Source organism: Staurois parvus, unplaced genomic scaffold (genome assembly GCF_062004578.1).
Source record: "Staurois parvus isolate SC_StPar_1 unplaced genomic scaffold, SC_StPar_1.0 ptg000249l, whole genome shotgun sequence".
Classification (NCBI taxonomy): domain Eukaryota; kingdom Metazoa; phylum Chordata; class Amphibia; order Anura; family Ranidae; genus Staurois; species Staurois parvus.
Genome location: NW_028318045.1, coordinates 13,895,194 through 14,006,405, shown reverse-complemented (window position 1 = coordinate 14,006,405; position 111,212 = coordinate 13,895,194). Strand labels below are relative to the sequence as shown.

The following is a 111,212-nucleotide window of genomic DNA, read 5'->3' as shown; positions in this document are numbered from 1 at the left end:
CCTGTGCACATGCCTATGCGTCTTACACTGTCATATCTATTCAATGAATATACAGTATGGCAATGTTATTTTTTCCTCTATGTGTCTAGGCTTCCGTTTTCGCATTAGAAAGAAGCAGTCGGTTGATCCAATGTTACTTTTCTACTTCCAGAGGACTAAACATGCCTAAAGACTCCCATTCACCTTTTGCCATAGTGTGCCTCAAGCCGTGCCCCCTCTCCTATGTTCAGTTTTCTATGAGGCAAAAGGTGGCAAGCCTATTTCCAGCCTCTCCATGTATATCAGGTGCAGTTAGTGTTTCTTGTTAATATCCAGTTTCCCTATACTAAAATTAAAATCAAATTCCAGCCTTAACCTAACTAGTCTAAAAATATCACCGCCACACACCCTCTCCCCAACACCTATGCTGAATAACCTGTGTAAGAAAAAGATGTATATACTTACCTGCTTTCAGCTGGTCCAGTCATGTGATCACACTACCATGTGTCAGTGAGCGACAGCTGCATGGGAGAGGAGGAAGTGCCAACAATGAATTAGACATGGGAGGCTATGGGTGATATCATTGCGCCCAGGCATTCCCACCTGTTGTTGAATGCTTTCTCTTCTCCCTTGCAGCCACTGCTGGCTGACAGAAGATTGCAGGGAGTGGGCTGAGAATAGGTAAGTATATACAGCACTGTGCAAAAGTCTTAGCCGTGTGTTAAAAAATGCTGTTAATTACGAATGCTTTCAGAAATAGAATGTGTTAATAGTTTATTTTTATCAACAAAATGGAAAGTAAATGAACAGAAGAGAACTCCAAATCAAATCAATATTTGGCATGACCACCCTTTGCCTTCAAAACGGCATCAATTCCTTTAGGCACACGGTTTTTGAAGGAACTCGGCAAGTAGGTTGTTCCAAACATCTTGGAGACCTAACCACAGATCTTCTCTGGATGTAGGCTTTCTCAAACCTCCCGTCTCTTCATGTAATCCCAGACAGAATCCATGATGTTGAGATCAGGGCTCTGTTGGGTCCAAATCATCACTTCCAGAATTCCTTGTTCTTGACACTGAAGATAGTTCTTAATGACATTGGCTGTATGTTTGGGGTCGTTGTTCTGCTGCAGAATAAATTTGGGGCCAATCACACGTCTCTCTGATGGCATGGCATGATGGATAAGTATCTGCCTGTATTTCTCAGCACTGAGGACACCGTTGATCCTATCCAAATCTCCAACTCTATTTGCAGAAATGCAAATATGAAACCTTCACCATGCTTCACTATTGCCTGCAGTCACTCATCATTGACTCTCCAGCTCCTCACAAACAAACTGCCTTCAGCTACAGCCAATTGTTACTAAATTTGATTAATCAGTCCAGAGCACCGGCTGCCTTTTTTCTGCACCCCAGTTCCTATATTATTGTGCATAGTTGAATCACTTGTTTGCATGAAAACATAGGAACTGGGGTACATGACTGTGTCTGCAGGCTGCATGTCAAAGGCTTTACTGTAAAATTCTTCAACAGTACAGGATAAACAGTCATAAGCCAGTTCCCTAACTACCACTCCTGTCTACAGCTGTCCAGCATACCTGCACAGGTGAGAGCCCATACATGGGGTGGATGCCAAGATACTGGTGTCTTCCAGGTGGACTGCAAGTCCCAGCAGTCACCCTACATAAGGGTGGTTGCAGAGTTCAGCAGACAGACTTTGGCTCTCCAGGCTAGGGCTACTGATGGCGACCGCTCCATCTCAGGGATCCAAACCCCTGTCCCTTTTATCACTGCATAGGGCCAGTGGGCTAGACCCCAAAAAGCCAGGCAAATCCACCCAGGAATGGCAGCAATAATTGATAACCCATTACTTTTTTGGTGCTACTCTTATGAGCACCAAATGGTTCTTGAAATCTAGATACTATCTTGTAAAAGTAGCAGTGATATCACCACTGTGCTGTACAGACCCTGTATGGAGATCAGAGCTGTCAGTAAAGGTGTCTACAGAAAACTACAGGAAGGGAAAGAGACAAGACCAGTCACCCTGCACTAGGAAATAGACAGCAGAAGTGACAGGAAGCTCCTGAACAGAAACAGTGTTTCACACTGGATAACTGCACAGATATGGAAGAAATACACAAAGTTCACCAAAATTCAAAGACAAATACACATCTCTTGTATTTAGACAATATTTTTTACATAGGTATATTGGCTCAGCTTGGACCAATGTAACTATGCATATACAGTGCCATACCTGTGGTATCTCTAGATGCTGGAAATCTCTGAAGAAGACATCACTTCTCCACTGTTCTCCACTTGCTTCCAGGTTCCTTGCTGAGCAGCTGCCCTGCTGCATTCAGAACACGGTATGTCGGGCGCTCAGCACTAGCGCCATTTAGAGAAAGTTTTGCATTTTCTCAAAGAATACAAAAAATGAGATGGAGATTGTGACATCACCTCTTTACTTCATTCAATCAGAAAACACTTTTCATTCATTGAGAGAATACAAAGCGTTCTATGAATGCTGCCTGCGCTGACCTACAATCTGCTTTTGGCACTTTCCTCCTTGCAAAGCCAGTGCCAATGTGAGTAAAGAGCTGACTTTTTGCCACCACTCCTTGGAGAGCTACCTATGTTGCTTAAAGCTGAATTCCAGGTATGAACAATTTTACATGGTTACATTGGTGGAGCTTTGACCAGTGTGGGTATATATACACCATACCTGTGCAATCCCCATGGGACCTGGAAAACACAGTAGTAGACACTGCTACTCCAGTGATCGCTGCTTGCTTCTGGGTCCCATGCAAAGCAACTACACTTCTGTTTATTGTACAAGAAGGGCACTGATCAGCATCATTCAGAGAACACTTTTCATTTTCACACTGAATGCAAAGTGGTTTCTGATTGGGCAAGGTGAAGATGATGTCACCTCATCAGGTCAAAGAAAAGTTTGCATTAATGAGAAAATGCAAAATGTTTCCTGAATGGTGCCTGTGCTGAGCAAGTGACCTCCTGTGATCCCAATGCAGCAGGACAGCCGCTTGGCATGGTACCCAGAAAGTAGTGACGATCACTAGGATAGTGGTGTCTACTACAGTGATTTCCATCTTCCACAAAGACACCACAGGTATGGTACATGCATGCAGTACTTACATTAGTTCAAGCCGGACTAATGTAAATATGTAAAAATTGCCAAACCTGGAATTCATCCTTAGCTCCTGGCTGAGAACACCAAATGCCTCTAAAGATCCAGCGCCTAACACCTTTCTTTTACTGTTCTGACTTTAAAGCAGATGTAAGCTCAATTGCTTAACTTTCATATCAGCTTTAAGTAACATGATATAATATCCAATGTACTTTTCAATATTTATAAATCTGCAGCTTTCATTAAAATATTATGCAGTGATCCTGCCATGAAGGTCTTTGTACGGGTTCTTCCTGTTAAATAGTTAAAAAGCTTTGTCGCGGTCTCTCATTTGTTCTCCTGAATTGATTTTTGTTTTGTTGTTAAAATCAAATCACTAATTATATTATACCTGTTCTCATTCCTTTAAAGTGTTACTAAACCCAGAACAGTAAAATCAGTCTGTATATGCAGTAAAGCATGCTTGTTATACTCACTGTGGAACCTAAGGGGTTAATCCTCTGCATTGTGTAAAAAGGCTGTTTGATCTTGTCTTCTCTGTCCCTCCTCTTGTTCAAATGACCACCTGATACAGACTGAATCTGTAGTCACATGCTCAGTTTGGTGTGTATTGCTAGAGGTTTTTTGTTTTCTTGGGAGAGTGTATGTGATCATCACAGGGCCAATCAGCACTGTCCAGACAGAGTTCAGAGGTTTCACATCCTCCTAGAGCAGAAAGAAAACTCCTCCTACAAGCTTTAACCAGTGCTCTGCTGAAGTCACAAGACTGCTCTAACTGCTGATGAGAAAAGATATTTAACAGTTTATATTTACTAAAATAATTGCATTTCCATGTTCGGTGTACTGTGGGAGACCAGATATAGTGAATGCAAGGTCCTGGGTTTAGTAACACTTTAAATATCTTCATCTTCTGTGCCTAGGAGAGCAGAAAAAGAGCCATCCCTGGGAAAGATAGTCTTGAAAACCACAGATTCACGAGAAATAGAGGCTTGGTTAAATAACTTCATGGTAAAAAAATTATAATTTCATTCCTATGCAGTATTTATGTTTGTGACAAAAACTACACATGAAGCTCTGTTGGGAGTGAAATGCGTCAGCAGGAAGAGATTGTTGGCTTTGCATCAATAAAGTCAAATTGAAACTGGAAATCAGAGTATGAGTGCTACATCTTTGTATTCGTTTATGCTTGTTAAATAAACAATATGAGGAGAAAATTATTATGGGATAAAATAATGAATGCAGTTGAAATAACTCATGCAGTTTAATGAATTGACCTTAATATATGACCTTAATATTTCATGGTGCTGCGTAGTGTAATTGATGCAATACGTGAGAGAACAATACACATACATCTTAGTACATACAGCAGCATAGGAAAAAAAACACACCAAAGAGGCATACAGCAAACCTATACTGTATGGAATTAAAGAGAACCTGGCACCAGACCATAAAAATCTTCCCATAAGATCATATGTCAGACTTTAGGGGGGGAGTGCCCAGTACAAAGATACTCAGAGGTCTTATCGAAATGTTTATTGGATATGTGCATCAGGAAAAATCCAACGCGTTTCATGTGAAATGCATCTCCCTTCCTCAGATATTTGCTATAGAATAAAATGTCAGTTAATGACCCTAGGTTCAAATCTGTGCGGGTGGTGCTATATTGGTGCTATGATTTTTGTGCTATATCTGCACAAAAATCCGAGCAGCCACACCACCCGCACAGAGAAATGCGGACCCGCGGGTGGGTACAATTAGTTCTAATGGCACCCTGCCCGCACTGGAAAATGCAACTGTACTGGGAACCGAGGTTCCCGTGCGGGCTGCGTTTTCCAAAGAAGTGCAGGGAATTCTTCCTTGCGTGTCACGGGCACAGGAGTCTATTCAAATGAATGGGCTCTCGTGCCCATGCAAAACGCGGCCCGCACATATTTGAACCGGGTGGAATACTTTCACACAGCCGTGTTTATTCCAGCAGGGGACTCAGGCCTACTCATTTTTTTGTTTGCATTTTGACAGTGGATGTTGGTGGACCAGTGATAGATGTATGGGTGGCCGAATCTAAACAGACTTGTGTCCATTTACATCAGACTACCTAGGATCTGTCATGTTTATGTCCAGAAACACAGAAAAGGATGCAGTCTTCTTTCCATATTGTTTTCTGGACCTGGGTGGACTCAGAAGTAAGCGATTGTAAATGGATGTATGTTTGATTTCATCCACCTGCCCATAGACCTGCAAGGAGCTTCCGATCAGGTCCACCTGAATAAACTGAAGGACTGGCCAATTTGGAAAGCCTGTGTGAAAGGTGCCGTACACACAAACGTCATAAGTTTTGCCATGAAAACTGATACCTTTTCCATCAGTGTACATCCATCTTCCGTTCAGTTTATATCAGTATACTTCCATTTTTCACGTGTCCATTTTTTCTTTGTAGTTGTTGAAGAAAAACGTCAAAGCTGACAAAAGTATAAACAAAAAAGTGTGATTCTTTCCTAAAAACAGATCTATATGGAACTAATGTAAATGGATGACATCCATTTGAGTCTGCAAAAAATGGAAAAGGATGCAGAACTTTTAGGCTAGGTTGAAACACCCTTGCTGGGCCATCCAGAAATGCTGCAATTTTCCGCAGTGCACATTACACCAACGTTGGAAGAACAGGGGAAAGAAAAGATCATTATTATTTATGTGCTCTAGTGGTGAACTGTGTTTATCCAGTGCAGAAAAACATAGTGTCAATGAGCCAGTAAAGAAAAATTCCAGGTATGGATATTTCAGACATAGTTACATTAGTCCAGCTTGGCTCATACCTGGCTGACCCCCTGGAAGCTGGAAATCACTGAAACAGACACCACTACTCTGGTGATATCTGCTTGCTTCTGGATCCTGAGCTGAGCAGCTGCCCTTCTGCATTCTGAACACAGAAGTTCTGTCTCTTGGCATGGGCACAATTAAAAGAATGCTTTACATTTTCTGAAGAAATGCAAAGTGTTCTCTGATTGGACAAGGTATAGAATGGGACATCACCACCCCACCTCTCCACCTAGAAGCTGGTGGAGATCACAGGAGTTCTGGTGTCAACTTCAGTGATTTCCAGCTTCCAGGGATATTGGCCCGGTATGGTATATGCATTGTTTATAGTTACAATGGTCCAAGCTGAATTAATATAACTATGTATAAAATATCCATACCTGGAATTCTTCATTAACAAAACCTTTCCTTAACATGTTGTGAAGAAACCATTACCAACAGGATGGTCCAGAATATTGTCTCCATGAATTTCAGGTGTAATTAATTGCTTCTATTTGATTTGCAGAGAGTGTGAGTGCATTTCACCTGCTGGTTTCTTCCTCTCTGAGACTCCCGTCCTGAGAATTCCCAATTTGTGACTTTCCCCTCCTCTCACAAAGCGACAATAATGGTTTCTACAATTCTTCACTTCAAATTATAGATTATCCATTCATTGTGTCCTGTACGGGCTTTACCATTGAGAGGAATTGAAAAACCTGGTGGAGATGAATTCTCCAAGAAATATTACAAATCTATTCATCTTTTAAATTGCCAGCAACCTCTTGGAGCTAGAATACCTGTTTCCGCTGGATCTGATCTTTCTTTCACAGCTCGATCATGTATCTGCAGTGTCTGGGCACATAGTGGTGTCATTAGTAGGCACAAGGGGGTCATTCCTTGCAAAACTAATGAAATTTGCGGCTATGGGAACATGTTATATGTTCCACCCTAAAAACAGGTGGAACATATAACATGTTCCCAAAGGTGAACTTATCCTTTAAGGAAGGGATGTTCCCAAGAAAATGTTTGGATAGTTCAAAGGAGCTTTGACAGCCCTCAGGAGCCATTTAACGCTCATAATAATAATAAACACCACCTTCATTTTGTATTCCACATTGACTCAATGCATTAGGGCAAAATGTCAAGATTTTTGCCAACATTTTGGAAAAATAGAAACTCTCAGGTTTTTCCTTCCTAGCCACCAATTGTCCCCAAGTACTTCAGTTTCCTACAAAAGTGCTAAAGATTTAAAGCTGACATTTCGTTTGCTTACCTTTTCTGGTTCCTCTCTACCCCCTCATTAACATGCTAATGATATTTTGAAACAAATCCTTCTATTTTCTTTACATACCTTATTTTAGATTCAGTGACATCATCACTAGTTCTCTGCGCTTCTCTCTGCAATGCAGAATACATCATGGCTGGTAGGGGGAGATAGCAGGGTGATGTATATAAAAGCGGTAGTAAAGTCATAGAATAAAATGTAAAAAATGTGGACCTCCAGGTGGTTTAAGCCATAACATGCTAATATGCACCCAGGGGTGGACTGACAACTCAATAGGGGATCATGGGGCCCCTGTGTCCTCACCCACACTCAAACCACACCCAAAAAAGCCTATGAAAGGTCCCAGGGGCATCTCATGGGGCCCCCTACTGATCCTGGGCCCTCGGGCAGTGCCCGAGTGTCCAAATGGTCAGTCCGCCCCTGTATGCACCGCATATTAGAAAATCATGACAGACTTATCCTACAACAAAGCCCTCCAGTGGCCTGCTGTCAGCACTTCCATTTTCGCCCTTCCTTCCAGGTTGGTGCTGCCCAGCTGTTTGAATGGCCGGGCCATGATGATGTCACTCTCACGCATGCGCACGGGAGTCACAGTTAATGCACAGAGCTCTCAATGGATGGCATACTCGAGTGTGGTGTCTATTCAGAATGCAGTGCTCATGCGCCTGTGACGTCACTGGCCACTACAAATGCGAATATCTCCTAAATGCAGGGGCGGACTGACCATTTGGAAACTCGGGCACCGCCCGAGGGCCCGGGGTCAGTAGGGGGGCCCTATGAGATGCCCTGGTACCTTTTTCATAGGCTTTTTTGAGTTTGGGCAAGGACACAGGGGCCCCATGATCCCCTATTGCCCGGGGGCCCCATGAGTTGTCAGTCCACCCCTGCCTAAATGGTACACATTTAGGAGATATTCACTGTACTTACAGGTAAGCTTTATTATAGGTACAATTCATAAAGCGTTTACGACCGCTCTAAGATCACTCAGCCCTCGTGGGTTGGCTCTTGGGAGAAGGTATGCAAATATAGCCACCCTGTCTTAAACAGGGGCTACTAGTTACATTTAGTTTTGCTGGGTGGTAGATAACCTGGATGATTTGTAGTTTTTCTTTTTTTTTTTTTTGTTTTTAAAGGGAAATTAAATTTTTTTGTGTGTATGTGCTAACAACAAAGCCATGACAAAAAAAAAAAAAGGGAAATTTGCCCGACACTGAGACGCAGCTCGGAAAAATACAAATCAGAACAGCAATATCAGGTTAGCCATACATAACAATACCAGATGGTGTAATAGGGACCAAAAAAGAAGTTCCCCGCTCAAGACATAACATAGCAAAAACAATATCACATGAAACATAGAAATGAAAAATGCATGAAATACCTCTGCCAACGACATTGAGCCTGGGTTCATACATATGCAGTGCGGTACATCATATGCGATTCACACAGGAACCGCACTGCATTCCTGTGCACATCACATGCGATTTGTGTGAGGTGCGATTGGAGCCATACATTTTGTATGGCTCAAATCACACCGCACCCGCACCAAAAAAAGTGCAGGACCCTTTTTTGGTTCCGCACTAGAATCGGATCGCATGGGTATTCACACCTATGCGATCTGATTCTGCACAACACACCGCGTTTTGTGGACTGATTTTGGGGTGTTGTTGACCTCTTGGCACCTCTCGAACGCAAATGTGCGGCCTCCTGGCATCTGGGCCTAAACGCCGAGCTGCCGCACATTTGTGTTCTATTAAAAAAAAACCATATGTGCTCCCTGCGTGCTCCCAGCACACACGTGTGGTACTCACGGAAAGGTCCCGATCTCCTCTTTCGATCGGGACCTTTCCCGATCATGTGACAGTGAATCATGTCAGTCACATGATCCTAAAACCGCGTCCCGCCTCCTGGCTTCTGGAACCCTTAAATGGCCGGGAGGCTCCCGTGCCAAGGGGTTAACATACGCACTCGCACCAGTTCGCATGAACGGGGTGTGATTCTGATGTGTTGCAGAATTCGCACAGAAAACGCTGCAAATTCTGGACTGCTTCAGTGTGAACCAGGGCTCAAAGGTTATAAACATAGATGATTTGTAGTTTATTTGATCATTTGGGTTCCCCTAAAACCAGTGCAGCTGTCGTTCCTCCCCTTTGCCAGTTGGTGTCGCTGGTACCTAATGTATTACTAAGATGAGCTACAGTGAGTTTATGAATATTCATACCTCTTCTGTCCAACCAATGGGGGTTTCTTGGCTGCTGGTGTATGCTGGGAGAGAGTATAAATGTTCAGGGTTGTCAGGTGATCAGGGTCCTTCTACCCAGACCTAGGCTTGGTGTGGCTGAATGAGGAACAGTTGTGTAACTGGGTCTACGACCTAACCACGTGCTCAAGACTCTGTGACTTGGGAGCCTGTCTGAAGAAATTAAAAGGAGCTGTGGAGAATCTGGGAAAGCCTCAGGATAGACTCATTCAGTCATCTCTTGCATTGTGGTTGCTACTGGATACAGCTGTTGCTATGAAAGTACAGCGTAAAGGCTCTTTTGTGCACTGCTCTCAGCTTTTTGTCTATTTTTGGAGGAGTCTGCCTTCGTGTTGTTCGTTCTAGGGTGTCCCTTACCCCTCTCTACTTCACATTTCCTTGAGTGAGCAATAAACATTCTTTTTGGCCAGGGAAAGTCAGGCTCAGAAAAAGCTAAATGATGGTGACTAGTCAGCAAATTAGGCAGGTCCTATCTGACTTGCTGCAGCTTCCAATGCACATTGCGAGAAAATGTACTTTCACACTACTCAGTTGCAAAAATGCAGTAAAAACGCATATGCCATTTTGCAGTGTTTCCATGTGACTCAAAAAAATGCACCGAAAACACAATTGTGTGCGTTTTAGATGTGTTTTACATATATTTCAATGGGAAGGTGCGTTGTTGGTTTGTGTTTTTTTTTTTTTTAACCGCACCGAATGCAGCAAGTAGGACTTTGAAAAAAGCAAAGGAACCCGCAACTGACCAGTGTGAAGAGTTCCATAGGATTTAATGGTCATGCTTTTTTAAAGGAAGAAAAATGGATCCGTGTGAAAGCAGCCTTTGAAATTTCAGTCCAGTAGAGGAAACTGTACAACTCTGCAAGACTGATGAGAGGGCTGGAGTTCAGAACCCTTGAATTTTCTCCACTACTTCCTGAGTGATGGCAGCAAAATTGTAAAAAGTAAATCTAAGACTGCAAAAGTGATTTCTTCTCTTTGCTACTCAAAAATATTTGCTGGAGGTATCCTAATATGTACGGCTCTGAAATCAAGGCGATGCCTATGAGATGATGACCAACAAATAGTTAAATCTGTCAGCAGCAAAGAGGTCTAATCACCCGTATAGCCCGGGGTTTAAAGTAGAACACACACATGGCGATTTTCAGTCAGTTACAACCACTTTCCATCCACCACATATACAATCGCAAGTAATCGCCAGAAACTAAGCAATCTGTCACTCATGAGTTCAGTCGATCCTCAGAGTTTATCCAACTGTGAAGTGAAAACTGGCAATCAATTGACAGCTTTAGTCTCGTTTCACACTGCTACGACCTGAAATTGTACGACTTACAGTGCAACTTTACCAGGCAACTTGAGTACTACTTTGAAGCAACTTTCAGGGAATGCCCTTGTAATCTTCCTGTAATGTCGGATCCAATACACATCAATATAGATGAGGAACCGACTTGGAGGCGACTTCGTTTAAGGTCTATGGGCACAAGTCGGATAGAAGTCGCCTTGAAGTCCTTTTATAAAGTCGGAGCAACTTCAGTAGTGCTAATTAAGATCACTCTCATTGGCTAACATGGGATTTTACATGTCATGCGACTTGGGGTCTCACAAGTTGGATCCCAAGTCGCGGCAATGTGAACCGAGCCTTAAGGATTTAATGATTTAAAATGCAAAAAAAAATGCAATTTTGCCAAAAATAATTAGAACCTTCAGCCCAGGTAATTTCAACTTTAAACTCCTTGGGGCTGATTAATACAACCATTTGATGTCTATGGTTGCTTTGCGTTTTTGACCAAAAAAATCTTAACAATGAAATTGCTATGTGTATGGCCGGCTTTGAAGTTCATTCAGGATTGTTTTAGGTTTTTCCTCCCTCTGGCCGCTTACCTGAACTGTAAAATAACAGAGAGTAGTGTCTGCAGGGGCAGACTGACAACTCATGGGGCCCCCGGGCAATAGGGGATCATGGGGCCCCTGTGTCCTTGCCCAAACTCAAAAAAGCCTATGAAAAAGGTACCAGGGGCACCTCATGGGGCCCCCTACTGACCCGGGGCCCTCGGGCAGTGCCCGAGTTTCCAAATGGTCAGTCCGCCCCTGAGTGTCTGTTAACATGCTGTGGCAGCAGCCTTTTTAACTTGGGGTGTAAAGTTTGACAAGTGGCACCACTTGTCAAACTCACCCATTAATTTCAGTGGCTCTGCACCCCAACTGCGTTCATGACACATGTTTGTGGTGTGCTAGTGTGGCATTATAGGATTCAGTCAGGCAGTGACAAGGCAATATAATGCCTCCTCGCCACTTGTCAAATACCCTCTGAAAAGCAGTCTGGACAAGGATCGCTCTGTAGAGGGCACAGCACTCCATTGTGAGTGTGAAAGAGCCCTTAGTCTACCCAGCAGCTCTGTTGTTTGCGCTCCTTTGTGACGGGTTAGCTTTGTCCATACAGATCTATGTATTGGTAATGTGCAGTAAACGCCATTATAGTAAACTCTCCCAGGTACAAACACCTATGGCGGATCTAATCCCAACTAGATGACGTTTGGTTCACTAAAGCATTGCTTATCAAACAGTTTCCTTTCATATTTTTGACCTCTTTTGCTGAATCCCAGTGCTTCTTATCTCCTTGAGGGCCCATTCACACTTAAGTATTCCACGGCAGTACATGAATGCACACACGTTAACGCACGTTATGATACGTGTAAATGTACATTGCCTTAAACTAGCCATAACATTATGAATAGGCTGCCAACCAGGGGCGGGCTGACAACTCATGGGGCCCCTGGGCAATAGGGGATCATGGGGCCCCTGTGTCCTTGCCCAAACTCAAAAAAGCCTATGAAAAAGGTACCAGGGGCATCTCATGGGGCCCCCTACTGACCCCGGGCCCTCGAGCGGTTCTTGAGTTTCCAAATGGTCAGTCCGCCCCTGCTGCCAACACATCACAATGAATGAGAAAATGTGCATGACTAATTTTTAACAATGCAGCACACCACAACGCATGGTATATGCGTTGTGGTGTGCTGCAATGTGTTGGGCTCTAATGTACAATGCTTTGGAGAATATTCACACTGAATGGCACCACAACACACATACATAGAGTGTTACCATGTGTTGCAAAAACGTGCTTTTACGAGTGCACTTTACTGTGCCTTGCCACAAAGTACAATTGTAAATATGACTCCCTTCCTGTCTACGTGCACTCCCCCCCCCCCAGCATCACTGTGGACTAGCTTCCTAATGGTCACAACAGTGGACAATGGTGAGAGGCAGTGCTGCTTACTGGCCACTGAAAGGCGACAATGGATCACTTTTCAGAGGGTGATAGAGCAGTGGCTGAAAGGTCTTTGGGAGGCACTCCTGCTGCCTTCTAATGACTGTATTTTTTTAATGACTTTTTTGAAGTGCCGAAATGCAATTTTACATTGTGGGGCAACTGTGAGCTAAGCATTTGGCTTGCTGTTGTGATGCAGCCCCATTGATTTCAAAGGGCGAGTTTCACAGGCAGCTGTCAAACTCTGCAGCCCAAGTTAAAATGCCACAGCATGTGTGCAGCCCTGCCAGGTTGTAATGTTAGAATTCGGATGTTGATAGAGCTCATAGTCTGAAGCCCATATGACAGCATGACCATACAGAAACACAACTGGGAGACAGTTGTCACCCCTTAACAATGGAAGCTGCAGATTTAAAGAGATGGAAACCAACTTTTGGAATTGCATTAACACGTTAAAGCTGCTAGGAGATTGTAGTGATTGAGTTTAGATCTACTTTAAGCCCCTACATGTGTAAGGAGCGTATTATTAAATGGGGTGCGTCAGGAGCGGTGTCAATCATCCACAGCACACACACCCCCTGTGTACAGACATGCAGAAGCTCCGTCGTTACCCAGCGCTTTGCTCCAGCCCGCACATGAGATGCTAGGAAGCACATTGGCGTCTGTCATCGAAGACCGGCCAGCTCTCTCTCTACAGGACAAAAGCTGCTGTGATCCCTCATTGTCCTAAGGTCAGTGCTCGGGAAATTCATCCTCGCTCTCTCATTCCCTCCAGCTGCGTCACTTATTTTATTGTGTCTTGGGTCTGTTTCAGGGGAGCTGCTTGCAAGCCATGGAGAGGGGCCTTGCAATGCTTCAATTATGCACATGATAACCCTTTGTATGTGTTGGAGTAGAAAAAAAACATAATTTGCCTAGCAGGCAACTAGCGAGGGGCATGAATGCATTCCGACACTGGTGGCAGCACACAGGATAATTGAGGAGCAGAAGGTCGACTCAACTACAAAAGTGTCTTGAGCGTAAAGCTTTTGCAAAATTGCATTGAACCTTCCCGGGGGTAGAATGTATTTAGCAACATGTGCTAAATGTTTATTCTGAAACTAAAGGCAGTCAGTGGAGTAGCATTAGCTGACAGGGGACTACAAGCTCCAGCATGCCTCAGCAGCTACTTCAAGCATTGCGTTGGCACAGCAAATTTCACATTTGTGGAATCGGGGCTTAGTATCATTTATTTTTCACATGTATATACACTGAAAACAGTTTTAGGGAGTGGCAGAATCTTTAACAACATTCCCTGCGCAAAAGAGCTTACATCTGGATGTCCGTGTCAGAGTTATAAACACTTTAGATGGCCAGTGAGCACCCAATATATGTGCAAAATTCTGCGCGAAGCTGGAGAACTGGAATCAGTTTCTGAAAAATTAAAAACATTCAAACTTCATGCAGTTATGGGATGTGAACACAGGACTGCAGCGCTGCAATGCAAAAAAGCCACCAAGCTGCTTGATAATTTGATGAAGTGCAAATTCCACCATGCCAATACTCCATTCATTGCAATGGCACTAAAACAGCATCTATTTCAGCTGTTTGTGGGCAAGTATGATGTGCATGCTGAGACTTGTAGTTTCCCAAAAGTGACTCAGGATATTTTATAGTGAAGTTACATTTTTAGAAATTAATCTGAAAGTATGGAGCACATTAATTTAAAGGTGATTAGCTGTCTTGCCCTGCAACACTGGTCTCTTGGTTCTCATTGGCATATCATCAGCATAGAGTTTGTATGGGTTTTCTATGAGTACTAGTGGACAGGCTGGCATTTAACTGCACACACTGTAGAAGGTGTGCTTGTGGGTATATATATAAATATATATATATATATCTTCTTTGGGATAGGGTTTGATGTGAGTGTCTCTCTGTACTCTGTAGAACAATGATTAGTTCCCAACTATCTCTCATGTAGAACCAAGTCCCTGTTTCTTCCTCTGGTGTCCTCCTTTTTTCTATACTTGACCCTCCTATGAAACCAAGTCTTTTTTCTTTCTTAGTTGTCCCTCTTCTGGAACCAAGTCTTCTTTCTTCTTCTGGTGTCCCTCTTTCTTCTTTACTGCTCTGTGCTATGGAACCAAATCCTCTTTCTTCTTCTGATGTCCTTTTTTCTTCCTTAGTTGTCCCTCTTTTGGAACCAAGTCTTCTCTCTTCTTCTGGTGTCCCTGTTTCTTCCTTATTTCTCTGTGCTATGGAACCAAATCCTCTTTCTTCTTCTGGTGCCCTTTTTTCTTTTTTAGTTGTCCCTCCTATGGAACCAAGATTTTTCTTCTTCTGGTGTCACTCTTTCTTCCTTGCTTGTTCAGGCTTTGGAACCACATCCTTCTTCTGGTGTCCTTTTTTCTTCCTTAGTTGTCCCTCTTATAGAATCAAGTCTTCTTTCTTCTTCTGGTATCCCTTTTTTCTTCCTTAGTTGTTCCTCCTATGTAACCAATTCATCTTTCTTTTTCTGGTGTCCCTTTTTCTTCCTTAGTTGTCCCTCATATGGATCCAAGTCTCCTTTCTGTCTCAGTTGTTCCTCTTCTTCCATTGTCCCTCTTTTTGGTCTGATGTACAAACCTCCAAAAAAAAATGTTCTACTTACTTATCAAAGCATTTAACTAGACTGAATCTTTCATCCATCATCCTAAAATATTGCATTTGCTGTTGTGAAAATCCAGTAAAAAGGAAAAGTATTTGCGAGGAACTTGTGGGTTTAACCTAGTTTTTCTCAACCTTTTTACCCTGGAGGAACCCTAATTTTCATGTCTTGGACAACATGTGCTAAAAATGATTTTATCTACAGCTCATGGTATGTATGATATATTTTTTAGCAGTCCCCTGAACTATGAAAATATTTTTTCAGTAAAAAATATCAAATGAAAAGAATAATAACAATAATAAAATAATAATAAACAGAAAGGAAATACAGATATTAAAAACTGTAGTGTCCATTTGCATTGATGGTCAAGGGCAATGTGACCCCTCACAATGATGGTTAGATGGGAAATTGATCTGCCCCTGCCTACTGTTCAAGGAGCTATGAGAAACCTCTGGAGGAAATGTGGGGTTCCACAGAACCCCCCTTTGAGAAAGGCTAGGGGGCTGTGGCAGGGATGTGCCCTTTTCTCTACATATGTTGTATTTAAAGGTTTCTCTCTTTTTTCATCTCATAAAATTAGTTATGATGATGTGCAGGAGACATTCCTAGACCAAGGCACCCAGGTCATGCACCCCTGGTCATCCCATCCGAAGTATGACAACCCAACTTCATGCTTTGCTGAATTCTGGTTGTGAGATTTTCCTATTTTGTCCATCCGATGTTCCACCTCCACTGGAATTGCATTTTCTCTATGTTATTTATAAGTAGGTTTTGTAGATCACTTAGTAAATTAGAGGATCTAATATCTAAATACATGTATGTTTTCATTAACAAACTGCCCGCTGATTACCCATGTAATCACACCCTCTTTAAATAATGTTCTTTTTCCAATACAACGCAGTCTATGCTTCTGTCCATTGACTTTATTTTTAAGCAATGGTGATACATCTGATTTTTTATCTCATTTATAGCACATTTATACATCCGCATCATGGTACAGGAATGTGCAGTAATGCACTTTACAAACGTTACTGCATTGTGGTGGCATTAATTTTGCATGAACGAAGGCACCGCACCTGTAGTACATTGCAATGGGTTGTGTTATAATAAAAGTGTCCAGTACAATATTTAGCACATTAGGGCCTGATGATGGCCCTTTCATTTTGAATGTGCTGCCTTAAAGCAACTTACACTAATGCACATGCAGTAATGCTTTGCAAAGAAGTCAGTGGGCCCCAATGTCATATGTGTGTTATCACTGTTAATTTCATTTTTCCAGAACAAAATCATTTTAGACTGAAAGAGGATTTTTTTAATACCAGTGAAAGCACTCCCAGATCACAATAAAAAAAAAAGGTATTTGCAGGGAACAATGACTTGTGGTGGAAGCAGAGAAAAATGTATAAAGCGTTTTTCTAAGAAAAAAAGAATGAAGTAGAGGCAGCCTATCAAAAAAGAAAAATAAAATGATTGTAAACCCATATTTTTTTAAACAATGAACATATATAAAGTAAGGAACAATGTCATATTAACCTGCTCTGTGCAATGGTTTTTCACAGAGCAGCCCAATACTCTTCTTCTGGGGTCTTCTGGATTTATATTGCTGAAGAGACCTACTATTACTCTTCTCTAAGGGCCAATATGCTTTGTGTTCCTGTGCGAATCACACGTGGTTCCATTCTTTTTGACTGGGCTAAAATCGCACCACACCAAACGTAGTGCATGCACTACTTTTAGAAACACACTGAAACCAGACCACATGGTACTTTTACAAGGCAAACTCACTGTCTTTGTGATCTGCATTTGGGGTGTCATTAACTTACTATTGACACCCCCTGAAGATTGCAAATGGACTGCTTTTGAATGAGGTGCTCACTCTTGCGCAGGCATGGTGTGAACTGGCCCTATGAGAATACTCAAAAAGGTGCTTAGAACTTTTAGAAGTGCATATATAGTCAGTTGAAGAAAAACTTCGAACAAGCTCAATAGCTCTGGTGCGGTGGCTCCCACAAATACAGAAAGAGGATCTAGACCAAAACTCAATGAGAGTCCAAGATAATTTTAGTTGTTGGGTAAAAGGTCATATAAACATAGCCAGCACATTTCAGGTGCAACACCATTTCCCCTTCATCAGGGCTTTTCACAGATCTATATTAGAACCAATATTGAGCTGTCCTAATTGAGTAACAAACCTGATTGTAGGTTCTGAGCAGTCATTCCTCTATGAGAAGAATTCAGTACTGGTTTTGATATAGATCTGTGAGTCCATCCACGTCTGTTTCCTGTGTTAGGCCCTGATGAATGGGAAATGGAACATTCCCATTCCCAACAATCTTTTCAAGGAAGAATGACCGCTCAGAAACTGTTGTCAGTTTGTTACTCAATTAGGAGAGTTCAATATTGGTATAATGTAGATCTGTGAAAAGCCCTGATAGAGGGAGAGAGGTGTTGCCCTTGAAACTCATTGCCTGGTTTTATATGAGCTTTTTACTAACAATTAAATTTATTTTGGGCTCTTTCATCTGGATTTGGTTGGGTGTTCCTTTCTGTATTTCTATGATTTGATCTTCTGCAATAAAGGCTTCTCACCTTGCTCCTCTCAAGGTTCTTTACACTGCATGGGAGTTATGTTATACCAGCCCAGCCATTCCAGATGGATGAAGATCCTGAACATGGAAGAAGGGGGGAGTAGGAAGAGTCCGTGCCAGCGAAGGAGCTTGCATACATCACATAGCTGGAGGGTAGGTGAGTATTGAAGGGTTTAGTTCTGCTTTAACAATGACCCTTGTGGGGTTCCCTAGCACTGCAAAGCTTAAATGGGCATATTTTGCTAGGGGAACACAATAAGCAGCTCTACTTACCTTACTCCTTGCTCCCCCAGCAGCTATCACTCTGGGATGTGGGCAGTTGCAATGCAGGACTGTACAAGATGATGTCAGAGGGCCTGCTACCGGCAGAACAGCAAGGAAATGCAGCTTCAGAAGACCACTCTAATAGCTTGGAGGAGGCCTGCAGTGGCAAGGGATAGGATAAATATTTCAGCTTATCCCTCCACTGCTAGACACTAAATAGGCCAAAGTTTAGCTTTAAACCACCTTTTCAGTGCCCTACTTCTCAGGCCTGTACCAATGATAGTTAAAGACTTGAGTACTATTGGGTCAATGTTAAGGGAGTGCAGTAAGGAACAGGAAAGCTCCAGAGTTGGTTCTGATGAAGAGGTGTTGCCTTGAAATATGTTAACCAGGATATTAGAGGTCAGTCTTCAAATGAAGTACTAATGGACAGATGAGATGTTCCTTATGGAAACTATGTGAAAAAATGTCTCTTTATTCCGCTTTTGTATGTACAGTATGTTTATTTTAACCAATTAAAGATTTTTTGAGGATCTTACAGTTGACAGTGCATTCTCTCTTTCATTTACAGTGTAGACTTCAAATATTTGCATGTTATCAATTATTTCAGGCTAAGCCAATCTTAACCTGAGTATACACCTGCAGATGAGATTGAAACTCTGGGAACGGGGGAAGGGGTAAAACCTCTGTTTTGTGTTTATTGCTTTATATGCCCCTATTGGGGTGATGTCCCCTCATTTCCTGTCTATTTGGCAGCTCACAGGCAGAACAGCAAATGAAATCTCCCCAAAGGGGACATAAGAAGCAAATCATATGAAATCCTTATAGAATAAGGAAGGTAAAAAATGTGTGTCAGGATTTATTGCTGTCTGTGTCCTCATAAGAAAATTATCCCTCACTTTCTGTACTTATTGTGATGGCTGTCAGACCGAACAGGAAGTGAAGAGAAATCTCCATGGGGGCACACACAGCATTTTAAACCAGGCAAAGATTCAAGTCTTTTTTCCACAAAAAAAAAAACAAAAAAAAGGTATATGTATAATATATCAACATTGTATATCATTATTGTTAGACCGAACTGCTGAAAAACATTTTGCCACTGTTTAGCGTTCAGTGCCTCGAGCTGTTTGCAAGGAAGAAGTGTATTGTCAGATTGTATTCTTATTTAAGACATAAAGTTGAAGCGTTACTATGGTAACACAAAAGCTACCAAACAAAGGGAATAGATACCTCATATGTATGACTTTTTAAATGTATGTCTTTGTAAAATAAAGATTTAAAGTAGAGTGAGCAAACCTTGCAGGTATTTAGGAGAACATTGAAAGGGATTTTTGTTACAATACCAAGGCTTACATTCCTAGTAGTGACATTCTAGGGTTTTAAAGGTTTGTCCTCCATTGTAACTCTTCTATCACATAAGGTTTGTTCACACCAGCATGCTGTTGTAATGTGTGGTAAAACAAAGATGCTGTGTTACGTTGCCTTTCATTTTAGATGGCACCCAAGCACAGCCACAATGCACTGTAGCACACCACAACCCACAATGCATTGCATTGCACCGTGGTTAAAAAAAAATAGAGCAGGAGTGATTTCTACTCGCTTGGGACCCATTAAATATTTAAACAGTATCATATGTTCTGCTGCATGCATTAATAAAATGATTTGAGGTTTGAGCAGTCCAGAAGAAGTGTACCTTTATTGCTTATACCTACAACAGACTGAGGTCTGAGATCTAAATGACTATTGAGAATGATCCATTGACATTATTCCATGTGCACTATATGGACAGCCCTCCAACTGGTTAAGTTCAGGTGTTTCCAGTGAAGGGTACTGTTAATTCTACACGTACAAAGACAGGACTATGGTCAATACATGGCTTGATGAGTTTTGTGTGGAGGAACTTGGGTGTCCTCTGCAGAGCCCATACCTCAACCCTACTGAACACCTTTGAGATGAATTAGAATGCCGACTGTAATCCAGGTCTTCTCACCCGAAATCTGTACCTGTTCTCAAAAATTGGCACACATTTCTACAGACACTCCAACTTGTGTGGAAAACCTTCCCTGAAGAAAATGATAAACCTTTCTTCAGAGTTATACAGTCTTACATTGGATGGCCACAACTGGCCAATATTAGGTGAACATTAAAAGACCCGTCCTTCCTCTTCTGTGTCGCTTCCCCTGTGGTCTGCTACAACTTATACTCCCCAGCTTTTCTAAGATTCAGATATGACATACACAGACTGTAAAGTGAACACCACAGAAGTTAGAGAACAATGATTGATCATCCTCTGAGATTTGAAACATTAAAATGTAAAACGTCTGCAAAGCACTAAGTACTTTGTATTGCTCAGGCTGTTTTTTTTCTGATCACCAGTTCTGGAGGCTCAAGCTGAAATAGTCTGAAAGGACTGTGCGGGGTAAAAACAATAGGTTCACTTTAATGTTAATGGCCCTGTAATACATTTTTCATGAAATAGTTCTTCCTGTGTTTTTATGCATCATCTGTAAGCTCCCGCAATTCTCCTTTTACTTATCACTTGTGTTTGTTTGGAAAGAGGAGTGCATATTGCGGTTCTACTACTGCGCTACTGTATGCACACTACAATTCCCAAAGTCCATCTCAGGACTGAGCAAGAGTGGGTGGCTACCAGGGGCGGACTGACAACTCATGGGGCCCCCGGGCAATAGGAGATTATGGGGCCCCTGTGTCCTTACCCAAACTCAAAAAAGCCTATGAAAAAGGTACCAGGGGCATCTCATGGGGCCCCCTACTGACCCTGGGCCCTTGGGCAGTGCCCGAGTTTCCAAATGGTCAGTCCGCCCCTGGTGGCTACATTCCTACAAACAGTGGGACCATGGAGAACAAACGTAGCCACCTTCTAACAGGAAGTTGGACAAAAGGGGGGAAAAGGCAGTTTGGAGGAAGCTGCAAGCAATAGAAGGTTCTTTCTGAGTTAAGAATAGATACTTGAATAGAATCAGAGTTTAGCGTCCCTTTTATGGTTTTTGGCTGGATTTAGCCAGAACAGAATTCCTTTGTAAGCTCAAAGACATTGCTTGCAAAATCTTATAGAGTGCCTGAAGAGCCGTTCAGTGAGCTCCAGTTCTGTCACATGGGAGTTTTAAGCACTAGTTTAAAAAGAGAATGTCCCATAACTAGAAAGAAATACAATGTTTTTAGTGGATAGAGAGAAACTTACTAATGAAGAACTATAAAGCAAAACACTTTCTGTACATAAGTGTGATGGTCCGCTGCCACTCTATGGAAGAAATCCCACAAATGAGGGTGCAACATCCTAGTGCATTAACACATTAGCCATTAATTTAGTTATCCAAATAAAACATACTCATAAACCATTTGATGAATAAAGCATATTAATAAGGGAGCCTGGGTTTTGGCTCTGAGGAAGAGTGCTCTTCCCTCGAAATGCGTAAGCCCTCTAGGATCCTGAGGGTGTCCTTCCTTGGTTCAGAGTACACTGGGCGGAGTGAGAAACTTTGAAACCGATAATTTGTGATTTGTTTCCTAACTCACTCTTGAAATAGGGGGTCAAGTGGGAGATATGATAACCGTATAAATGTGGAAACAGTCTATATACAAAACTCAGTATAAAACTTCCCACTTTGGGCCACAAGACAAAAGGACATACCGTTTGACCTAGAGTCACTGTCACCATGGCCATGCCCTTTCACATGACTGGGGAATGACATCACCACTTGCCTGGGTCACCAACATTTTAGTGCTGACTATGAGGAGGAAGGATTGGTCTTTGGGGTCAGGAAAAATATTTTCTCTTTTACAGCAAATAGCCTCCTGTTTATAAAAGTTTTATGCTTTCATGTGGATCAGCTAGATCTCCAGATGTAAGGTGATTTTTGTTATTATTAAGTTGAAGTTGATGGACGTGTGTCCTTTTTACCTATGTAAGGTGTGCATCTGTATGGCCATTCAACTCCTCTCTATATACAAGTTATCTTAATTTGTGAATTTCCCTGGAGAACTTATGGGCCATTGACATGAGTTTCCAGGTAATGTGCTAGATGAGTCACTGAATTATGAAATTATCTACTTGTACAGATCAAGTCGTGCTTTTCTTAAATGCAGTTGCTGTCTTATCTTGTCACAATCTTCCTTCTCTATTTTGTCATACTCTTTCTCTTCTGTTTTTTTTATTTAATTATCATCTTTTCTTATATCAGTTGGGATGTATGTTTTCTAAAGGTATGTTCTTTCCTATTGGCTCCATTATTTGAAAATTACTGCTGCCTGTCTGTATGTTATTTTTTACACTGCTTGTTAATTTTGTATTTAAAGTGATACTAAACACACACTGTTTAATTTACATTATCCCATCTCTTTCTGTATGTGGATGATGGCACTGTAATTATTTTAAGACAAAACAAAACATTTAAGGCTGGCCATACACTATACAATTTTCTGTCCAATTTCTGCCCAATTTCCTTTAGATTTACCTTCAACTGTGTAGTGCAAGAGCCCGCCTAATTGGATACAACTGAAAGTGATGTTTGGGTTTGACCTCCTATTATATGGTGTTTGGTAAATCTAAAGCAAAAATCTCAAGAAACTTGTATAATGTATGGCCAGCCTAAGTACCCTTTTACTAATCAATATACAGCTGTCACATGACCCAGCTCTTTCCCAGCCTTTCTGCAACGAAACAGTAGCAGGAGGAACTTCTATTCCTCTATTACTGGTCACATGTTAAAAAAAAACTGAAAACAGGAGTGCAGAACAAACTGTACACCTGTGATCCATAGGAGAAGTACAGACAAATGAGCTTTGCCTGTACTTCTCATTTAAATAGGGCTCTAAATTATTATTATTATTATACAGGATTTATATAGCGCCAACAGTTTGCTCAGCACTTTACAATATAAAGGGAGACAATACAGCAACAATACAGTTCAATACAAGAGGGATAGGAGGGCCCTGCTCCTTGGAGCTTACAATCTAAGAGGGAGGGGCTAGTGGTACAAAAGGTAATAACTGTGGGTGATGGACTGGTAGGAGGAATAGAAGATTCCATTATTAGCTGAGGGCAGGATAGGCTTCCCTGAAGAGATAGGTTTTCAGAGATTGCCTAAAAGTGGGCAGAGTAGGCGATAGATTGGGGTACAGAGTTCCAGAGGATGGGGGAAGCTCTGGAGAAGTCCTGGAGACAAGCATGGGAGAAGGAGACAAGGGAGCTAGAGAGCAGGAGGTCCTTCGAGGAGTGGAGAGAACGGTTTGGGTGAAATTTGGAGACAAGATTGGTGATGTAATTTGGGGCAGAGTTATAAATGGCTTTATATGTTTTTGTTAATGTTTGGAATTTTATCCGTTGGGCAATTGGAAGCCAGTGGAGGGATTGGCAGATATGGAACGTTGGATGAGTCTGGCAGCAGCATTCATGATAGACTGAAGAGGGGATAGCCTGCGATGAGGTAGGCCAATGAGGAGGGAGTTACAATAGTCAAGGCGAGAGATAACCAGGGAGTGAATAAGTTGCTTAGTGGTTTCAGTAGTTAAAAACGGGCGTATCTTGAGATGTTGCAGAGGTGAAGTCTACAAGATTTGGACAGTTATTGGATTTGGGGCTGAAAGGACACATGGGAGTCTAGGATTACACCTAGTGCCCTGGCATGAGGGGAGGGACTGATGGTTGTATTATTGATCTTGATGGAGAAGTCAGGGGTGGGGGCACGGGCTGGAGGGAATATTATGAGCTCAGCTTTAGAAAGATTTAGTTTGAGGAAGTGGATGCCCAGTGCCAATGTGGGATATGCAGTGTGCAAATGCATGGATGCACCCACATCCCTAATGCAATGGACCACAGGCTGCACTGCACACACATGCAAATCTTGGGGAACACTCATGCACCCAGTCTTCCTGACACCCCCTCTACACATATGCAAACAAGGAACATGCTTACAGGAGGAGATGACTTTAATCTGTTACTGTGCCTTTAGGCTCCTATCAGACGGGGCGGATCTGTCAGTGATCTGCCTGCTTAGTGGGGGATCTCTCTGCTGATACCCCGCTAAGCAGGCGGATGACAGGTCTCTGTCTGCTCTGCTACCGCAGAGCGGCCACAAACACTGCCCACGGATTTTAATGGGACGGTCGGATGGAAATGGACCTCCTGTCCATTTCTACCCAATTGTCATCTGATCCAATCCACTGGTGGGATGGGGAATAGATCCCCATCTGTCTATTTGTGGTGTACAGGATTGGATCAGATGCCGATGGTTATCAGCGGACTATTGTCCACTGACACTTGCCAGTCCATAGAAGTCTATGGATGGATCAATCTGGTCTGCCTGAAAAACAGACAGGCAGATCCCACCGCTCTGCTCATGGGAAAGGGGCCAAGCTGGAGGAAGGGTAGTGACCAAGCTGTATTTTCATAAGTTGAGCACAGACAACTAAGGTCACTGGCCAGGCAGTGCTTTCTGACAGGGTTGTGTAGATCTCAGAACTGGATGGACAGAAGTAAAATGCTTTGGTAAGTAAAACAGATACCAAATATGTATTTTAGCTGTGAATATATCAGTTTGCCTGGAGAAACTGTTAGTTAAGAAAGTCAGCCTCCTTCATAAAATTGTCTAAGTCCGGTGTGTTAATCATAGCACTCAATCATACTTTTCATATGGAGCCGGAGGAATGAAGTGGATAATGTTATTGGTTACTGTGGGCAATACAGATAGTTCTTCATTCATGCAGATACTAGACTTACTGTAGTTACACAAATGTATTCTCAGCAACTCAGTGGCCATTGTATGCTGCTACCACTAAGTGGATATCTCCATCCATCTCGCATCTAATTTATATTGCAAGCCCATTCAGAGGCAACAATTCTAATCCTCATCCTAAAATTTTACATTTTGAGCAAAACCATACCCGTCCCTTGTGAGCTGCTTCCTTTAAAATATTTGTATAGGTATGAACCCCCAAAACACCCCTCTCCCCCTGTAGATCATGTCCCAGCATTCTTTTTTATTATTTTACCTTGTTCCTGTAATGAAAAACTGCATTTATAGCTCCATGTGATGTCAGGCACACCCCCTAAGATACATCTCCCGAAGCCCTCTAACTACACTAAGGGGTCTATTTATTAAAAATTAGTTGTGTGAATGTCTCAAGTATTTGCACGGCTGTCACAAATAATCCCTGTGTTTTGCCTAATATGTTTCTTTCCTTTGATCATCAGTTCTACCTAGTGGCCATAATGCGGTATTTTCTTCAAATACCAAAAATTACCAAATTATGACCAGTGGATGGAACTGATGGTCATAGGAAATAAACATATTTGGCAAAACACAGGGATTATTATAATCAAGGCAGTAGCATTCCTGGAAAGAAACCAATGCATGCAAATGAAGAGGGACAGATAGGGGAGGGGTAAAATGAAATTCTGTAGCCCAGCAGGCAGAGCTGATAACACTGGTTGGGATTTCAGTGCAGCAAAAGCACTGTGTTAACATCTTAAATAAGGAAGTTAGAAGCACACTGGATTTCTGAGGGGATTAGCTGTTATTTTTATGTACTTGTAACATTTTAAAGGGATAAAACATGGGAAATTGTGCATGTATTGCAGAGATGTATTAAATATTTATTATTTTGCCCTGAAATATACTTTAAGGGCCCATTCACATCGACCACATGCTTTTTTAGATATTAACCTCCCTGGCGGTATTCCTGAGTGTAGCTCGGGGTAAAGGTCCAGTACCAGAAGCGGTAACCCCGAGCTACACTCGGGATTACACTGCAGCGTTGCTCTGGGATCCCTTGAGCACTTACCTTTTCCTGCGGTCCCACGATGTCCCCCCTGCAGCGTCCCCGGCCATGTCCTCTGGCCGAAGCGGGCATCTGTCTTCTGGATTCCGTTCGGGACGGAACTGGCGGGAATTTAAAAAATGTAAAAATTTGACATTCACTAAATATACTAAAATCTGATAGTATTACATTACTGTATCAAACCATTTCACATACATTTTGTCCCTAGTGCTTTGTCCTGTGCCCTGCCTGCATTTTTACTGTTCTTTCTGCCTGGAAACTGAGAAAAGTCCATGGTGTCCAAAAAGCGTCCCTTTAGGTCAAAATCGGTTTTAGATCAGCTAGAGAACAGTGATAGTAAATTAGAACCACTTGCAGAATTGAATGATAATGATTCGTGGGGAAATTCGTCATCAGACACGATTTTGCGACTTTGCTCAGCGATGTGCGAATTTGGTGCTATATTTAAATTTCAGTGCTTTTGGTTTGATTACATTATTGAATTAAATTTATTAATATATTATTATATTTTATGCTTATTTATAATATTATAGTGTATGATTTCATGTTTCAAATTTTATCATACCCGGGATGTTTACTAGACTCTTGTTCGGACAGATTTCAGTGAGCTATTCCTAAAAATTACAGGCCTACAATAAAAAAACAACATATTTCCATCGAAAACAATGTACCGCTTTGAGCACAGAAATACTGACATAATCAGACCGCTAGGGAGGTTAAATGTCAATTAATTTACTGATTTTTAAAACTGTGTTGCACCACACCACAAGTTACTGCAGTACCATGCATTTTGGCGGGCAGGAACGCACTCTCATTTGCCAGATGCTTGGGGGTGCCATTAAGAATTAATGGCATCCGCACGCATCTGCAGAAGGCAACACATTTTCATGCACACACTCCAGCATTGCGCCTAGTGTAAACAAGCTTCAAAAGTTTGAGATTAGATGACAACCTATTGTGTGCAACACATCATTATACACAATACAGTACATACAGAGTTTGTTGACAGCATGTTGACACAGCCTATAATGCAATGTTTTTCACACTGAGATGATAAATTATAACAGAATGTGAACAGCCAAGCTAAGCCTAAGTAATATACAATAAATTACACTTGTGTTCTAATATACTTCTGTTCCTTATGTCTTCTGTTTACCCTATACAGTGAAATGTCATGGTATGATTAGATGGGTGTGGGGGAACGGCTTGTACTATGTATCCATATGTAACCAATCCGCAGTCTATGTTTATTGACTGGAGATCTCCTTAGTATAGATTGGTGACGTTAACAAAAAGGATACTCATTTACTTATAAAAAAAAGAAAAAAAAAAAAAGAAACTCTCAACGGATGTGCTTAGGTGAAATTTTTTAGAAAAATGTATTTTCTTTCTTTAGAGGCGTGTTTTTTAAGGGTAATTAAAATTATTATTTGTGTATTGTGTATTTTTGTGTATTTTGTTGGTGCTATATAAATCCTATAGTATAATAATAATACTGTTACTTTAAATATTATATGTGACTTTTTTTTTCAGTGTGTTTTTGTTCCGTAATAAAAGTAAAATATTTAGCATAATAAGGGGCTGTTTTTTGGAAACCAAACAAATCCAGGATAGTTGAAAGGAGCTTCTGTAACCCTTAGGAACCAGTTAAAGCCCATTGCACACTTTAAAGCCACCAAAAACAATCTTGATTTTACTTCCCTGTGTACTGTGCCACAAGAGCAGAATATGTCTGAATTCTCCTGATTTTTACAGAGATTTTGATTATCCCTATTCAAGAGTAGATAGGGATGAAGGATTGGCTTGCATGTTTTTTGTATGGCAGACTAATACACTGAATAGGACCCTTTATGTCACAGGAGCTTAACTACTTCTCAACTGGCCATTGTATAAAATGGCCAGTTGAGGGACCAATTACTCTGACCAGGCCTTTAAAAACGTCCTTCTTTACATAGCGTATGTGTGCAACAGGTGCACTCCCGTGATAGTGGTCATTTGATCAGCACAGATCAGAACCAGAACCTTTACTAAGTGGAAGAGTGGGTTTGATAATAAAGTTTGCAGTGCCTCCACTCAGGACAGGGCTTCTGTCAGCCTTCCTGGGAAATTAATCAAAATCTGATAAAAGTATTTGGGAACAGAGGAACTACTGCAACCAGCATATAACATGAACCATAGGTACAGTATATAGATGCACACCAGTAAGGAGATAATACAAGGTTTATATAAGAAAAGATTAATAAGAGTGCATACATCCAATGTACAAACAGATATTATCAGTAAAGGGCTAGATAGGATTCCTAGTAGAATCGTGCATGTATAACCAGGGATATATGGTTATTAACAAAGATACCTGAAGATAAATGTTGCAGCAAAATCCAGTTGCAGGAGCCCCTGAGGATGATTGTGGTGTTGAATCTGTATTTGTGCCAAAGACCTGAAGACAAGATCAACGGTGATGGGAAAATTCCTCCAACTGTTGTCCAACCTGCCTAGAACGTTGCTTCTCAGATGCAGAAACTGTGGTGTGGCACTGGAAATCAGGAGTCAGCCTATCTACTCTGCACTTTAGACCCTCTCTAGTAGTTTATAATCTGACATGCAACTGCACCTCTAACTACCGGAAGTGGCCATCAGATGCCTAACTTGGCTCTAGCCTTTGCTGGTTACTAAGTAGAAGGCAGCAGATCTTTATATTACTAATTAGTATTGCTACTAATCATAAGGCTTTTGGAGAGAATGCACAGAATGCAGAGCAGTACAAATCAATTTCATCCTCCAGGGACTGAAGAAACTTTTCCACTAATAACAGAATACTTGCCCTTGGCTTCAGTGGGTGACTTAAAAAGCCTAAGCACACCCTAATACTTGCATATTTCTTAACTTCTAAAAAAAAAAAAAGTTGCAAAAGTTTAGATCACCTTGGGGTGTCCTTACTCTTAGGGCATTTGTACTTGATATGTTTTAGAACACACAGTAAGAGAACAATTTTTTTTTAAATTTTGCTGGTCTTTCTTCCTTTTATAGTAAAAAACAGAGGTTATAAAAATGCTATCAAAAGAGCGTTCCAAAAACTTATATCAAATTAATTTGGGTATAGTGTTTCACGACTGAGTAAATTATCAGTCAAAGTATCAAAGTGATGAAAACTGAAAATGACCATTATTTCTCTTTATCAGAACTGCAGTGCAAATCAAGAAATGTATTAGTTTGGAAATAAGAAAGAGCTGCAATTATTCCTAAACAATAATTATTAATAATAGATATTTAAATTAGATGTAAATTCAAACTGAATTACATATTTGCTAAATGATCTTGTATCATAAATACTTGTATTTTTTTTTTAAAGAATTGTTTCACCTTTTCTCATTATTTTATGCATCTCTATGGTGCTGATCTCCCACCGTCTCTTTGCAGCCACATCCTGACTACATGAATTCCTGATATGACTGCATGGCATTTATCAGTATGGGTTTTGGATAGTGACAACAGTGGACTATGCCTGTGAAATGTGCATTGGGACGGCCATTTATAGTCTCCATCAGAATCCCATTTGACAAGGTGACAATTCAGGGCCAAAACTGGGGGATAGGGACACAGTGTTGTCACCTCAGTTAGAATTTGAAGAAGTACCTACATGGCAGGATCACCAGGTAGTATGTTTATGTACACTGAAGATAGTAAGATATTAAAAAATAACTTTTGAAATTTTATTTGCATGTTAAAACTTAATATTTTAGTAACTGGGTTTAAGCATACCTAAAGTGAATTTGTGGAAAATTGGTTTTATTCCACAATGAATTTGTCTTTTTTTATAAACACATCATCATGTCAATTTTTTAACCATTTCAATACCGGGCAATTTTACCCCTTCCCTGCCCAGGCCATTTTTCATGTTTCAGCGCTCTCACACTTTGAATGACAATTGCGCGGTCATACAACATTGTACCCAAACTAAAATTATATTATTTTCTTCACACAACTAGAGCTTTCTTTTGGTGGTATTTAATCACCGCTGGGGTTTTTATTTTTTGCTAAATTACCAAAAAAAGACCAAACATTTTGAAAACAAAATACGTTTTTCTTTGTTTCTGTTATAAAAGTTTACAAATAAATAATTGTTCTTCATAAATTTAAGCCGAGATGTATTCTTCTACATGTCTTTGGTGAAATTAACCCAAATTAGGATGTATTATTTAGTTTGTAGGAAAGTTATAGAGTTCACTAACTATGGTATAGATCTGAAAATTGATCAATCCTGAAGTACTGACAGCCAATCTAATTTCTTGAGGTCCAAGAATGTCAGAATAGTACAGATATCCCCAAATGACCCCTTTTTGCAGAGTAGACAGTCCGACGTACTTCATAAGAGGAATGGCGAGTTTTTTGAAGTTGTATTTTTTTGTCATAATTTTTCGGAAAATGAAAAAATTTAAAAAATTATTTTCACAATTTTTTTTTTTACATACTGTCACCAGTGCAGTACAGCGTCATCATATAACTGGCATGGCGGTGAACAGGGACACTGACTGGTGATAGTATTAAAAAAAAAATATATATATATAGATATATATATATATTTTTTTTATTATTTTTAATTTTTTATTAAATTTTTTTTTATTTTTTTTAAGATTTTTTTTTAAGATTTTACTATGACCAAAGTAGTACAATGTTACCATAGTAACATTGTACTACTTTGGGGAAGTGATCAGTATTTTTTTTTTTTTGTTTTTTTACACAATTTGCTTATAGCAAATAATTACTTTGCTACAAGCAAGCATTTACCTGAATGAAATCGATTCATTCGGGGTTTTTTTGGGTTTTTTTTTTTTGTGCTTAGCTGTGATTTGGTCACAGCTAATCACATGACATGTGCATATGACCTGCTGTGACCATTTACAGCTAGGCACTAGTATACAATGGATGGCATGAATGAAGCCATCCATTGTATACAACTGTCATGTGACCTGCTGTGATTGGTCACAGCAGGTCACATGGTACCGGCAACGGGGGTCGGTACTCAGATCTGTCATCGGCCGTGTCCGAGGTACACGGCCAGTGACAGATCGCGCCGCTGCGCGGCTCTGCAACCGCGCGAGCTACGCATGTGCGGGAGCACGCCAAATGGCGTGCACCCGGAAAGCTGAAGTAATTTTGCGGCCGCCAAACGGCTATAGGCCGGGCGGCTAATGGTTAAAAAAGAATCCTGTTATTTAGATTCAAATGTCAGGAGAACAGTCAGAAAATCAGAAAGAAGTTCAGGGCATAGAAGTCAAGTTTGAGGGTCTGTAGCAGTGAAAATAAGAAATTAAAAGCAAAACAGAATAATCAAAGGAGGCATGCTGTTTTGTATTGCTCTGCTATGCAGAGCAATGCAAAGCAGTGTGCTGGAGCTGACAGTGATACTCGGCGATCGCCAGGTGCTGGGGGGAGATCTCTGGCAGGGACCCGGTGATCGTCAGCTGTAGCCGCCAATACCCGGAAATACAAAAATCATGTATATATATACGTGATTTAGCGCAGTCCTGCCACCCTGTAGCAGTAGTTCTGCTATAGGGCGGCCAGGAAATGGTTAAAGTGTACATAAACCCAAGAACACAAATGTAATATATTGCAGCTTACCATTCCTAAGGTGTGACAGCTCTCTTAGTTTTCTGTTTTTAGGATTTTCCCCTTTATATCCACCTGGTGATCCTGCCAGTAATACACGAGTAAGTGTGACAACACTTACTCATTGCACTGTATCTATGAAGAGCATTGTCATGCTAAGAAAGGATTACAGAACACATCCCCCTCTTCTCCTTAACATGGGGTTCTATAGTCCATATAGAGAGAACTGGAAACAAGGCTATCTAAACACAGACCAGCACAGAAAGATATCAGCTCCCAGAATTACTCAACATGCATTTTTTGCATTTATTGAACTAGACACTTTGAATTGTATATTGAACAGATCAAAAGTGAGCAAATAAGAGCAGGTCATTGTTAGGTTTTACATACACGTTAAACAATAGTCGGTAGAAGTTCCCCATCAACACCACGATGAACTACAGTTGTGGCCAAAATTATTCAACCCCCACTGAAATTGAGTGTTTTGGCCAGTTTGACATTGCTTTTGATCATTCAGTCATCTTGCTTACATTTACATTAAAGAGGCACTTGTAGGTCAGACAAATATAACATAACAGTTATAATGAAATAACCACAAATGTCTTTTCTGTGCTCACAGCATTATCAGTTTTATTCAACCCCCAAGTGACATTCAATCTTAGTACTTAGTACAGCATCCTTTTACAGTTATAACAGCTTTTAAACGTGAAGCATAGCTTGACACAAGTGTCTTGCAGCGATCTACGGGTATCTTCGCCCATTCTTCATGGGCAAAGGCCTCCAGTTCAGTCACATTCTTAGGCTTGCGCACTGCAACTGCTTTCTTTAAGTCCCACCAGAGGTTCTCAATCGGATTTAAGTCTGGTGACTGCGATGGCCACTCCAAAATGTTCCAGCCTTTCCTCTGCAACCATGCTCTAGTGGACTTGGAGGTATGCTTGGGATCATTGTCCTGTTGAAAGGTCCAACGTCTCCCAAGCCTCAGGTGTGTGACGGACTGCATCACGTTTCCATCCAATATCTCCTGGTACTGAAGAGAATTCATGGTACCTTGCACACGCTGAAGCTTCCCTGTACCTGCAGAAGCAAAACAGCCCCAAAGCATGATTGACCCTCCACCATGCTTCACAGTAGGCAAGGTGTTCTTTTCATCATAGGCCTTGTTCTTCCTCCTCCAAACATAGCGTTGATCCATGGGCCCAAACAGTTCTAATTTTGTTTCATCAGTCCACAGAACACTATCCCACAACTTTTGTGGTTTGTCCACATGGCTTTTGGCATACTGCAGTCGACTCTTCTTATTCTTTGGAGACAGCAAGGGGGTACGCCTGGGAGTTCTGGCACGGAGGCCTTCATTACGCAGTGTGCGTCTTATTGTCTGGGCTGAAACTTCTGTACCCACATCTGACAAATCTTTTCTCAGTTCCTCAGCAGTCACACGGGGACTTCTCTCCACTCTACGCTTCAGGTAGCGCACAGCAGTCGAAGTCAGCATCTTCTTTCTGCCACGACCAGGTAGCGTTTCAACAGTGCCCTTTGCCTTGAATTTGCGAATGATGCTTCCTAAGGTGTCTCTTGGTATGTTTAACATCTTTGCAATCTTCTTATAGCCATTGCCCTTCCTGTGAAGAGAAATCACCTCTTCTCTTGTCTTCCTGGACCATTCTCTTGCCTTCACCATGTTTGTAACCACACCAGTAAATGTCTAGAAGGAGCTGAGTATCACAGTCATTTTAAAGCTGCCTAATTGGTGCTTATTATGCTTGATTGCTGCTCGGTGACATCCACAGGTGTTTTCAATACCTGATGGAAAGCACCTGTATGAACCTCTGTTCTTCAGAGTGGTAGTCTTTAAGGGGTTGAATAATTGTGGCAATGAAGAAACCACATAAGAACCATTTACTACTGTATTACATAAACAATTGATGTCATTTTAGTTGCATTTGGGTAGTTACAACGTCCTTGTAGGATTTGATTCTGAATACAATTCCAAATGTACACTATAGTCCCTAAACCCCTTTACAGCATTGGGGGTTGAATAATTTTGGCCACAACTGTATATCCATCTGTTAACAACAGTTTTCCAAGAATGATTCAGATGAAGGGCGATTAATTGAGCTGTCAGCTGGGCTACCATTTTGACAGCAAAACCAGAGCACTTCAGTTGATGGGTATGGGTGATGTGGATAATGCGATGTTGAAAAGTGAGTGTCATTAAACCCTGGGTGACAATCGCAGCGTGTTTCGACAACACTAGTAAGAATTCTCAGCCATAACTACGGAGCTGTGACACAGCACCATTAAAACCTCACTAACGGAAACATTTGCTGCAGTTAATGAGGTCCCTCCATCTACAATCAGGAAGAGACAGCTTTCCATGCATAATCAAGTCAGGATTCACACAGGTCAAAGGTCTCTCTGTTAAGACAATGAAATCTGCTCAATTTTACAATGTTTTCCTTCTTTATTTTACTAAATGTACAATTTTACAATGATTGCCAGAAAAATGTCCTTATTACACTGGAAAAATGTGACAATTTTTACTAGAGCAGGCAGCTCATTGTTTTATCCAGCAGAGGAAGGGTTCTGTAAAATGTCATTCAGCCTTACGGAAAGCAAAAGCAGGTATATTAAAAATAACCCTGAGACTCATGGAGAAAAGTAGATGAGTAAAAAGTCACCAGCACTCCAGAAGATTTGTTTTCACAATTTGTGTGTTCCTTGTCACATTGGTCAAACTTCCACACCAGTGTTTCGGGGCAGGGTCTCCTTCATCAGGGTGACAAAGTGAATCATGGAAATAAAGGACGACCACACAGAATGCATTCCAAGTTTACTAGCAATCAATTATTTAGTTATGAAATAGCAGATGTAAAAGCAGCCTATTTACTCACTAAACATCCGGGATCATGTAGCCTGTCCATTAATAGAAACCAGTGACATCAGTGATAATAGAGCCTTTCCATTAATAGAGACCAGTGACATCCATTATAATAGAGCCTGCCCATTACTAGAGCTCAGTGATAATGGAGCCTGTCTATTCATAGAGACCAGTGACATCAGTGATCATGCAGCCTGTCCATTAATAGAAACCAGTGACATCAGTGATAATAGAGCCTTTCCATTAATAGAGACCGGGGACATCCGTGATCATGCAGCCTGTCCATTATAGAAACCAGTGATATCAGTGATCATGCAACCTGTCCATTAATAGAGACCAGTGACATCCGTGATAATAGAGCCTGCCCATTAATAGAGATCATTGATAATGGAGCCTGTCTATTCATAGAGACCAGTGACATCAGTGATCATGCAGCTTGTTCATTATAGAAACCAGTGACATCAGTGATCATACAACCTGTCCATTAATAGAGATCAGTGACATCTGTGATAATAGAGCCTGCCCATTAATAGAGATCTGTGATAATAGAGCCTGCCCATTAATAGAGATCAGTGATAATGGAGCCCGTCTATTCATAGAGACCAGTGACATCAGTTATCATGCAGCCTGTCCATTCACAGAGACCAGTGACATCAGTGATAATTGAGCCTGTCTATTCATAGAGACCAGCGACATTAGTGATAATGGAGCCTGTCCATTAATGTAGACCAGTGATATCAATGATCATGCAGCCTGTCCATTAATAGAGACGAGTGGCATCGGTGGTATTGCAGCCTGTCTATTCACAGAGACCAGTGACATCTGTGATCATGCAGCCTGTCTATTCATATAGACCAGTTACATCAGTGATATTGTAGCCTAACTATTCACAGAGACCAGTGACATCAGTGATAATGAAGCCTGTCCAATAATTGAGACCAGTGACATCAGTGATAATGGAACCTGTTCATTAATATAGAGCAGTGAAATCAGTTATAATGCAGCCTGTATATTCTAATATAGACCAGTGCCATCAGTTATAATGCAGCCTGTCAACTAATAGAGACCAGTGACATCAATGAAAATGTAATCTACCTAGTCACTTAAGCAAATCATACACCAGTACATTTTCGTAACATCATTTACTAGTGACATCATAGAGACCAGTGACATGCAGCCTGTGTATTCATAGAGACCAGTTACATCCATGATAATGCAGTCTGTCTCTATTCACAGAGATCAGTGACAGGAATGAAAATGCGATCTACCTAGTCGATTAAGCAGACCATACACTAGTAGATTTTCGTACAAACATTGATATAAAAATTCTCAGTGCATTCGATGACATCAAATAAAATATATATCTGAAATGTGCTCAGCCAAAAATTATATATAGCCAAAAGTGTCTCATGCAGCTGCAAACACCAAACGTGTGTTCCTCACATCAAGCAAAGAAAATAAATTAAAAAAGGTGTTGCGCTGCTAAATTATACAACAAATGAATTCTATAAACAAATAAACTAATTAAATAGATGAGATTCTTATACCAATTCTTGTACAAATTATAATCCCCTTATCCTTTTAAAACATAATACAATTCATGTGCGAATTGTAAACCACTATCCCTTTTAAGTATATGAGCAATAAAGTCTTTCAACCACATATATATAAATTGTTCCAAAAAATGTCAAATCTCCTTGATATAGATCTAAGTGCACTCCTGTTAGTGAATTACTCCTGCAGTCCCAGTGCTGCTTCCAATCTATTGTGCATCACCACAAGTGAGGAATAAGTGGAATCTCACCTTAATGCCTTGACATACAAATTATACTAGGTCAAGGTGCACATTTGCTACTCTTTCTCCCTGGGTAGGTTCAGGTTCTCTCCCTCTCCAAATTCAACCTGGGTTCCCACAGTTCAGTACCGCTATTGTACTGTTCTGATCTAAATATGGACTCAGAACCATAGAAAGGCCACCATAGTGTCGTAATTTAAAATCTTCAAGATATTTATTAGAATTGCACTCACATAGAAAACTATATTCATTCACAAAAGGTACAGCTCACAGCTTAACTAAGTCACGTGACCCCTGCTGAAGTCCCGTGCCTTAGTAACGATACGTGTGGGGAGGAGCCAGATGACAGGAGCCGAACGTCGGCGGTGAGCGGACGCTGAATATGAGCTGTGAGCTTTAGCCTATCCATTCACTATGGACCAATGTCATCACTGAGGATGTAGCCTATCCATTCTGTAGGGACTAGTGACATAATTGAGGAAGTAACCTATCCATTCACTAGGGACCAGTGACATCATTGAGGAAGTAGCCTATCTATTCACTAGGGACCAGTGACATCATTGAGGAAGTAGGCTATCAATTCACTAGAGACCAGTGACATCATTGAGGAGGTAACCTATCCATTCACTAGGGTCCAGTAAGAGCACTGAAGAAGTAGCCTATCCATTCACTGGGGTCCAGTGATATCACTGAAGAAGCAACCTATCTGTTCATTAGGGAGCAGTGACCCCAATGAGGAAGTATCCTATCTATTCATTGGAGACCTTGGGAACCTACGATATCACTGAGAATGCACCCCATTCCTTCATTAGATAACGGAGACATCATTGGGAATAAAGTGTACTAGAGGTCAGAACTAACTAATGGAATGCAGCCTATCCATAAAGACCTGTTACATACAGACAAGGGAAATGACTGAGAATACAGTTTATTAATTTATTAGATACTTGTGACACTAGAGAATACAGCATATCCATTCCCTACTAGATACTTGTGACATCACTAAGAATACAGTGAATGTACAATATATATGTAAAGCGCTGCGTAAAATGATGGTGTTATATAAGTACCTAAAATAAATAAAATACAGTCTATCACTTCCTCTAGAAACCAGTTACATCACTGAGAATGTAGCCTATCCATTCACTAGAGACCAGTGACATCACTAAGAATACAGCCTATTAATTCACTAAGATACTTGTATATTTGTGACATCAATGATATTATAGCCTAGCCTTTCGCTACAGACCAATAACATTACTGAGACTATAGCCTGTCCATTGAATAAATACCAGTGACATAAATGAATATACAGTTTATCCAATGACATTGATATGTTGCCTGCAGCATGATTTTATTTTTTAATTTCACATAATATAGCTTAAGTTTTCTCTATTATCATATAGTAATTTAATTCTACTTTTATATAATTAAAACTGCCTGACGAAGTAGTTAAATGAAAATAATAACAACAATTTAAAAGACTTTTAAGAACTAGCTGGAATTTTGATTGAAATATATATATATTGCCTCAATTAGAAATCTGGAACATTTCTCTACCGTCTAATGGTAATTATGTCTGTAAAAGGGAAAAAAAAGTACCTTCTGTAAAAGAAAAAAAAAAAAGAAAAAAACCCACAAAGCTCTGTTACTTAAGTGCTGCTTTTTAGCAACATTTAAAGGCTTGTAGCTTGTCATGTGTGAGCATGTAAAATTAATTTTCTTTTTTATCTCGCCTGGAAAGAAAAAAACTCCCAATAATACAAAGGACTGGGGTGGGGGGGATCTCGAGTGTTTATAGTTATTAACATTTAATAAAACATTCAATGCAAGAAAGTGGAAAATGGATTTTATTTGTGAAACTGGATTTTTTTTGGTTTAATGTGCTTTCATAGGGCAAATTAACCCTGTCACTTTCAGAAATTTTAACCATAGCGGAAACTGACAGTATTTTTTTTTGGCAGCTGTTGGGTTAACATAATTTTCTTGGGATAATAACAGTGTTTCTTAAGTGCCAATCCTACTGATTTCTTGGAAAACCAGCGAACCTTAAATGTGGCAATCAGTCTTCCTCTTCCCCAATACCCCCCCCCCCCCAAGATTTCTCACCACCCCCTCCCTTTTATTTTACATGGATTAAGTGTGATACAGTTACATCTCTTCTCAATATGCTTTTGTGTTTATTTTTTAGATTAAAAAAAAAAAGAGGAGTGTTTTACCGAGGGGGGAGATAAAGATGACATGTTCGTCTCTCATTGGGGTGGGAAGATAGCGAAGATGTTCATACGAAAATAAAAATCTGGACTGCACGGCGACGATGGCGTACACCCACTCGCACATCATGGCATCAAGACGACATCCGCCTAGTAGAGTCATAATCGAACTGGATGAGTACAGCTCAAACCCGACACAGGCATTCACATTCTATAATATTAACCAAGGACGTTTTCAACCACCACATGTGCAAATGTAAGTAAAAAAAACTGCTTGGGTTCAGTTCACCTTTAACCCATTTGTATTTTCTTTAGTTTTAATTTAGGCAATGGTCAAAAATAACAAAAAGTGCATTAAATACACACAAACATAAACTCAACGTACAAACACATATATATGCAATCACTTTATTTAAAAGTATACATTTGAACTGTACAACTTTTTTGGAGAAGCATTAAAAAAAGTTTAGACCATTGGCTTACTATTACTGTAATTGTTAGAGCAAATGCCCTGTACGTGCAGCTTTTCCGAAATGTAATTTGCACATGAATTACGTTTTTCAAGGGTGTCATTCCAAACTTTCTTCATAAATAAAATGTAGAAAAGATAATAGTAGGTCAAGAGTGGGTTCAGATATTAAAAATTGATTGGAAAAAAAATGTATGCTATGTTTCAAAAAGGAAAGAATTTTTGGTGTTAACATACATTACTTGACAATAGAAAGATATTTATTCAGTCAGTTATGAATATTTTTATGCATATCTTATATATTTTTATGAATATTTTAAAAATAATAGGCGATAGCTAGTAACTATTCAAATACTTGAGTTTCATATCTTTTAAATTAAAAAAATAATTTTTGCTTTGTTTTACATGGTTGTCTTTTGTGTGGCATACCTTGTTGTTTTTGTGGATTACTGCATGTGTTGCTATTAATTTGAAAAGGAAATGTGATTACATTCAAAAGACTTAATTGTACTTAATATCACCACGATCTTGGAAATATAGCATAACTATAAGCTCTTCTTCAGAAAAAAAATGGTAGAAAAACTGGTTTTTAATTGAACCATATGGAATAATAATTTAGAGAGAAATAAATGTGTGAATTACTGTTTATTTTCAGAGAGATTATGAAAGAAACTCATACTTTATGTTTACCACATCTCCCTATTTTATATTCATCTGTACAACTCTAATTTTTCCAAACCTGTGAGGCAGCAAAATGTGAATATGTAAAAATATTGTCTGACAAACTAACAAATTATTTTTATGGTGGTTTTGGACAATGTTTATTAGGAGCCATAAAAATGTCTGAAAGCACCAGTGATAAATAAGAAGCAGGAGTTATGTTTGTCTTGTAAGATAAAAAGCTAGAAGATGGTGTATATAAATACCAAATGAAAACAGTGAATTATATTAAAATGATATATGTACACTGGATACTGTTTATTTCTCTAAAGAAAGAGATAAATATATTAGCAAGCCATACATATATGGTTACAGTTAGCCTTTTAGGTTTCCCTGTATTAAGAAAACCAAGGAAGAATGTGTATCTTGGGTAAGGTGTTTGGAAATGGGTCGGGGGGGGGGGGGGGGGGGTTAAAGGGTGTAAAAAAATTACTACTTTTACTAAATTACAGTACCTACTGAAAAAAAGGTATTGTCTTGCTTTATCTTTGCACTATCAAGTATTTCTTCAGTTTTTTCAGGAATAACCCGAACATTACTGCATGAATGTAACTCTTACTTTTCAACAAAAAAAAGATGACATCAATTTTATAAGCTTTTATATAACTGTAAGCTGACTACTGTACATAAAAGTCTTCAAATCTATTGAACATTGTGTTCTATTGTACATTGAACATTGTACTTTATTGTATACATTTCATGAGGCAAGCAGTGATTTCAAGGACCACTTAAATTTGTATTTAAATGTTTTTTTTAGAAATCAGAAAAAAAACGTGCAAATGTTTTTTAAATGATAACGAGAAAGACTACAGTATTCACATTGGAATATTGAAAATACTGTCCGTTTTTCCATCCTTTCCTGAAATGCCAAAATTTTGTAGTATGTAGAAACAAAAATTGTTGCCCATTTCCGATGCAAAGTGGGATGCACTCTAGGCTACAGTATTAGGACTGCCAGTCAAGCAGGGGTCATTTAATCACAAAAAAAGTCCATGTAATTCATGTATTGTGTAGCTTTCCAGTGGCTAGATCAGCAGGGCTTTCACACTGCCTCTTAGTGGGAACTCATCCTCCTGACAGATAGGATGATAGGGGATGCAGTTAAACAGCTCATAATTACTTTCTAAAAGACCAAAAACATTTAAATGTAGTACAAAAAGGGTAGCACCAGGTGTGCATAAACAATATATAACACCCCCAAAAAACATGAAGTTTTGGTGCTTTGATTTAGGCACTGGAACGACTTGGCGAAGGATATGGTATAAACTGCTGCAGGCTAAGGTAAGTATTAGCCTATTAGTACAGGTGATACAGGGTTCATATATTCTATATTCACTTAAAGTGTTACTAAACCCACATCACTAAAATTAATCTGTATATGCAGGAAGACATGCTTGTTATAGCTTGTTATACTCACTGTGGAACCTAAGGGGTTAACCCTCCACATTGTGTAAAAAGACTGTTTAATCCTGTCTTCTGTGATCCTCTCCGTCTTCTTCTACTGTCCCCAATACATCTGCTGCACATGCTCAGTTTAGTGTGTATTGCTAGAGAGTCTTTGTTTCTTTGGGAGGGTGCATATGATTAGCACAGAGCCAATCAGTGCTGTCCAGATGAAGGGTTATTCAGTCTCATAGGACAGTCAGAGCAGAATGAAAACTCCTCCTACAAGCTATAACCAGTGCTCAGCTGGACACTGATAAAAGTCACAAGACTGCTCAATACTGCTGATGAGAAAAGGTATTTAGCCATTTATATTTACTAAAATAATTGCATTTCCATGTTGTGTGTACTGTGGGAGACCAGATACAGTGAATGCAGGGTCCAGGGTTTAGTAACACTTTAACTCATATTCTTCACTGTCACCTCATAGAGGGAATGATGAAAGTGTGTCTAGGACATTTAATGACCCCCTTATAGTGCCTCCTTATTCCTCTGGTGTTGAATCCACTGTGTTGGTGACCCGTCACCGTTCATGTAACAGTGCTTGGGAAAAGAGATTGGCTGCTAGGCATGGGCACTGTTCCAGACCAGCAAGTTTACAGGTTCAAAAAGCTGAAATCTGTTTCACCTACCTTACAAGTATGAAATTCTGAATTTAGGATTACCTACCCTGCACAATAACTGTCTGGAAAATAGATCAAGCTTTCTGCAGGTAGTATTTCTTTGAATAACAGTTACTCATTTGGACTGGACTGTAACTTTAACTATAGCAGAAAAAATTGCATTAATTGTATGAAATAATTAATTCATTATTAAAAAGACAGTAATCTCCATATTCAAGGCATATTCACAGGTAAACACAGGGGACATTACAAGTGTCCAGAAACCTCCTCCAATCTGAAATACACTATATAAGTGAAGCAGTCAACTGGCAATTTCCAGCAAGGCTGAAAATGTTTATTCTGTAAAGGAAATGTACAGTCCAGATCATTATAATTTATCCTATAATATTCATATCATGTACAAATATTTTAACTTGGAGATTTGGAGTCTTTGCATTTCAAACCCTGTACAATCCTCCAAAGATCTGGAATTAATTAGCACATTTTACAATATCTGTGTAAATCTGGATTTAGGGCAAGGTCATATACACCATATGGCCAAAAGTTTGTGGAAACCTGACTGTTACACCTATATGAGTTTGTTTGACATCCTAATCCAAAACTGTTGCCATTATTATAAAGTTGCCCCCCATCTTTTGGGCTATAACAGGCCTCACTCTTCTGGGAAGGCTTTCCACAAGATTTTGAAGTGTGAATGAGAAGACTTGGCTTACAATTATGAGTCCAGTTCATCTCAAAGTTGTTCAGTTGAGTTTGAGGTTCTATGTTGGTCATTCAAGTTCCTCCATACTAAAGTGATCCTACCATGTCTTTATGGAGTTGTTTTTTTGCACAAGGCCATGGTCATGTTGGAACGGTAAAGGACCACAAGTATGGAAGAGCACAATTGTCTAAAATGTCTTTGTATGCTATAATATTAACAGTACCCTTCACTGGCAACACATACTACAGGCCATAAAGGGTAGGTCTGATGGCCAGGTATTCACAAATATTAGGTTGATAGTGTATGTATGTTGCCGTTTCACATATTGAACATTATTTTCTTAGATGTCATTTAAATAAACAATTATCATAAAGCATACAAAATCTGGTGCAGCTCTGTATAGAAACCAATCAGCTTATAGTTTTTTTTGTCAAAGCGTAATTGAAAAAGCTGAAGCTAGAAGCTGATTGGCTACCACCATGCACAGCTGCAGGGCTGTTGTAATGAATGGGCAGCGCCCAGGGGCCCCAGGTGCATGAGGGCCCCATGATAATCTTTCATTATGTCATACTTGTCAACTGTTCCTGAATTGCCGGGACAGTCATGCTTTTCTCTAAGCTGTCCCAGGATGGCCCAGGCAGCGTCCCAGAACCTGTACTGTGCCCTCTTGTTCCTAGTGCCCTCCTGACTCCTCTGTGTACTGTGCCCTTCTGCTCCCCCCTCCAGTCTTGTGCCCTTTATGTAGATTAGTCTTCGATTTATGGCATTTTTCTTTCTTGATTAAAATACATTTTATTGACAGTACCAATAAATATATGTTTAATTCTATCAACTGTTTATACTTTAATTCTTGAGAGTAGGTGCATAAATTGGGGCAGGCTGGTAGGGGCCACAGTGCATTACTTTGCCCCGGGGCCCATGATGCGTTTAAGCCGTCTCTGCACAGCTGCACTGGATTTTGCACTTTTAGTAATTCAACCTCTATGTCTCATGAAGATAACTATAATTACAAGACAAATGACAAAGGCTTAGACCTATTACACAGCAGGGCTGCAGATACATATACAATATATCACCCAAGCTCTCACCTCATACGGAGTTATATCAAGCTCTTCATAGGTTTATATGGAAAAGGTTAATTTTCTCCAAGAAACAGTAATTAACCTTGCCATTGCAACAAGCCCTCTGATACTTGGGATTCACACTAATTAAAACCCATTGCTCTTTATGGTAACAGTAACAAGAGTATATTATCACCAATTAAATTCTAAATAGGAACACATCTTCATCAACCTCCTCTTGTTAAGTATAGGATTCGGCTATTATCCGCAAATTAACACTTTCGTTCTGCAAGAGGATAATTATTTTACTTAAAGGGGATGTCCCTTTTCTGTGTGTTTTATTAAATGTGAGCTCCTTAGAGTCAAGTGTTATATCCGAGGAAAGATAGCATATTCATATGTAAAGATTTTAACATTATGTAGATAAGAAATTATTTTGCACAAGGAACTTGATTGCTTAACATACTTATTTGCATTTTTTTAAATGTGCATCTGTAATTTTGTAGTGATCATAATTCTGTGAAGGGGGAGGGGATCATAGTGTACATGAAGGGTTTTTGCTGCAATACTAGACTAATTATAGGTTAGTGATGCCAGTGATCCCAGGAATATACAGATTTGGAGCCTTTTTTATTGTCAATGAAAGCTCATGTCTCTTTGCTCCTCAGACATGCCTGGTGGCTCCAAGACTAAATTGTCTATATTGTATGGTCTGCTTTGCTTTATTTTGGAAATAAGGCCTACTCTAGACCTGTGTGTCTGCAGCCTAGCTACTGGTTACCATGGCAACATGCAAACTTAGGTTGTGGGAAAGTTAGGTTTGACAGATGCAAGTTGTTGTTCTCAGCATCTCAGAGTGACAAAACAAAAGACAGTAAATGCCTAACAGCCTCCTATCCTTAGAACCATCACGGTAACATAAATATAGGTGGCAGGACTTACTGGTAATAGTGTCAGAGCTTAAAGTAATATTAAAGGCATTTTTTTTAAAATACCAAACATTATACTTACCTGCTCTGTGCAAAACCACTTCTCCTCTTCTTGGGTCCACCGACAGCAGTCCTGGCCCCTCTCTCCTGCAGTGTGTCCCAGAGCAAGCAGCTTGCTGTGGGGGCACCCGAGCAGGCTTGCTCCAGAGCCAGAAAAGAAGAGGAGTTTGTAGGGCACACTGGGAGACACTGGGTGTAGGCACTAGAGCAGCACTTCCAGGAGCAGAAGCAGACTCTGGGTAGGACAGAAGAGAACAAGAAGATGCTTATAAGTGCAGTACATCTACATGGAGCGCATGTCCCAGAATAGACATCAATGGTGGTCGGTGAAGCGTTTTGGAGCATGCGCAATCACTCTTTCATCCTTGATGAAGGAACGATTACGCATGCTACGAAACGCTTCACCGCCCACCATTGACGTCACTTCTGGGACGTGCATTCCATGCAGATGACATGCGTTCCATGCAGACCTGGTATTCCATGCTTTAGTCAATCAATAATTAAAATTTTAGGTGTGGAGTATGCCCAGGGCTCTACTTTAATACAAACATTTTTTATTAAGCCTTTTCCTTTAATGGCAAGTTCTGCCCATTTTGCTAGGTTGCTATAAGTGACTAAAAAGTAGAGTGTAGCCATGTAGCATGAGTGAAGCAGATAGAACAACAGTGTGCCATAGTGACAGTGTTGTGTTGTTACATTCGAGGACTTTATCTAAGAGTCTACCAGCTGTGCAGGGTGGACAATCTAATATCAAGTAGGTTGGAGTCATGATTAAGTGCTGAGATAGAGCAGAATGTGTTGACTTTTTGTCAGTCCCCACAGTGTCTTTCTGCCATGTTATGTGTGCCTATATATGAATAAACTGATCCTTTATAGAGTGCAGCTATCCGGATGTTTCTAGTTATAGTTATAGTTTCTAGTTGTTTCTGCATGCAGCATGATAAGCTGAGCTCGTGGATAGGGTGTGGTGGTAGGCCAACTTGGAGCTGGTTTATATACAAGGCCGGATCTAGGGGGTTGCTGTGGTGGGCTGAGGAAGAGGTGTGGATAGGGGGGATGCTGCTCGCAGAGGGAGAGGAGTGGATGGGGGATGGGGGAGAGGTGTGGATAAGGTCACAAGTGGGAGAGTTGTGGATAAGGTGTGCTGGACACAGGGGGGAGAGCTGTGGATAAGGGGTGCTGGACACAGGGGGGAGAGCTGTGGATAAGGGGTGCTGGACACAGGGGGGAGAGCTGTGGATAAGGGGTGCTGGACACAGTGGGGAGAGCTGTGGATAAGGGTGCTGGACACAGGGCAGAGAGCTGTAGATAAGGTGAGCTGGCACAAGAGGGAGAGCTGTGGATAAGGGGTGCTGGATGCAGGAGGAAGAGCTGTGGATAAGGGGTGCTGGGCACAAGAGGGAGAGCTGTGAATAAGGGGTGCTGGGCACAAGAGGGAGAGCTGTGAATAAGGGGTGCTGGGCACAAGAGGGAGAGCTGTGGATAAGGGGTGCTGGGCGCAGAAGGAAGAGCTGTGGATAAGGGGGTGCTGGGTGCAGGGCAGAGAGCTGTGGATAAGGGGGTGCTGGGCACAGGAGGCAGAGCTGTGGATAAGGGTGTTGGACACAGGAGGGAGAGCTGTAGATAAGGTGTGCTTGGCACAGGGGGGAGAGCTGTGGATAACGGCTGCTGGGCACAGGAGAGAGAGCTGTGGATAAGAGTGCTGGGCACAGGAGAGAGTGCTATGGATAAGGGGCGCTGGGCACACAAGGGAGAGCTGTGGATAAGGGTGCTGGGCACAGGAAGAAGAGCTGTGGATAAGGAGTGCTGGGCACAGGAGGGAGCTGTGGATAAGAGAGCTGGGCATAGGAGAGAGAGCAGTGGATAAGGGCTGCTGGGCACACGAGGGAGAGCTGTGGATAAGGTGTGCTTGGCACAGGAGGGAGAGCTGTGAATAAGAGGTGCTGGGCACAAGGTAGAGAGTTGTGGAAAAGGAGTACGGGGCACAGGAGGGAGGGATGTGGATAAGGGGTGCTGGGTGCAGGAGGGAGAGCTGTGAATAAGGGTGCTGGGTGCAGGAGGGAGAGCTGTGGATAAGGGGGTGCTGGGCACAGGGGAGAGAGCTGTGGATAAGGGGGTGCTGGGCACAAGAGGGAGAGCTGTGGATAAGGGGTGCTGGGCACAAGAGGGAGAGCTGTGGATAAGGGGTGCTGGGCACAAGAGGGAGAGCTGTGGATAAGGGGTGCTGGGCACAAGAGGGAGAGCTGTGGATAAGGGGTGCTGGGCACAAGAGGGAGAGCTGTGGATAAGGGGTGCTGGATCAGGAGGGAGAGCTATGGATAAGGGGTGCTGGATGCAGGAGGGAGAACTGTGGATAAGGGGTGCTGGATGCAGGAGGGAGAGCTGTGGATAAGGGGTGCTGGGCACAGGAGGGAGAGCTGTGGCTAAGGGGTGCTGGATGAAGGAGGGAAAGCTGTGGATAAGGGGTGCTGGATGAAGGAGGGAGAGCTGTGGATAAGGGGTGCTGGATAAAGGAGGGAGAGCTGTGGATAAGGAGGTGTTGGCATGGGGATGAGATTGGGTTTGGATAAGGGATTGCTGGGCATGGGGATGAGATGAAGTGTGGATAAGGGGGTGCTGGTTATGGAATGAGGTGTAGAGGTGAGCAGTGGAAGAGATGTGCAGAGGTAAGCAGTGGGTGGTTAATGTGAGGCTATATGTTATACAATCCTCACCACACTGTATGCTCGACGTGCAGCAATGTGTGTGCAAACAGAGTTCCACAATCAGCAATATATAATGTATGACACAGCTTAAAGAGTGTAATGGTCAGGAGTATGCAACACACAGTCTAGTGTAAAGAGAGCAGGGGTAAGAATTATATAATGTATAGCGTATCACACAGGATAATGGATGCAACGTACAACACAGCCTACGGACTTTAACTATCTATTCATCAGAGGTCCCTAGTTCCATGTATTAACTACAGTGCCTTGATAAACTATTCATACCCCTTGAAATTTTCCACATTTGTCATGTTACAAACAAAAATGTAAATGTATTTTATTGGGATTTTATGTGATAGACCAACACAAAGTGGCACATAATTGTGAAGTGGAAGGAAAATGATATATGGTTTTCAACATTTTTTACAAATAAATATCTGAAAAGTGTGGCGTGCGTTTGTATTCAGCCCCCTTTACTCTGATACTCCTAACTAAAATCTAGTTGAACCAATTGCCTTCAGAAGTCACCTAATTAGTAAATAGAGCCCACCTGTGTGTAATTTAATCTCAGTATAAATACAGCTGTTCTGTGAAGCCCTCAGAGGTTTGTTAGAGAACATTAGTGAACAAACATCATCGTGAAGGCCAAGGCACACCAGAGAGGTCAGGGATAAAGTTGTGGAGAAGTTTAAAGCAGGGTTAGGTTATAAAAAAATATCCCAAGCTTTGAACATCTCACAGAGCACTGTTCAATCCATCCTCTGAAAATGAAAAGAGTATGGCACAACTGCAAACCTACGAAGACATGGCCATCCACCTAAACTGATAAGCCGGGCAAGGAGAACATTAATCAGAGCAGCAGCCAAGAGGCCCATGGTAACTCTGGAGGAGCTGCAGAAATCCACAGCTCAGGTGGGAGAATCTGTCTACAGGGCAACTATTAGTCGTGCACTCCACAAATCTGGCCTTTATGGAAGAGTGGCAAGAAGAAAGCCATTGTTGAAAGAAAGCCATAAGAGGTCCTGTTTGCAGTTTGCAAGAAGTCATGACACAGGACACAGCAAACGTGGAAGAAGGTGCTCTGATCAGATGAGACCAAAATTGAACTTCATCAGGGACAGGGAAGGCGGTCAGAATTGATGGGAAGATCGATGGAGCCAGATACAGGGCAATCTTAGAAGAAAACCTGTGAGAGTCTACAAAAGACTTGAGACTGGGATGGAGGTTCACCTTCCAGCGGGACAACGACCCTAAACATACAGACAGACCTACAATGGAATGGTTTAGATCAAAGCATATTCATGTGTTAAAATGGCCTAGTCAAAGTCCAGACCTAAATCCAATTGAGAATCTGTGGCAAGACTTGAAAATTACTGTTCACAAACCCTCTCCATCCAATCTGATAGAGTTTGAGCTATTTTGCAAAGAAGAATGGGCAAAAAATGTCACTCTCTAGATGTGCAAAGCTGGTAGAGACATACCCAAAAAGACTTGTAGCTATAATTGCAGCAAAAGGTGGTTCTACAAAGTATTGACTCAAGGGGGGGGGGGGGGGAGGGGGTTAATTCAAATGCACGCCACAATTTTCACATATTTATTTGTAAAAAAATGTTGAAAACCATTTATCATTTTCCTTCCACTTCACAATTATGTGCCACTTTGTGTTGGTCTATCACATAAAATCCCAATTAAGTACATTTACGTTTTTGGTTGTATCATGACAAAATGTGAAAAATGTCAAGGGGTATGAATAGTTTTTCAAGGCACTGTAGTTAATACATGGGGCTAGTGACCTCTGATGAATAGATAGTTAAAGAGGAGCTCCAGTCATATTTGTAAAAATTAAAAGTCAGCACCTACAAAAACTATAGCTACTGACTTTTAATAAACAGCCACTCACCTGTCCCAGGATCCATCGCTGTGCTCAGCCCAGCGGTTGTCAGTTTGTCTCCTCAGCGCCGGCATCTTTACTATGGGCACCCGACTGTGACAGCTTGTGACCACTGGGCATGCACAAATTGTGTGGTGCACTGTGAGTGGTCCCACAGTCTGCTGGGATGTGTCACGTGTCCCCGAAGACTGCTTGAGGGAGGGGCGGAGGAGAACTTCCACTTCCGATCGCTTAGGCAGTCAGAGTGGAAGTGGGAACGGGTACCTGTCAAAATTGGGTAAGCACTCCGCTCCACCTCCCCAAAAGCTCCATTTCACAAACAGGAGCAAGGGAGGAGGCTTTAAAGCCAAACTTCCCCTTTTGGGTGGAGCTCAAAATTCCAGTGTAGAAGCATCAATGTCACAGATGGTCAGAAAAAATTATTGCACTCACAAACATTTCATGAACCACAAACCCATCGTAGTTGCAATAATTAATAGTATACAGGAGTTCAGAATTAGGAATGTTCTCAGGGTTGCTCTAGTTCGCACCATAATAAAAGCTGCCATACTACATTAAAGGAATCTGGGAATGTAATACAGTGACCCACCCAGAGCTGTGTAGCAGTGGCATATCTGCAAGCCATATTGATACAGCTTTATATTCATCAATAAATAATTTCATTTATATATTTTAATTCAACTAATTACGTACATTTGACTTATCAGCCTCTTGCAATCTTTAATAGAGCAGCTTGTAAATATGCTGACAAGGAACATGCTGATAGGAGGAAAAAGCAGAGTGAAAACAGGAACAACCAGATCACTTTCCTGCTGCTCCTTCACTCTCCACTCAGCAGGCTGGGGGTGGGGATAAGACACCACAGTACTTCTATAGTCTACTTTTACTTCTACAGTCTAATTTTAATAGAGAAAATGGTGTCACCTACTTGACCGTGCTATGTGGCAGGGCAATGTCACAGATATGAAAGGACAGAAATACAAATTCTTTGTGGCAACAGGGGAACAATCTCTGGTTAACAAAATAACCTCTGAGCAATAGTTAAAGCTCTATTTTTTGGCTATCAATCCTCAACTGTTACTAACTGTTACTAACAAGACACTGTTCACCCATCAAAACTGCATATAAATCCTTTCTCTGGAATGGGGCAAAATCAAATGGTTTAAGGTTATATTCTCTGCAGAGAACAAAAAAAATCAAAGCGAATGAGAAAAATATTGCATTATGGTGCTGATTTTCCTTTTTATCTATGACACTCAGTGCCAGGTAGTGGCAATAATAATTTTTAATATTAATAATTACATTATAAATTTTATTTAATGTATATGTAGCACTACCCCCAAGGAGTTGCTGAGTTTTGGGTCCCCCTATAGTCCTGCTAGGCAACACGCATTTCCTTCCACACAGACTTGCATCCAGGAGACAGAAACCAGTTTTTGAGCTTGTTTTTTTGGATTTAATTAGGGGAATTGAGCTTGGTTGGGGTAAAGGATGTATGGGAAACCCAAAAGGAACGACAACTGAGGACAATCTTCCTGGAACTATGTGTCTCTTTTAACAGCAAAAAAAGTATCTTCTGGAGAGCTAGCCAGCATCTCCTAGTGTACCACCTCAGACCCCAGATGAATCCTCTCCTCATTTAGCTGTACTGGGTGAATCCCTGGGCAGGGGATCCAGTGCCAGTAACTTTAAATATAAAACAGTGCTCCTTCCCCTTCCTGGCCCAGGGGGTGTAGGTCTATTCACTAAGTCCTCTGTCTGTGAACTGATGGATCGGTGGCTGCTCTCAGGACTTCCGCTGGGCCGCTCCTTCCCTGCTGCATAGATGGCCCTCACTCTGGGGACCAATAAGCTCTTGAGCTTTCCTCTTTTCCAGATCTTCTGCCAGTAGGTGAGCCCCTTCCATTCTGGGCCCCCTCCCAGGCTCCTAATCTCCAGCCTCTCCATTCATCTTCCACACCATCACTCCTGCTGCTAAGCAGGCTTCTCCACATTTAAAGGATGCCCTGGCCCAATGCCAAGCCTCCTGCTTGGGGATTGGGCAAGTTCCTCCAATTGTGCAGGCCAGCCCCTCCTCACCCCCACTCACTGCTTCTAGAATCCTCTCCAAGATTCTAGAGCAGGGGGAGGTATCAGGGAACTGGCCTGCAGAGCCTCTCAGCTCTGACCCAAATTCAACCCTGCTACCTATCACACCCAGGCTGCTACTCAGCGCTCCTAGCTAGAAATAAAATGCTAGCTCCCCCTGGCTATCTAGGGCGCTACATATAATTAAATGTAATTGTTAATTAAATTAAATATATGTAAATATGTAATTGTAATATTATGTACAGTGCTCAGCATAAATGAATACACCCCAACAGATTTGTCAGAAAACCTTTCCTTTCCTTTTAGAATTAACATTTTCTATGGGACGCTATACTACAAAATACTCCCACAAATGCGGGCCATTGATTGCAAACAAGATTTGTTAATTTACACACACAAAAAAGTAATTTTTCTAACAAATTCATTCAAGACCAGGTTGCAAAAATGAATACACCCCAATGAAAGTCTTAGGAGCAAAATGAAAATTTAGACAACAAAATACTAATTAACAAGAATTCAACTACAGGTGAGTCTAATTATTTATTAAACAGGTGTCCAGCAGACAGTTGATTATAAAAGGGCGTTACTTAACAAAGAATGGCGCCACATGAAAGAGAAATATCACAAGGCCTGAGAAAGAAAATAATTTATTTACACAAGAAAGGTGAAGGCTACAAGAAGATCAGCAAAGCTTTACTTATCAGTTAGAATACTGTAGCAAAAGTGATACAAACATTTCACAAAGATGGAACTGCAACCATCTCACAGAGACGTCCCAGCCATGCACAAAAGTTAACACCTCAACAGGAGCGTCTTCTGATGAGAAGGGTTGACGAAAATCGCCATGCAAGTTCCCTGCAGTTAGCTAAAGAAGTAGAAAGCCAAACTGGGGTGATTGTTTCCCATGACACAATACGGCGTACACTGCAGAGGAATGGCATCCATAGGTGTCGTCTACAAAGGCAGCCTCTCCTAAAGCCCATGCGCAAAAAGCCCACCTAGAATTTGCCAGGGTCCATGCTGCAAAAGAAGAAGCCTACTGGGACACTGTACTTTGGAGTGAGGAGACCAAGATAAACGTTTTTGGAACTGATGGCTTCAAAACTGTATGGTGTCGCAAAGGTGAGGAGTACAAATAAAAACTATTGGTGCCTACAGTGAAACATGGTGGTGGCAGTGCCCTTCTGTGGGGCTGCATGAGTGCTGCTGGTGACAAGGAGCTGCATTTCATTGATGGTATCATGAATTCACAGATTTCCTTCTCTATATTGAGAGAGAAGATGCTACCATCATCCCTTGGTTGTAGTACTGTTAAATATCGTGACACTTATATTATTTAAGTGTCTGTCTTTAGGCGTTTGAGGCAAAGTGTTCTAGTGCCAGGCTGATTTAAAACAGTGTGACTTTTATTTAATTCACACTTGGCATCAAAAATGAATACAAAAGATAAAATAAAATACAGAGTAAAATATAACAAAAGTTGTAGATTATGGAAAAAGAAATAAGCTTTGGAGAAATGTCTAATCTCTTGCCTGTTCTATGACAAGTGTTTCAGTCTTGGCAAGGAATACAACAGGTGTATCAAGGTTTTGCAGGCCTTAAATATGTCAGTGCGTGTCAGCTGTATAATGTCTTGATGTATGAGTGTGAGTGAGTGTATGTGTCTCTCTATCTCTAAGGCACATCTTATATATATTTTACCAGACCAACCCACTAAACAGTTATTTCCTAATTCAGTGTGAGCTAAATGAGTAAACCCTTTTTTGTACTTCTTCTAAACTTATACTCTTAGTGTCCATATATGTAAGCCTTCTAAACGTATATTCTTAGTGTGACGTTATTTTCAAACCTCTTAGACGACAGAAATACATGATACTGTAATATAATATACAATGGCTTCACATATCTTTAGCAAGGGACAATGTTCACATAAATCCAACATATATCCAACAATAATTGATACTAAACTTATCACACACTATTCCTAACTAATAAATTGATTATAAATAATTATCCAACTAACTATATTATAGATTAGACATGATTTTCTTAATAAAAGACATATCCTTTCTTTGTTCTACTACATATCAATATCTTTTTGACATTCCAGTTTCTATTCTTAAGAGAAGCTTATGACCTGCTGACCTCTTAGACATGAATATACCATGGTTCATCTTTAACACCTGTTTTCCAAAGCTTCATACACACGCTAAGTTAAAATTACTTCTCAATGACTTTGCTGTCATTTTGAAAGATATGAAAAGATACAGACGTCTGTTTTATGATGAATTAATTTCTACAAGTACACTTTTCCAGTATGACAATGATCCAAAACACACATCTAAGGCCACTGTTGCATTTCTGAAGAACAGGGTGAAAGTGATTCAGTGGCCAAGTATGTCTCCTGATCTGAACCCAATCAAACACCTATGGGAAATTCTGAAGAGACAAGTTGAGCATCACTGTCCATCCAGCATCCAGGCTCTGAAAGAGGTTGCTCTTGAAGAATGGAAGAAGATTGATTTTACAATATGTCATCAACTTATTCATTCCATGCCTAGAAGCCTTGGTGCTGTCCTTACAAGTCATAGAGGTCATACAAAATACAAGTTGTAGTAGTTTTTGTTGTGGGGTGTATTCATTTTTGCATCAACTAATTTGAGTAAAGATGAAGATTTTGCAATCTAAGTTATATTATTAACCTTACTTTCATGTGATGAGCTAAACAAATGTTCTATAAAACTCAGTTTTGTCAAAATTTTGAAAATTGTTCTTGTGTTCATTGAGATATTGATTAAAATCTTACTTTTCAAATGGGGTGTACCCATTTATGCTGAGCACTGTATATAAAATGTAATTATAAATAATAATAATCATATTATTTTCCCTTTCACACTGTTTTATTTTTTTCAATGAATAACTTTCAATCTGCAGAAAATACAGCCTGAAAATATTTGACTTTGCCTCATTCACACAGAATGAATTTACATGCAGTTTCGATGGACAAATAGCTTTGGGAAGTTTTTCAATAAATACATCCCTAAAAGTCTGGTTATGTAACAAATCTGACTATACCTGAACTCTAATAAGAACACGCAGAGAGAAATATTCTGAAAACAATCCCTTAAAAATAAATCAGCAGGAATTTTGCGCAGATCCACAATAAAACTGACACCAATTTAAACTTTAGCAAGTAACATCTCAACTCCATGCTCCCTGCCTGCACAGACTGCTGAACGCTGCACTTTAAAAATATGTTAAACTTCACCATTGTCAGACTACAAAGGAAAGCGTTCGCCTGACAAGGCGCACATTCCCCTGTGACGCTTCCCTGCTGCTCTGCGAATCTATTGCCTGCGGTCCCAGAGGAGCTAATTATTACCAATGTATATCTATTGTATAAAATAGTGGAGGCAGTGACAGACATGAGAGAAGGTGGCAGCGATGGGAAAATCTGCTTTGCCATGCCTTTTATTTTTCTAATAATTTGTTTCAGCTTTTGAGAAGTGTATATTCCTGTAGATGAGATGTCTCTGTCGATTGCTGTATAATGATTGGACAGGCACCTGTGGCTTTCCAGAGCTACAAGTCCCCACATGCTGTGGGATTGGAGACTTTTCTGTAACAATATAAAGGCAACAATAAATGTGAAGATTAGGTCTCCGGACTGTACTTGGTCTTGATCTAATCCTTGTATTAGCAGGGCCCTTACCGTGTTGCTTTTAAAAAAAGTCTCTGACCCTTTCCAAAAAACGCAGTGGCTGAAAAACGCATAGTTGTGAACGTGTCTCATAGGAAACCATGTTAAGTGGACAGTAATGTGTTTCTGCAAAATGCTCTAAAAAACGCATAGATGTGAACCAGGCAAAATTCTCTCGTTCAGCCCTGTAGGTCCAATGAGAGAAATCTGTTGATTCCCACATCCATGCATAGATATTCCCTGCTGGTTATTGTATTCTGACAGCTAGCACCATTGGCTGTCAGAATACCTGAACAGTGACTGCATGTAACCGGATGCAACCACTGCTAAACCAACCATTTCCCATTTGGGTCCTTCCATTTTCAGATCAAGGGATGTTGGGCAGGAGGGGCCGACAGGGCTGACCACAGCGTGAAATGTGTAGATTTGTCTCTGTGGGTACAGATCAGGGCATGGTAATCAAGTGAACAACTGATCAGACTGATTAGAGTGTGTATGTTTATTCACTATTAGGGAAGACTGTGGAGACTAAGGATCATCCATTAAATGTGCTTGTTCTAGAAACATTATAATAGAGATCTTTAACTAAAAGTGTAAAAAATAAACCCAAAATCTATTTTGTGTTTGTTTTGCCATTATGCTCTACTGTATACAGTTTTTGAAGGAAATAATTTTTGATAAATATTTTACAATATTTCTAACCAGGAGATCCTGCCAGTATTGACACGTCCTGTTGAAGGCTGACAACACTAAGCCATTGCCTTGCACTTAGCAGCAGCATGCCATGTACACTCCTTTAGTTGGGCCATTGAATTGCCTATCAGGTCTGTACATACATTCATGGCCAAAAATATTGGCACCCCTGCATTTCTGTCAGATAATGTACCACTTTGCCCAGAAAATTGTTGCAATTACAGATGTTTAGGCATTTTCATGTTTATTTCTTTTGTTTGTATTGATATGACACAAAAAAGTGGAGAAACAAAAAACCAAATCTGGCACATTCCACGCAAAACCCCAAAGATGGACTAGACAAAATTATTGGCACCTTCTGAAAATTGTAACAAATAATTGCATTCCACGTTTGTGATGCTCCTGTAATCTGTAATTAAACTCACTTGTATCAGTTAACATGTGCTGACAATATAGACATCACTTTGGCAACCAGTTAAAGTGGTGGAAAATTGACTCAACCTTTCTGTTGTGTGTCTCTGTGAACATTGAGAAGAGAAATAGCAGCAAAAAATTCTCTGAGGATTTCAGAACAAAAATTATGGAAAAGCATGGACAATCTCAAGGTTACAAGTCCATCTCCACAGATCTTAATGTTTCTGCATCCACTGTGTGCTCGAATGGTGGGTAAAGCTCGATCAACCTCGATCAACTTCCAGACAAATTCAAGCTGACCTTCAGGCACAGGGTACAACTGTGTCAACTCACGCTATACATTGCAATCTGAATGAAACGGGACTCTATGGTAGGAGACCCAGGAGGACCCACTGCTGACACAGAAACATAAAAAAGACAGATTGGAGTTTGCCAAAACTTACCTGAGGAAGACAAAATCCTTTTGGGAGAATGTGCTGTGGACAGCTTTTTGGAAAAGCCCACCAATCTACTGTTTTCAGAAGAAACAATGAGGCCTTTAACCACTTCCAGTCCGGACACTTTTACCCCCTTCCTGTCCAGGCCAATTTTCAGCTTTCAGTGCTATCATACTTTGAATGACAATTGCGCGGTCATGCAACACTGTACCCATATGAATTTTTTAGCATTTTTTGAGACAGATAAAGCTTTATTTTGGTGGTATTTATTCATCACTGGGATTTTTTATTTTTTTTTTGCTATGTAAATGAAAAAGTCCAAAAATTGTGAAAAAAAGTGTTTTTCTTATACAATTTTGCAAATAAATAGTATTTCATTATAAATCTTGGCCAAAATGTATTCCATTATCTTTTTAGTAAAAAAAAAATAACCCAAATTAGTTTATAACCAAAAATTATAATTTTTTAACAGTTTTTTTTATATTATTATTATTTATGGGTTTTTTTTTTACATACTGTCACCCTAGCAGTACATAGTCACCATGGTGACACTGTACTACTTGTAGGGGTGATGAAGATTTTTTTTTTTTTTTTTTTTACACTGATTGCTTTTACACACATAAAGGCTGTAAAAGCAATAATTTCTCCTTCTCTCTAGCTGCATTCTTGCAGCCATTGATAACTAATGTGTGAGCTGTGATTGGTCACAGCTTGTCACATGGTACAAGGCTGTTGTGAATAGCCTTGTACCATGTGACCTCTGTGATCATTCACAGATTTCACACGTAGTAAGCAATCATGTCAGAAGTGACATCTTGCTTACTACTCTGCATGTGCTCACTGATTGGCCAATCAGTGATCACATGATCGGGTCCCATCTGACGATCGGTGTTCCACTGTGTTCAGGGGACACAGCGGGCATCGGATCGTGGTGCTGCGCGCTCCCAGGGAGCTCGCACAAGCAGGGTGCGGGGAGGCCGTTTATAAGTGGCCACCTGACCCTGCACTGCCACCGTCCGGCCGTTTATATACAATGGCCGGACGGGAGGTGGTTAAAGAAAAGAATTAAGTCCCTACAGTCAAACATGGTGGAAGTTCACTGATGTTTTAGGGTTGCTTTGCTGCTTCAGGCACTGAATGTCTTGACCATGTGCATGGCATTATGAAATCTGAACACTGCCAAAGAATTCTGGGGTGCAATGTAAGGCCCAGTGTCAGAAATGTGGGTCTCCCTCAGAGGTCATGGGTCTTACAGCAGGACAATAACTCAAAGCACACGTCAAAAAGCACCCAGAAATGGTTTCAGACAAAACGCTGAAGAGTACTGAACTGGCCAGCAACTAGTCCAGATCTCAGACTAGAGAAATCTAAAACAGCAGTTGGGAAAAGGAAACCCTTCAAATCTGAGAGACCTGGAGTAGCTAGCGAAAGAAGAGTGCTCCAGAATTCCAGTAAAGAGGCTTAAGAAACTCATTGATGGTTACAGGAAGCAATTCATTTCAGTTATTTTTTCCACTGGGAGTGTTGCCAAATATTAAATTCAGGGTGCAAATAATTTTGTCCAGTCCATTTTTGGGGTTCTGCAATGAATGTATCAGATTTGGCTTTTTGTTTCATACCAATACAAACAAAAGAAATAAGCATGAGACTGCCTAAACATTTATAATTGCAACAATTTTTCTGGGCAAAGTGGTGCATTATCTGATAGAAATGCAGAGGTGTCAATATTTTTGGCTATGAATGTACCTTCTGCCTCCACTGCCAACCAAGGAAGCACCAATGCCAGTAATGGATCAACAGGCACTCAAAAATAAACAAAAACTGCTGTGTTAATGCAAGAGTTAGGGATAGACTACATATTACATATATGTAATTTTTCAATTCTTTCATAGTTCCAACATAAGTCTCTTTCTCTTGAGACAAAGAAAGTTGCTGTGAATGCTTCAGTCATCCTAGCAATCTTAGGGCTGGTTCACCAGATGCTTTCCAGTGAATTTTTAATATGTATCTGGAACGCATGTACAGTAATTGCCATGTATTTCAATCGCCCTAAATTATACCAGTGCAGGCAGTTCCAGTGCTTTAAATAAAAGTACAACCTGCTGAAGTTTTTTTTCACCTGAAACATGTCAAAATGCATGTAAACGCACTGGAACGCATACAAGAATCCATTATCCTAAGATTTTTCTAGTGTCAAAATAAAAAAAAATAGGAACGAAAAAGCACAGGAATGCATTGCAAATGTGTCATAAGCGCACATGCAAAAATGCATCCAGAATGATGATGGTATGAACCAGCCCTTAAAATTTGTGTAAAACCTTGTCACTGTCACTTTTGCTGGACAACCTGGCTTACATATAAATGTGCTGAAAAAAAAAAACTAAATACGTGTAGCGCTCACCACCAAAGGAGCCGTTGGAATTAACGGACACTTCTGTCCTTACTTCAGTGATGAACCATATATATATTGGATCCACAGCACACCAGTGCACCTTGTGGGAAGTTTCATAACAGGTTTAATAAGACAGGTAAAACTCTGCAAATTAACTTGGAAAATAGCAGTTAAATGCACTGAATACACAAACCTTCTAGAATTGGCACAATGACATCAATAAACACAATATTCATGTATATATGTATATACCGGCAGGGGCGGACTGACAACCCATGGGGCCCCTGGGCAATAGGGGATCATGGGGCCCCTGTGTCCTTGCCCAAACTCAAAAAAGCCTATGAAAAAGGTACCAGGGGCATCTCATGGGGCCCCCTACTGACCCCGGGCCCTCGGGCAGTGCCCGAGTTTCCAAATGGTCAGTCCGCCCCTGTATACCAGTATAGCTATAAATCAGAATTAACCCCCTGCAACTACAGCAGCAATATGTCCCCAGCTAAACTGACATCTCTTTAGGCTCAGTCCCAGATTCACTTGTATACTGTAGGATTGTAACACTGTGTGAGCCTATGTGTTGCACAGGCCTGTGCTAGTGAATCGGCGGAGCGCTCTTAAGGACTGACATGTCACTGGTTAGCAGTTGCTCACCACATCCAAGAAAAACAGTCTCTAGGGGTTAACTCCTTGAAGGGATGATGATTTCTCTCTCTCTGACTAGTGTTTCCTGTTGTCAGGTGCCTCACCTGGGATGGTCACACGCCTCCTCTGCGATTTCCAACACTCTGACCTCTCTCTGCGGTGGGAGATGTCGTTGCTGTCAGTAACTGCCATCTCTGGTGACTGGTACCAATGATCACAGTTGCTGCTGACTTCAGCTGCTGTAGATAACCGTTGTCCTTAGCAACTGCTGCCGATCTGGAAACAGTGTCAGTGTACTTCAACAGTAGGGGCTGCAGACTAGCTCCCACATGTCCTCTGCAAAGGCACACATGGCTCACCTCCTTGCAAAGCATCTTGGTCCTGTAGTTCTGTGCAGTATAAAGTTACATTGTCTGCCTCTGTAATGAAACTGCAACTCCCACAAACACTCCAGTACTGCTGAGAGCTGAGCCAATCAAACCCTTTCTGACAACATGCAGACTTAAAAGCTAAACAGCAATGGCCCCACTACTGATGATGAAGTTCTCACAGGTATTCTGACATCTTCACTCAGGGGCAGTAGGTGGTTTTGATGCCAGGTCTTTAAGGGCCCTGTCTTGCCATCAGGCCGGATTTGGTGTACAGGCAGGCTAGGGAGCTGCCTGCAAATAACCTCCTTTGGGGAGTCTGCTGATAGCAAAAGTTCTGGGTGACCCCTCTCCAAATCTTTCAAAGTCAGGCAACAGAGAGGATTCTCTGTTTGATACTTCCTCAAGTCTTTATTGGAAAGGGCAGGCAGTCCCTCATCCCGCACTTGGGATAGGTCACAGTAGAGCTTTGGGACTCCAACCATGGTTGCTCCAAGGGTTTCAGCCCCCGTTGCTCCTCTTCCTCAGTACTCAATCCCTTGACACAAAACCTGAACGCCTTCTGTCATCAGTTTAATCCACTCTTCCTTAGCAGAGCATCAGCATCTCTATTTCCAACTCCAGGTCGGTACTTCAAGCTGAAACGGAAACTGGAAAGTGCTGCAACCTCTGCTGTTCTGGAAACAGTGCCAGTGTACTTCAACAGTAGGGGCTGCAGACTAGCTCCCACATGTCCTCTGCAAAGGCACACATGGCTCACCTCCTTGCAAAGCATCCTGGTCCTGTAGCCCTGTGAAGTATAAAGTTACATTGTCTGCCTCTATAATGAAACTGCAACTCCCACAAACACTCCAATACTGCTGAGAGCTGGGCCAATCAAGCCCTTTCTGACAACATGCAGTCTTAAAAGGGAAACAGCAATGGCCCCGCTACACACAATAAAAAATAAACAAAGGTGAGTGAAGAAAAATGAAATTCATATATTGAATAATACTATACATCATACTGAATCAATATATGTCTTAACTGCATAAAATCACCAAAATGCAAGACTTTCCATGAAATTGGGCCTTTAGGTTCATTCTGGAAATTGGCAGACACATTTAAGAGTGATGTAGTGAGCCCTATTGGCAATGTTTGGATATGCGATAACTATCAGAGAGTTAGCAATAACTTTTAGGCTATTGGCTACCTGGCTCCTGGGATTTAGCCTGGCTTTGGAGAGTCTACAGGTCTGACTACTAAAAAAGCAGGCAGAGCCTTTGAACACCTTTTTATCTCCTTTCCCTTTTATACAGAGATAGATGTATCTAGGGTAATAAAGCGGCATCCTCCACAATTTAAATCTCTTGAAAAGGAAATGCCAATAGCTGCCAATAAAATATGCAAAACAGGCTTTCTCACTTCACAAGGTAGAAGATGTTCTGTACTGGAGTTATTTTAATCTGTCACATCGAGGGAGTCTACAGAAGGATTTCAGCTTGAAACAAATATTAATAGCAGACTGAGGCGGCTTGCATGTATTTGTGGCTCCTTTTATCACAGCTGCCAATAATGGCGTGGCATTTCTAGGGACTAAGGGCCTAGATATCATATTGGACCTCATTCAACATGCCTTTAGGGCACATTAGAATCAGGTTTTGCTCAGTTTTATTTTAGGATATTTTGGTGTTGACAGATTTAGAAACTGATGTTTTATATATATTCCTCATAATCGTCATAATCAGCTTTAAGTTAAAGTCTTTTAAAAGTTGTTTTATTTATGTTTAAATATTCAAATTGAATAACAAAAGTGCTTCTGGTGTGAGTTTTGAAGATGAGTTTCTACACAGTGTTTGCAACATTCAAACACTGTTTTCAATGGCTTAGCTCACTCTGCTCCCCCTCCCAGCAGTGACTCAGTAGCTCAGTTAGGGTTTACATTAAAAATGAGAAGGCTGGGAGTATGCCAAGTTACTGCATGGAAGTATATGGTGTGGGAGTGCTGAACTCTGCAGAGATTTATTGTAGCATTCTAGCATGGTGTATTCCCCACCAGTCTTGGAGGCTGCTCTACAATAACGGGTAGATAGGACTCTACTTTAATGAGCTGAGAAATGATGTCTCCTCTATCCTCATTCCACTCTACGGAGCAGGCGTGGACTGACAACTCATGGGGCCCCCGGGCAATAGGGGATCATGGGGCCCCTGTGTCCTTGCCCAAACTCAAAGAAGCCTATGAAAAAGGTACCAGGGGCATCTCATGGGGCCCCCTCCTGACCCCAGGCCCTCGGGCAGTGCCCGAGTTTCCAAATGGTCAGTCCGCCCCTGCTACAAAGTAATATGCTAAAGCAAAATCTGGCAAACTATAAGGCAGATTACATATTGAATTCTTTCTCCGTCATCTGCTTCAATGAACTTCTGCTATTTTTCTATGTTACCCAGTTTCTTCCTTGAAGGTACCAGTATTTATCTAGATGTTGCTGAGACAGTCTGTTGTCATTTCTAACTTATTTTTACCCCCCCCCCCACGCCCTTATTTTTCTATTTACACATAGAACATATTCATAGATGTTTATGTCTCTTCTTGGGGTTCTTGAGGTTTCTTGTACTTGATTTCTATCATTATTGGGTACAGCCCTTAGGTAGCCAACCATTATACATGCCTCCAGTTCAATATAGAAAAATTGTAAGCACTTATTGGCTATTTTAACCTAGATCTGTGGTCCTATATGTGATCTTTCAACCACTTAGGTTACCTGAATACATTGACTGTATGTCACCTGCAATTCTGTACCATGGATAATGCCTTCATGTATTGTGTGCATTTTGCGTCTCCCAGAGGACCCCCAGAGGAAAATGCTGGAGTGTTACAAGCATGAGAGCACCACACTAGTATGGCTTATAAGATGATGGTAGCTATGAGAGTATTGAAGAGATTATTAGGTCCTGATATGCAGTTAGAGAAATGGAGTTGATGTAGAGAGGATATTATAGGCTGTCTGCAAACACCATCTCTGTAACTGCAGTAAAGGACCAAATGCTTTCAATTCCCTCCTAGCTACCACTATTTTATAAACCCCGATGGAGGGGGATGGGTTTTTGAACCCCTAAAACACAATGGATTTTTCATATGAAATAAACTTTTGGATGGCCTATACATACTAGTGTGATAACCTCATGCTTCTAACAGTGCTGGGAAGGAGGCACATCAGAACATACACAATGGCCTTATGTAATTGACTGCCTTCTAAGCTGAACAAGTGTTTTTTGGCAGCACTGTAGCTGTATAAAAATGCCAAGATAGGGTACACCACCACTTGTGATCTACACTCTGGACCAACAGTAATGAGCCTGCTGTCCAGGGATTGAGGGATGTGACGATTGCAATTTACTAAATGCTTTCTCTTACCAGGGTGGATCCTGTACCCCATGATGCCCCCAAACCACCTGGCTACACCCGATTTGTCTGTATTTCCGACACCCACTCAAGAACTGATCTCATCCAGATGCCATATGGGGACGTTTTAATACATGCTGGAGATTTTACAGAGCTTGGATTGCCTAGTGAAGTGAAAAAATTTAACGACTGGCTGGGTGAGTGGAAACTGGGTATTCATTGCTGCAGCAAGGCAACACTTTGCACTATGTATAGTGCATAACAGTGCTGTATATCTGAAAACTAATAATGCCAAGCTGTCAGTGCACAAGAAAGCCTTTCTGAATCCTCTAGGAAATGAGACGGTGGGGTTTCCACTAAAGTTAGACAGAAGTAGAAAGCACCTAGATTGACTGCAGACAGAGACAAAATTGTCCATGATATTAAAGGGTCAGTTCACTTCAAATGATACTCTAGCTATGTGGAGCTTAGTGAGTCGAGGTAGTCACTGACGTTTTATAGGTCTTTGATGCTACGAACAATAACTCCCTCCTCTGTTCCTGTTTTGGGTGTTCCTGTACACTTTTGTGTGTTCTAGTTACATTTTCCATGATTAAAATAAATAAAACATCCAGCAGAGATGGGGGAACCCCCATAATAGCAAAGTTATGCAGACCCAGGAACTCAATACAAGGATGGTGTAAACCCCCATAAATGGCCACAGGAGGTGCGCGGACCCAAGAACTCAGTGCAGAGGTGCTTTGAACCCCTCATAATGGGTACAGCAAGTGTGCAGACTCAAGAACTTTGTGCAGGGAAGGAGTCCCAGAGATATAAAGAAAATAAACCATCATCTGAAAAATGTTCAGTGTCTTTAGCACCTGTATGCTCATTACATTCTATACTTAATAAAGCAATATTTACACATTACATTCTATACTTAATAAAGCAATATTTACACATATCCCTCTTTCTGTACACTCAACTTCTTTGGTCCACCATTGTCTTTGTACTCCTTACCTGGTTGCCACCACACACACTTGACACCATCTGAACCAAATAAGTTTCTCTTGGTCTCATCAGACCACAGGACATGGGTCCAGTACTCCATGTCCTTAGTCTGCTTGTCTTCAGCAAACTGTTTGCGGGCTTTCTTGTGCATCATCTTTAGAAGAGGCTTCCTTCTGGGATGGCAAAATGCTGGCAGGGCTATTTTCGGCCGATATGTTTCGGTGGCCGAAATTTTGGTGCATCCCTACTTTTTACATAGCATTAAAATTCACTGGCACAGCAGTAAGTAAAACATTATATCAGCTAGGTCTTCTTTCTGCAAACCTCTAGGAATGAAGCTACTGTGCTTGAGCTGCTTGCCCACTCACATTCAGAAAGAAAATAAAGAGTGAATGAGTTCCTCAGTTTCTGTGAGGTTATACCATCAAAAAGTAAATTCTGCAGAGTATTTTATGTATTCAGAAGTTTTCTTTGGGGCTGGATACATCTACTAGAAAGGTTGTCTGAGGTATTTTAATGTTTTCTCTCTTAGGAAGTCTTCCATACGAATATAAGATTGTCATAGCAGGAAATCATGAGCTGACATTTGACCATGAGTTTATGGCGGACTTAATCAAACAAGACTTCTATTATTTTCCTTCTGTATCCAAGTTGAAGCCAGAGAATTATGAGAATGTCCAATCGCTGCTCACAAACTGTATCTATCTTCAAGATTCTGAGGTGACAGTGCGAGGATTCCGAATATATGGCTCCCCATGGTAAGACCAATTTTCAAATCTTGTTACTCCACCTGTGTGTGAAAGTTTAGGGACTAATGCAGTATAACTTCTGTACAACATTTTTCTAATAATATCCTTTTAACTACTTTTATAATCATTTGCTCTTTTTCTTGTACTTCTGACACATTTATTCTGAAAAGACCTTCACTTTCAGTTTGACGTTTTTAATACACCATAGGCAGTCTTCCACCAGTGGTACCTCCTGAGGTCTTTAAGGCATATGGCCAAACTTTTCCTTTATGTAGTATTGTGTGGCTTGTTGCTCATTAAAGGGTTACTCCACTTTTGTTGAGAAAAAAGCATTCGCCTCTGGGTAATCTACAGTGCTCAGCATAAATGAGTGCACCCCCAACAGGTTTGTCAGAAAACCTTTATTTTACTTTTAGAATCAACATTTTCTATGGGACACTATACTACAAAATATTCCTGCAAATGCTGGCCATTGATTGCAAACAAGATTTGTTAATTTGCACACACAAAAAACTAATTTTCCTAACAAATTCATTCAAGACCATGTTGCAAAAAGGAATACACCCCAATGAAAGTCTTAGGAGCAAAGCTAAATTTTAGACAACAAAATCCTAATTAACAAGAATTAAACTACAGGTGAGTCTAATTATTCATTAAACAGGTGTCCAGCAGACAGTTGATTATAAAAGGGCGTTACTTAACAAAGAAAACCCCTTCCCATTTCATGCTATCAGTAATGGCTCTACATGGAAGAGAAATGTCACAAGGCCTGAGAAAGAAAATAATTTCTTTACACAAGAGAGGTGAAGGCTACAAGAAGATCAGCAAAGCTTTATTTATCAGTCAGAATAAGGTAGCAAAAGTGATACAAAAATGTAACAAAGATGGAACTGCAACCACCTCACAGTGACATCCAGGCTGTCCAAGGAAGTTAACACCTTGACAAGAACATCTTCTGATGAGAAGGGTTGACCAAAATCACTATGCAAGTTCACTGCAGTTATATAAAGAAGTAGAAAGCCAAACTAGGTTGATTGTTTCCCGTGACACAATATGGCGTACACTGCAGAGGAATGGCATGCATGGGTTTTGTCCACGAAGGAAGCCTCTCCTAAAGACCATGCACATGAAAAAGAAGACTACAGGGACTCTGTACTCTGGAGTGATGAGACCAAGATAAATGTTTTTGGACCCGCTGGCTTCAAAACTGTAACAGTGTCGCAAAGGTGAGGAGTACAAAGAAAAATTAATGGTGCCTACAGTGAAACATGGTGGTGTCCTTCTGTGGGGCTGCATGAGTGCTGCTGGTGTCAGGGAGCTGCATTTAATTGATGGTATCATGAATTCACAGATGTACTGGTTTATATTAAAGAGAAGATGCTACCATCACTTGGTCGTTATGCACTTTTCCAACATGACAATGATCCAAAACACACATATAAAGCCACTGTTGCATTTCTGAAGAAGAACAGCGTGAAAGTGATTCAGTGGCCAAGAATGTCTGCTGATCTGAACCCAATCAAACACCTATGGGAAATTCCAAAGAGACAAGTTGAGCATCACTCTCCATCCAGCATCCAGGCTCTAAAAGAGGTCGTTCTTGAAGAATGGAAAAAAGATAGATGTTGCAACATGTCACCAACTTCTTCATTCCATGCCTAGGAGACTTGGTGCTGTGCTTACAAATCATGGAGGTCATACAAATACTAGAGGTAGTAGTTTTTGTCATGGGGTGTATTCATTTTTGCCTGTAATGAGTTAAATAAATTTTTTTATAAAACTCAGTTTTGTCAAAATTTTGAAAACTGTTTTTTTGTTCATTGAGATATTGATTAAAATCTTACTTCTTAAAAGGGGTGTACTCATTTATGCTGAGCACTGTGTGCACATTGCAAGAATTTTTAACAAACTTTGTTGCAGATTCCTACCATTATTATTCTGGAGAAATAGATGTGTTTGTCTGTGTCTATTGCCAGAGTGAATCTGTATGGGAGTGGTTTTATAGTTATCAATCAGCTGCAGGGCTTTAATGAGGAAAACTGCATGGTCTGCATTCCTTTAGACGTGATTTCCAATTGGGAGTATCTCACCAAAGATGACATTTTTGTTGCAGGGAATCCCAAAAATCTGACTTGTATCTAGTGCAGACTTCTGTGAAAATCTGTAAGCCAATTACACAAGCAGAAAATGACATTTTCAGGGGGCGTTCTGTACATCATCTCTGTACAGAATGCCTTCAGGTAGCTGTATTGCAATGCATATTACAGAAAATGACAATGCTGCAGATTGAAAAGGAAAGGTCATTTTTTAATAACATTCAATTACAATATGATTTCTGTTGCAATTGTATACACTAAATAGTTTTTTTTTATTTGTTAATTTTCCCACAAACGTGGAGTTACCCTTTAATTACATGCGACAATTAAAAAATGAAACTGCAAACTTCAAAGGGTTAGTCCACCCCGATCTGTGTGGAAATACTGGGGAGTGTAACACCTAGTCAGTTTCTTTTATCTCTTGGGAAAACTATTGTTGAGATCTCTACACTAAGTCCCTGGGTTGGCACACCTGATGTTGTCATTTTTAGGGGCTCCCACCATTTCTGCTGATTTTTTATATTTATTTTAAATTGGAGAGTGTAACAGGAGGAACCAAAAACCCAAAGGTGGGCAAGGACAATTAAAATGTCCAGGTGGCCATGACCTGGGAGTAATGGTAGAGAGATCTCACTGATGGAGTATCAAGGATGAATCCAGGGATAGACTCTTCCCACTAAGCACCACCTGTATATATATAAAAATAACTTTTTGGTGCACTGACTCTTTAAATGGTAGGTTTGCTTTCCAAAGAACAAACAAAAATCTCCTTCCCTGTCACCAATCATCAAATTGTAAAACAGATGTACAGAATTCAGATGCAGACATCCAGTATTACATCCTCTAATGTTCCCTCATACTGTAAAGTTGTTGCAGGTGAGCTGGGTCATGCCTTAGGGACTAATGACAGTGTCTGTCCCATACATTTAGGTTAGCCATTATTCCCTGTGGCTAAGCCTGGCACATGGATGCTGGAGCAATGCAAGATATATATATATAGTATATATATATATATATATATATATATATATATATATATATTCCTTGGCAGGCTGAGCAGTAAAAATTCTTCTTTTTAAACACCAAACATTAGCTCTTTCCAGAAGGATGGTGATGTCACTCTTGCATAAGTGCCGTGGGAAGAAGACAGGTATATTTTTAATGTGCTTGGGAAGAAGAGGGAAGTATATTTTTAATGTGCTTATTTAAAGAGGCTCAGTGCAGGGATTTACATGGGGCCCACTACTGTATTGTATTTTGGTGCAAGTCCACTTCAAGCCATTAATCTAAATTCAGCCAAACCTTGTTGTCACTATTAGTCAAGATACGCTCAACTCAAGAAACAAGCCTCTCCAGCCGCAAGTGAAACAACATCAGCAATGTCTTCAATTTTCGCAAAAAAGCAAACTCTGAACCCCTCACTGACAAACTCTCGCCTTGTACATCACCTTCGATTTCTAAGCTGTGATGGTAGACCAATGTTTGATATAAATCAGTATTTTTATTTTAATCTCATCCTCCTCTCAAGATGATTGTGATTTATGTTGCTAGGGTGGTCGTGTTTGGTATGCTGTGTAAATTAGAATTCTGTATTAGACTGGAAAATGATGGGAACAAAATAGCGGAGGATGGCTGTGTTGAGGCAGGCTGATGTTGCCTCCAAACACGGGAAAGACAGGAGCCACCTGTAGAGCCAGTTTAATAAAAAAAGGATTCACTTATGTGGAAATAAATTGTTTTCCAGATTACTTACTGTAACAGGGTGTCTGTTCCTGCAGGAGTTACAATAGACCAGGTGGTAGCTTAGGAGAATCACAAATAAATATGTAAATTCACATTCTTTTTTGCTCCCTGTCTCAATTTAAAGGGAAACTAAGAAGTATTTGCAATGAACAAATACTTTGAGTTATAATAAAATTTAGCTTAAATCCCACTTGAGGTGACTGAAATAGATTAGCTTTAGGGATTGCTCCCAGTTCATGTAAAACATAGGTTCAGCCAAACTTTGAGTGTTTTGTCCAAATGCTGGACTTTCAGTCTGTTTGGCAGGAGTTGGTTATCATATATAGTAGCGTTGTTTACTCCCCCCTACTATATAGGACAGCTGCCTTCTTCTGCTGTCGAGGTTTTTAAGTGTAGTACCCTCTAGTGTTCTACTAGTGTTACTGTAGGTAAATTTATTATGCTATGATTCATGGTACCTGTGTGAGTTTGTAATTAGATCAGGTTACTGTAGGTCAGGCTGGGTAACTCAGCTGGTTGGGACTCTATCACCTCCATCTGGTTCTGGAGGACCGTGGAAGCTTCCAGAAGCCAATGGGCGGGAGGGGGTGGAGACCTACATCTTCAAGTTTATGGGATTCTGGCCAATCCCAGGTTTGGCAGCCCTGGTAGTGGATAAGGCTAACCCATAAATATGACAGAGCCATGCTAGCAAGGGAATCAGGTGAAAGAGGGAGTGCTGAGGAGGCTGTCGGTGGTCTGGGAGAGGTACCCTAGGTCTAGGGGGTGCATGGCCTCCAGGCTGGGCTCTGGCTGGCTCAGGAAGATCCATTCAGCATTGCAGTATGAACAGGATCATTGCTTGGGAGCAGTTGGAGCAAGAAGCGCTGAATGAGTACATCAGCACACCCAGAGAGCACTTTAACAATACGGAGGCACCTAAATACCAGCCTCCTTCCTATGTACATGAGTAAGGTACCCCCTACTCATTCACAGAAAAGTGATAAATAAATAAAAACACACACAGTTTTGACAATTATTTTAATAACCCTGAAGGTTATATATTTTTCCTGTTTGTCTGGTAGAAATTGTAACATAGTCTTGTATTAAAAAACATATTTTCTTCTGGATGTGCAGTTTCTATGTAGATATAATAAAGGACACTTTTTTGCTGCAGTTTGCATTTTTCAATCTGTATGCCACACAAAAGTAATTCTCCATGGCAAACAAAGACTTGGGCTTCTTCTGATAACTGATCACATCTACCATCTAGGGAAGGGGGTGTACTGATATAGCTGTTGATTGTACATCTCTGCCTGTCCATTAGCCTTCCCAATCATTTTGTCAGAGACCATCTGACCAGTGCCAGAACTTTTCTGCTGGAGGAGGCCAAGAAATCATTGTCCTTAGCAAAGAACACTATATGCCAAAAGATTGGCTGACCATCACATCACAAACCTATGGAAACTGTAATGGAGCTGCCTCCCACCCCCTCCAATCCTAGGCAGCTATAACAGCCTCCATTCCTATTTTAAGGCTTCTGGAATGTATCCATGGGAATGTGTGCCCATTTAAGAGGTAAGGTACTGATATTGGATGAGAAAACCTGACTCACAGTCAGTGTTCCAATTCATCCCAAAGATGCCACATGAGTTCCTCTGCACCAATCTCATCAAACCATGACTATAAGAAACTGGTCTTGTGCACAATCATGCTGGAACAGAAAAGGGTCTACCCAAATGGTTGGAAGTGCACAACTGTTTAAATATCTTTTTATGTTGTAATATTAACAGTACCTTTCAATGGAAACATCCAAACTCCAAAACTTGGAGGGGTCTCTGCATACTTTTGGTCATTTAGTAGGTGTGATGGTCAAGTGTACACAATATTTGGCCATATAGTGCATGTCTTTCACAGTACTAGTTATCATTTACTTGTATAGCAGAAGTTATATTGTTAAAATTGTTCAGATTTCTTTTTAGTACAGTATCGCTTTAAGCAGTGAACGTTTCTGAGGCTTTTTTTTTTCTTGCCTTTTAAATTTACAAACCATCACCATTCGGGAACAAAGCAGGTGCTGGAATAATTACATCCTTCAGTAAAGGCGGGATAGTTTTTTATTCTTTTCAATACTGATAGGACCAGACGATAGAAGTTTCTCATTGAAACTGTCGCTGTCAACTTCCTGCAGGTCCCTGTAGACTGTCATTACAGTAAATGTCACACATTCTGAGAAGAGAGAAGGTTCTGTACAAACGCTGCTTTCTGCTGCTTTTCCTAAAACTTTGATTCTGAGCCTTGTGCTGTGACTGATACAGCTTCATTGGCAGTTATTAAGTGCGTTTCGGAGACAGCATGCATTGCTCCAATTACTGCGCCATAGAACCCTTTCCTGCGGTTTTCTAGGGCTGATCAGAAGCAGCTTTCCTCTTGGTGGAGAGGGAAACCAGTTTAAAGTGTATATTTTATTAAAACTGATTTTTTTAACAACATTAATAATGTTGTTAAAGAATTGGATGGTGTGTAGGTGTCTGTCTCATCTGATCTGGAAGATAGGAGGTTTATTGTTGTTGAGTAAACATTTTTAATGACATGTTTCAGATTGGCATTGGTGATGCGGCAGTTGTCCTTGCTCACTGTTCGGTCTTTTCATTACTGTACAGTGCAAGGTGCTTATTAGGTCCGGGAACCTTCTCCTATTAATATCACTGACTAATAGTACTTTATAAATGTTCCTGTAAAGAAGGAGGTCAGATATTGTGTTTATCTTACCCTTATATTCTACCCATGGTGCCTAGACGAGGGAAATGTTAAAGTAATACTAAAGCTAAAAACGTTTTTATACCTTAATGCAGGGGTTAAAATTTCGAGTCCAGACCAGGGGCGGACTGACCATTTGGAAACTCGGGCACTGCCCGAGGGCCCGGGGTCAGTAGGGTGCCCCATGAGATGCCCCTGGCACCTTTTTCATAGGCTTTTTTGAGTTTGGGCAAGAACATAGGGGCCCCATGATCCCCTAATGCCCGGGGGCCCCATGAGTTGTCAGTCCGCCCCTGGTCCAGACCTACTAGCAGGTCACAAAACTTACTCTCCACCAGTTGCCCCACCCAACCTTGCCCAGGTCCATCCCCAACCCCACGGTCCGCCTCAAACCCCACCCCCGGCCCGCCCCAATTAAGCCCCCTTAAAGCTTATGAAATTAAATTTTTCTTTAGAATAAGTCCAAAATATAAAACTGTACACAGTAATGTATATCCCAGCTCCCCTGTACTCCATTATAGTGATATGACGTGTATACAGTATGTATATCCCAGCTCCCCTGTACTCTATTATAGTGATATGACATGTATACAGTAATGTATATCCCAGCTCCCCTGTACTCCATTATAGTGATATGACATGTATACAATGATGTATATCCCAGCTCCCCTGTACTCCATTATAGTGATATGACATGTATACAGTATGTATATCCCAGCTCCCCTGTACTCCATTATAGCGATATGACATGTATACAGTATGTATATCCCAGCTCCCCTGTACTCCATTATAGTGATATGACATGTGTACAGAAATGTATATCCCAGCTCCCCTGTACTCCATTATAGCGATATGACGTGTGTACAGTAATGTATATCCCAGCTCCCCTGTACCCCATTATAGCGATATGACGTGTATACAGTAATGTATATCCCAGCTCCCCTGTGCTCCATTATAGCGATATGACGTGTATACAGTAATGTATATCCCAGCTCCCCTGTGCTCCATTATAGCGATATGACGTGTATACAGTAATGTATATCCCAGCTCTCCTGTGCTCCATTATAGTGATGTGACGTGTATACAGTAATGTATATCCCAGCTCTCCTGTGCTCCATTATAGTGATGTGACGTGTACACAGTAATGTATATCCCAGCTCCCCTGTACTCCATTATAGTGATATGATGTGTACACAGTAATGTATATCCCAGCTCCCCTGTGCTCCATTATAGTGATATGACGTGTACACAGTAATGTATATCCCAGCTCCCCTGTGCTCCATTATAGTGATATGACGTGTACACAGTAATGTATATCCCAGCTCTCCTGTGCTCCATTATAGTGATGTGACGTGTATACAGTAATGTATATCCCAGCTCTCCTGTGCTCCATTATAGTGATGTGACGTGTATACAGTAATGTATATCCCAGCTCCCCTGTACTCCATTATAGTGATATGACGTGTACACAGTAATGTATATCCCAGCTCCCCTGTACTCCATTATAGTGATGTGACGTGTACACAGTAATGTATATCCCAGCTCCCCTGTACTCCATTATAGTGATGTGACGTGTACACAGTATGTATATCCCAGCTCCCCTGTACTCCATTATAGCGATGTGACATGTATACAGTAATGTATATCCCAGCTCCCCTGTACTCCATTATAGCGATATGACATGTATACAGTAATGTATATCCCAGCTCCCCTGTACTCCATTATAGCGATATGACATGTATACAGTATGTATATCCCAGCTCCCCTGTACTCCATTATAGCGATATGACATGTATACAGTATGTATATCCCAGCTCCCCTGTACTCCATTATAGTGATAGGACATGTTGTATACAGTACTTACTGTCCCCCCGAGTCCCCCGCGGTGGTGGAGAGGGTGTCTCCTCTCAGCGTAGGAGAGCGGACCTCTCCTGCACCTGTCACCTCGGCGGTGGTGCCGCAGAAGCCAGAAACCGGAAGTTGTAAACTGGAACTCGGCTTCACAATGAGGCTTGGAGCGCAGGTGCAGTCGCTCCATGCTTCATCTGTGCTCTCCACTCGCAGCCGCTCGCCGCTTGCCACAGAGAAATTTCTCCTTGCATTTGGCAAGCGGGCAAGCGGCTTTTTCAAGCTCTGCCTTAATGTATTGCTTGTGTAGCACACCCTTGGGTGTTACTTGGCTAGATATATAGGTTCAGCTCCCACCTGAATCTGGTGACACCTCCAATTATACCCAGAACACTTCGACACTCTGAGGTTTTTTTTTTATGGGCTTTATTGGAAAAGACAAGCCCTGAAAAAGAACTAGCTGAATTAACACAAGGAATGTACATAAAATACAGATACCACTTTGCATAGCACAATTAGTAAGAAGTCACTATTCACTCTCCAAAGCCTCCAGGAGATGACTGGTATCACACATAGTAGGATGACATATGAGGGTGACATTGACACATGAAATAACAGTTACTGTTAATGAGGTATATCAGCTGATTGACATTGGCTGTAACAGTACTATCTAAAGAAGAAATGTCCTACCTAACCACAGGCCAGTGGGATGAAACTTAAAGTCTCTCAACTTTGGGGCCCTTTAATTAGTGGAAGAGAGCTCACTTTCTGAATGGGAGAATATTTGTAATCCAGGGGTAGCAGGATAGCACAGTCTCCTTTAATGCGAACCTCCCAGTGGTCATTACAGTAGAAAAGATAGAGAACAACACTCTAAAAATGCCTTCATCATCCAGGAGAATTGTGATGTATTGACACTTGTGCAGTAGGTTTAGAGCAGCAATTCTCTGTAGTGCTAAGAAACTAGAACACACTCTTCAGCCATAGCACAAGTTTAGAGGAAACAATAACCAGTAGTATACAGTGGCAGAGTTCTCTCATCAATCAGCAGCAGGAAAGCTAATTCTGAGCAGCTTGGGCTTTTCAATATTGGTGTTCCTCTGAGGATTAAAGGGCAAGCTTTCTCATAACCATTCTTCAGAGAAGGAAGAGCAAATGCAGCAGTAACAAAATCCCCTTTCATCACAGAGTACTCACTGTTTCTGGACTGTCCTCTAGGTAGCATTAAACAGTAGTAGAAATTCATTCTCTCTCTCTCTCTCTCTTTCTATTTCTTGGTTTGCACACTGCCCCCTGCCCAGTTTATGGGTTCTAGCAGCACAGAGTGCTCCATGCAGTCTCAACCCAAAATGTCTCCTTACCCACGTGTGTCTTTCTTAGTCCCAGGGCCAGACTGACAACTCATGGGTCCCCCAGGCAATAGGGGATCATGGGGCCCCTGTGTCCTTGCCCAAACTCAAAAAAGCCTATGAAAAAGGTACCAGGGGCATCCTTCTCAGCTGTAGCAACAGCCAATCAGAACACAATCCTGTCTGTCACTCACAAAGAGAGAAAAAAAAATGACTTGCAGCTGTTGTTTAAGATTTAAAGCACCCAGCACTCTGCTACATTTGCATTAAAGTAAAAAAATGTTTTTATATTTTTCTGTCCTCCCCCTTCCCAATGTGAAGGGGAAGAGAGGAGAGAAGAGATCGCAGCTCCATAGACACACATCTTGGCAGCGAGCAGACATCATATCTCTCCAAAGCAAAAGGCTTGCTATGGGGACACACCAAGAAGAGGAGGAACCAAGATCACCGGCAGGGGACCTGAGAAGAGAAGGATCAGGGTCGCTCTGTGCAGTACCATTGCACAGAGCAGGTGAGTATAACATGTTTGTTGTTTTAATTTTAAAAAAATGATCCTTTAGTAACACTTTAAGTTCCTTAAGGTGAAACCTTGATGAATGCACAGCAACACAAATCCAGTGCCAGAAGACGCTTCTGAATCGGACTGAAGTGTCTTTTTGTGAGATTAGGGGTACTCATCATTCCACGGGAACTTTTCCTGAATGATAGTGACACCATGCCCCTTTCAGTATGGGAGATGGGAGTAGGGTAACAATATTATCTACAGTGCTGTGAAAAAGTATCTGCCCCCTTCCTGATTTGTTTGCATATTTGTCACACTTAAATGATTCAGATCATCAAACAAATTTTAATATCACACAAAGATAACCCGAGTAAATACAAAATACAGTTTTTAAATGATTACTTCATTTATAAACCTACCTTGCCCTATGTCAGAAACGTATTGCCCCCTAAATCTAATAATTGGTTGAGCCACCCTTGGTAGCAACAACTGCAATCAAGTGTTTACGATAACTGGCCATGAGTCTTTCACATTGCTGTGGAGGAATTTTGGCCCACCATTCTTTGCAGAATTGTATTAACTCAGGTACATTGGAGGGTTTTCTAGTATGAACAGCCTATTTAAGGTCATGCAGCTGCATCTCAATCAGATTTAAGGCTGAACTTTAACTAAGCCACTCCAAAACCTTCATTTTATTTTATTTTTTGACCATTCAGAGGTGGACTTGCTTGTGTGTCTCGGTCACTGTCTTGCTGCATAACCCAAGTGTGCTTAAGCTTGAGGTCACAAACTGATGGCCGGACATTCTCCTTTAGGATTTTCTGGTAGAGCGCAGAATTCATCATTCCACCAATCATGGCAAGTCGCCCATGTCTTGAAGCTGCGAAGCAGCCCCAGATCATCACACTACCATGTTGGTATGCTGTTCTTTTTATGAAATGCTGTGTTAGTTTTATTCCAGATGTAACAAGACTCACACCTTCCAAAAAGTTCAAGTTTTGTCTCATCAGTCCACAGAATATTTGCCAAAAGTCTTGGGGATAATCAAGATTTTTTTGGCAAATGTTAGATGAACCTTTGAGTTCTTTTTGGTCAGCAGTAGCTTTCTGCCTGGAAATCTCCCATGGATGCCATTTTTTACAGGGGTAGGGGGCCTGGACCTAATAAGCAGACCTTGCACTGTACTGCATTATCTCTTCCCATTCCCTCGCAGCAGTCATTTAACTGGGTCCTAATGCTGGGAGGCTGGACAGACATCACAACCACGTGACCACTGTGATTTGGTGTCACAGTAATCCCATGATATGGAGCCTGTCCCACTGGCTCCTAATCATAAACAGGGGCAGAACGGTGAGTGCACTGTCACCACAGAAACCTTGTCCACCATGGACAGATAGTTGTGGCATGTGGGCGTTAAGGTCAAACCTTGTGATTTCTTTATTTTTTACTGTGTCTTGTCTGGGAAATTTCCCTTCACTTCCTATCACATAGAAACATCAGAAAGTAAGGAGAGACCACTTAAAAGGGGATAGGGTCTAGATAATTGTTACCAGAACAAGTGCCTCCATTGTGCCAGTCACCTTCTGTTCCTGTGACAACAATTCCATCTTTGTCTTCTGAGTCTTCTACTTTTACTGATTACGGTTGTAGGTTAGAGTTTTGGATGTACATCAGGTCTACTTTATGAAAATAAAAGCACTTCAATTTTCTAAATTCTTCCTGACTGCCAGATATACATCCTCATCATGAAGTAATGGTACCAGGATCATGGCTGCAGCTGCAGTCACGATCCTTATATCAAAATGTGCAGCTGGTGATGGGTTTACAACCACCAGATCACTTCTACAGGGTGCAGAAGGAGGCTCTCTCTCCAGCAAAATCAAGGAGCCCGGGACTGCTGCACTCTGTGTGGCCAGCTGAGTGGCGAATGGAACCGGAAGCTACCAGGATTTTATCACTTCTGATTTTGGTTTGATCAGATACTTTTAAGGGCAGAAGAGATATGCCATATCTGTCAGTAAAGAGTGACGAAGAATAGCATAAACATATACTCCTACGCTGGAGAATGGACTCCAAAGAGGTTTGGAACCAGAAGTAGGATGCCTGGAAACTGCAGGCCTTGCTGCCCTCAACGGACCAGGGGGATCCAGAATACTGCATGCAAAGGAACAAACAGAGGGCGCATGGGCATTACCTTTCAAAAGATCATTTATTGAATAAATAAGTGGTGATATACTCACAAAGGGACAAAAGTCAAGGGCACATCATACATAATACAGCAAGGTCCAGTCGCACTGGATGATATCCAAATATATGACGCGTTTTGAGGGCTTGCTCTTCTTCAGAGCCAATAACTGTAATGTCAATATCCTCTCCTAAATACACTAGTATCCCTAGGTGAGTAATTGAGGATCCACCCATGGGCGGGCAAGTCAAACGTAGCAAATGCCCTAGTGGGTGGAGCCTGAGGACCCAATGGTAAATATGGTAATAATAGTCAAAGGATATATCACACGCACGTACATATATAGACATGTAGTCGACACATGATGACCAAGTATAATACTCAATGATAAAAAATTCCAGACAAATTGCATAGAAATTGCATAAAAGGCTGAAAAGGATTATTCTTGGCATGTTAGGTTACTTTTACTCAGCGTAGCATCATCTTTTATATTTTCCAAAAACAATTACGCAAATATCTTGTGACATAAAAGATTGCAACAACCACCATTTTATTCTCTAGAACCTTTACTTTCAGAAAATATATAAAGTTTAGGGGTTCTAAGTAATTTTCCAGCAAACAAATGAAGATTTTTACACGTATGAGAGAAATGTTAGAACTGGCCCAGTAGGCAAGTGGTTAAAGTGAAAAGGGCAAAGCAACAAAATCAAATTACTGCTGTATGTTTTAGTTACATATACGCTCATTACTCTCCAGCACCTTCACTCTGCCACCTGTAGCAAAGATAAATACATTGGAATAGGGGAGCATGTGACTTACTCCCTTTCTGCCCATGTGACAGTGATGGTGCTTGGTAGGTGGCCGCTCAGGCATCCAGTGCTGTTATGTCCTAGAGAGAGAGGCCTTCAGCCCTCTGTAAGTACCAAACAATGACATGGAGCTTGGGTCCCTTTCGAATCTACTCCAAGTCTGTAGCCCTGAGGGTTCAGAATTGAAGTTTTCAATTATGAAATTTCTTGAGAGAACTGTTAAGGAACTTTAATTCTCTATCGTCTACGAAAAACTTAAACTTTTTTTATGGTGGACCAATCCTTTTTATTTGGTAGATGAAATCTAATTGGTTGCTATAAGGGCCGGTTTAAACCATAGAAATGCAATCCAGATGCGTTCCGGATGTGTTTCTGCTTGCGTGTTTTTGATGCGTTTAATTTGTTATGCATTTTACCACGTTCCAGTACAGTTCATTGCAGAAAAATGCAGCATGTTCTACTTTTTTTTTTCCTGAAACTGGAACACATTGGAACTGACTGGTGTAATGACACCATATATTATTATTATACAGTATTTATATAGCGCCAAAAAGTTTGCTCGGCGCTGTACAATATAGTGGGGGACAGTACATTAGACAATACAGTAACAAAACAATACATGAGGGGTTCGAGGGCCCTGCTCTTTCGAGCTTACAATCTAGGAGGGAGGGGATAGTGGTACAGGAGGAAGTGGCTGTGGGGGATGGAGTGGTAGGAGGAGTGGAGGAGATCGGCTGTTAGGTGAGGGTAGTGTAGGCTTCTCTGAAGAGATGGGTTTTCAGGGTGTGCCTAAAGGTGAGGAGGTTAGGTAACAGTCTGATGGATTGGGGTAGTGAGTTCCAGAGGATGGGGGAAGTCCTGGAGAAGTCCTGTAGTCGGGCGTGGGAGGAGGAGACCAGGGAGCTAGAAAGTAGGAGGTCTTGTGAGGAGCGAAGAGTACGTGTTGGGTGGTATTTGGGTATCAGGTCAGTGAGGTAGTTTGGGGCAGTGTTATGAATAGCTTTGTACGTCAATGTTAGAAGTTTGAATTTTATGCGTAATTCAATTATAACCCACTATTCATGCATTTTTACTGCAGAAAAAAATGCACTGGCCTGCATGTGGTGTGAACCGGCCCTTACAGCAGTCCGCCTAAAGCAGGCACACCAAAGGGAAGCTGAACAGAGCAGTCAGTGTGCAAGTCGCAGCTCTTCCTCAGAGTGACAAATCTCATTTATTCCAAGCGGTAGCCAGCCGCGCACAGCAAGACTCATGTCATGATTACTGAAGTCTTATCTCGTAAAAGAAGGAATAATCATGACGTCCTCATTCCTCCCACTGAATGTATACACACATATATATAGAGAACATGGGAAGATCTGTCAAGTGCATTCTCTGGTAATTCCGAGACCTGGAGAGGGTCGTTTTCTTCAATTACCATCTCCTGTCAAGTGGAAAGAAACCTGGGCCAAAGCAATGATCTCACATGATTGGGTTCATGTATAAGCACAAGTGCTCAGGCAACCGCACATAGCAGCCAATCGAAAGGCAGTGTCCACTTTTCCAGTGCAGCATAGAATTTAGAAGTTAGCATTTGGCTGGTTGCAATGAATAATGGTTCTGTTTTATAGTTTTACATATGAGCCTGTTGTTTGTTCAAGCCCAGCTATTGGCTAGATTTAAAAACAAATGCATCCCGGCTGGATTCAATTTAAAAGAGCAGCTCTGGCTGCAATTCAGATCTTCTCTCTGGGGCTGTCCCCACTTGATGCCCCCAGTCTTCCAAGTTGAATGACATTGAAAATCATTAAACCCAGACTGGGGACATACAGGTGAAACTCGAAAAATTAGAATATCTTGCAAAAGTTCATTTATTTCAGTAATGCAACTTAAAAGGTGAAACTAATATATGAGATAGACTCATTACATGCAAAGCAAGATAGTTCAAGCCGTGATTTGTCATAATTGTGATGATTATGGCTTACAGCTCATGAAAACCCCAAAACCACAATCTCAGAAAATTAGAATATTGTGAAAAGGTGCAATATTCTAGGCTCAAAGTGTCCCACTCTAATCAGCTAATTAAGCCATAACACCTGCAAAGGGTTCCTGAGCCTTTAAATGGTCTCTCAGTCTGGTTCAGTAGGAATCACAATCATGGGAAAGACTGCTGACCTGACAGTTGTGCAGAAAACCATCATTGACACCCTCTATAAGGAGGGAAAGCCTCAAAAGGTAATTGCAAAAGAAGTTGGATGTTCCCAAAGTGCTGTATCAAAGCACATTAATAGAAAGTTATGTGGAAGGGAAAAAGGTGCACAAGCAGCAGGGATGACCGCAGCCTGGAGAGGATTGTCAGGAAAAGGCCATTCAAAAGTGTTGAGGACTTTCACAAGGAGTGGACTGAGGCTGGAGTCAGTGCATCAAGAGCCACCACACACAGACGGATCCTGGACATGGGCTTCAAATGTCGTATTCCTCTTGTCAAACCGCTCCTGAACAACAAACAATGTCAGAAGTGTCTTACCTGAGCTAAAGAAAAACAGACCTGGTCTGTTGCTCAGTGGTCCAAAGTCCTCTTTTCTGATGAGAGCAACTTTTACATCTCATTTGCAAACCAAGGACCCAGAGTATGGAGGAAGAATGGAGAGGCACACACTGCAAGAGACTTGAAGTCCAGTGTGAAGTTTCCACACTTTGTGTTGATTTGAGGAGCCATGTCATCTGCTAGTGTCGGTCCACTGTGCTTCATTAAGTCCAGGGTCAACGCAGCCGTCTACTAGGAGATTTTGGAGCACTTCATGCTTCCTTCCGCAGACAAGTTTTATGGGGATGCTGACTTCATTTTCCAGCAGGACTTGGCACCTGCCCACATGGCCAAAAGCACCAAAACCTGGTTCAATGACCATGGGATTACTGTGCTTGATTGGCCAGAAAACTCACCTTACCTGTACCCCATAGAGAATCTATGGGGCATTGCTAAGAGAAAGATGAGAGACATGAGACCAAACAATGCAGAAGAGCTGAAGGCCGCTATTGAAGCATCCTGGTCTTCCATAACACCTCAGCAGTGCCACAGGCTTCCATGCCACGCTGCATTGAGGCAGTAATTGCTGCAAAAGGGGCCCAAACCAAGTATTGAGTACATATGCATGCTTATACTTTTCAGAGGTCCGATATTGTTCTATGTACAATCCTTGTTTTATTGATTGCATGTAATATTCTAAATTTTCTGAGATTGTGGATTTGGGGTTTTCATGAGCTGTAAGCCATAATCATCACAAGTATGACAAATCACGGCTTGAACTATCTTGCTTTGCATGTAATGAGTCTATCTCATAGATTAGTTTCACCTTTTAAGTTGCATTACTGAAATAAATGAACTTTTGCACGATATTCTAATTTTTCGAGTTTCACCTGTACTGTGGGAGCAGTAGAGTATGTGAAGGATGCGAGCACCACACTGAATTGTGCAGTCCATAAAAAGTTTATTCAGCAAAAATAAAAGCCAATGCATTTCACGGACTCACATCTCCTACTTTATCAGGGCTTATATAGTGATGGTGAATAGAACAGAAGATAATGTCCTGAACTGCAATCATTTAGATGCATACAGGTTGCACCGGTGCCAAATGCATCTGCGCTGTTTGGCTTCCATGCAATTTTGTTTACATCTGTTCTATCTTTATAATTGCAATTCAGGACTATATCATTCCATTCACCATCACCAAATAAGCCCTGATAAAGGGGGAGTATGAGCCTCTAAATCTGCATTTTTTGCAGTATAGACCTTACAGTGGGGATCAAAAGTTTGGGCACCCCAGCAAAAAATTTGTATTAATGTGCATAAAGAAGCCAAGGAAAGATGGAAAAATCTCCAAAAGGCATCAAATTACAGATTAGACATTCTTATAATAAGTCAACAAAAGTTTGATTTTATTTCCATCATTTACACTTTCAAAATAACAGAAAACAAAAAAATGGCGTCTGCGAAAGTTTGGGCACCCTGCAGAGTTAATATCTTGTACTGCCCCCTTTGGCAAGAATCACAGCTTGTAAACGCTTTTTGTAGCCAGCCAAGAGTCTTTCACTTCTTGTTTGAGGTATCTTTGCCCATTCTTCCTTACAAAAGTCTTCCAGTTCTTTGAGATTTCTGAGCTGTCTGTCACGCACTGCTCGTTTAAGGTCTATCCATAGATTTTCAATTATGTTGAGGTCAGGAGATTGTGAAGGCCATGGCAAAACCTTCAGTTTACGCCTCTTGATGTAATCCCCCGTGGATTTCAAGGTGCGTTTAGGATCATTATCCATTTGTAGAAGCCATCCTCTCTTTAACTTCAGCTTTTTCACAGATGGCATCAAGTTACCATCCAAAATTTGCTGAAATTTTATTGAATCCATTTTTCCATCTACTCGTGAGATGTTCCCTGTGCCACTGGCTGCAACACAACCCCAAAGCATGATTGATCCAACCCCATGCTTAACAGTTGGACAGAGGTTCTATTCATTAAATTCTGTGCCCCTTCTTCTCTAACGTACCTTTGCTCATTCCGGCCAAAAAGTTCAATTTTAACCTCATCGGTCCACAGAACTTGTTTCCAAAATGCATCAGGCTTGTCTATATGTTCATTTGCAAAGTTCAAACGATGATTTTTGTGGTGAGGACGTAGAAGAGGTTTTCTTCTGATGACTCTTCCATGAAGACCATATTTGTACAAGTATCTCTTTATAGTGGAATAGTGTACCACAACTCCAGTGTCTGCCAGATCTTTCTGGAGGGATCGTGCAGTCAAACGTGGGTTTTGAATTGTTTTTTTCACAATCCTGCGAGCTGTTCTGTCTGATATTTTTCTTGGTCTTCCAGATCTTGCTTTAACTTCCACTGTTCCTGATGACTGCCATTTCTTAATTCCATTCCGAACAGAGGATATTGACATCTGAAAACGCTTTGCTATCTTCTTATAGCCTTCTCCAGCTTTGTGAGCGTCAACTATTTTCAGTTTCAGTTTTCTAGAAAACTGCTTAGAAGAACCCATGATGCTGATTGTTGGGGCAAGGTCAGATAAGTCTGGGCATTTAAAACCTTTGAGATTGACATCACCTGGTCTTCCCAGACGATGATTGAGAACAATCCATGACACTTGCAGGTCTCAGCTTTGCAAAGGGGGCAGTGCATGCTATAAATTCTGCAGGGTGCCCAAACTTTTGCAGACGCCATTTTTTTGTTTTCTGTTATTTTGAAAGTGTAAATGATGGAAATAAAATCTAACTTTTGTTGACATATTATAAGAATGTCTAATCTGTAATTTGATGCCTTTTGGAGATTTTTCCATCTTTCCTTGGCTTCTTTATGCACATTAATACAAATTTTTAGCTGGGGTGCCCAAACTTTCGATCCCCACTGTATATAGACTGTACACAGTACAGTTTGGTGCTCTCATCCTTATACTTTAGTGATTCCCTCCGAGGGTCTGACAGGTTACCACAGTTGACAGCCTCTAAGATCTCTACACTATATACCACCATATACTTGAACCACTACAAAGTTCAGTGCTACTACATTATGCATAAATACTGTGGGTGCAGGACATCATGGACCTGCCCCTTAAGGGATGTCACCCCTCTTGCACTTACAGTGTAATGATGCAGAGAGATGACATAATCACTTTAGCACTACTTTCTACATCATTGAGGACCCCTTACCACCAGCGAAGAGACCACAAGCAACAGGACCCTGCACATCAAAAATTACCAGATCAAGAGGCAACCACAAACAATTTAGGCATTTTATGATTTCCAGAGAAACTGCTGGTGGTTTCTTAGGTCTGTTTGGGGATATTTATACAGTGTTGAGAGATGGTTGACAATAGATGAACCCTCAGCTATTTATTTCATTAGGAATACTGGAGGCTGATTCAGGTTTAAACTCTTACCTGAAACCCGGATGCAAAATAATTGCTGAAAATGACTATTTCTAAGGTATGTGCAACCTTATAGGCCTACCGAACAGAAAACATATTTATGACAGCAGGTCATTTAACAACTTGTCTCAGCACAGCTGATATCAGATAAAGTCTAAGACCCTACAAAGTAACTGTAAATTGCTTAGCAGCCAGAAAATGGCACACAGCTGATCCACATTAGATAGGTTTATTAAAAACAAGAGATAAAAAAACAGCCCATTTAAATATTGGAAAAAAGTGTAACCTAAAAATTTAGGGCACCTTACTGATTGCCGAAAAACATAGTCCAGCCATTTTTTAGGAGGGAGATTCTAAATACTAGATGTGAATTTTGTGGGCATAGCATCCACTATTATTATATTTGTTAAAGAGACCCTGTCAGGTCTCTTATAAAATGCAAATTAAATTTCCATGCAATAGAAAGCCATGCCTCCTAACCCCTCCCCCCTCCTCCTTTCCGTTTTCATCACTACATCCTCTGTACTCTTTAGCATTCAAAACTTCTGGGAGTCTCAGATATCTGTGTTGTGGTTACATTCCCCACCCCTACATCACTACTGAGTCCTGTAGTGGCTTATGGGTTCCAACATGGAACCACAGCACATGATGGAGAACAAAGGCATCCAACACTCCAGGTTGTGTTGAATGCCAAAGAGTCTTAAGCTGGCCATAGATGGTTCAAATCATGGCTGATTCAGGCGGAAGTGTCCCCCATCAGGAGAACATAATGGTTCTGCGGTAGAGATTCCCCCATCAACACAATCAGTGTTGATGTGGGAATCAAATTGTAGTTGCAGGAAAGAAAATTGTTCTGTCTATGGCTGGCTTAATGGAGGGTGCAGTGCTGGAATGAAGAGCTGAATGTACCGCCTCATTGTTTGCAGAGGATTTCCATTTGCCTTTTTTTAAGAAACCCAAATGTAAAGTGGACTTGTCACCGATTTTAAACCCATTATCAGTCTGCCCACTGAGAACACTTTGCTGCTACTTATTTAGATTGGAAGGGGAACAGAAAAGAAAAGCTATTAGTGAACTCTAAAGAGGGTGCATTCTATTTAACACTACAGGATCTAAGGCTGAAATCTCAGATCTCAAAAGAGTACTGGAGAAGTTGCACAATAACTGTAGAGAGATGTGTATAGACAGTGATTATAAGACAAAAAATAAAAAAAAAACACTAAAAAGTTGATGGACACTAGACCTTCACACCTATATTAGCCTGTTGGACATCTCATTCAAAAAGCAATAGACATAATATAAAGGATATAATCCTACCCGCCCCATCCTTTGTGGCTATAATGGTTCTCATGCTTCTTGGAAGGCTTTCCACAAGATTTGAGAATGTGTCTAAAGGAAATTGTTCCCACTCAGCCAAAAGATCATTCCAGTGGTGTTGATCTCAGGTCTCTGTGCAGGACACTCCACACCAAACTCATCAAACCATGTCTTTGTACACAGAAGCACAATTATGCTGGAACAGAAGAGGGCCTTGCCAAAACTGTTACCACAAGACTGGAAGTCCTCAATTGTATAAAATGTCTTTGTATATTGTATTATCAATAGCACCCTTCACTGGAAACACCTGAACTCAATCATTTGAATGGGTGTCCACATACAAAAAGAAAAGAAACACTTTTAGAAAAGTACTTACAAATAACATAATCCTAAATATAGCTGCGATGGTTAAGCAGGTTTTCGGGCTAGAATACTATGAGATTGCAAAGGTTTATATCAAAGTCACGATGAACAGAAAAAGAGCTAAATCAGGACTAATAATCTGTTACTACAGGCAGCCCTGGATAATAAATGTGTTTTCAAGCACTTATTGGGGTTAATATGCAATGCATTTGAAGGTGACCAGAAAACAGATAATGCAGAGAGGTTTGACTCTCAGTCTGCAGCACATTTGCACGGCTCCTTCGTAGCAGTATAGGAGGCATCGCACTATAGGTAAAGTTTGAATTAATTTTCCTCTGGGTTTGCTTTTTTACATTCTAATTTTCCACTAAATGAGACATCTGTTTCTGGGAACAGAAATTTTCGATGGTTTCCACAGCAACCATCATTCTGCGTATGAAATGTATTCGAACGGTTACCTCGGAAGAAAGAAGCAAATTTCATAGAGCATGGGATTCCGCCGAGTGATCAGCCTTTCTGCAGCAAATATTTTCTATTCATCATAAACCCAAATCTTACATTTTCTATAGAGAAAACTCAGTGCTCATTCCGCCACAAACACGGAGTGCAAAGCTAATTAATCACTAAAAATCCCTAATGTGCATGATAAGACAAGTATATGGATTTATAAAAGGCTTTTGGTCAATTTTCTGACCTAATACTACTTGGCTATTATTGGAAAATGCTGCTGGTTGATGAAACACTTCCCATAAAGTTTGCTGAAGGCACAAAAAGTTGAGCATTTTCTCACCAACTACTCAGACCTGATTTATGAAGTTAGGAGAGAATAAAAACGGTTCCAATTATAATCTGAATTCTGAATTTTAACTCTTTTAAATGTATGAGTTTGGATGACTGACTAAAACAGAATGTTTATTTACCTGAAATTTTGGAAAACATTCGGGAGACTTTGACCAAATCTCACCATTCTATAACGTAATGCATTAGAGTCAATGGGGAAGGTGAAATTAAAGGAACAATGTCATGTTGCCTATGCAGGACAAAGTGACAAAATCATTGCAAAAGGTCCCCAACCCACTTATACTTATCTTGCCTGCACTCCCTTGATATTCCTTCCTCCATCAAAACTGACATTGAAATAACCAGTGTCAATGTTCTGGAGCAATGGTGAAGTTTCTTCCTCATTCATGTGATTGGCTGCTTGGTCTGAGCACTGCCACTGGAAGTAATGGAGGAAGAAGAGGCAAGGATATTCTGGTAAAGTGAGTATAAGCACTTGGGGGCAGCCTTCTGCGGAGACATTGTCATTTTGCTTTGTAGGGGTGTCTCTTTAAGGTAAGGAGTTAAATCACTCTCAATGGTTACAGAAGCTCCTTTTAAGTATCCTGGAATTTTTTTGTGTAAAAAAAATGGTCCCTCATTAACCTCATTACATTATGTTTTCTTCATACGTTACAAAAAAAAAAAAAGAAGAAAACAAGGCAAAGTGAAAAAATATATAAAATAAAAATGCATCTATAAAAAGAAAATGATCAAATACACAAAGAAAGTACAAATACAAAACATAACAGATAAAATAAACATAACTACCTTATAAAAAAACATACCCTCTAGGGACCAGTTCACACCAGAACGTGATGGGGGAAACCCTTGTTCTGTGCACATTTTCCACACCACGTTCAAAACGCACTGCAGTTGCGATTTGCAGTGGGTGTTAATAATAACTTAATGACACCCCAAATGCAGGTTGCAAACGCAGTGTATTTGCCCGTACAGAAGTACCATGCAATGCAGTTGCACGGAGTTTGCAAAAGTAGTGCAAGCAGTACTTTGAGTGCTGTGCAGTGCGATTTCAGCCCATTCAAAATTAAATGGGCTGAAATCGCACTGGACAGTACTGTATAGATACCACAGGAACACACAACGCGTTCCTTTGCGATTCCCAGTGTGATCTGGCTATCAAAAAGAAAAAAAAAAAGTTTATTTAGACAAATTTTCCCTAAAGAGCTAAAACTGAGAGTTTTAAATTCTGTGAAATCGCGAGTTTTACAGCCAAATCCTGTTGCCAAAATCTCTCTGCTCATCTATACTTTTTTTTTTCTTTTGCAAATACTCTTCATTGAGTTTTTTGTAAAAGTGAAGTGGTATAGAACAGAGTCTCTTAGCCATACCCAGGCTCGAGAAATAGAAAACAAGGTAAAGCCAACGACAACCTAACAAAATTAATATTAAACATAAAAAAGGAAAAAAAAACCAGACTAACATTATAAGCACTCAGGTTATGCTATAATCACATGAAATACAGTAAAGGAAGACATCTCATGGAAAGCTTCCATTAGAACAACAAAGCTCGCTCCTTAAAGTCACAGAAGAGGCTCCCGACCGTGTTACCAAAGGGACCATGATAACAGAGCAGACTCCACAGGACAACCCGACAAGATCCAAAGTTATACTGATGATTCAATGAGTAGAGGCAGTAGTGGTGGGAAAATGTAGGCATATGTCCGGAACCTTAGAAAATTTCTTGGGGCAGCCTCTAGATTCATACCTAAGTTTAGAAAGAGGTATAGCTGCAGTAACTAAATGTTTCCAGAAGCCCAGAATAGGGGCCAAAGGTGATTTCTATTTTAGAATTATAGCCTTACGGGCGTGGTATAAGAGCAGACCCAATAACGTTCTTAGCTCTTGAAGAATCTGAATACATTTTGTAAACTTATTTTGATGAGAAAAGTCCAAAATAAAAAAAGTCCTTCCAATTCTTGTGTAAAAATTCAAAATGAATTAAAAAATATAATAAAATAACATGAGATTAAAAGAAACATATTAAAATACAAATAAAAATGTAGTTATGTTCTTAAGATAAAAATTGTGTGTAAGTGTATGTAGCTGTGGCTTAATAGTTGCCTAGCTTGTCATCTCGTGTAAGTGTGCGTAAAAAGTCTTTGTTCTTTTAGTATAAGCAACTTCAAGGCTCTCCATGCCCCCTCCCTCACAGAGGCTGGGTCCAGTAGTTCTACCCACATGTGAAAGGTGAGAAATTTGAGACCCTCACAGAGAAGGGGCCTCTCCATCCAACATTTGGTTACGCTGACAAATTCCATTACTGTGGGGGATGGGGATTGTAACATATATACACTATAGTCAATATATATATATATATATATATAAGTTTATATATCACTATATATATACTTAATCTAAAGTTCTATCTTATATTAATATCCTAATCAAGAAATACTACAGTATAAAACTTGTATTCCTAACTTATTCATGCCTAATAAACTCCTATGTACTTTCACCAGAAGTAAGTATTTGCTTCACACTATTTGGGAGGGAGAGAATTGTAGAGTGAATGCTCATGACTAATTACTACCAAATGTAAGCTCACCAAGAGATGTACAGACTAATCCTATTTATGCTTTCACATAGACTATAAAATATATTTATTTATTTTACTTTTCCCAGTCTTGAACAATTAGAAATATACCAACTCAATTATTATATTAAGGTCAAACACACTCACACACTCACACATATGTTAGTAATGTCCGGCCGCTGTATATAAACAGGCTGATGGTGGAAGTGCAGGGGCAGGTTGCCGTTCATAAATGGCGCCCGCCATTTTGGTTTGTGCACGCTCCCTGGGAGCGAGCGGCACTGCGATCCGGTGCCCTGCTGTGTCCGATCGCTATATGGGACCTCTGTGTGAGGTCCCGATCATGTGATCACTGATTGACCAATCAGTGATCACATGAATAGGTGTAAGCAAGATGTCACTTCTGACATCATTGCTTACTATGTGTGAAATCTGTGAATGATCACAGAGGTCACATGGTACAAGGCTATTCACAACAGCCTTGTACCATGTGACAAGCTGTGACCAATCACAGCTCACACAGTACTTCTCAATGGCTGCAAGAATGCAGCCAGAGAGAAGGAGAAATTATTGCTTTTATAGCCTTTATGTGTGTAAAAGCAATCAGTGTAAAAAAAAATATATATTTTCATCACCCCCCCCAAGTAGGGTGACACTGTACTGCTAGGGTGACAGTATGTAAAAAAAAAGATAACTGAATACATTTTGGCCAAGATTTATGAAGAAAGATTATTTATTTGCCAAGTTTTATAAGAAAAACACTTTTTTTTCCAAATTTTTGGACTTTTTCATTTATACAGCAAAAAAAAAAAAATCCCAGTGGTGAATAATACCACAAAAATAAAGTTTTATCTGTCTCAAAAAAGTCTCCAGCTATGATATTATAATATTAATGTGTATGCAGTTCATTCACTAACTTGGTTGGCTAAGCTAATCAGCACATGCTTCATCAAAACAAACACCAGCCAAGAGCTGGCATACCTGGGATCTGTTGGGGGTGACATCTGTTATTTATTTTGCATTAACATTTAATGTAGGAGCAATATAGAATAACTTGAGGTGACTGTAGAAATAGTAATGAACATAAAGAAGTCATAGCGCATACTTTGAATGCATACATGAACACAGCATCGTACACAATTTCATATGCTGCTACTTGCAAACACCTGTTGTAATACCTGTTGTACACTTTTTTATTTGATCCACAGAATGGCATATTCTGTTCGGTGATGTTGCTTTGTTTGCCATATGCGCCTTTCACACGTTAGTCACATTGTGGTTTTTTTTTAGGAAAAATCTTAACATATGCATTATTTAATGATACAAATCTCTATACAAGGCACAGCTGAAAAATGGGATTGCAACGTTCATGTGATCTTTCAAACATGTAACACCAATGTGCCATTACGAAAGCCCAGCACTGCCTTCTGCTGAATAACTACCCAGATGGCTCCTACAACTACCAGCAGAGTGGGGAAGTGACTTTACTCTGATTCTCATTCAGCAATGGGCGTGTAATTTGTTCTTCTGTTATTTAAGTTCTCTTACAATGCAGGCTATTTACAACATACTAGTAAATCAACCTTCTGAAAACCTCTGCTACTTGCTGTGCACATACCACCTACTGGTATATTTCTAATGTTTATGCAACTAAAATGAAACAAAAAATGTTCTAATTAAATTAAACTAGAACACTATACATTCCCTTCAATACATCTTTATCAAGAACGTGCAGTGTTAAAAACCTCACATCTGTGTATAAATATTTTTGGTATGAACAGGGAAGGGGGGAGGGGCGCTATAAATGCTCACTATTCTTCCTACACAGTGTTTGCGATTCACTGTTCTCTTTCGCAGATTAAGTTTGCTCAAACTAATTAAGAACAATAGACTATGTGGCTCACTGAGTTTAACTCAACAACTATTCAGAAGAGATGCTGACCATAGCCAATTGAAAAAGAATCTACAAAGCTATATATTATATATGTTGATTAAACTGTTAAAGTCATGTAAAAAAAAAAACAATAAAAGCTCATATAGTGTACTCCCTTCAATTATACAATAGTGTTTTGATAACACATTCTTTATTTTTGTAATATGGTTACAGCAATGTATTTTTATTGATGATGCTTTCTCCTCATTGGCAGGCAACCTTGGTTTTATGGCTGGGGATTTAACCTTCCTCGGGGGCAGGCCTTACTAGATAAATGGAACCTTATACCAGAAGGCACAGACATACTTATAACACATGGACCACCCCTGGGTATGTAATGCAATTTTTACCTAGTAAGAAATTGATAAACTGTCCATCAATGTTGTGTATAACTCTACAAGTCAGTGGTCGCAAAATAATACGTGAATGTTTGGTTTACATATTCAGGACTTATGCAGTCTTCAGTCTATCCAACATATTTTCAATACATATGTGTATATATTTGTAGTTTGGTCATGCCATGTTATACACAGTGGAATTGAGCACAAATCCACCTATTGCTTAGATCTTTTGAGGACTTTATTGACAATTTTCACTACCTGAATTTCAAATTGTACCTAAATCAGATGGTCTGTGCAAAGCCAGATGATGGTGTCACACTTCCATGATGGAAGTATTCTGTTAAATACACATTATAGGATCCAGCTGTGACTCCTTTCCCATAATCTCAGAGCTGATTAAAATTAAAGAGTGGCGGGTGATTCAACCCTGCAATATGCATGCAAAGGACCAATTTTATCCCAGTCATTGCAGAGCGTGGAGACCCAAAACAGGGAAGCCTATATTCCTTTGCAGGTCACTGAGGAAGAAGAAACCCAATCTGTCTGTGAGTGGAGGAACCTGCTGTGCAATCTCTCAGCAGTTACATAGCAAATAATTCTTTAGACCACATCACCAAACCTCACTCCAAATCTGCTAAGACTAACATTTAGAATCAGCAGTGCCTTAGATCAGCCTTTGTCAACCAGGGTGCCCAGACACCCTGGAGTGCCTTCAAACGTCTTCAGTGGTGCCTTGGCAAAATTCCTCAAAATTGCCCAAAAATGTATACAAGCTAGCAGGTGGATTAAGCCTCCCTCAAAGCCACCGGTTTTCACCACTTTTCACTTTTATAACCTTCTACCTGCTGGCGTCCTAACAACCAGTGACATCGTCACTTGACAAGGAGGACATTGGGCACCTGCACAGCATCCTTGCTTGCCCCTCTCTGTCAGCACAAGGGTCAGAAGAACTGGAAGAATAAATCACCTCTAACGTTGGGTGTCCTGCATGTGTGGATGTTGCTGCATTATGTAAAACTGTTAGAATAGTTTTTTACATTTTAGAATGAGGTGCCTCAAGATTATGCAGCAGTTTAAAGGGTGCTTTGAGATTGTCCATAATTTTAAGGGGTGCCTTGACTGAAAAAAGGTTGAGAAACGCTGCCTTAGATCTTGCACTGCAGATATATAGCTATGGCGCTGCAGGCACAGCTGTGCCTAGGCACCCTCAAATATTAGAAATTGCACTGTTATTTTTCAATAGGATCTACAGGCAAAAGGTAAATTTTTCAGAGTTTAGCTCAGGCACAAATAGTATTACGAAATGTTCCCTTTAACATTGCTGCTGTCTGCTCAGATTTTGGCAGCTGTCCTTGAAAGCGATGCTAAATTTGGAAGCGTGGCTAGAACACCAATGAGAACAGAGCTTCAGGGCAATGATGGGCATAGAAGAATTATGATTGTGCTCACTTGATATGACATATTTGAAATAGTGGCAAGCATTCCAGTGGTTAATCAACATATTGTTATCCTCCATCGTTCCAGTGTTGGTTGTGTTTGTACATTTCCAGTACTTTTCCTTTACTGTAGTGCAGGGCCGCTCTCCTCGCAGGAACAAAGTGCAACTTTGACCTAAATACACAGCTGAAACACATACACTGTGTGTTAGGAGGCATTAGGGGCTTCCTTAATTGTGGTTTCAAGAGCAAGCATGCTTCAGCATGGGAGAGATCCTTGATTGGGTCCCATTACCAAGTTTGGTGGGATGCAGAGGTTAGGCCTCTTTAAATAACCTCTTTAGGCCAGTGGTCTTTAAAGAGAGGCATACAAGTGCTCAATGAGAAGAAACCCACAAGAGCTGGGTGGCAGTATGACAGCCGACCTTGTAGGGTACTGATTTTGGCAGAATACAGAAGAAAGAGTTACTCCTGTCATGCAGGCTATTCATACTTCAGAGAGTGACTTTCTGCATTATTGGTCTACACATCCTCCCCTCCAAACTAGACTTGTTACCAGAGCCTGATTTCTGCATAGGCAATGTAGACTATAGCTTAGGCCAACAGGGCCTGCGTACAGCCACCTACATGTCATGTCACTGTTAATAACAGATTTTTGTGTATAATCAAATGTTTTGGGCTGGCACTCTGCCTGCCAGTGCATTTCTAATGGGTCCTTATCGTTGGTGTCCATGACAGTTTGTGCATTTTTATTGTTAGAATAGTGTTTTGCACACTAGCCGCTGCCTGCTCTGGCACTGTACACCTAGAACTGAACGTGCCAGTGGAGTAAGATGATAGCTAGTAATATCTATGTGTATTGATGTAGAGTGGATAAATTGTTCCTTTAAGTTTCTTTGCTTCCCAGTCTGATATTATGGCCAACCAGTCAATTGCAAGGGAAGGGGGCACAAGACAGCTGCCCTAGGGGTGCAGGAAAAATGAATCTGGCCTTATCTTCCATAAAAAAGTACAAGGGCTATACCGAAAATGATGAAAATCTGGGTATAACTCTTCTTTAGATTTACATATTGTGACGGGAGTGACTTTTGGGTGTCGGGGGACCTCTGTATCATCTCCCCAAATCATTATGTTTAACCCACCCTGTGCCTGTTAAGGGTTACAGGGTGTGTATGTGAATGTCTGAGTCCTGTGTATAGTGTGTTGTCCTTTGTCTAGGCCACATGGCTGTCCATTGTCTGTTTACCATGTGCTCCCCCCCATGGTGCTGTGTCTTCCTGTCCAGCGAACTATTATGGGATGTACTGTTTGTGTATTGGTGTGGGGGTTGGTCAATGTCCTTTGCCACATGGTTGCATCCCATTGTTCTGTGTCTGGTTGGATGGGGAGGGGTGATGAGGTGTTTCCTGCCTATACTGTAGCCCTTCCCACTGAGAGGGTGGGCTGATGATGTATGTCCTGTTCCTGGATGTGTTTCCCCGCCCTCTGTATAAAATATGTTGTTTGTGAAAAATAAAGAGTTGTTGGCTTCCTGTTTTAGTAAGAGCTGGGTATTGTCTATTTTCCTGAGGGATTTCGAGGGTGTGGTCCGTGGATGGTGTTCGGACAGGGAAAGTTGTGCTATAACGGAAAAACTCAGTGCGGTCTGGGTTCCGGTTCCGTTGCTGTGCTGACAGCAGAGCAGTCAGTGACGGAATGTAGTTGCAGCTGCAAAAGTTAATAATCATTCCTCACTCATGCTGTTTTACACCACCGAACTTTCGGGCTCAGGCTATTGCCATTGGCTTGCAGTGCCTCTGGAAATTGCCTTGGCTTGGGCACAGGAGAGCTGAATGCTGTGCTGTGTAGCCAGCGGGCAGTGGCTACACAGCACAGCATTCAGCTCTCCTGTGCCCAAGCCAAGGCAATTTCCAGAGGCACTGCAAGCCAATGGCAATAGCCTGAGCCCGAAAGTTCGGTGGTGTAAAACAGCATGAGTGAGGAATGATTATTAACTTTTGCAGCTGCAACTACATTCCGTCACTGACTGCTCTGCTGTGCTGCTTGCCGCTAGTGCCATGTGCGGCAAGCAGCAGAGCAGGGACCCCCCTCCTTATCTACGTCCCTGTGCACAGGTATTACAGAGCTTTTCTCCTATAAATCATAATGGGGGGAAGGTTTGTCAGTAAGGAGTCAGGGCTGTGTTTCTCTCACTAGGTCTGCTTTAATTAAAGCAGAAGTAATGTTTCTTTTGAATATGGTTGGCACAGTGGCTTAGTGGTTAGCATGTCTGCCTTGCAGTAAATGGGTCATGGGTTTGATTCCTGACCATGGCGCCTTGGAGTTTGCATGTTCTCCCTGTGCTTCTGTGGGTTCCCTCCAGGTGCTTTGGTTTCCTCCCAGACTCCAAAGACATGCTGGTAGGTTAATTGGATCCTGTCTAAATTGGCCCTAATATGTGTATGTATGAATGTAAGTTAGGGACCTTAGATTGTACACCTCTTGAGGGTTAGGGACTGATGTGAATGTTCAATATATATGTGTAAATTGACAGCATTATAAAAGTGGCTGAAATAAATAAATAATGTAAACCCTCAGCGCAGAGGTCATTGGCTTTTCACACCTCACTAAGTGTCTTATTGCACAAGGGGTGAAGCACAGCACTACAGAGAACAATGTGTCTCCTCCTAGTCACAACCTGTGCTCTGCCATCTTATTTCATTGACAGTTGTATTTCATAAAACACGTAACAAGTAGCTATAACGAGAGCAGGGAGACAGGGAGGATTAGGGTAGGTTTAAAAAAGCTCCATTGCATGCCCAGGTATAGGCTAAGAATGATGCTTTACACCATACTGCATTTTCATGCCCATTGCATTGCATCTTTATGCACATTAGTATGCATTTTTAAGTCATGTGTTGTGAAGTGACAGGTCCCTGGAAGAATCGAAATACTAACAATAATGTATTGGCTATACCTTTTCTTGCAGTTGAGATTACATTCGTTAATGTGTATTGTGTTTTCTATGTGCCCTTGCAGTGATTTGCACTCATCAGAAAGTGCAGAAAAATACAGGTCTTTGCACATGATGTGATTAAACCCTAAAAGTAGTTCCTGTGGAGAACTTACTGTGATGGAATATTTGTTGTGCTTATTTCAGACAGGGGCACCACCTTATCACCTCCAAATAATACAGGGAAAGTCAACAGAATAGACTCTACAAAATATCAGGCCATAACCAAAAGGGTCGAGTATCTGGCTGCTCATCCCTATATGAATGCATGTACCCAAAGAAACCCCAATGGGACTTTAATGCAGCAACTGGATCATACATATATTAGAAAAGACATTTGGTTAAAAAATTTATAATAAAGTTGATAAAAATCTTTTTTAACCAAATATCTTTTCCAATATATGTATGATCCTATTTCTGCATTAAAGTCCCACTAAGGGTTCTTTGGGTACATACAAAATATCAGGCATACTTTTTTAGCTAACAACTTCAAAGTATATGCATTAAAAAATAAATACTGTGGTTTTGCTATAAACACAAAAAACAGTGCAGTGTGCTAATGTAAGTTCTACTACACTGCTCAAACAAATTAAAGGAACACTTTTTATTCAGAGTATAGCATGAAGTCAATTAAACTCCTGGGATATTGATCTGGTCAGTTAGGTAGCAGAGAGGGTTGTTAATCAGTTTCAGCTGCTTTGGTGTTAATTAACAACAGGTGCACTAGATGGGCAACAATGAGATGACCCCCAAAACAGGAGTGGTTTAACAGGTTGAAGCCACTGACATTTTTTTCCTACTCATCTTTTCGGACTGTTTTTCATTAGTTTTGCATTTGGCTAGGGTCATGTCACTACTGGTAGCATGGGGTGATACCTGGACCCTACAGAGGTTACACAGGTAGTTCAACTCCTCCAGGATGGCACATCAATACATGCCATTGCCAGAAGGTTTACTGTGTCTCCCAGCACAGTCTGAAGAAAATGGAGGAGATTCCAGGAGACAGGCAATAACTCTGGGAGAGCTGGACAGGGATGTAGAAGGTCCTTAACCCATCAGCAGGACCGGTATCTGCTTCTTGTGCAAGGAGGAACAGGATGAGCACTGCCAGAGCCCTACAAAATAACTTCCAGCAGGCCACTGGTGTGAATGTCTCTGACCAAACCATCATAAACAGACTTCATGAGGTTGGCCTGAGGGCCCGACATCCGCTAGTGGGCCCCGTGGTTATGGCCCGGCACCATAGAGCTTGATTGGCATTTGTCATTGAACACCAGAATTGGCAGGTCTGCCACCGGCACCCTGTGCTTTTCACAGATGAGAGCAGGTTCACCCTGAGTACATGTGACAGACGTGAAAGGGTCTGGAAAAGCCGTGGAGAACGTTATGCTGCCTGTAACATTGTTCAGCATGATCGTTTTGGTGGTGGGTCAGTGGTGGTCTGGGGAGGCATATCCATGGAGGGACGCACAGACCTCTACAGGCTAGACAATGGTACCCTGACCTCCAGTAAGAATCGGAATGAAATCCTTGGACTCATTGTCAGACCATAGGCTGGTGCAGTGGGTCCTGGGTTCTTCTTGGTGCACGACAATGCCGGCCTCATGTGGTGAGAGTATGCAGGCAATTAATGGAGGATGAAGGAATTGATCCCATTGAATGGTCCCCACGCTCGCCTGGCCTAAATCCAATAGAACACCTCTGGGATGTCATGTTTTGGTCCATCCGACGCCAGGTTGCACCTCAGACTGTCCAGGAGCTCAGGTCCAGATCTGGGAAGAAATACCCCAGGACACCATCCGTTGTCTCATTAAGAGCATGTCCCAACGTTGTCAGGCATGCATACAAGCACGTGGGGGCCATACAAACTACTGAGTACCATTTTGAGTTGCTGCAATGAAATTTCTGCAAAATGGACTAGCCTGCTGCATCATGTTTTCACTTTGATTTTCAGGATGTCTTTGAATTCAGTCCTCTGTAGGTTGATCATTTCCCAGTTCATATCAATATAAATATCCAGCATGATATTTGTCTCTATTGAGATCTGATGTGTTTTCAAAGTGTTCCTTTAATATTTTTGAGCGGTGTAGAAACTGAACCAGAATGAACATGGTGCCGGTAACCTGATCCCAATCCATCTGTGACCTTATTGGCTGTGGGGCTCACTTCTCTGCACAGACTGAAGTTTCCTTCTACAGCTTCCCCTATCTCTCCTGAAGAACGGGTTAAAGTGTATCACTGTTGACAGGAAACCTGGCGGCTTGCGAGGCTGGTGATTGACATGTCTGGAGAGCTGTGTTACCGGTGTACAAAGCGACTGAAACATTCATCACTGACATTAAAGGTGATCCTTAACAATCTACGTTGAGCGCTTTCACTTTTTGATACACGACCTCTTTAAAAGAAGGCATATCTCCAACCAGCACCTGTAAATGAGCAAATTGTGATGTGCTAATTAATCATAAAATATCCATCTATTATGACAAGAATGCATTAAAACCCCAGCAGACATCCATCATAACACTTCTCAGAACTTTGAACAGTGAATGGCTCAGCTGGGTAGTCTCGTATTGAATTTTATCTCATGCAGCATGAAATACAATTTGTTCTGTACAGCTAAGCCACTCAATTGGAAAACTATGCATTTACAGGCGGAGGCCTCTTTAAAGCACGTCTAGTCAGGAATCTTTATTTTCCATACCTGAAACTGAATGATAAATACAAAGTGCAACCATTCTATGATGTTCCTGCACTGAAAACTAAGCAGGTATTAGTCAGAAACCGGAAAAACGGAGGATGAAAGACTTCAAAATAATCTGACTCTTAAGCCTGGTACATACTACTAGTTTTTTCGTTCAACCCAGCAGGCTGAACGGAAAAAAACTGACAGCTCAGGAGGAGCCTCTGTAATAACTATCCATTGTCAGTACAGAGATCTTCCCTGCTGTGCTATTGTGTTCTGACAGGGTTGGGGATGGGGGGTGGCCCCCCACCAGAATACTCTGGTCAGGGCTGTCACCCATTGGCTGAAAGCGCTAATTGGGAGTCAATCAGCTGACCTTTTTAGGTCATGGCCCTTCCACAAAAGCCGGCTGGATGGCCGGCTTCTGACGCACCAGCTGCCGTACACACGGGCTGAATGTCAGCCGGTTTCTTTTGAATTGGCAGATGCAGCCCGACATTTGACCCGTGTGTGCTAGGTTTGATATGTCTGGTGATGTTATCTTGGAGGAAGAAAGATGCATTGAAACAATAGAAGGCTACCTATCTTGATCCTAGATAGATAGATAGATAGATAGATAGATAGATAGATAGATAGATAGATAGATAGATAGATGTAGAGATGATCTATCTGATCTATCCCTGTCTGATATCTATCTACAGTATCTGTCTGTCTGTCTAACTATCTATCTATAGGCAAGGCCAAAAGAATGTGGGCAGAACATTTGATTCTGGGTACCACTAACAGGCCTCTTGCCCTAATTTCATGTTTGTGTCCCCACTCCCAGAGGGAGCCAAATACCATACATTCAGCAGCACATGTACATTACCATGCCCAACACCTCAACCTGAGCAAGGTACCAGTTCCAAAGATAGGCCATTGGTAGCAAGAAGAGGCAAGTCCAATACATTTTTTTAAGGTGTTACCAAACCCACAACAGTAAAAATCAGTCTGTATATGCAATAAAGCATGCTTGTTATACACACTGTGGAACCTAAGGAGTTAATCCTCCGCATTGTGTAAAAATGATGTTTAATCCTGTCTTCTTTGATCTTCTCCTTCTACTCTCCTCAATCCATCTGCTGATAGTACAGAGCTCTAGGAGTCACTCTGCACATGCATTGCTAGAGAGTTTTTTTTTACTTTGGGATGGTGCATGTGATCAACATAGAGCCAATCAGCACTGAGGGTCAGGGGTTATGCAGGCTTATAGGACAGTCAGAGGAGAATCAAAATTCCTCCCACAAGCTTTAACTAGTGCTCAGCTGGACATTGATAGAAGGCACAAGACTGCTATATATTGCTAATGAGAAAAGATATTTAGCAGTTTATATTTACTACAATAATTGCATTTCCATGTTGTGTGTACTGTGGTAGACCAGATATAGTGAATGCAGGGTCCTGTGTTTAGTAACACTTTAAAGCTCTAGCTTTCATGACTTCAAGTTAACAATTTCCAGGCACACAACATCAGAGCATACAGCTTCTCACCACATGGTAGTAGTCATTGGCACTTTCCCAGGTTGGGCCGTCTATGTCCTGTCCCCCAACTCCATCAATTCCGGAACATCAGGGCCTCTTCAGGTATTCCTCGGCTGGGAAATACCAATAGCTGTAAGTTCTACATCTCTGTAGAATAGGCCCCACCATGTCCCATGGGGGCCAGATTCGGAGTCCCACTCCTGTTCTCTCAACTCCTTGCCTGAACTCCTCTCACTCTTTCATATAACCCACTATTTACCTTAGGGGAGCTCACCACCAACAAGAAAGAGGTACCAACACCTCCTTCCATCTATCTCATATGAATGTATACCTCTCAACTTTCTAGAATGTTAAAGAGGGACACCTTTTAGCACAACGTATGTAGGCAAAGGCCACACCCCTGCTACAGTTACATGGACCACAAATCTAATATACAGAAATTTAATGGCTAAACCACACAAGTGCTTTTTTGACCTCTACTTTTATATTGGCTTTTCAGAATAACAAATAACAAATAAAGTAATATAGAGGTTGGACAAAATGTTTAGTTCAGCATAACACTTTTGAAGTAAAATTGTACATTTTGTATAGAGATGTATACATCAGACCAAAAAGAAGGACGACTGAGGCTGCATGAGGGACAGAGAGATTTGGCCTTAAAAGAGGGGCAGTCTCTCCAAATGTATGTTTGCAGTGCAGTAGGACACACTGAACGTTGGACATTGCTTTTCTATGGGAAGGTACTTCTTGCTGCCTGATCATGTACATTATTTTTTGCTTTAATGTCAAGTGAAGCTCCCATCTTTTCATCTGGACAAAGGTGTCCATTAGTGACAACATATCAATGTGACATTGTAGAAGGCCTATTTTCTGTTATCAACAGCTAATGAGCAAGTATCTCCTATTTAGAAATGATTAACACTAAGCTCATTTGTATTACATGTAAGTGGGCTTTCATGCACCTTCATCCATTGAGGTGCTAATTGGCTTATGTTGTTCCAGTGTTCTGTGCAGCAATATTTTTTCACAGAATTAGTACACTTAAATAAAAGTTAACTATTACTACCAGCTGGTTGATTGATTCAGAGGAACCCACAGCACTTCATGATGGTCCTGGAAATCTATAGAAACAGCATTGGCTAGCAGCTCTACAATTAAACAAAAGTAAACCTGAAGGGAGAGGGAAGGGGGGACAGACAGCTTAGAGTTCTGAAGAAGGGTCACTTCTCCTAACCCGTCACTGCAGGAGATTGGTGACTGTGAACGTGTATATCTATGTAGATGCCAAGGATGTTGTATTTGATAGAACTACTTCTGTGTTTGAAGACACCTGCAGACTACTGTATCAGGTTATAAAAAGAAATCTGAACTGGCAGATCAATTGGGGATCCTGGCACAGCTCTCTGGGGACAGCAGGAGAAAGAGAAAAAAGGTAAAATGATATATTTGCAAACTTGTTTGATTTGCCTGGATATATTAAAGATGGTAAGGTGTGTTAAAAGTGCCTGTGAACAGCAGCAGGGATGTCACTGGCGCTCAGGGGAATAAGTGGATATTAGATCAGGTGACAAAACAGAAACAAGTCTGGCCCAATTTTAAGATGAACTGAGGACTTTACAAGTTGGCATTAGGAACCATGTCCTTCTTGGTTCAGTGATATCTCTATTAGTAGTCATTAGGCTAGCCTGAAACATTTCCATCTCTGCTATGTATCGTTCTTTTGGAAATAATATTCTGGACTTTCTTCTCTTTTCAGGATTTTTAGACTGGGTGCCAAAAAAATTACAACGGGTGGGCTGCGTGGAGCTGCTAAACACAGTGCAGAGAAGAGTACAGCCAAGACTGCATGTGTTTGGTCACATCCATGAAGGTTAGTGTGTGACATTTATTTCATTTATTTCTGACTTTTCATAACCTGCCTTGCAAGTTAAGGTTTTCTACTTTTTTTTCTGCTTCTTTCATATTTGCTGTGCATTCTTTTTTTGCTCAAAAAAAAACAAAAGTTACAAAACCCTGGTTCAGCCACATTTTGAGTATGCAGCCCAGTTTTGTTCACCAATCCTCAGGAAGGACATCCTTGAACTGGAGAGACTCCAGAGAAGGGCAACAAAGCTAATAAGGGGGCCAGAGGACCTCAGTTATGAGGAACAACTACAAACATGAAATTATGTTCCCTGGAGAAGAGATGCTTAAGAGGAATATGACCACAATGTACAAATCTTTAAATGGTGATTCAAGGATTGGGAGAACGTCAAAAGGGTTTGCTTGGAGCCATCACTTACCATATCCTGTCCCTATGGAAAGTGCACATCCGTCTCTAGGGACGGCAAAAGAATATTTGGGATTTTTAGGGTGAATTGTCTCTCAGAAAATTTCAGCAAGCAACAAATTTTATGTGAAAAAAACTAAGTTTATTGTGCTTGACTCAACCCAATATTAGCTTGCTCATGGTAAAACATGATTAAGAGTAAGGAAAACATCAACATAAGCATACATTACATTTGTCTGCTCAGGGAAGGGTTGTAGATTTGGCCACCCAGATATAGAAGTATCTTATACATGCAGGTGAAACTCGAAAAATTAGAATATCGTGCAAAAGTTCATTTATTTCAGTAATGCAACTCAATAGGTGAAACTAATATATGAGATAGACTCATTACATGCAAAGCAAGATAATTCAAGCCGTGATTTGTCATAATTGTGATGAATATGGCTTACAGCTCATGAAAACCCCAAATCCACAATCTCAGAAAATTAGAATATTACATGCAATCAATAAAACAAGGATTGTACATAGAACAATATCGGACCTCTGAAAAGTATAAGCATGCATATGTACTCAGTACTTGGTTTGGGCCCCTTTTGCAGCAATTACTGCCTCAATGCAGCGTGGCATGGAAGCTATCAGCCTGTGGCACTGCTGAGGTGTTATGGAAGACCAGGATGCTTCAATAGCGGCCTTCAGCTCTTCTGCATTGTTTGGTCTCATGTCTCTCATCTTTCTCTTGGCAATGCCCCATAGATTCTCTATGGGGTTCAGGTCAGGTGAGTTTGCTGGCCAATCAAGCACAGTAATCCCACGGTCATTGAACCAGGTTTTGGTGCTTTTGGCAGTGTGGGCAGGTGCCAAGTCCTGCTGGAAAATGAAGTCAGCATCCCCATAAAACTCGTCTGCGGAAGGAAGCATGAAGTGCTCCAAAATCTCCTAGTAGATGGCTGCGTTGACTCTGGACTTAATGAAGCACAGTGGACCAACACCAGCAGATGACATGGCTCCCCAAATCAACACAGACTGTGGAAACTTCACACTGGACTTCAAGGATCTTGCTGTGTGAGCCTCTCCATTCTTCCTCTATACTCTGGGTCCTTGGTTTCCAAATGAGAAGCAAAAGTTGCTCTCATCAGAAAAGAGGACTTTGGACCACTGAGCAACAGACCAGGTCTGTTTTTCTTTAGCCCAGGTAAGACGCTTCTTACGTTGTTTGTTGTTCAGGAGCGGCTTGACAAGAGGAATACGACATTTGAAGCCCATGTCCAGGATCCGTCTGTGTGTGGTGGCTCTTGATGCACTGACTCCAGCCTCAGTCCACTCCTTGTGAAAGTCCCCAACACTTTTGAATGGCCTTTTCCTGACAATCCTCTCCAGGCTGCAGTCATCCCTGCTGCTTGTGCACCTTTTTCTTCCACACTTTTCCCTTCCACATAACTTTCTATTAATGTGCTTTGATACAGCACTTTGGAAACATCCAACTTCTTTTGCAATTACCTATTGAGGCTTTCCCTCCTTATAGAGGGTGTCAATGATGGTTTTCTGCACCTTTTCACAATATTCTAATTTTCTGAGATTGTGGATTTGGGGTTTTCATGAGCTATAAGCCATAATCATCACAATTATGACAAATCACAGCTTGAACTATCTTGCTTTGTATGTAATGAGTCTATTTCATATATTAGTTTCACCTTTTAAGTTGCATTACTGAAATAAATGAACTTTGGCATGACATTCTAATTTTTCACCTGTAATATATTACAGCACAGTAGACATTATGTGCTATGAAGTTCCAGTATCTCAATGCATTTTGCAGAAGTGCTTCTTCAGCAGACGGGTGTTCTGGAGACAGTGAGATATACCAAAGTATTCACTCCACAGGAATCACAAGGAACTATATCCTTGGCACATAAGGAGAGGGAAAGGACAGCAAGAGCAGGTGCCAAAGCGCAGTCCCAAAGGAAACTCTGTGGGTTAAACACAGCCTCCTAAGGATAGACCTACAAATATCTTCCAAATCCCGTCATATAAGGGAGATCCTGTGTGTCTCAGCCAAAGCAGTACATGCAAGACCATGCCCCTTAAAAATCCCAGATACTCTTTTGCCTGCCTTAGGGATGAATTTTCACTTTCTCTAGGACTGGGAGAAAACGTTTTAATTTTAGCTCTTCAAAGAAAATATGTGGTCACACAAAGTTAGACAAGAATTTATTCAATGGTAAACTGGGTAAGTGGTTCTTTACTGCTAGAGTGGTAAGGATGTGGAACTCACTTCTACAGTTGGTGTTGTCAGTGAGGAGTTTGCATAGATTAAAAAAATGTAGATGTTTTTCTTAGCGAAAACAATGTACAGGAATATGGAAAGAGATAGTAACACACACACACACGTTAAACTGGATGGTCCTGTGTCTTTATTCAACCTTACCAACTATGTAACTATATGTAATAATATTTAAATAATATTTAAAGTGCACCTAAAGGCTCATTTGTGGCAGTAACAAGTCTCACATCAAGTTACTATGTGATGAAAGAGTTTCATATATTAAATAAAACACTATTGTAGCGCTACCCCCACAGGGGCCGCTTGATAATGCTTGTCTCTAGAGGTTGTCCTGACCTTGAAAGACTCCTGACACCTTTAACACTCTGGGTTAGACATATTTAACCACTTGCCTACCAGGCACTTATACCCCCTTCCTTACCAGGCCAATTTTCAGCTTTCAGCGCTGCCGCACTTTGATTGACAATTGCGCGGTCATGCAACATTGTACCCATATGAAATGTTGATCATTTTTTTCTCACAAATAGAGCTTTCTTTTGGTGGTATTTAATCGCCACTGGGCGCTTTACTTTTTGCGCTATAAATTAAAAAAAGTGCAAAAAATTTGAAAAAAAAAAAAAAGTTTATTTGTTTCTTTTATAAAATTTTTCAAACAGGTATTTTTTCTCCTTCACTGATTTGCGTTGATGAGGCGGCACTGATGGGCACTGATAGGCGGCACTGATGGGCACTGATAGGCAGCACTAAAGGGCACTGATAGGCAGTACTAATGAGGTGGCACGGATAGGCGGCACTGATAGACAGCACTAATTAGGGGTCACGGATAGGCGGCACTGATATGCAGCACTGATAGGCGGCACTGATAGGTGACACTGATGATGGGTACTGATAGACGGCACTGACTGGCATCACTTCTGGGCACTGACTGGCGGCACTGACTGGCACAACCCCTGGGCACTGACTGGTGGCACTGACTGGCAGCACTGGTGGGTGGCACTGGTGGGTGGCACTGGTGGACAGCACTGGTGGGTGGGCACAGGTGGGTGGCACTGGTGGGCACAGGTGGGTGGGCACAGGTGGGTGGCACTGCTGGGCACATGTAGGTGGCACTGCTGGGCACAGGTAGGTGGCACTGCAGAGTGGCACAGGTGGGGGCACTGCTGGGCACAGGTGGGGGCACTGCTGGGCACAGGTGGGGGCACCGCTGGGAATGGGTGGGCGGGGCTAGTGGGCGCACAGCTGATCGGAACTTGCGGGGGTCACTGCTGGGCACCGATCATCAGGGCACTGATCATCAGTGCCCTGATGATCGGTGCCGATCCCCGCTCTGACAACTGCCGGTTCTCGGCAGTACTTTCCTCACGATCTGACAGCGTGAGGAAAGTGCAGCCGAGAACCGGCACTTGCATTTTCCTGTGATCAGCGTGTCATTGGACACCGCTGATCACGTGGTAAAAGGCCGGTGGGATCGGCCTTTCACCACATCTCGTGATCAGCTGTGTCCGTAGGACACAGCGATCACGGAGATCGCCGGGTGCGCGCCCCCTGGGGCGCGCAGGAGAGCGCGTTCTGGGAGGACGTCATATGACGTCCACTCAGAACTGGCCGGCCGCGGTGAAGCCGTCATTCGGCTATGCGCGGTCGGCAAGTGGTTAAGCAATATAGACTGAAAAATGCAAGAGACACAATTCTTTAGTAACACCTCTATATTAGTCTTGTTCAAAAGTGTAGACCACAAGAATAATGGGTTCAGGATATAAAACCCCAGTTAACATTTAAAAATATAATAATGGTAAAATAAGAATAAGCAGTTAGCAGCATTTAACAAATTATACAGTGTTGAGTAGTAAGCTTCAACTAATAAACTGCAACACCAGCAGTAAAAGGGGGAAGAAAAGGCTTGTTGACTCATCAGTTCCCTCTAGGCCACCAGCTCCGCAATGGTGGATTCAGAGAATTATGTAAATGTAAACTGTGACATAAATAGATATGAGTATCTTAATTTGAGTAATAATAGCCTTTTAATAGAAAAGGTCCCTTTAACTAGACATTGCAATTTGAGTCCTGTGATGTTTAGAGGTCCTGATATGGTGGTGTCCGTTGTCTTCTGCTAGCAATGGTGGGGCCCATAAACAGTAGTGAATACTGGCAATTCAATGAAATTAAACAAATAGGCTGTGGTACTGCTCAAACCAAAGATCTCCTGATACTGAGGTATAAACGTGTCTGCATGCAGTGTGTCTAGAGTGATGAAAGAAAGAGGTTGGGCATCCTCCCACTCACTATTCCCATGGATAGCATGCCCCCCCCCCCCAGGGACAAGAAGTGTTGTCCAAGCTCTTGGCTGTTTGCAGGGATGTGTAGAGATGTCTGTGTGAAGAATGGATAGAGTCAGTCCCGACGCAAAGAAGCTGATGAGATGTATGGTGATCAGTGTCACCGCTGTGCTGAACTGATGTGCAAAGTCCCGCAGCAGTAGGCAAACAATCTGTCTCTGGAGGAGAACGGCAGTCCCCCTGTGTTAGGCTCTGAATCCCACACCAAGAGAGCGAGCCAGTTCCTTGCTGTAGAATATATCTGCTCTCCCAGCAACCTTCTCATTCCTCTGCTCTCTGGTAGTTGTAGTTCCATCAGCACTTAGGAATACAATATGTATTGGCTATAGGACTACAGGTCCAAAGATCCTCTGCTGTCAGAAGAACGTGAACCACTCTGCTAACAGGAAGTAATGTAGCAGTTCCAGTACTGGGCACTAGGGGGAAAAGGGTTAACCATAGTCTCATCTGTAAATGTCTCTGAATGGCATCATGATATAGCTGGCTAATGGGTACACTATTTTACTTCTTGAGCCAAAATCCTCCTTTATTTATGCCTTACACACTCCCCCTCCCAAACACTGCAATTCACTGTTCTTTATTGGCTAGACACTGCAGATCACAGTGGAAGGGTTTCAACAACAGAGGCAATTCTGTTAATTCTGTCAATCCAGAAAGGAATGGATGGAACTAGGTGTGGCCAGGTGGTGACTGACAAGCTACAGGCTTGTGAACAAGCAGTAACTATGCTGACAGCCAAGCCTGCTGCAACATCTTCTCATCCCACTGTAGTGCAAGCAAGCATGAGAGTGACAACTCTGCTCTTAATTTGGGAGCTGTACAGCATAGTTGTCACACAATCACAGAAAACTTCCTGAGGTGGTGACAAAATCAACAGATATTTGTAAGACCCTGCAGGAGAACTAAGCAAGATTCGGTTTAGTAAGCGTGGCAGAGCACATTTTTTAATGGGAGGTCATAATTCTACTTTAAAGTCAAAACCTAGGTTCTTTTAAAAACCGCCAGTGTAAGAATATTTCATTGATTGAAATATGTGTAAATAAAAAATCTACCTAGTCTAAAGAATACCTACTGAATATGGCATCATTTCTTTTTTTTTTCAAAGTCAGTCAACTTGGAGGTTTTTACGAGTGCAGGTCCTAAGTCTACAGGCTCCAGGCAGCAGCCTTTGTATTATTTTGACTATCCACATGGAGCAGTTTGGGAAAATTGCTATGGTTAGAAATTGAGTAGTTCATGAATAATCAAAGTATTGGCCATCACTTCTCCAGTCTATCAATATTTGTCAGTCAATGATTACAAGTAATTACTACAGGCATTACAAAATTTTCACTCTCCTACACTCTATGATGTGGTTTTGCTCATCTTTAAATCAAAAGTGCAGAAGACATAAATAAAGTGTACCAAGATGTAAAGAATGATGAGGATTTTTTTTTCCTATGGTTGAACTGGATGGACTTTTGTCTTTTTTCAGCCAGACTAACTATGTAACTATGTAATATGAGGATCCTGGTCCCTTTATTTTTTCATACCAACAACTAAGATGAGATGGTAAGAAAAAAAAAGTGTTCTTTACATGGCCTTTACACAGCAGTATGTAAAAGGGAAGCAGCACAAGTAGCCAATCTGGTGTGCTACAGTGTAAAGAGCATGCTGATAGAAGCTCTCTACTTTCACAGGGTGGCTGTGGGGAGGGGACCTGTAACAGAAAGTGAAACTGTAGCAGAGAAAGATCAGATTCCCTCCCTTGCTCAAGGCTGTCTTGTGGGTTAGAGATCTGTAAATTGTAGGGATGGATGGACAGAAATACAAATCCTTTAGAACACGGGTGTCAAACTGGCAGCCCTCCAGCTGTTCCCAAACTACAAGTCCCATGAGGCATTGCAAGATTGACAGTTACAAGCATGACTCCCAAAGACAGAGGCATGATGGGACTTGTAGTTTTGAAACAGCTGAAGGGCCACCAGTTTGACACCCCTGCTTTAGGAGGTAAAACAGCACTGTCTACAGAGTTATCCCTGAAGAAGGAGCTAGAGGCTCCAAAACGCGTTGGAAATTTACTATAAATATCTGGAAACATTTAAAACTCTGTAACAATTTTAATATGTACAACTAATCTATGTGACTACATTGTAGTACAATACAAAAAGTTTTTATGATGACATTATAATAAAGATTATGATATATTTTTAAATTGATGTTTTCTGCCTACAAATTCCAGCTGAACTGGGGGGAATCTTACTTGTATAGATTCTCAATAATAGGGATGTTGGCAGCTGTTTGAGGAGCCTCCTTAATTATTTGCAATGTTTATTTTAAAGTATTCTATACATGCTAATTTAAGCAATAAACATCAATTGAAATTGTTGATTTTTTTGTGTTTATCAAATAGAATATTTATTCTTTACTAAGGAATTGTTTGATATTCCTTTAAACTCCATATTGTGTTTCATCTCTTGCAGGCTATGGAGTAATGGCAGATGGGACCACTACATACGTCAATTCCTCAGTATGTACTGTGAATTATCAGCCGGTTAATCCTCCTATAGTAATTGATTTGCCAAATCCAAGGAACACGTGACTCCAATAATATATATTCGAATGATCAGCTGGCTCCCATGTAACTTGAATGGCCATCACTGACTTCCTGCACCTTAATAAGTGTGGTAAACGGATTATTGAAACTAGGTGGACATGTTTTATTGGATAGTTCAGTATGCAGGCTATGCACAATTATATTACCAGCCTGCACCATGGGAATCACCCAGAAGAAGACGATGCCAACGAATGAAATTATACCAGCCATTCATTAAATGACCACTCTGGTCGAATAGCAAACTTTTTTTTTTAAGTAACCATACTGACTGCTTTAAAATCCTTTCTTTTTTTTTGATGCCGCTACACTTTGACACCATTGGGACCAACCTTGTTTTTGATTTGCTTTAGTCTAAAGGGCCGTGACACCATCTTCTAAGCCTACAGCTATTTTTATGTCACAACCCCACCTCCTGAAACATGCCTGATCTCTGTATCCACTTATAAAAAACCCAGAGAGGTTTCAGCAACCAATGCAGACCTGCCAGCTGTCAGCCTTATTTGAAATTTCAACTGGTGTGCAGTGGATGAAGGGCATTCAATATAAAAAGGAATAATACTTAAATAAGCACAGTACTATTTAAAAAATAGACAATGCCTTTTCATATTTAATACCATTTTTGTTGGTATTCTCAAGTGAATAATTTTGATGCAATGAGGCAAAAACTAAAGGAACATCCAAATTTATCTTGTGTTTCACCAAGAGTGAAAATGTTGCTGACATTTGAAAAAGCACAGTTACTGGAATAAAAAAGTTACATAAGGGGAAAATGGATTTTATGCTGTAAAACTTGATGGACAAAAACTTGAGCAACTGGAAGGTGAAGCTCCATACGGACCAGTAGTTGAGGAACAGTTAACATGATAAGACTCCTGTAAACTTTTTTATTTGCTCTGTTAGGTTGACTTTTGTGGCGCATCTCTTGCCCTGCAGCACGGTAGCTGCGCCTCTTCTGCAAAGCACAGTTTATGTTTGTTGTGGAGCTGAATTGTTGTATAACTCTGAATGTCAAACTTGCTTTTTCTCTTTTCTATCATTGTTATAAATCTGTCAACAGAAAAATTACGGAGACTACCATTGCTGTCCTCGCTAAAATGCTAGTTGCCTGGCTTTTATGCTGATGTTCTATCTTTAGTACTTTCTAATTTGACCTGTATCGTACTTAAACTGGAGCAAGTATGCAGATCAGGAAGGTCACACAAAAGTCAAGACTTCCATGTCTGCATACATGGTTTGGGTCTGTGACCCAAAGAAATGAAGCCAAGGATCAGTATAACATCCATAGGACATTTTCAGAAGTGGAGATCAGTAGCTTCTATGTTTCCTTCATGACAAATTTCCTTTTATTTATGCTGTGATCTTTTTTCTTTTTATCTTCTTGTATATAAATAAATCATTTCAGGACAACATTGTGGTGTTTTTAGAAGTTTTCTTAAAGGGCTGGTCCTAAAGAGGACCTGTACTATAGAAGATGTGCCCAAAAAAGGCAAGCAGATGCCAAAGGACCAGTATTGTGAATATAGTGCTGTCTTGTATATGTGGTTGGGAGAGCCCAGCAAGAAATGGTATCTCACTCAAAATTCAAAATTAATTGAACAAAACAACAGCCGTGTTTTGGAGGAAGGGACTCCCTGTTCTTCAGAGGGT

At 41.1% G+C, this 111,212-nt stretch overlaps 1 protein-coding gene across 1 annotated transcript; it reads left to right on the top strand.

Moving 5' to 3' along the window:
• Positions 1-13,273: 13,273 nt before the first annotated feature.
• Positions 13,274-110,974, top strand: MPPED1 (metallophosphoesterase domain containing 1). The gene is made up of 7 exons (XM_089680805.1): positions 13,274-13,451; positions 38,476-38,753; positions 63,227-63,408; positions 64,734-64,959; positions 91,325-91,440; positions 101,840-101,953; positions 109,432-110,974. The coding sequence occupies exons 2-7, from the start codon at positions 38,602-38,604 to the stop codon at positions 109,548-109,550; spliced, it is 909 nt and encodes a 302-aa protein (XP_089536931.1). The 5' UTR covers positions 13,274-13,451; positions 38,476-38,601; the 3' UTR covers positions 109,551-110,974.
• Positions 110,975-111,212: the final 238 nt, after the last annotated feature.

Excerpts from the sequence above, each read along its gene's own strand:
- MPPED1 (XM_089680805.1), top strand. The coding sequence starts at position 38,602 with ATGGCGTACACCCACTCGCACATCATGGCATCAAGACGACATCCGCCT. Across the intron at positions 64,960-91,324 it reads CGAATATATGGCTCCCCATG|GCAACCTTGGTTTTATGGCT; the intron begins GTAAGACCAATT and ends CCTCATTGGCAG. Across the intron at positions 91,441-101,839 it reads AACACATGGACCACCCCTGG|GATTTTTAGACTGGGTGCCA; the intron begins GTATGTAATGCA and ends TTCTCTTTTCAG.